Here is a 123,459-nt window from a genome sequence, read left to right as displayed (position 1 = left end):
GTCTTAGGAAGCTGTCGGCAGTGCGACGCTTTAAAATGAGTTGCATGTTCGTATGTTTGTAAAGTATAAAGGATCACAAGGGACGAACTATTCTCTTCTTCTGAAAGGGACATGGATTTAGAATAACCTGCTCTCATGTGCAAATGCTTTTACATATCGAAGTAGTATGATTACTGACAGGTAAAATACGTTATAAAAAATCCCCCACGTTTTTGTATTTAATAGATAAGTACGCTTTCGCGAATAACAATACAGATAATATACATTATGATGAGTAACAAATTAACATTGGTCATAGTAAATGATTTTGCTTATTTTGTTATGGAATGATATAAAAACAAGAAAATTGAAGATTACTCGAAATTAAATGGGTTGTCCATATAAATGTTAGTTGTAATGGATCAAGCATCAGTGCGATCAAAAAGACGACAGTTCAAGAATAAAACTGGTCTAACTTCAAAACACGGATAGTACACTCTATACCAAAAATTAATGTAACAGTTGAAACGAAGAGCGATATAATAATAAACCGAGTCTAACTTGTGTTAGTTACAAAATTATATCTTGTAAAACTCACACGTAATCAAATATCAGCTGATGTTGCACATTTCCTTGTTATTTAACCTGCGGGTTCCAATACATCGCTGATATCATCTTTATGATCAATTGTTCACCGATCCCCTACGCTATATCCCATCTTCTATTAGCCTTGTCTGTAGCCTGCAGAGTTTTTGACGATTCCTGCACATGTCCCATTTGTGTGGTGACGAAGTCGTTTGTTTAGTGCAGAAATGTCACTTGAACTTTAAAATAAACCCCAAACAATTGGATTTTAGGTATATGAATCGCAAACCACTGTGTGCGTACTTTGATAAATCAAAATGACAAAATCAGCAATACTGCTAACACAGGTAATTTACAATCCCCGCAGGTGCGACGCAATCTGATCAAAACCAAATTTCCATTGTCCTACGTGTCCTTAACGTAGGACAACGGTGATCTGCCTAAGCTTTTAGTCAGACTGAGGTGCGATGCTCACATCATGAACACGAGTCGCACGTGATCCTGCGATGCTGTAGTTGACTTATACTAATTATTCATTGTGTAAACATTTCTAAAAGCAGTAGTGAAACATTCAAATATATGACTTATTTATATGAAAATAATTAAAATAATTACAGAATGTAAATATTCCCATCAAAACGTCGCAACGGATACAAGAACTAATTTTTCTAACAGTTTTTAAAAATGTCGTTAAATTGTTCTCTTCTGTTTTTTTTTAAACTGCCATAATTTGAAGCAGACTGGTATGCATTTTACAATTCTGAATGTCATAAATGCTTAAATATTGTCAAATTCAAATTAGTAGCTCTGGAGAACGTGGTTCAAGATTTTTATCTATCTATTTTTAGCCGCAGTGACCATATCTGATAGTGGATAGGTATCAGCTGTTAAAGTGTGACAGCCAATGTCAGTTTGCATTCTGTCAGCTTTGAACCATTTAAGTTAAGCGGACTTTAAGATGTCATTTGAAAAGATCCATTATTAATACTAGTGCCCATGTTCGATAGGTGATTGACAACTCTTTTTAAAAATAGTTTTAAAGGTCTTCATGCCAGGTTGTTATTTTGTCCGTCAAATTTGGTGGCATTCGGTTTAATAGTTTGGAGAATCCGTTTCAGGATTGTTCTGTTAGTGTCGACGACCATACTTGATGGCAAATTTGCATAGTTTATACAGTTTATAAAAAGTTTCCTGTCAGGTTACTTTTTATCAGATATCACTATTTGTTTGTACATTACAAAACTGTTATTTAAGTTTTGTCTAATTTAGTAGTAAATGACAGTCATATTTAATGATAGATTAGGATGAACCGTATAAATATGAAAAAACCCTATCGTATGATGCTTTCTTTCACATTTAGTCAAATAATGTTAAGTTCGGTTTTAGAAGTTGGAAGATTTGAGCGTGTTAGTACTGGCGGCCATATTTGACTGCATATTGACATCATTGTACAAACTTTATGCCAAAATGTTTTCTGTCATTTGGTCAAACTTTTATGTAGCATTTTTTGAAAAATAAGTTAAGATATAGTGGCATTTATATTTCTTTTTTAACATCATCTTATTTGAAGGCAAATTAACATCGTTTGTACAAACGTGAAAGATTTAATTATCGTGAAATATTTTCTCAGATTGGGGACAAATTATTTTCAGAGCTGTAGAGAAGCCAATTCAAAAGATCTTACAATTGTTGGTAACACCAGCCATACTTAATGGAAGATCAAAATCATTTGTACAAATTTAAAAGCCATTAATGCCAGCATGACATGTATCAAATTTGGTCAAAATAGGTCTAGTGGATTGTATTTGTTAGGAAAAATTGCAAAGACAGACGAATAGCGCACAATGGACCTAGGACAGCAGCATTGGTTTACCTGGCTTGCCGCCAGCCGAGCTTAAAGATAATCATGTCAGTAAATGACTTGAATCGTATTGAGTATTTTTATAGGCAATTTTGAACTGTTTGGATAAAATTTATGTATTTTCGCTATCATTTGCTATAAGTATTTTTGATAGCGTTTTACGAGATGCGCATCCATGTATACTAATGATATCATTTTTTAAAATTTCGGCAGACAGTGCAAACAAGAGTTATATGGAATGAGACTGGTGCATGTCAGTTGGAATCACTTTCTAACGGTTGATCAAAACTACCCATATTTAAAACTTATAGATTGTAGATGGGTTTTCTTCTTCTTGCGTATAACGTTTATATTAGACGAAATTAAATTTAAATAAACTGAACTGTACTATATTTGATTTTTAGTTAAAACACATTACAGCTATATAGGTTGCGATGGGATGAAATGCTCTTATAAAATAAACAAAAATAACTTAAAATCAAAGCAAAGCAAAACCAGAATAAAGGGATATAAATGCTATATTTCTACTTTATACGGAAGAACGATGAGGGTAGTTTTCGCCAATCACAGGCAATAGCTAAACCAATAGGTTATGACCGTTTGTTGAATTATAAAATTAATGACATAAGGTTACTCCAGTTGGTCTTAAAGTGTACTATTTATTACAATTAAAGAGACCAAAAAACTCATTATCAAACCATACGTTAACATCGAAATGACACCGTTCTAGGTTTAGACATTGTTGCATAATTGACCATTATGTAATGTATATTACAGGATCATTTGTATTGTCTGGCGAGAGATTATTTCGTAGTCCACATGGTGAAGTGGACTAATTCTTTTCTGTTCTTTCATCATGGTCCTTGCTAATGTACATAACACAATGTAATATACCTTACGAATTTTATTCCCTTATTTTCAGATTTGGCTTTTCCGTTCTCAGCTGCAAATATCTTACTATGTTCACCAGTTATAAACCCAAAAAGTTCCGCAACAATAACGGTTGTTGTATCTGTGGGACAAAATCCTCCAGTTCCCGATTTACAGACAGCAAGAAATACGAGCCAGACTTCGAAAAATGTTTTCGGATTGTGGAGAAAAGGTCTGGGGATATCTGCAATGCGTGTGTCCTACTAGTGAAAAGATGGAGGAAGTTGCCGAAGGACACGGACAGACACTGGAATCATGTAAGTTCGTTATTGGATTTGCTTTGTGAAATCATGAATAAGTGAGAACAAATATTAAAATATATTTCCGGTATTGTTTGCCATTATTTTTAATCACCATTTATTGGCACTGTGAAGTAAAGAAAGTTTGTGCAAATTCCATTTACAATTTTTAACTTTATTGATTCTTTTTATCCGTGTAGTCACTTTGTGAATGTCCAGGTGGAACTTTTTTTCACAACATTTCCAATAGTTTTGTTTCTAACCGACGTTTTCACCAGAATGTCACCCTTTTTGTAAAGCATGGGTCAATATAACACAAAGATAAATATCTGTCAGAAAGCAAATCGTACACATAATTGACAATTTTTAAATTAAAAGACAGGTCTAGATGGGATGAGTCAGTGAGCTCTAGTGTTATTAGGTTTGCGGTAAGTTACATAATACCCTGTAATACTATAGTCAGTTACGGCCACGATCTAGGTTCTAGCTGATAAATGTAAGAGTTCTTCGTCTGCTTCCCATCTGGGTTGTCAGTAAATGATTGGTGGTGTCAGGACTGACCGATGATAACATGAAGTGCACTAGGGCTACAGACATTTCTTCCGTTCCTCATGCAAATGTTGGCGCATAGTTGGTACATGTATATTAGAAACGTGCACACTGAATTAGGTTAAAAGTAGGTGACAATGACTGATTATTGAATCCGAAAATGAATAATACAAAGTTAGGTCATTGAATGCAGTATTCACTACAACTTAGTCCAAAATCTGAAAATTAAAGTATTCATGAATCATAAAATCTTTCGTGTTGAGTCATGTCGAATACTCGAATATTAAGTACTCGAATATTAAGCAAATACTCGACTGTTAAGTGCTCGACTGTTAAGCAAATACTCGAATATTAACTAATACAAGAATCTCATTCTTTGGAGTGAATGACCAGGCATCCGTATTGTGTAGTCACTGTACTGAATCAGGATTCGTGCTTTTGTATACTATTTTCAAAGTCATAGCCGGATTACCGATTAAGTAAACTAAGTTCAAGTACTTAGGGCACCAGCCCAACAGGGGCACCGGAAAATTTCAAATTAAGTGTTGATGATAAAATTGAATTAATTATATATGACCAGTTCGATATGCATGCACAAGTATTTTGATTTGGAATCATGACAATACTGGCATTTTACACTATTATTAGCTTTAAAGATTTTGGGGTGGGGGGACCATACTATTATACGTGCTTAGGGCCATGGAAGGTCTTAATCCGGCACTGTTGATGGTCAATGCTACTGTACTTAACAGAATTCAAGACACAATATTAAATAATAAAATCAATTTCTACATTTAAATTTATCTTACCCTTCACAATCACAAATACATGTAAATGTTCCATTTTCATAAACCAAACTTTCCCCATTTTCCAAACTGATATAAGGTCATGATTATTATAATAACTTGATAACGATTTGTATGGTATTTAAAATAAAAAGATTCCGTTATTTTTGGCTTTGCAATGAAAGTTGCCCCAATACTGCCCATTTATTTAATGCATGGACAAATATCATGCAATGAACTCTGACTGCAAAAAACGAACATGAATAATGGTTTATTTTTCAAACTGATGTGTGGGTTTTAGATGGGGCATACCAGTCAAAACTATTTATGTTACTAAGGTAGTTAAGGACTTACGTAAAGCCATGTAATATTATAGCCGCTTATAGCCAAGGACTGTTACGGTATATGCGTCGGTCTGGTCTTCATCTGGCTTGGCAGTGAATAATTGATGGTATCAGGGCTGACCAGTGCAGGACAAAGGCTAACCTGATGTTCGATCAGCCTGGGGCTACTTATAGCATTACTGACCGCAATAACAGTGTCACCAGTCAGTTCTGGCTTACAGTAGTTTCTTGCAGATAAAGGAATACTTTTCCAGGAATTATGAATATATTGACCTGTAATTATGGGTTGAGCGTTTGTACATGTACTTTGGTATCTAGATCATATGACTTTCTTGTTTCAATGATAACAAATTACTGACATTCTTTTAGCCTATAACAGTGCGAAAGTACAGATTTTTTTTTATATCTGGTTTGTATTGACATATCATTACAGGTTGTGGATGCCAGGACAGGGCCTGGGACTAAGTCCGCGATGAAAAGCAAGAACAAACCATGCCCTTTGACACAGAAAAATAAGTCCTCACACAAACCTAAGGAAAATTTCATCTCCAAACCCAGTCGCAGTGTTACCCCAGAGGAACTCTCAGGTACTACACTAAAATAATGGGAATAAAATACCCATAAAATAGACCGTTATGTTCTGATGTCATGTATGCAGAGTTTAAAATAATCAAATCTATAAGTGAAGAGATCCATACATGTTGTCACTTATGTAGAATTTAAAATTAGCATAACTGTAAGAGAGGGGACCTATACAAGTTAACATTTACCTAGAATTTAAAATTATCATAACTATAACAGAAGGGATCCATGCATGTTGTTATTCATGCAGAGCTTAAAATTAGCAAAACTATAAGAAGAGGTACCCACGCGTGTTGTCATTTACGTAGAGTTTAAAATTAGCTACTTTAACAGAAAGGACCCAAACATGTTGTCATTCACGCAGTTTAAAATTAGCAAAACTATAAGAGGAGTTACCCATACATGTTGTCATTTACGTGGAGTGTAAAATTGTCATAAAAGGGACCCATACATATTGTCATTTTCGTAGAGTTTAAAATTATCATAACTATTACAGAAGGGACAAATACATGTCATTTACGTTGAGCTTAAAATTATCACCGAAGGCACCCATACATGTTGTCATTTGCGTAGAGTTTAAAATTAGCTAAACTATAACAGAAGGGACAAATACTTGCCATGTACATAGGGTTTTAAATTATCATGACTATAACAGAAGGGACCCATACATGTTGTCATTCAATAGAGTTTAAAATTAGCAAAATAATAAGAGGAGTTACCCATACGTGTTGTCATTTACGAGTAGTTTAAAATTATCATTATTATAACAGAAGGGACCCATATATGTTGTCATTTACTAGAGTTTAAAATTATCATAGCTATCAGAGAAGGGACCCATACGTGCTGTCAGTTACGCATTTAAAATTATCATTACTATAAGAGAAAGGACCCATACATGTTGTCATTCAATCAGAGTTTAAAATTAGGAAAACTATTAGAGAAGGTACCCATACATGTTGTCATTTACGTAGAGTTTAACTATAGCAACTTTAACAGAAGGGATCGATACATGTTGTCCTTCACGCAGCTTAAAATTAGCAAAGCTATAAGAGGAGTTATCCATACGTGTTGTCATTTACGTATAGTGTAAAATTATCATTAAAGAAACCCATGCATGTTGTCGTTTACGCATAGCTTAAAATTATCGTAAATATAACAGAAGGGACATATACATGCTGTCATTTACGAATAAATTAAAAGTAACATAACTATAACAGAAGGGACCCAAACATGTTGTCATTTATGCAGAGTTTAAAATTAGCGAAACTATAAAAGGAAGTATCCGTAAGTGTTGTAATTTACATAGTTTACAATTATCATAACTATAAGAGGAGGTACCCATGCATGTTGTCTTTCATGCAGATATTAAAATTATCATAACTCTAACAGAAGGGACCCATACATGTTTACATTTACGCATAGTTTAAAATTAGCAAAACTATAAGTGGAGGTACGCATACGTGTTGTCATTTACGTAGACTTTAAAATTATCATAAAAGGGAGCCATGCATGCTGTCATTTACTTAGAGCTTAAAATTATCATAACTAAAACAGAAGACACCCATACATGATGTAACGTACGTAGAACTTAAGATTATTATATCTATAACATACGGGACAAATACATGTTGTCATTTATGTTGAGTTTAAATTATCATAAATATAACAGAAGGGACAAATACATGTTGTCATTTACGTTGAGTTTAAATTATCATAACTATAAAAAAATGGGACCCATGCATGTTGTCATTTATGTATATTTTAAAATTATAATAACTATAACTGAAAGGAACCATACGTGTTGTCATTTACATAGAGTTTACAATCATCATTACTATAAGAGAAAGGACCCATTCATGCTGTCATTCAGTCAGAGTTTAAAATTAGCAAAACTTTAAGAGGAGGTACCCATACGTGTTGTCATTTACGTATAGTGTAAAATTATAAAAGGGACCCATGCATGTTGTCATTTACGTATAGCTTAAAATTATCGTAAATATAACAAGGGATTCATACATGTTGTCATACGTGCAGAGTTTAAAATTATAAAAACTATAAGAGGAGGTAACCATACTTGTTGTCATTTACGTAGAGTTTAAAATTATCATAACTATAACAAAAGGGACAAATGCAAGTTGTCAGTTACGTAGAGCTTAAAATTATCATAACTAGAACAAATGGGACCCATGCATGTTGTCATTTACGTAGATTTTAAAATTATAATAACTATAAATGAAAGGACCCATACGTGTTGTCATTTACATAGGGTTTACAATTATCATTATTATAAGAGAAAGGGACACATACATGCTGTTATTCAATCAGAGTTTAAGTTATCATAACTATAAGAGAAGGTACCCATACATGTTGTCATTTACGTAGAGTTTAAAATTAGAAAAACTATAATAGAAGGGACAAATAATACATGCCACTTACACAGAGTTTAAAATTATCATAACTATAATAAGAGACCCATACATGTTGTCATTTGCGTAGAGTTTAAAATTATCATAACTATAATAGAAGAGACCCATACATGTTGTCATTTACGTAGAGTTTAAAATTATCATAACTATAATAGAAGAGACCCATACATGTTGTCATTTGCATAGAGTTTAAAGTTATCATAACTATAATAGAAGAGACCCATACATGTTGTCATTTACGTAGAGTTTAAAATTATCATAACTATAATAGAAGAGACCCATACATGTTGTCATTTACGTAGAGTTTAAAATTATCATAACTATAATAGAAGAGACCCATACATGTTGTCATTTACGTAGAGTTTAAAGTTATCATAACTATAATAGAAGAGACCCATACATGTTGTCATTTACGTAGAGTTTAAAATTATCATAACTATAATAGAAGAGACCCATACATGTTGTCATTTACGTAGAGTTTAAAATTATCATAACTATAATAGAAGAGACCCATACATGTTGTCATTTACGTAGAGTTTAAAGTTATCATAAGTTTAACAGAGGGGACCCATACATGTTGTCATTCAATCGGAGTTTAAATTATCATGACTATAAGTGGAGGTACCCATAGGTGTTGTCATTTACGCGAGTTTAAAACTATCATAGTTATCAGAGAAAAGACCCATACGTGTTGCCAGTTCGGCAGAGTTTATAATTATAAGTTTGACAGAAGGGACAAATAAATGTCATTTACGTGGAGTTTAAAAGTATCATAACTATAACAGAAGGGACCTATACAAGCTGTCATTTACTTAGAGTTTAAAATTAGCAAAACTATAAGAGGAGGTACCAATACGTCGTGTTAGTTACGCAGAGTTTAAAATTATAAGTATAACAGAAGGGACAAATACATGTCATTTGGGTGGAGTTTAAAATTATCATAACTCTAACAGAAGTGACCCATGCATGTTGTCATTTATGTTGAGGTTAAAATTAGCAAAGCTATAAGAGGAGAGATCCATACATGTCGTCATTGATATAATGCTTAAAATTATTAAAACTATAACAGAAGGGACCCATTCATGTTGTCATTGATGCAAGAGTTAATAAGAGAAGGACGTGTACATGTTGTCATTAATGTAGATTTTATAAGAGAAGGGACCTGTGCATGTTGTCATTCATGTAAGAGTGTATGAAGAGAAGGACCTGTACATGTTGTCATTGACGTAGAGTTTATGAGAGAAGGAACTTGTACATGTCATTGATGTAGAGTTTATGAGAGAAGGAACTTGTACATGTCATTGTTGTAGAGTTTATAGGAGAAATGACTTGTACATATTATTATTGTTGTAGAGTTTATAAGAGAAAGGACTTGTATGCCTACATGTTGTCATTGATGTAGAGTTTATGAGAGAAGGGACCTGTACATGTTGTCATTGATGTAGAGTTTATGAGAGAAGGGACCTGTACATGTTGTCATTGATGTAGTTTATAGGAGAAAGGACTTGTACATTATTGTCATTGTTGTTGATTTTATAAGAGAATGGACTTGTAGGCCTACGTGTTGTCATTGATGTAGAGGTTATAAGAGAAAGGACTTGTATGCCTACATGTTGTCATTGTTGTAGAGTTTATAAGAGAAAGACCTGTAAAGGTTGTCATTGTTGTATAGTTTATAGGAGAAAGGACTTGTACATGTTGTCATTGATGTAGTTTATAAGGAAGGGACCTGTATATGTTGTCACTGATGTAGAGTTTATAAGAGAAAGGATTGGTACATGTTGTCATTGATGTAGTTTATAAGGGAAGGGACCTGTATATGTTGTCATTGATGTAGAGTTTATAAGAGAAAGGATTGGTACATGTTGTCATTGTTGTAGTTTATAAGGGAAGGGACCTGTATATGTTGTCATTGATGTAGAGTTTAAAGGAGAAGGGACTTGTACATGTCATTGTTGTAGAGTTTATAAGAGAAATGACTTGTAGGCCTACATGTTATCATTGATGTAGAGTTTACAAGAGAAGGGACCTGTATATGTTGTCATTGATGTAGAATTTATATTATCATAGCTATAAAAGAAGGGACCCACAAGGCTGGTCCTTTATTAGAAGGTGTTCTTTATATGGATGTGTCTGCTATAAAGTAGGTTTAAATGTAATTGTATATCTCCAACTAATTTTCAGGGCTGATTTTTTTCTTTGACGTTTTAAGTCCGTTTTATGGCTACGCTGGTTAAATTTTTAGCTCAACAAGTCCCATCGTATCAAAACAAATCCTATCGTATCGATCCCATCGTATCAAAACAAATCCCATCGCATCAAAACTGTTAAAGCAAGGAGCTTGTTACCAGTTTGAAAGTCTCTTCTCTGATCTAAAATTGATCAAACGTGGATTATGGGCATTGAGATATGAAATTAGTAAGACAATGAATACATACTATCTGCACGTTAGTGAGATATTTTTGCGTCTGACTGTCACCTCTCTAAGTTAAAGACTATACTTCATTCAGACTTTTGTTTTCCTTCTCCCAAAGGGAAGGGTTAATGGAGGTGGGGGGGGGGGGTGCATATGTTTCAAGAACTCCTATATGTATGTCTCACATGAGTAAGCATCAATATGTGAAATGAATGACCTAAATGTTAGCCATCTTCTACTGGAACACTTAGTTGATGCATCATTGTATTTCTCAAACAACAAGAACATACCCTCTTGTTAACAACTTGTTGCTGTAGTTGTTGTAGGGTTTAACGCCATTTTTCAGCTCACGATAGGCTATACATGGCGGACAGTATAAATGGTGGAGGAAGAACCCAGAAAGAACCACCAATCCACTAGTAAGCCTTCTCACATATCCACAATGGCCGAGCTCGAGACTCGAACCCACGCAAACAGGTGAGATGGCAATGATCCGTAACGCTGAGCGCTTTAGACCACTGGAAACTATTCTGCATTATCAATCGGGAAATTATTCTGCACTATGATCACATATACACTTACTAGGTTTGGAGAAAAAAATATGCGTACAAAAAATGACACTGACCCATTATTCCATCATTACCAGCCCCTCCCCCATTAAGGACGCAGCTATTGGGTCATTGCATGGACGCTATTGAAATCACCACCTTATAATTGTATATACATTTACTATGCATGGGTAAAGCAAATGTACACATGTAGCTGATGTTGACTTAAGTGCCCATCTCCTGGGTTGTTACATATCATGCAGGAACGGCCTTAGCAAAATTGGGGCCCTATTTGGATCATTTTGGCAGAGCAACTCGACCCCCTGGATTTATGCGCGGGGTTCCCAGTGAGCGCGGCATTAGGAAATACAACTTTTAAACAAGTTTTACATGATATTGATTATAGCGGTGGTTAGAACGTCCGCCTCGGACGCGGGAGGTCGTGGGTTCGATCCCCGGCCGAGTCATACCAAAGACTTACAAAGTGATACTAACAGCTTCCTTCCTTGGCGCTCATCATTAAGAGGTTAGTGTTAGGACTGGTCGGTCTGGTGTCAGGATAATGTGACTGGGTGGGACATGATGTTATATGTCTGCGGCATGATGCCCCACTGCTAGACATCACTATAAACTGCCACACTGTAGACATCGTAGAGATATGACTGAACAATTGTTAAAGTTACGTTACAAATCCAAACCACACACATCATATTGAACTTAAGATTTTCTTCCATTGCTTTAAAATTACTTTCTCTCGATATATATATATTTTTTAAAAATTACCAACGCACTGGGCCAATGTAAGCCCGGGGACCCGATTCGGCCAAATATGTCCAATCGGCCTAAGACCCGCCCTGATCTCTTCGGTTGTAACCAGGAGCACTATTCAGGTCCCGACCCAAGCCTATAATCTTATTTATGCTCACTAGGCATCAAAATCAGCCGAATTCAATTTGCAGCTGAAATATATCCATGTTCCCTCCTTACTTCAAGGGTCTTAGGCCCTGGATCATAGATTAAAAACTGTTGAGATCCCCACCTATATACATTAACCTTGTATATACTTGCTGGGCATGAAAGACAAAGTCTTTACCCATAGAGGCGTACCCAAGGGACTTAAAGTTGGGATTTTAAGATACAGAACGTAACGTGAATGGATATCTGTTATGCGAACACAAAATTGTTGTTATCAATGTGACTTGTATTTTTTCAAGTGAAAAACAACTGAAATATTTAGAACAAATCGCTGTCATAATAATGAGATTTTAGATACTTGTGTGCTATTTTTGTAGCTGTATGTTATTTTATGTATCCCTTTTAATATCAATAAATATAGTTCTTTGGTCCAGGTTCTGGAAGTCTATTTAAATGTAATATCAAGAAATATGGTTTCATGTTCCAAATTATGACAGTCGATACAAACATGATCTTGTCTCAAGAAATATAGGGATTTGTTTTGGTTCCAGGTTCTACAAAGTCAGACAAACGTAGTCTCAGCTCAAGAAATTTGTCTGACAGTGATGACTCAGATGACATGGAAAATGGCAAAGTTAAATACAAAAAAATTTGTACCAGAAAGAAGAAAGCTCTTGACCCACACTTCAACTCATGCTTTAGGTCCCCCTACTGGAAAAAGTAAGTAAATTGATTCTTGTTTTCATTTTTCTTACTAACATTTTCCCATATTACCTTGCAAAAGATTAAAAGTATATTGTTGTGTTTAAAGTAAGTTTGATTTCAGTATTCAATGATCAATTCAGTAACCCTGTTTTTTATTACCTGATTTTTAGTATGAGACATTATTTACAAATATATCCATATTCAGACAGCCGAGATAATATTTCCGCAATTTCCTTTCGCGAGTCGAGTTCAAAAATCGCCGCCAGAATTGCTCATTCAAAACCAAACATTCCAGAAGGCGGGGTTAAAACGTTTTCATTTGACCATTATTACTTTGTGGGCCATGCAGCAAATATGTCCACATAATTAAAAATAGAAAATGCGTACTATGACATCTTTTAAAGAAACGCGCAACTCAGTTTGTCCACATTTGACAAAAATCACCTTAATATGAAAAGCTTATTTTTCAAAATCAAATTTGCCTGCCATTACTAAAAAAAAAAGAAAACATCTGTTTCTTCTTAAAAGCCACTCAAGGGAAATTGAACACAGAAACCATCCTAGGGTTATGGTCGTTCAAATTTACATGTATACAAAATGATGCTGATGCACAGTGACCAGAATAGCAGATGGTAAAAACAACTTTGATGTCAGAGCATTTCCTTGACTTTGATTAAATTTGACAAAAGTAGAATCCCTGAACAAATTATGCCAAAGTGTTATGAAATGTGGATAAAAATTTAAACAATAATGTCTGATGCAGCTGTATTATCATAACATTATCTGACAGTAGCTTTTTTCATTGTCCATACACTGTATCTGGCTGATACTGATTTGATTTCAGGCATATTCTTTGAAAACCTGGGTAATGTGTATTTTTTACCTGCTTGTGTTACTTTATTATGACAGCAATCAGTTGTTCACAACATTCTGTTTTGACTATTGTCAAAATCAATTGTCATTTAAGGTGCTGAACTTCCATATGAATATGAAACATGACATTTGTGCTGTGCAAATTGACATATTTTAATTGGGATGATTGTGTTTGCTAGAATATTTGATATAATTAGCAAGTATTTTTCATAATTCTCCCATTATACAGATACATAGATTCAATCCTACATAATTATTATCTTTTTTATATGTAATGGTTTTAGCTTGGAGAATTTCAGCAATTTAAGTCTATGGCATGACATTTACCCTCTGTTGCTAAAAATAGTTTGTATTGCTAAATTAGGCACCTTTTACATTTATCTGTTCTGGCATTTTTTTCAAGTGGAGGGCAAGTCAAGATATGAAAAAGGAAATAAAATAAATTTGAATGTTGAAAGGAAATGGCCAGATACTGCTCTGGGGTTTTAGAACACTGCTGGAAGTAGAGAAAGGCAGAATTGAATTGATTTTGTTTGCTCAACAGCTTGTTCAGTGTAGAAAGCTAACATGCACATTTTTATTTCTTTCACACACTATTTGGTTTAGCATTTATTTCAGATCACATCACAAACTACTAAACAAGTTTCCATGAAACAGAAATGAATTTTCTGAAAGTGCAATAATTACATTTACTTTTCATTATTTTATCGCCGAAAGTCAAAATAACCATACAAGCCTAACAATCTTCGATGAGTTGCACATCAGCAGATGTAGCTATGCTCTCTCAAAACAACATCCCCCAACCCTCCCATCATCAAGGTATTGGTAGAACCAAAAATTGTTTTCTTCATTAAATATCCCCATAGATATATACATATTTATTTATTTGTAACGAAGATTGCTAGTGTGGAATGAGGATGACACCTTTTCTGTAACTTAACTATATCAATAAATGTGAAACATCCTAATGAAACCTTGGAGAGGTTACCTCCCTTGATATTTTGTGATGCTTCTATGTAGCCCTGCAAAGCATAGGAAAAGCCCATTAAAGATCATAGCCGAAATATCTGCTTAAAATACTGCATCACATTTAGCCCCCCCCCCCCACGTCGATGAAATGGAGGGTGTGGATTAAACAGTAAAAGAAACCTGCCAAGATGTGAAATTGTTTTGCCTTTGGAAGAATTTGCTGCAATACTGATTGTACTTAATTAATGGGGTTTTCTTACCCCACCGTCAGAGAATGTTCTTGATTTATGGGTCTTCAAGGGTAAAGTTTCATTCCCAAGTGGGTTTCTTTGATACCTGATACATTTAACTAATGTAATATTGATATCAGTTAGTGACATGTATAGAATTTTTGAAATGTATGTTCAGGGCCACATTTCTGGAGGAAATTTTTGGGGGAAGACAGAAGTAAATTCCTTTAGATATTGTATTCCTAGAGGGACAGACTAATATAAGTTCAGATTGCTAGTGAACAAGCCACCATTGTGTCAGGATGTTCTTTGGTGTTTTAAAGTGATAATACATTTTCTTGTTAACAACACCCCCCCAGAAAAGAATAGAGTATACCCATATTTGCAAACTCATGGGTATATCAGGTTTTATGCTGCATTCATACACTATACTGGTAAATAAACACATGATTCACAGGTATATCAAGCTTTCTGATTAGTACATACAATGTAATGTAAATAGAAACTTTATGCATATGTATATCAGGTTTTATGCTGAGTACTTACAGTATAATCATAAATAAATACATATTGCATAGAATTTCAGGTTTTATGCTGAGTACTTACAGTATTACCAGAAATAAATACATATTGCATAGGTATATCAGGTTTTATGCTGAGTACTTACAGTATAAATAAATGCATATTGTATATCATATCAGGTTTTATGCTGAGTACATGTACTTAGAGTATAATCATAAATAAATACATTATGCATATAATATCAGGTTTTATACTGAGTACTTACAGTATAATCATAAATAAATACATTATGCATATAATATCAGGTTTTATACTGAGTACTTACAGTATAATCATAAATAAATACATTATGCATAGAATATCAGGTTTTATACTGAGTACTTAAAATATAATCATAAATAAATACATTATGCATATAATATCAGGTTTTATGCTGAGTACAAATTACAATAAAATCATAAATAAATACATAATGAAAAGAATATATGGTTTTATGGTGAGTACATACATTATAATCATAAACAAATACATATTGCATAGTTATATCATGTTTTATGCTGAGTACTTACAGTATACTCATAAATAAATACATATTGCATATAACATCAGGTTTGCTGATGAGTACATACAGTATAATCATAAATAAATACATGCATTGGTATATCATTTTTATGCTAAGGATATAGTGTACTGGTAAATAGACACATTCATAGATGTATCAGGTTTTATGCAGAGTACAGACATCATACTGGTAAATAGACATATTATGCATGGGTATATCAAGTTTCAAGCAGAGTACCGACAGTGTACTGGTAAATAGACATATTATGCATGGGTATATCAGAGCTATGTTGTATCTACAGCATGTGTATAACAAGAAATACCATCAGAAAAATATACAGGTATGAACCCATTTTTAAAAAAAATTAATATTTGATCATAATTCAAACCAATACAATTTATTTTTTACAGAACTAAAGTTTGCTGTGGCATAATCTTCGAGGGATTGTATGGTGAAGTAATGGTTGATACACGTTTCTTCAAACCCTGCAAACCTCATCACATGAAGCTAAACCAAGAAAAGGAAAAGGCAAATTACCCATTGTCACCACAGGCTACTGACAGTAATTCCAGCAGTAGCAAGGCCAGTTCTGATGAGACCGACATTTCCAGTGAGAGTACACCAGACCTTTCAAATCCGAGTGCATCAGATATTGCCAGAAAAAGAGGCGTAGGCTCCAGTGAGCTTGGCAAGTAAAAGTGCAACTGAGTTAGAAAAGTTCCAGATTTCACCGCACATGGGTAAGGAGTGTAATCAAGGACAACAGCCAAAACTAAACTTAATCAGGGATACACTCTTGTAAATAAACTTCAAATAGAACTTTTCAAAATTTATTGCAACAAAGTATTCTGACTTTGATATACCAATATACATATCACATGCTGCCTGTTTTTCTCCTGTCACATTGACGGTTGCTTGTGAGTGGTGTGTGTGCATTTCACCGAGTTTGCAGTATATTTCAGTAAGAATGGGGGTGCCAAATGCAATGCATGCCTGGGGTACAGTTTAATTCAGTGAAACTTGTAATCTCCCTATTTGTAATTATATCTAAGGTATAATTTATAAGATCACACAAGATGACAAATGCTCTGGTAATTGTAAATTGTCAGACTCACTATGTGTTTATAAAATGAAAGTTATATATCTTGTATGTTTGTTTTGTGTAATTGTGCAATAGGTCATATGACATAGTCATTATGATTATAAAAGAGACATGGCCAATATTATTGTAAAAGATTATAATATATTTCTCACATTTCTGATTCTTTATGTTGATAATCATAAAATGATTACAGACCTGCCACTTATCCCGGTTTACTCGGAATGATCCAGAAATTTTGTTTCAAAATCCGAAATTTAAGATTTTCCATTTGTATAACCTCAAATTTCGATTTCTGCAAACACCAAAAAGTTTGATTCAAGATGACTGTTCCTCCTTCAAAGAGAGCTAAGTTCTGTAGAAATTCCACAGTCATACCGTGAAAATCCTTTTTCCATGCTTCATCTATTATGTTGATATTCAGTGTGTTAATTGAATAAACACTAATATAATCATAGATTTTCACGGTATTTCACATTAAGTAAATGGCATAAGACAACAGGGATGTCAATTCCTTTATAATGTTCTATAAATATAGTGTCAGAAGCATTGATCTTATTTGTTTTTTCTCAAAATCCTCATTTTCATTCCACTCAAGGTAGCAGGTCTGTGATAAGGACATCTGCTGAGGCAACGTATAATTTAAAACTTCCATCATGATCATCTCACATGGTCAACACAAATTTGACATATTTTGCATTTTGTTGGTGAGTAAATAATGAGTAGCATATACCAGTTTCTCCCACATAAAAAGTCTTATTCCATGCTGGTCAGTGGGTATTTACCTCTTGAATAACCATGATTAAAAATCATCCCCACTGGCACTGGCCTCTGTATATATATTATTGGTTCCCAACTGGAAATAGGACTAATAAAATCCTGTGCAGGATTATATGTGAACCTTGTGGATGCATTATTTGTATTATTTATTATTAATTTATATTCTTTTTATATTTATTACAATTTTATTTATCACCCATGGCCACAGAAAATATTGTGAAGATATAAATGTGTGTCTTGTCAATTTTTTTAGATGTCTTTATTTTAATCAGTATTTTTTAAGAAATTACCTGTAGCATGTGAAGTTGTTTAACATTCAGAGATGACCCATCATTTATAGAGTGAGCTAGATGAAGTCAGCAAACATCTTTCAGATATTTAGGTGTAACTGTCGTATATCTATTGTTTAAACTTTGACTACATGTAAAAAGTATAGGTTCTGTAAATCTGAAAAATAAAAGAATTTAAAAGAAAAATAAGAGTGTGCTCAACACATAGCACATCATTACAAGATAGTATTGGATTGTTTATTATGAGATAACAATGCAGTATTATGCGATATCAAAGGCTTATTAAAAGATAACTTGTGTTATTTTGAGATATCATTCCATTACTAGGAGATAACATTGCATTATTATGATTGTATTGCATTATGAGATATTGCAGTACTATGAGGTAATATTGCATTGTGATGAGATAAAATTACATAATTATAGCACTGCAATATTATGAGATAATATTGCATTGGTATGAGATAATATTGCAGCAGTGATATATCATTACATTATTATAACATTGCATTATTATAAGATAACATTGTTATTTTGAGATCATATTGCATTGTTACACCATTATGTGTTATTTTGAGATTTCATGGCATATTTATGAAATAAAAATGCATTATTACTAAATAACACATATATAACAATCAAATATTTAAATTTGTATTGCTTTTAAAAGGAAATAGGCAAATATGATTACTTAATTTGGATGTCTGTCTGTAAGGACATTTATAGAAATGTGTTTATTGTTGAAGGAAACCAGATCATATAAACATCAAATTATTAGCATGGATTTGTTTGTTGAGGATGATTATGCACAATTTTTGCAAATTGATTCAATTCTACTTAAAGGAGTCAGACTTCATAACATAATTATTATTGTGTAAGAAAATCAAATGTTTCTCTTTTCTTTATGATGGACGTCAGCATTCGTTTTGTCAAAGTCTCCTATTAAAAATCTAGTCATCTAATTTATATGAGATTCAAGGGTAAAATGTTTTCAATAAGTCATATCAGTGGTATTGAAATATCATATAGATTTGTTACTAATTCTTTGTGGATGTAGGACCTTTATCACCTGCGTAATTAATTGCTGCTAATCATCAAAAGTGTTGAAGAAAAAAAAATCATAATGCATTTTTTAAATTTATTCTTGATGGACTGTTGTGTCTCATACAGGGTTGGAATGTATTAAAATGTACAATATTGATGTCATGTACAATAGTTGTAGTCGAATATGAGCAAATATAATCACGTATGTATATACAGATATGTATTTGGTGTCATTTACGTCTAGGTTTTAATATCTTGCCAGCAATATATGTAAGAATTATTGGATTGCCATAGGCATGACTACTCCCCCATTAGTTACAAGGTCAGTATACTTGCCACTTCAACGTGTGTCAACAGTATGGCATAATACAAATTTGAAGAATGACATGTCGGTTTAATCTTTCACTGATATATTCACAAGGGCATTGTCCACTCATAACATTAAGTAGTCGAATGTTTCTATTTTGCTTGCTTATTGTGGATGATCGAAGCATGTCAAAATGTACCAAAGTCAAAACATGCACCAGCCAAAATGTTATCAACAAAAAACGTAACCAAGTGTCTAAATGTATCTAATTAAAGTATGCCCCACCCAATACGTTGATGTTCGAAGATTTACTGTTTTAGGTTTTTTTGTGTTGGAAATTCCGTAGCTCATTAGATACTAGTTCTCTTTTAGTTGTAGGTAGTCATGGCTCGTTGTAGACTGCTTTTGTTGGATCATTGTCGAAAGGACACCTTGAATAATGCGACATTTTGGCCTTTGAAATTTCCTTTGATATTGAGAATCCTTTCAAAAATTTAATTTGGATTAACTCAGCACCATACTCTAATAGATGTAATTCGCAAACCAAATCCTCCAGTAAGGGATGAAACACAAATAAGCCATACTGGATAGATAGATAGATACGGAAATGAGTTAGAAAGCTATTACTCGTGAATATGGGTTATGAAAAAGGCAAATTCAAATCAAGCAAATTATTGCATTATACAGCAAAACAAGTGTTATTTAGATTCTTACATAAAGTTGTAAATTATATATTTCAACACTTAGTGGATAGATATGACTTATGATTAGTAAAATCCCGACTAAATAGCGTCTTGAAGCATTAAAATTCATTACAAATACAATCTCACAAAAAAGGTAATAAATTACAAAAGGTTTTACCTTTGCCGATATATCGGAATTTTAAACTTAATTGGAAAATTGCTTTATGCATTAAATATTTGTTTTAAATGAAAGGGATTTAGATACCATGTAAGAAATTAAATACTTTGTATTATCATGTCACAAAATTATCATTACTCAACAATATTAAAACCCGTGCGGTAATCACAATATTAATTTAATTGAATATGTACATACATTAAACAATAGTAGCAGTACGTTAATAGCAAACATGCTATTGAATACCATATATTTTGTAAATATTATCAATTGTTTTACTTCTCCTGTCGTTTAAAAAGTAAATTAATCAATAAGTGAATAAACATATGTTTTTCCATGACGCTCTGTGTTGTCATGGGACACAGGCATCTATTGCATGCTGACATTTCATGTCAGGTTTTCTACAATATGTACATGCTCAGTGCATTGAGATGTTACGTATGTAAGAACTGGAATTTATATATTTGCAGGCTATCGCAAAGATCAATGCAATACAGGTGTAGAAGTTAAGATACTGAGAACATCATGCATATACGATTCGGTTAATGTAACAATTAACTGCTCAAGATTACAGAAATGCATAAAATGTCGAAAACAGAGTGCTATATAAATGTAATTGGTTTTAGGTTTGATTTTTGCAGCACGTGTTTCCAGTTGACGTGTCGGTAAACGCCGTATCTGAATAATGTAAATACTTTAATGTTATAGGGTTAGAATCTGAACAGCTAGAAGAGCTCTTATTGCAACACAGTAGTCATCCACTCAGATTTTATTAATCTTAATCAGCATCATGAAGTTCCAGAAAGACAATTTGGACTGAGATGGTTACTCAGGTTCTTACGTTCTTTGAAGGTTTTTTACAGTTTGAAAAAAATGAGGTAGCATTTTCAAGGCCTTGAAAGTTTGGGAAAAATCGAACAGATTACCCTGAGGTCTTTAAAAGTCTTTGAAAACTGAAATAAATATTTTAATTTCTTCCCATAATCACAAATACATTTGTCCAACGTTGTATGATTCGGATGTAATCGAGTTTTCCTGGTTTCTTTCTTTTGAATAATTATAGTTTGAATTTTATCATTAAACACTATCGTGGTATTTTGCATTCATTGTTTTCACATATAACATTGCTTGTATGCAAATTGTTAGCAACAATAGGTCTTGGAAATCTTCGTTTGTGGTCTTTGAAAGTTTGGGAAAAGTCTTTGAATTTATCATTCAGAATTCTGTATGAACCCTGTTATTACACTTTTCCCTTCATTTAATTTTATTTGGAATAATTTTATTTTATTGCATCTAAATGTTTTATATTACTCCTTAAAATTACTTGAATTTAATAGAAAGAAACCTATAAGAAAATCATCACAGATGATTCAAGTTGATCAGCTTCATAGATCACCTGGTCAAAGCCGAACTGGTAAAACGTCATCATGGTTTACTTTGTGTTTTATTTATTTAATTTGGTGGGTGAACCGCAATAATATTATAATTTTTGCTATCATAAATCACAGATATGGGTAAAATTTTGATATAATAGTGCTTTGACTTACCTTTTGATCTGGGTACGCTTCAGCTTTCATTCATACATTTTTGACTGGATACACTTTGACTTGAGCATATTTTCACAATGCGTTTTGATTTTGCTACGTTTTGACTGTCAATCAAATTAATGAATTTTGTGTAGGGATTCCTAACTTTTCTAGTATGAGAACCCCTTTCTTAGCTTCAATACATTTCGCGGACCCACAGCATAATAACTGAAAACATACAAGCCTCAATGAATAACGCCGCAGTACGTTTCCGCCAGGGTGTCCATGGCCAACATGTTTGGAACTACTGGTCTACTGTGCGCATGTGTACTGCTTGACCCTTTTCTGCAGTAGATAATGCCCGAATACCTTGAGATTGGATTTTGTTTGGTGTTTTATGGCATAGAAACATAAGGTTATTTGGTGCCAAGGAAGTCTGAGCAAGTGCCTTGAATAATGACACGACAATATTCAACTCGGGCCAATTCAACAGGATAATCTGAACCTGCACCGGATTTGTGAGTCTTGTATACCAACCACTAATCCACCACAGTTTGTGTGGAATTAAGTTGAAAATTAATTAATTCTTTTTTTAATCATACCTGGGTTATGTCGACTTTGGTAATTCATCAGTTCAACAGAAATATTGCCTTTTTGCAACTTACATGTATTCAATGCCAGCTACTAAAATGTCATGTTCATTTTGTACCGGTTTTTAGATATATATGCATATTTTTATTCTTTGTTTAAGGGATTATCTATTGTCATTCTAATTACAAATAAGATTCCAATAAACATATTTTCCAGATGGTTTTCTTTATGTATGAAACAACCCAATTATTTTACAGATTATTCCATAGCTATATTTATCCGCTTGTCAGGACAAAACCTATGTAAGCGATATTTTCAACCCAAACACCTTTTCATACCATCAAAACGTATTCAAGACATATTTGAAGAAGAATGTTTCTAGTATAATTAATTTTTTAATCGTCTTTTAGGTCTTGAAGTTAGGTCGCAATGTAGTTGTGTTGGAGGTATAAAGCGTCAGAAAACTATGAAGTTTTGTTCGAGTTCAAAAAGTGCATGAAAGTAGTTTGAGGTCTATAAGTTCAGGAAACTGTAGTTGTGTTTGAGGTCTAAAACTATAGAAATTGTATCTGTGTTTGAGGTTTAAAAGTGCAGGTTTAAAAGCGCAGGAAACTAGTTGTGTTTTGAGGTCTAAAGTGCGAGAAACTGTAGTTGTGTTTGAGGTCTAAAAATACAGGAAACTGTACTTTTTTAAGGTCTAAAAGTGCAGGAAACAGTATTTGTGTTTGAGGTCTAAAAGCGCAGGAAACTAGTTGTGTTTGAGGTCCTAAAGTACAGGAAACTGCAGTTGTGTTTGAGGTCCAAAAATGCAGGAAACTGTTTTGAGGTCTAAAAGTGCAAGACACTAGTTGTGCTTGTGGTCTAAAAGTGCAAGACACTAGTTGTGCTTGTGGTCTAAAAGTACAGGAAGCTGTAGTTGTGTTTGTGGTCTAAAAGTACAGGAAGCTGTAGTTGTGTTTGTGGTCTAAAAGTACAGGAAGCTGTAGTTGTGTTTGAGGTCCAAAAATGCAGGAAACTGTTTGAGGTCTAAAAGTACAGGAAGCTGTAGTTGTGTTTGAGGTCTAAAAGTACAGGAAGCTGTAGTTGTGTTTGAGGTCCAAAAATGCAGGAAACTGTTTGAGGTCTAAAAGTACAGGAAGCTGTAGTTGTGTTTGAGGTCTAAAAGTACAGGAAGCTGTAGTTGTGTTTGAGGTCTTAAAGTATAGGAAAGTGCAGTTGTGTTTGAGGTCTAAAAATGCAGGAAACTGTTTGAGGTCTAAAAGTAGAGGAAGCTGTAGTTGTGTTTGAGGTCTTAAAGTATAGGAAAGTGCAGTTGTGTTTGAGGTCCAAAAATGCAGGAAACTGTTTGAGGTCTAAAAGTACAGGAAGCTGTAGTTGTGTTTGAGGTCTAAAAGTACAGGAAGCTGTAGTTGTGTTTGAGGTTTAATAGTGCAGGGAACTGTAATCGTGTTTGAAGCCTAAATGTGCAGAAAGCTGTTTTTGGGGTCTCACTGTGCAGGAAACTGTAGTTATATTTGAGGTCTAAAAGTGCAGGAAACTGTAGTTGTTTTTTTGGTCTAAATGTGCAGGAAACTAATTGTGCTTCAGCTCTAAAAGTATATTTTCAACAACAGTACTAACATATGGGAATCAGAATGATTTTGTTACCACATTCCAGTATGTCGGCAATGTTTAAGCTCCAGTGTTAAAAGGAAAGGTGGTACACTTTACTGGGTGCAACCTGTTGACAAATGTTGAGCCTCAGATGTTGTGTCCTGCGACATTGTCAGCTTCTTGATGGATTCCATCTTCTTTTCAAATGCACTTACTTTGGGTATTCGAATTACTCAAATTACCTGGAAAATTTATGGTCAAAACTTTTGAAACACTTTGGTTAGCACATTGGTTTTATACAGTTGGTACGAAAGGTTAAATGTGGCATTGTTTTTATAATTTGTATTTTTAGATGGAATAATGTTCATTTTTTTCTATGGAATAAATTTTATTGTTAGATTATAATACATTTCATGTTAATTTTCGATATATTTTATTTTGGTATTTTTGTATGAATTTGAGTTTTAGATGTTTTCAAATATTTTGTAATTTGAATTTAAAATTTTGGGATATATATATATTAGTATTATTATTTTGTTTTCTATTTTATTACCAGGAATATTAAAATTGTGTATACAGGGTAAAACGACTGGAAAAAAAGATTTTCAACGTACAAGTTTATCTTGATTGTAAACATGAATAATTGGATAATGCGCAAGCTGGAATGAGTTGTGGAAATGACATGGCGGCTAGTATATTTGGTGGAAAGAGAACATGAGAAAACACCAGGAAGAACCACACTCACGGGAAGATACTGGTAAGTTTTTACATATACCCACATTGGTCGAGCCCAAGACTTGAACCTACATCAACAGAGGTGAGATGTGAGTGATCCGTAAAGGCGTGCACTTGAGACATCCGAGCTACATGCCCATAAAAATCTATGTGTGTGTGTGTGTGTGTGTGTGTGTGTGTGTGTGTGTGTAATGAACTATGAGCAGATAAATATTACTTAGTGTCGTCCAGTACGTAATGTTTTAATGAAGCCGTAAAGCCATAAAGAATAAAAAGAAATGTTTGTAAAAAACACTGTATTAATAACAAATGTGTGCATTTCCTTTTGTAGAATTTGTTTTCATTTTTATTGCTGTTTATTTTTGTAATTTTTTCTTTTGGTTAAATTAAAGTTTATCTGCATAAATAATAATATTCCTTAACGACAATATTTGATAGAGCTCATTTATGGCATTAATAAACAGTTTGCAATTCAGAAGGATAAGAAATCCACAAGAACAGGAAGAACAAGTTTTGGTATGTATGATCGTGACACAGCATTCCATGATTTGTTAAGTTTTGGTATGTATTATTGTAACACACCATTCCAAGAGTTAAGTGTTGGTATGTATGATTGTGGCAGACCATTCATGATTTGATAAGTGTTGTTATGAATCATCGTGACACACCATTCCATGAGTTGATAAGTATTGGTATAAATCATCGTGACACAACACCATTACATGAGTTGATAAGTATTGGTATAAATCATCGTGACACACCATTCCATGAGCTGATAAGTATTGGTATAAATCATCGTGACACAACACCATTACATGAGTTGATAAGTATTGGTATAAATCATCGTGACACACCATTCATGATTTGATAAGTGTTGTTATGAATCATCGTGACACACCATTCCATGAGTTGATAAGTATTGGTATAAATCATCGTGACACAACACCATTCCATGAGTTGATAAGTATTGGTATAAATCATCGTGACACAACACCATTACATGAGTTGATAAGTATTGGTATAAATCATCGTGACACACCATTCCATGAGTTGATAAGTATTGGTATAAATCATCGTGACACAACACCATTACATGAGTTGATAAGTATTGGTATAAATTATCGTGACACAACACCATTACATGAGTTGATAAGTATTGGTATAAATCATCGTGACACAACACCATTACATGAGTTGATAAGTGTTGTTATGAATCATCGTGACACACCATTCCATGAGTTGATAAGTATTGGTATAAATCATCGTGACACAACACCATCAGTAAAGTGTTGGTATGTGCATTATCGTGACAGACCATTCCAAGAGTTAAGAAGTGTTGGTATGTGATCATGACAGACTATTCCATCAAGTGGTAAGTTTGGTATTTACGATTGTGACAGACCATTCCATGAATTGATAAGCCTTGGTATGTAAGACTTTTTTATGTAACAAAAATGTAATATACTGGTATTATTTGAGTTTGCTGAAGTTTCTCAGATTATGAGTCACGGTGACTCGTACAGAAGGTGGGAACAAATAAATAAATTAATTAATTATATAGTCTAGAGACTGATGATTCCTATTTAAGTTTCCTCATTCATCCTCTATGGTCTTAAACTAAGTAACAAAAGAGAGAAACCATCACGTTAAGTATAAACAGTCAATAAATAAATGTATTTATCTAAATTACAAAGTAAAATTGTAAAAGGAACATAGTTTTGTGAATGAAATTCCAAATAATCCTAATAGTTTAATCACTATTCCAAAAAAGTGTTCTGAATGAATTATACTATTTAATGTGGTAATGTACCACCATTCCTGAATAGGGTGATGTGCCACCAATCTTGATGTACAACAATCATATGATCCAGAATGTGTTTCAACAAATTCACAATAATCTCCAAATATTGCTTTTGTCTAAAATATAAATGAGTACTTTGTAATTCCAATGAATATGTTTTAAATAAATGATTCTCCTAAAATAAAATGATTTCAAAGACTGATAGTAAGATTGGAATTAATAGATTTGTTTATCAAGACCCCGTATAAAAAGATAAAAGACAATACAGCGACCTATAGTTAAAACGGTCTCTTACAGAACATTCTAAGTTTGTAAGAAAGGTTAGACCTTGAGTTCAAATAAGGTAAAGAACATATGTATTATAAACATGTCACAAACATGAGAATAGTCAGGTATGCCAAAACATTACCCTCAATTGCAGACGTAGGTCATGCGCACAGTACAAATTCCATATACTTTACAATTCATAGATGCGGCATTTATTTCTGATAAATAAATAGTTGCTCTGAAAGTCGTGTTGATGATACATTAACTCTCATATGTCAATGTGATGTAACAAAATGAATCTTTTCTCCAAAAATCCAAGGACTTGTAAGTATTTGATGTTATTTACTTCTAGGTTTTCATATCTATCTATCTATCTATCTATCTATCTATCTATTAAAAATAACATGGTTTTCAAAGTGTTGGCATAAAGCAATTTGAAATAGCAATACTAATGTATCTCAAATAGCGGTCTGCCCATGGCGCAATAATACGCATATATAAAAAAATCTTGCAACTGTGTAATGCCGCCCTCCCCTCTCATGCATTCATGCTCAAGGGACAAAATACGCAGAAATCTGGAGTGAGATATAAAAAGGATTTGCGCTGGAAGAAAACCTTGAAACTGAACCTACACCAAGTAACTTACAGGAATATGATCCATCGTAAGTGTATGTGCACACTTTCCTTTGGATATATGTACAGTGTTTATATAATCAATAATAAAATGCTGCAATAGCTTCACGTTTAAGTCATTAAGTGCGTTTTATATTGATTTAATCAATGTGAATTAAAATAGAAACTAAAATAGAAAACAATCAACTTATCAATATACAAAGGTGATTGTGACTAGCCACAAAAGGCATAGAACTGCAATTTGTGGCGGACAAACTCGGCAGGGATGTGAGGATTTATCCATACATCATGCGGTACAATAAGAAATTTTTGTGCGTAACAAAAAAACATCATCCATATTGGAAGTGATATAGATCAAAGTAATCATTATTACAATTTTCGAATTTAATGTGATGCAAGTATATATTACAAAGTAATCACACAAACGAATTAAACTGGAACCTAAAATGTTTTATATTGATTTAGAATTTTATGTAGCATGAGTCATTGATAAAATGGTTTCTCTAATCTTTAAGGGTTCTATATAGTAAATATTGCTAAAATAGTCATCAGAAGTTTACTAGTATCATATTGTAGAAAAGACCTAAATTTTTCTAAAGTTGGATTTTTATATACAAAGTGGGTGAATGTTTTCTTTGTATATCTAAATAAAACGCACAAACAGTCATAAAATGTAATCCATTTTTTATGCTAAGGTTACAAATTTGACACAATCATTCGCTATAGCAAATATTTTCGTATCTTCCCGTATTACCTCTGACTGGCAAGTTTCCCACTCTAAGCATAGTATTTTATATAACAAAATCACTATCTCCATCAATTCTAGGTATCTTTAGCAGGTGAATTCTACTCACAATGAACTATAGAAATGCAATCTTCCATCGACTTAATCTTATCCGGTAGCTTTTGCCTAAATTATCTTCACATCCTGGCTGATCAATCTAAGAAATGTATTTTCATCATTAACGCTCTGAGTACATCCAAATGTAAAAAGGTTTTTTGTCATTGTTAGCTTAGCAGTCACAATTTTCTCCCATCTTAACTGTACATTGTAGCATTTTCTAGGATACTTCTCTTCCTGTTATTTTTAGAGAATATTCTTCCTAATTTGTTATATACGAATGGTTTTGGAGTAACTTAGATGTACCAATAATATATGGCAATTAAGCTTTTTCAATATCATTGGCATCGTAACACTCCCAAACTTCAGCCCTTTAGTTAGATATCTCAGCTATCTTCGGGTCAGTGAGACGAATAAATCCAGCCACGTGTAATCTGCCAACTTTTTAAAGACTTTGCCTCAAAATGTGCATAGCCGTTAGCGCCTGCAAGGATTGAATTTTCTGACACATATTCCATGCGTTTTGTGAAGCAAATATGCATCATCAATACTTATTTTTTAATCTTTACTTCTGTATGGAAATAGTGCCGCTTTTCGTAACTTTCGATATAGCTAGCTCTGCCAAATACAACCGCTCTTGGTTTTTCGATTCAATTTTAATTTCTGCTTTTGGCAATATGTATGCTACCTAATGAGCGTATTTTGAAGTTGGTGAACAGTGTCAGCAAAAAACAGTGAAATTATCTGCAAACAACAGTAAAATTAGTTCTAAGGTTTCTACCGATACTCCCATATTTCCTTCAGCTATAATATGTTTAAAATCGTTTAAAATAAGGAAAAGTGTAAAGAGGATAGAGCACGACTATGGCGTACGCCCAAAGCGCAAATAAACACAATTTTAAGTAGATTATTGGACTTAACACATGATTTACCTTCATTATAAATTGCCCTAATGATTCTGAACATTTTCTACTAATATTGTCACTAACTAGCTTTTGGTACAGTAAACCTCTCTCTACCCTATCAAAGGCTGTTTCGAAGTCAATAAATACGGCATACAGTTTACCACTACCTTTTCTTAAATAGTTTTAAATTAATGTATATATTATAATTATATTATTTGCTGTAGAAATACCCCGCCCTAAAACCTGATTGCTCGTCGCACAGTAATTTTTTCTTCTTCCACCAATTCATTTATCCTATTGTTTAAGATCAATGTTGACACTTTGCTTAATACAGGTAATACACTAATGTCTCTGTAATTGAAAGGTCAAATTATATGCCTTTTCTTCAAAATTGGTATGATGACAGCCATTGACCAATTTTCTGGATAATGCCCAACATCGAATAATTTATGAAATACTATTGTTAATAGTTGTGCTATTAAGTTGCTCGTGCATATAAAGGAGTCGCTGGATGAAACATCTATTCTCCCAGATTTCTCATGTTTCGGTTTACTTAGTGCTTGGCGTACCTTCTCTTCAGTAACTGTTCTGTTTAAAGTTTCATGAATTAGCTGAGTGTTTTCATTTTCCTGCATCTGGTCGACAGAAACCAGGAAAATTAAAGAATTATGAAAACTATGGGTACCAAGTTGCAGACGTGATACTGCTTTGCATACGAATAATTGGGTTCTTTACCAGGCGCCAGAAGAGTTTTGTATTTGAAGAGTATAGTGAAAGGCTATGTTTTTGTTCTGTTTTAATTCATATTGACTTTGCTTGTTTCTTGTAACAGATTTATACATATTTCAATAAAATTGATAATTTTCAAGTGATTCACTGGTACCTATTAATCTGAACTATATTAATGTTTTGCTTTTGGCGGTTGTCAAACCAAGGCTTATATTTAACAATTCTTCTTTGAAATGTCACAGCTAGGTTTTGCTTTCTATTTATTGTCTTCGTAGTGCTTGCTGCATCATGGTACGTATCCTTAATTGTTTCCTCGCATTCATTAAGTTTGTTACTGTTTATATCATTTTAAATCTTATCCATATTTTGAAATGAGAGATCTTTGCAAATTTGGATAACAGATACACCTTCTACTTTGTTTCATGTGTATTTATTTATTTCGTTATCACCCGAGACACTTAAAGCTTTTTGCTCTAGTTTGCCCAATATAGAGAAGGGAAAATCCAATGCAATGGGCATATGTATCGTTTTCAATCTATCATCTATGTCAAAGGATGGCATATTTTTTAAAACACTGACATCAGCTAAAACATATTCTATTGTTGAGGCGGAGTTGCCATGGATGCATGTATATATATATATATATATATATATATATATATATATATATATATATATATATATATATATATATATATATATAGTTTTTTCAGTGAGAAGCTGCTAATATCATCTTGATCAGAATTTTTATATTATTCCCTCATTTTTAGTTACCTGCATTTGATTAAATGTGTGACGGATTTTTAGATGAAAGCCTAATCTCCTTCGTGATTGCCGCTAGGGATAATCGAAAAGAAATATGTATTAAAATACGTTTCTTTTCAAAACATAGACATGCATGTTTTCAATCATTAGTATGGAGGGAAGAAATTGTTAACGATCCAATACATTCGCTCGCAATACATTATTTAAATATATATCCCAAGAACATTTTAGATTAGTCTGTTTTCAGACACGTGAGCATTCAAGGTTTTGGAAAGAAAATTCTCGATTATTAATATTTCAGGTTATTTATTATATTTCTTTGCTTTTATATTTTGATATAAGATGAGAGTAGATATATTTTGATGCTTTTTCTTCAGTCGGTTTCGTAAACTGATTTCTTGTTAAACCGTAACATTGTCCTTGGTCTAATTTTAACTCGATAATATGCAACGCTGTGAAAATTTGAACATGAAACAATTTGCATATTTTTTCGATATCTTACATGAATTATAACATTCTTTTAATGTATAGTCACAGTTTAATCTACTAAATAGTTAATGGCTGTCTTTTTGTAGAGCTTCATTGAACAGATTTTGTGATCATATAGTTTTCTACTGGCAAATGTTGTCTTTTTATCACTAATAGAGTATTAAACAGGCAGGGTACCAGACTGAATTATACCGTAACCTGGTGATAAGATAATCGCATCAAGGGAGGTAACTATGTGCTTGGAAAAGTGAGTTGGTTTATTTATCATGTTAATCAGGTGCCTTTGGTCTAAATTATCATGCAGTTTATTGCTCACTGGTCTGAGAAGGTTGGAATTTAGATCACCTGTAATAAATATGTTCAGAAGTTAATCACTTACATACCAATAATGGACGAGAAAGTGCCCCACGAATTTGGCAGCTAGTATACCATGCAGAAGCAAATTGATTTGATTATAAGAGATAATTGTAACCACTTTGTCTCACAGTATGTGTATTCAGTGTCTTATTTTCCTTCACAGTGTAAGCTTTTATGTAATAATATTGCCACATCACTCATAAATTGGTTCCTATCCATCCAAAATGTTCGGAAGCACCCTCATTGTGCAACGCCATCAAGGCGAGTTGGCAGTAATGTGAATTATATCAAATTGGTATGATAGAGATGCAAGCTCATCAACTTCATTTCTGACATTAAAATGAACAACTGAGACCTCGTTTGCTTCAAACTTTGTACCAGGATTAAAATGAATGTTCCATGGTTGATGAATTCGATATGAATGTCCCGCCCGTTGGTGAATTCGAATATTACTTACTCAATTTATAAATTAATTGTTTTGCAAGTCTTAAAGGATTTGTTAAAATCCTTATAAATACTGAAATAATATGCAGAATGATTTTGACATCGATATATAAAACGTACGTACAAGCTGAATAAGGTAACTCCTGAATACAGACGTGTTTTAATGTGAAACAGTCAAAAATTGACCAAACGTAGCAACACCAACCACAAGATGAAAAAAGGAGAGTGAAAGGGGATAAAAAGGAAATCATATATATATATATATATATATATATATATATATATATATATATATATATATATATATATATATATATATATATATATATATACATATATATAAAGCACAATGGAAACAAAGTTAATCACTGTTATCAAGGTATTAACTTAATTCATGTAGAAAAGCATTTTTAAAGCGAGAGATTATTTAAGATAATAAGTTTATGTGACTTAAAGATTCTTTTCAAAAAATTATTTCTGGTTGTACCATTTCGAATTTACTATGGGATAAAATTAATTTTCTTCACTTACTTTTCCAATTTCACGTGATATTAGTTTTAGTTGATTATCATATACACTTCTGTTTATATGATTAATTAAATTTTCTATTTTGGTGGTAATGTTTGTATTTGCTTAGTCGAGATATGTAATATTGAAATATAATTCAGTTTTCGTATTTCCGGTGGAAATGCTTTTAAGATATCAAATTGAAATAAACTCCCATAAATTATTTAGCTGACTTAATTTTCATTGTATAACATAAAAATGATTTTCAAATAAGTTAAACTTCTACAATTTAATTAATCTCCCAATCTGTTGCGGCATCGTTTTAATGTTATTATAAGATAAACCTAATATTTGTAAATAAATTATTTAACATTTCTTTAGTGATATTCTTTTGCCATTATCAAATTGCGCATAAAATAATGCGATACGTCCTGAAATGTTGGTCAACGGCTGTTATCGGACACGTTATCGTAAAAAGGAATAAAATATGATAAAAATTACAGAGGGTTTAGCCTCCTCAGCAAAATATATCAAATGCTTATGACATTGAAAGCCAAATTTGTAATTTTAAAGCTTGTTTGAAAATGACTCAAGATAAACAGTTAACTGCCCTCAATTCTAAATAATTGAAACTCAGATAGCACCAATTTTGAGTTATGGGTTAACCGTGGGTTTTTACTAGGCAAATGACATAGAAGTTGTGAACGTAATTTCTCACTGGTATTACAAAACATCTTATGAATGCTTTTGTCGACCATGAATACGGTAGAATGCCAACGAAATTAGTACCACATAGCAGAATTTGTAAATACGCGTTCAAATTAGTATAGAAGACTGGTGACCAATACCCAAAACAAATTTATTACCTACTACTGACATTTGGTGAACACTCATTAAGTCATTAAGTTAAATTACGATTTTTTTTTGTTTTCATGCTGAATTGAAGATTGGGTTAATTGAAGGGTAGATGACGAGAAATCCCTTTTTCGTTATATTTCAACAACGATGTGAATATGTTTACTGTACAAGTCATAAATGGAGAGTTAAATTCAAATGATATATTAAATTTCCATAAAATTATATATATATATATATATATATATATATATATATATATATATATATATATATATATATATATATATATATATATATATATGTGTGTGTGTGTGTGTGTGTGTGTGTGTGACATTTTTACGTCATTTATCTCCCTGAAACACATGTTGATTTTATCATTATTTTGCATATTTATTTATATACATTTTAGTCTTTTTAATGCTAATTCTATTATTTTATTTTTCTTTGTTATCAATTCGCATATTTTCGGCTCTATTATCCTTTTTAATGTCACTGTCATGATATACAACCGTGCCTTTAGGTATAATGCCAATAAAACATGGATAACGGATGAGATGAGATGAGACATGTCCTCAGTTGTCTTCCGTTAGGCAAACAGTAAGACTACTATACATTGTATGACTATTAATAACGTTTTTAGATCTTTGTATCTATTTTGACTAAATAAATAAAATCTAAATATTTTGGATCAGACGGATATGAAAATCAGTATTTGAATGCGCTTTTAAACAGAAAGAACTTTAGCTGCAAAAATGAAAAACAAACGAAAACAAATTAAGTTCATAAATCCTTACAAACACTGCGACTATTATATAAAGAACATTTATAGGATAAGAAAATCCAAAAATAATGGGAAAATGTATCTTTTCCTTCAAATATAAAAATAATAAACTAATGAGTAAATTTTCATGTAATATAAACCCCAATTAACAATTAACATTTTAGATAATATTGCACCTACTAATAATTCATTTTTTATAATATTTAATTTTTATGATATCTAAAAAAAAATTTAATTCATTTTATGTGAAATAGTTTGTATTATTATTTCATGTAATATTTCATTTTTAAGCAATGTTAACTCTTATTAATAAATATTTTTTAAATATTTTAACTAATTTTTAATTTTTATTTTAATGTTAATAATGTTAATAATTTAAATTTCCTTTCTTTGAATGACTCGGATATTTCAATTTGTATAGATTATTAGTCTCTATTTAGAAATTCATTTTATGATTTAATAATTTGGATTTTTCATTTGTTTTTTTATTATTGCCAGATATTAACAATTCAATTTTTGTATTCTAAATGACGTATACTTTTTAACTTTGTAATGTATTCATCCTTATAAGAAAGTATCAGTTTATATTTTAGCTAACCTGCATTTAAAAAACTGTTAATATCCCTATTGGAAATGAATTTATTTACTAACCTGTATTTTTTCAACCTTTTGTTAATTTCATTCTTTTTAGGGTTGCGTTGGAAATTTCGTTTTACATCTACAGTGGCTTCCATAAAAATTATACGAAAACCTATTTCCAGCTTCTTTTCCAGAACGGCTGAGATATTTCAATCTCAATAAAATCAAATCTCCACTGTCTATCACGTAGGACATTGGAGATGTGGTTTTAATCTGATTTGAGACAATTTTGATCGTATTTGCGTTTTCACGTCTCTTCGGTCATGCTCTGTTCGAATGGAGTGGCTCCCCTTGAAATAATTTAATGAGCAGCGAGATGGAAAACCTATTTCGACATCTTCTTTACAAAGGCTATACCAATTTTCTTCAAACTAGACAGGGAATATTTTTAGCATATACTCTTTGTGAGAACTGGCGTGAGACAAAGGCAAAATACTGAAGCAAGGGGCATCTTGACAACAGTTCATGAGAGGAAAATGCAGACTGGTACAAAAGGACATATGAAGTTCCCAAAATACATCTCTAATACCAAGTTCAGAAATGATATTATACTGCGGTCATGAGGTACCAAGCAGGTGATTTTGTTGGAAATGACAGAGCAATGTGACGCTTGATACTTTGTTCATTTTGACATGACATCAACCATTGGATTCCACCGCTATCTGACTCAGTCGAGTAGGTGATTGACTCAGTTTTACCCTTTTAGACCTTTGTTTTTGATAGTGAATACAATTCTTCTAGCCCGATATTTTCGTTTCAAACTCAATATGTATTACCAATAACATGTTGGAATGTATTCCCATGATTTTCCAATATACATTTTTTAGAAATTCCAACAGGACGAAATTAGACGCTTGTAAGGCAAAATGAAGGTTCAGACTGAGTAAACCACGTGTTTAGCACTACTGGAACCAGGCATCAAGCTTGTTGTAGCGCGGATGTCTTAAGTATCAATAGAGGAGGCATATGAGATGAAACAGGCCAAGTATTAGCAACTCATCAACGAGAGCAAGCATAATGGATGGAAGGCTTGTAATCATCCATTCGAAATATGATGTATTGGCTTTGCATTACAGACATTTTAGCGTCCCATGGGAGTCATCAGGATTACAGGATGTAGCCGCAGGAAGTTAGTCTCTTACATTGGATTTGGCGGAAGAGAGAGAGTAGCAATGGAAAAACTAATAATCGTTTTCGGACCGAGTCTTACCAACTCATTCGGCGCACTCCTGGAGCTGAGCGTTGTGAGTCAATTCTATTATTCTGGCTTTTCTTTATGCTTTCGCGGAGGCAGGTCTAGTCAATAATTGTTTCTGGAATGAGTATAAATTGGTTTAGAGGACTGCAGTGTAAGATGTTCTATCTGCTGGGCATTTTACATATCTCGTTTGGCAAACCCAAGATAGAAAACGGCTCGGGTGTTGTTGTTGAACATGATGTTGTTGACGATGATGATAATGTTTTAGTTGAACTTTTGGTCAGACGGCGTCAGATCTACTGTAGAAGGCCTGAATAAAATATTTGAAGAATAGGTTTGAAAGTCGTCATTCATAAAGTTTGCCCACAGTAGATGTTATTTATCTAGTAGACAAGTTGACTGGCTATAACCCGTCCTGTCATAGGATTGGAGATGATGTAACATGGCCCAGAGGTGTTTATGTAAAGAGGTGGAATGGTAATCAATCGTGGCTAGATTGGTTTAACAGTCCCGAACTGGAAACAAATGAAAGGACAGGGTGGTGATATTCTGTGACTACGGCGACATAATCAGTCGTTCTCAAGTCTGTACTGTCAGAAGTTAATGTGTTCGTCATCTTTGTCCCGGGTTCAGATTGTATAAGTATCAAAATGACTATCAATAGCGAACTCAGGGTAAATGGCGCCCGCGGAGACGATGAAGGCCAAAAGGGGTTTGGGCGCTCCAAGACCTCTAACGTCTGGGACAAACGCCCCATCCTCTCCTCCTCCCTACTCCATTCTTCTGTAGAATGCTACTGTTTCCTGTATCTCAAGTTAAGATGAATCTTAATATACTGAGCTGGAATATTGGAGGAATTATATCCTTTCGCTTTGGTGCAGTGCTGGATCAATGATACTGATGTAGTGCATAACTGAAAATAAACTATTTCAGTACGTAACTTCCATTTTTCGATTCTGTTCGGTCCAGTTTCAAATGCAGTGCTAAAGCAGATGATATTTCTTATAACGGCAAATTGATAAAACGTAGCAAAAGCGGTGTTGCATTCTTCTGCAAAACCTCTCTCAGAGCGCTACCTGCCGAGTGTATATGCGAGACGCATTATTGTCCACAGCTGAGTTTAATCTACAAATCTGGCTTAAAATGGGAATTTCTACAGCAGTTTGAAGATGTAAGCTAGGCTGATGCATACAACAGGAGAAAAGGAAAATGAGAGTGCAAGGTTTGAAAGTCTTTGGGAATCACATAAGTTGCAAAATTAGACTCTTGTCATCCGTTGGTCTTCTTCTCATAATAGCGGCTATCGAGCCAAACCAAGGCCACAAACACAATGCGCAGAAACAAAAGCCACACAAGAACACTCTTACACTAGGTTGTCTTGTCAATACGGATAGCGGTCAATCGTTAGATAATGGAAGTGTGTCTGAGCATGGCCAGGACGACGTTATGGTTCTATGAACTCGTATACAGCCAGAACTCAAGATCACTCAACCGTAACTATTTGAGCTTGAACAGCAAGGCTGACAACTTATTTAGTCAAATAAGGAAGGAACATGATCACTTGCGGAAAAATTATAAGACTACAATGCAGTTTTCATACCCTTGAAAAACGCTGTTTTTCATATTTTTGTAAAACGCAGTTGACCATTTAGAATCTCATTTCCGACAGAACAACATAATATTCCGTGGATTTGATGAGCCGAATGCCCACGAAGCATGGAACAATACGAGAAGAGAATCAAAACATACACGTGGAACGTCCTTGAAATGAACTTTGATCAAGAACAAATAAATCCTGCACACATGATTTGAAGTGGTCCCAATCCATCAATAATAATTGCCGAATTTGCCAACTTTAAAGATAAACAAAAATGTGCAGTCAAATCTTAAGTAAAGGCAGAAAGGAAAAGGAACAAAATGGTCAAATCCCGAACAGATCAACGAAGATTACACCCAGAATGTGAGAGAAGATAGGAAGGCGTTGGTACAATTCACGATAGAAGCTAGAACGGACTATTATATCATTCATTAAATTGGTTAGGGACAGAAAATTATTCCTCTACAAGAAGTCAACCGGTGAACTGAAAGCCATTCAAAACCCAGGCTAAACTCTATCCGAAGCGTACAATAAAATGTACGCACGATTGGAGCAAGTGCGTGTTTTTTACACATTTCAATGTTTACCGCACGACGACGGCGGAATGCCCACATACGCAGCCATTAGCTAGAACTAGTAAACCCGAAACGTCTCAAAGACCAATATATAAATAGATAGGGTGTTACGGCTCTCAAACGCAACATGCGAAAACAACAATACGCATGTGTGTTTGGAACAATGAAGACTTATTTATTTATAAATCTTTATCTAACTTTCAACCGTCTATCACAAGATCTGACCATGAACGTGTACATGCTACCATTAGATTCAACATTCACTTATTATAAATTTTATACAGTAGCTATTTTCTTTATTACTTTAACAATACATACATTATGTTATCATTTTAAATGACTGTGTTCTCATATTATCAATCTTCTAATAAAACAAATACAAACATTAGGAGACAAATAGTACTTTAAAAAATTATTGCATTAGCACCTTTGAGATTACACTACTTTGTAGATGTGTATTTATAACTACTACATTTTTCCTATAAAATATAACCAAAAACAACATAACCGAGATCATACCTCCATCACTGCACGTATGCGTAATTTCATATATGGACATATCTGAGCTTATTTAAGATTGAAACAATGAAGGCTTATTTAAGATCGTAGTCGTGATTTGCAAACATAGTACAAGTCAGTCAAAGGGGTGTTTGTATTGTCGCCGTTTGTCATCAAATTTTTTCCATGTACAATTGATATATGCATAATATGTTTTGACAGGTAATAAAATTTCATTTTTAAAATGAGCCCATTGTTTGGTGTTTCATTGTTAAATCTATATTAATACACATATATGATTTCAGTTGTAACAAAAGCAGATACATCACTTATCTATTTTGTTTTGGTCATTTTACCATGAATAAATTCACTTTTCGAAACTTGAAAAGTGGGCACGTTTTCACACTTACTCGTTATCCATCTAATAAAACTAGTAAGAAATGATTCAGTTTTCGAAAAGTTCCTTAAAAATATGAGATCAGGTCTTGAAGGTGTCACTACATAAAGATCTCATGCTTGTAGGGACTTTTCCAATTCTGTTCTAAATTTATTTGTTGGTAAAATTATATGCATTCAGTTTGAAACCATCTCAGTTTTGGACACTTAGTTAATTTAAAAGGCAAGAAAAAGCTTTCCTTTCAGTTATTCTCATCAATAAAATCATATTCTTCCATCATTACTGCTGTTGGACTTGAAGTATTAACTTTTAGTTTTTGATGTATGCTTTTACAGCCCTTTTTACCTTAATGAGCAAAATTACAGAATTGCAGCTTTATGTAAAAATGGACCATATATATATATATATATATATATATATATATATATATATATATATATATATATATATATATATATATATATATCTATATCTGTGTGTGTGAATTAATTTAAATGAAGTTTGTTAGAAAAAAATTCATGACTCTTAGCATACCTTGAAACACTGAAATGCATTTCAAACTTATTACAAATGTCATATATATGCATCAATGAACCGCTTTAACTGCCTAATTCATTTACATACAGAATTCTCTTTTTCATCAAGTGCATGTACATAACACTAGAATTTCCAACTTTAATGTTAGAATTCATCGGTCTTGAAGTTTTAAGAAAATCCTCCTAGCTTTCTACAGTAAATTTAGTAAGTAATTTAATACGCGTTAATGCACCAGTTCAGAATGCGTTCAAAGTATTTCTCAACTTTGTCATAAAATCTGTGCCGAAAGTGAAAACGAAATGGCATGGAAGTTGTTAAAAATTCCTGTCAATTTACGTTTAGTGGTGACAAGTCTTTTCAATGAATGTGCAAACCTGTTTATACCTAACAGTTTCAAACCTACTTCAAATTACTCTTCAAATAAAACTTTCCTTTTGATTGTATCATTTCCATCACTTCATACAACCTTATGGAAAAGTACATCTGACTCTTGAAGTTTGGCTTTATGAGGTTTGGTATACATATAAATAGGTGCGTAATTTTAGATGGGCCAAGTTTTTCGCAATTACAATTTTTCCAAGTGGGATAAGTAATTATTTTGACTACTATATAACTAAAGAGTTAGCAAGATCTAAAGCTGACTTAAGGGAATTCTCTGAGTCATCCAGGGTAAGAGCCGTGTCATCGACACACTGTAAAACAAGATATTCTGCGGTGGTTTAAAAAAAAAAAATAACTAATCTAATCAATTTGATATTTGGGGTTTTCCGAATCAAACGCGCTATTATCTCAATTCATAAAAGAAAAATGTATGGGGATAGGCGGTCACCTTCCTTTGTCTACATCCTTTCTTGATTTCAAACCATGTTCAACACTGTCCATTTACCGTGACACAAGATATGATATGATATTATATATATATATATATATATATATATATATATATATATATATATATATATATATATATATATACTATAGCCATCTCTTAAATGTTAGAATGAATCAGGATCGAGATGTAAATTTGACATGTGTCACAAATGATGGGGGCTAGCGTAGGAACCCTGTCATAATATCTCGATATGCACAATATGTCTGTTCAGAATTCCACAAAATAGATCAAATGAACCTGCAGTTTCTTTTTCTTCTTATGTCTATATGAATGACCATATCTATGAAATGCTTGTTCCATTTCATCTTCCTATCTAATTTTGTTGTGTGTGCTAGATTTTCCCTCCTCTTCCTTTTACATCTTACTGTGTTACATTTATTTGTAATTTAGCGCTCTACATCGTTGCAATATTGTGGTGTAACTGTAGTATCATGGGCATATGGCTTACATTACCATTAAACTATTGTCATTGTCATTGCAAAACATCTTTCAATAGATCAGCTGACGTCTCAGATGAGATGAATTGAGACAGACTTATTCGTACGCAATTTAAATTGCAAGATTTGCAAAATGTATGTCATTTGTTTATATATACCTGCTCAATATTACGGCACATAATTTTACAGGGTGCAAATGGAGATGATTCAAAATCTGTATGATCAGTACGCACAGCTGGATAACTATTTTACTAGGGTTTTCAATGCAGTAGCTGAACCAGATGCATTTAGAAATTACAAGTACAGTGTATTTCAGGAGTTCATACGATATAATAATTTAGTAAGTACTGGTCATTAGCAACATGTACCATCGGTTCCCGTTATAAATTAATGCTAGCGAAAACGATGATTCATCATTTTGTACTCTCGGATCAATGTATTGGTAGCATACGGATTTTGCACGTTGTTTCGGATATCGAAGAGCACGTGACATCTATTCACCTTCCTATACTTATTTCCCTTCTTATTGTTACACGTGGAAGAGTATTCAGTATTCGAAGAGAAAAACATAGCTCGGAATTAAATATCTGATGACACTTCAAAAAATTATCAAACTGAACTGGATCATCACCTGACAACTTTAAATATAGATGCTATTTCAGACAATGTTAATAGGTTTTAGGGGTCCATTGTTACTGCAACGCACCTGTCAAGCGACATCACACTCCAATGTCCAAATTCAATTATCACGTCAAACCTTATTGGTCAGATGAACTTAAAGAAGCATATAAGCTTAAAGATCAGCTTGGAATACTGGATTAAACGAATTAAGACAAAAGGGTAGTGAATGTGATCATATAGAGAATGCAAAGCTACATAGAGAGACTTTAGAAACCTGCAAAAAGATAGCTATGGAAAACTATATGGGAGAAGTATATAAAGAAACTGAAAATGCACACGAATGAGATGTAAGGCATTTTTGGATTCATAGAGGTAAAAATAAAAATTGGTTTTTTTTGGAAATATCTGTTTATGGGGTTTGTATGCGTGATAAGCCTCCATTGCAAATGGCACTGCCAGATATTGTGGGGAGATTCACACGCCATACCATAGCCATAGCTTTGACGAACACGTTTACACATTTAAAGAGCGAGAATTAAGTCAAGCTCTACAAGATGGTGCAGGCCATATTGATACGTTACAGAATACTACAAGATGGTGCAGGCCATACTGATACATTACAGAATACTACAAGATGGTGCAGGCCATATTGGCACATTGCAGAATACTACAAGATGGTGCAGGCCATATTGATACGTTACAGAATACTACAAGATGGTGCAGGCCATATTGATACGTTACAGAATACTGCAAGATGGTGCAGGCCATATTGATACGTTACAGAATACTACAAGATGGTGCAGGCCATATTGATACGTTACAGAATACTGCAAGATTGTGCAGGCCATATTGATACGTTACAGAATACTACAAGATGGTGCAGGCCATATTGATACGTTACAGAATACTACAAGATGGTGCAAGCCATATTGATACGTTACAGAATACTACAAGATTGTGCAGGCCATATTGATACGTTACAGAATACTACAAGATGGTGCATGCCATAATGATACGTTACAGAATACTACAAGATGGTGCAGGCCATATTGATACATTACAGAATACTACAAGATGGTGCAGGCCATATTGATACATTACAGAATACTACAAGATGGTGCAGGCCATATTGATACATTACAGAATACTACAAGATGGTGCATGCCATAATGATACGTTACAGAATACTACAAGATGGTGCAGGCCATATTGATACATTACAGAATACAACAAGATGGTGCAGGCCATATTGGCACATTACAGAACGGTATCAGTGTGGGTGAAGTAAAATAAATTATTAACAGACTAAAGAAATCAAAAGCATTGGTTCATGGTCGAATTTGCAACGAACAGTTGATATAAGGCAGTGATTACATCATATGGAGCAATCAAATGATTGACCAATCTTACATACCTGTATATTGCAAAACGGGCTAGTAATACCATTATAAAAAGGTAACAGAAAATCAAAGAACTACATCAACAGTTACCGGCCTGTTACATTACTGCCTGTTATCTACAAATCATTTGAGAAAATTATTCATGGACGTCTGGTCATTTGACTCAACGATATTATTTCTAAGATTTCGTTTTTCACAAAAGGGCGACCAAAAAGGGTTTAGGAGCACAAGAATGAGGGTTTTTCTGTTGGAGTCAGTACAATATAATGTAAACATGAATGCACGTGTCCTTACTACTTTTCTTGGTATGAAAAAGGCATCCGATACCGTGTGGCTATAAGGGTTACATTTTAAATTATTCACCCTGGAAGTTACTGGCAAACTCCCTTCGATATTTTTAAATACGTACATAAATTTATAGAGCAAAGACCTTGTCAGTGGGATTTACTCGGACTGGCTCCTTATAAGCCAATGAATGAAATAAAGATGTATTTTGTCAACTTAATGTTTGTACGACTTTATAGTCCTGAACGAAGTAACAGAAAAAAAAAACGAAGCTGACAAGTTTATTTAAATTAACAAATAATTTACTTTTCTAAGTTACAAAGAGAAAAGTTAAGAGGAATTTACAGCATTGTGAATTAAATCCCAAATAATCTTAAATTTTCTATCACAAGTCCAAAAGTACAGTGTCCCGAACAAATTGTAGCAATAGTCTTGAATATGTTGATGTACCAACAGTTTTGATGTATCACAATGATATAATCCAGAACGTCTTTTAATGAATTTGCAATAATCCCAAAGTAGTGTTTTAGTCCAAAAAAGTCAGTGCGCACTTTTTAATGAAAATGAATAATTTAAATAAAAGATTCCTCTCAGATTATATCTAAACACAATAGTAAATGACCCAGGAGACTGAACTGAAAACATGAATGAATAATTTGGTATAGAACATACTATATATACTAATTCACTTGACCTAAGACATAATAAAATGCCAGGATGTGGATTATTTTAATTTGGATAAGTTTACTAATTCGTAAACAAGGGCTGTCCTTGAAATAAATTTAAGTAAACATCTTCAAAATAATGATAACAGTCATGTAGACACAACCCTAATTCAAGACAATAATCAGGTAAGCCAAAAAATCTCTCCCCTCAATTATGGACAAATGACAAGCATAAAATAACAATTAAACATACATGATAGATGTATGCAACATGATAGATGAATGCAACATGATAGATGTATGCAACATGATAGATGTATGCAACATGATAGATGACTTGCTGCTAAAGTTAGAGAATAGTGGATTTGGAGCAAAGACTGCTCCCATAGCTGTGGGAAATCCAACCCTAGAGAGTTAGAGAATGGTCGATTTGAAGCAATGACTGCATCCGTAGCTGTGGAAATTCAAAACTAGCTGATGATATTTCCCCTCTGTATACGTATCCTAACCATCTCCAAAAGCTGATAGATATCGCATACGCCTACAGTAACAAGTAGCAATATGAGCTTAGTGTCACAAAGTAAACATTCTTACCTATTGTCCTCAATACAAGAACTAAGTCAATATGAAATTTGGTATATTTGGTCGTCATGTTTACTGGTTGCTGATCCTGCAACAGATCTGGGATGCCAGATTAACTCAAAGCTTACATGACATAACACAATAGTCGAAACATGCAAGAAAGGGAAAAGTTCTTTTCACGGTCTGTATGCTATTGTTATTATATAATATTAACATCATGAGTGTAAAATTTTGTTGTATAGAATAGACGAACGTTGTTAAATTAGTCGTACTATACATGTCTTTACGTTTTTGCATGCACGAAATTATTGCCGTCGCTTTTACAGCTTATTATTAACTTTCTCCACACGAGGCCGGGCTGCTTAGTTTGCTTCCATCTTTCATTATTTGTATATACTGGAGTTGTCTTTATTTGTTTCTTTACTTGTATTGTTTTTAAATTGAGATTCATTGATTGAAATCATATGATTTATTATGCTTAATTATTATCACATGTAATCTTTAAAGGAAGGAAGTGATGATGATGATGATGATGATGACAAGGTCATCAGTATCAATATTTTTCGTGTGTTTAACATTTTGACCGACAATCCATCTATCATCAGCATTTTAATTTCCATGACAAAACGTTCAACACTATTTCAGAATTTTTTAATGAAATCTGGTACGCAAATAGACTTGTGGTACTGACATGCCTTTTGGTATTCACAGTTCTTCAGTTTAAATGCTCTAAGTAGTTTTTATCTTTTTGTTTGTTCGTCCTTCCGTCATTTACGCCGTTGTTTCTTGAGCATAACTCCATAACCGTTCAATATATCTCGTTAGGGCTTGGATCACGTATTAGATTAGTGGCGTGGATGTACATTGTACAATATGTAATTTTTCAGGTTCGGTCTTTTTAAATGTATTATCTGTCCATCCATCCTTTATCAACATTTAAGTTCCCAGTGCAAAAGTCCGAAACAGTTTACGTTTCAAAATTCTACCGTTTGGATATGTGTACTTTTTGCTGTTGACAATTTTCAGATTCACTATTATATCACGTTGTTTTGTTTGCTTGTTCATCCATTCGCCAATCATTCACGCTTCAATTCCAGAACAAAACTCGAGGGGCACATCACTTCTCTCTACAATTTGCAAGTATGACGTTCCTATGAAATCATCGATAAATCCTTCTGTCATCTCAGACAATTCAACTTGACTGTGGTTATAGATGAATCCGTTTCTTTTGTATGTGTTTGGACAATAGTTGCTAATTCCTCTTGCATTAGAGACAGAATTAGGGCTTTGTTATTTAAAAAAAAAGAGTTCCTTCGTGCTCTTTACTTTGTTGGAGAAGGGTAAACCCAGCTTTAACTTTCTTTATTAATATTTGATAGCTATTATATAATCTTTTGCTAAGTTTATAAAAGTATTACCGATCTGCCATTCATTGTAGAATAAGACGATGATATCATGCACATATCTGAATCAATCTTCATTCCTGATTGATTACATTTTACTAGTTATGAGCCAGTTTCGCTGCATTTTCAAATAAACATTCTCACCCAAGCATCGAAATAGAAATACTGATGCTAAATAGTTTTGCGTACGTTTTGGGGATAAACATAACAATTTCATCTTGTGAAGTGATTTTTTACCCAGAATATGGTCACCGATTGCACATCTCCTCTCTATAAAGCTATTAGTATTCACCATCATCCGCTGTAAACATTAATTGTCGTACAGAAGATAAATTCAGGCTGAAATGGTATAGTCTTGCAAGATGTTGGCGCCTGTGGCATGGCAAGAACGAAATAAAAAACATTCTTTTATATGATGTCAAAGTAGCGGTACAACAAAGAGTTCAAAGAACTAGAGATGAATCTTTTTTCTTCTTCTCCTTAACCTTCAAATAATCGCTCATAAAATCTACCCCAGGAGACATTACCGTCGCCAACCCCAAAGAGCCAGATTTTACTGGATGGAATTATTCACAGGCTAGAGTAACCTTCGGATTACAGCTAATATGACTAATGTTACAGGCATAGTTTATTCATCGGTAATTACCTTGCTAATATGACCAATGTTACAGGCATAGTTTATTCATCGGTAATTACCTTGCTAATATGACCAATGTTACAGGCATAGTTTATTCATCGGTAATTACCTTCCTAATATGACCAATGTTACAGGCATAGTTTATTCATCAGTAATTACCTTCAATAGCCACTACAGCTGAGACTTCACATGAAATGCATTTAGTCCATGCTGTCAATACATTCTTCTTTACGTGTAATATACAGATTTAACCTGTCGAGAGCAGCCTTCCAAAAATTAACATTGATAGTCGTTAAGAAAGACTACCAATGAATAAATATATTTATTTAGATTTTCGATTGCATTGTCAGATAAGGCCTACTAACTCGGCTAAGAAAAATGTACGTGTTCATAAGCTAAAAGCAAATACTTAGCTTTTGTTAGTAAAGCTAAACTTGTACGTCACAGTAACCTTAATTTGTAAGGGTTTTGTAAGAACGAGAACTGCATCCAATAATAAAGTTTCATGATTCTAACAAAGTCACTGTAGTGTGAAATATAGGCCACAAAGGCCACTTCATGCAAAAAGAGCGTAGTGCTTATCAAGGTACATCTATTCACCAAACTGTATGGTTCTAGGTATGACAGTGTCCACATAGCATGCAAATAACAAAAAGAAATAAACTAATGTGGTCATGACCTTAAGTGAAAAATGTAACCAGTCAGTAAAAGATGAAATATGGGACACTGTGAGCTTTTTATGCTATAAAGATGTGGTATTGAAATAAAGTTGAACCCAAGTCAGTGAAGCATAAATTATGGACCATCATGAACTACTTTATGGAAAGAGTGCTTAGTGTTTATCAAGATGTATCCCACGATCAGATGTAATAAATTTAGAATGGTGAGTATATACATAGTAAAGGCCCAGCCCTGCCCCCCCCCCCCACTATATGGTCATGAGCCAAACGCAGAAGCTAAGATCATAAAGTGTCAAATATAAGTCACCGTTATTTTCGTTTGTTGAATGGATGTTGTACTAATAGACATGCACACAGTCATCTAGTTTTAATGACAGTCGTTTTATCAGAGCTTGAGAAATAAACCTATAACAAAATTTAAGTAAAAGTCAGTGTTATGAAATATAGGTAATAGTGACTTACTTTCGTTATAAGGGTGTAGTCATCAAGATGCATCATCTCACCGAATTCTGATTTCGAGTATAAATAATGCATCCAGGATGCAGAAAAACTTCTTGGTGATGAACTAAACGCAAAACAAGAATGTGCAAATAGTTTGCAGGTAATTTGTAAAGGTTAGCCTTCTTAACTATTCTCTGGCGTTGGTGCTGTGAAACCCTATTCCAGACCTTTTCGCTGGACATAGGAAGAAGGAATGGTTGACATGAAGTTAGGCTTTACATATATACTTTATCTATGCGAAGACCAATACTGATGCCGAAGCGAACAAAAACATATTTTTAAATTTAAATTTCAATGGTTTTCTTATTGTAGAAACTAAAGTTTTCAAATTGACCTAGATTAATCCCAATTTAATTCAACCCCAAAATACTATCCAGTGTAAATGTACCTTGTTGAACAGTCGTCGTCTTTAAGATATAGTCGCTACTCAATGCAAAACGTTGAATAGGCACACATATAGCATAATATTTTCATTGTCTTTTCCCACCGCACACCTCGCCTAAATATAACGTGCGGTGTCATTACCAATAGCTTAAAATAGATGCAGGTGATTTCCCAGCTTTTGGTCTGGTTACCTGACATGTCACCACTCCGTCACACTTTGTTACCTATTTCGAGTACCCGGAAATACAGTTGCGGCTAATCAAAATGTTTTTAATATTTTGTTCATGGGTATAACCCTGTTCCGGTGGTTGGCAGCATTCGGTAGAGAACATCTAAGGTAAGGAAAACGAGCCAATTAATAACCAGGAAAAGGCAACGCAATTCATTAATAGTAAGTTAGTATTGACAGTTTTTACATGTAAACAGTTAAACATTTCTTGTATTTCAAGTCGGCTAGAGCGAGCACAAATGTTTTGTAGCAGAAGAAACTCGAAGGCAAAAAACTTAACGGAATGAATGACACGCGATGCGACCTTGCATTGCAGTGCTACAAGGTCTATCAAAAAAAAAAAAAAGAAAAAAGATTGATTGACTATAATAGTCATATATAAATATCTTGAATAGGTTTTACAACACTATATTAGACTAGTTTCGTGTACTATATCGAATCGAGAAGGTCAGCCTGTCTTGCGTTCAGGTCAAAACACCGGTCCGTTTTGACAGTGACAGGTCGCATACTTGATCGGTAAACATTTTAAGGCTCTTAAGGGGATTTTATGTGATGATTCGTGTTGGCAACAAATTTTAAAAAAAAAATTGTGTTCTTATAAAAATAACAGAATTTTACACCGTGCTTCACCATTTGTCTGTCCATGTTTTCTGTTTTTTTTTTTAAACGTGAAAATTGGCATCAGATTAAAACAATTTGGTATAGTTTCAATCAGCATCAATACAAGAATTGTGCAGGGTTTTTGTGAAGTAGGACTGAGGAGAGGGAAATAAGTCTGAGAGGGAAATAAACACGGTTTGTGAAAATGCTCATTGGACTGAGAGTGAAATAAATTTGCATAGCATGATAACATATGAGTAAGTATTTTTCAGTATTTTATTGATAGATCTCAGATACTTGTAATTTTTTTTGCAAAAGTGAACATGATGTAATGTCAGGTCCCCCCATACAAAAATCTCAGGGTTTCATCATGTTTTACAAACTTACTTTCTGTTTATATATTTTTATATGCTTATAATGACATTTTTGAATCTTTTAATGCTTTAAAATGTTGTAAAGTGTACATTTCTTACATTTCTGATATTGTGTTTAAAATAAAAAAAGAAAAACAACAACAACAAAAAACTAAACATCAATCTAGTTTTTAAAGTAACTCTTGCTCTTGGTAAACTCTTATAAATTGTAGCTTTGTGAACCTGGCCTTATGGCAAGTTGAATATATGGTATGGATGGCCTTGCATCCATTGTCCCTATATCATCTGTTCTGTTACCAGTGAGTTTGTATCTTGCCAGAATTGTCCTGTTGTGATAAAGGACAGTTTGGAAGAAAGTGCAAAGTAATATAATATATATTATATATCACTACGATTACTCCTTTGAATACATTCTCTGATCACATTAATATTGAAAAAGAAGCTTGGCTACCTCTTATAACCAGCAATTGTAGAAAGATGAAAGAGGTTGTTTTTTTTCTCTTATTGATATGATATAGACATAGGAAACATTTTTTTGTATTGCATACCCTTGTCACTACTAGGTGTCTATGTTTACTCAGTTTTAGCTTTTGCAGGATTTGATACATAGCATTCTGTGCCATTTCAAAATCCAAGAATATTTCAGTCATCCATCGACTTAGTATAGTATTCAGTGAGACAGTATTTATTACATGTTGTAATCGTAAGGTTTATTTTGGACTTTGGCATGTTGCCATCTGGTTAGGCTGTATACAGCCATTTATTTGGCTGCTGACTAGCCAGTCCAGCCAGCTAGCTCTATGGGCCATGCTGCATGCCTGCCAATTGAACCATGTGATGTAAGCTATACTGTGATCCAGTTAACTGATCTATCCATTTCTCTGCCATTACCGAACTGACCAAGCAGCCAATAAGCAGGCCATCCATCTAGCTGGTTGCCAAGCTAACCAACCAGGATATTTCTTGGCAATACATATTGGCAAGACAAACCATGGCACGTATCTGGCCACTGATGCAACTACTGAGTCAATTCTTTATTCAGAGCTCTCGACAGAATTTCAGGACGAGGAGTCCTAGACTTTCTACTCATGGACTCAAGAGTCCTCAGCCTATATCTGAGAGTTTCTGGCATAAATTAAGAGTCCCTCCTTTCAAAGGGGTAGCAAGGAATATGAAAAGTACATGCTCATTTTTTTAATAATTGAATTTCTAGCCATATAATATCACATTACAATGAAAATATTTTTTCAGCGATCAGAATGTTAAGTTTAAACATCATATACAGAAGTTTATAATTTTTTTTTACCTCTTCAACAATACTAAAAGCAAAAAATAAACCACAACAATAGAATTGTCAACAATTATATTAAATCCTGAGAATTACTTAAAATGCTGTGCAGTTTTCTCAATGAGTATAATAAAATCTCCAATCCCCACAAAGAAACTTAATTGATTAAACAGCTGGCATCACACTGTACCATATATATATATATATATATATATATATATATATATATATATATATATATATATATATATATGAATTACTATCATAAAATAAAAAAATAGAATGGAAAAAATTTTACAAGCAATGTATAAGCTATAAACTATTTCTGAGTAAATATTTTAGTTAGTTTTACTAAACAGTATTAAATGCCATGTGAGTTGATCCTAAAGAATAAAGCTAGGATATAATGTGGGTTCTGTGGATAAAAATTAATTAATCTCAGTACATGTAAATATATGGTAGCTAAAGATATTTAGCTTGAGACAGAAGATTTGAACTGTTGTCAAGATGAACTTACACACAATTTAGGTAGTTACACTCAAATATAATGAATCAATGGAACTGTCACCTTTTGTTGTTGTTTTTTTTTATTTGCTTCCTTTTGTTGGTTCATTTTCATCACAAGTCTGGTTCCTCCCCAACAAAAAAGTTTTGCCAACTCATTTTTTTGAGTCAACACACTCATCTGCATTCTTTTAAAAGTTTCTAATGATATTGTATTCCTGTGTGCCTTTTATTATTACGGCACATCAATGATTTGACAATTGTGGTGTGGGGGACCCGAGTGGCAGAGTAGTCTAAAGCGCTGTCCATTACAGATCATTGCCATCTCACCTCTGTCTGCGTGGGTTCGAGTCTCAGATTCAGCCAATGTGGGTATGAGAGAAAGCTTGCTAGTAGCTTCTCGTGGGTCGGTGGTTCTTTCTGGGGTTTTCCAGGGTTCTTCCTCCACCATTAATACTGGCCGCCAAGTATAGCCTATTGTGTGCTGAAAATTAGCGTTAAACCCCACAACAACAACAACAACAACAACATTTGTGGTGTGACGGGTTGTTATGCTGTCGCTTTGGTAGGTGTGTTATGGTTGGGTTGGGCTGCTAACAATATACTATTTAAATTTTTATAGAAATCCCACCCAGGCTTGATTTTGGTTGGACGTTACATTAGTGAAAGATAGATGTAAAGCTCCAAGTCCCCAGTCAGCAATGCTGATGGTTAAATGATTGAATATACAAAAAGTGAAATTCAGTGAATAACAGTTTAATGACAATTCAATAATTAAATGATTAAAATTTATCAAGTACTCTCCTTCCAATTGACCCTGTGAGAGCCTGTTGATTAGTAGTGTGAGATAGCTTTCCGTCTGTCCTTGTATTCTACTCATCTGTGTATTTTTTCTCCTATTCCTCCAATTCCTTCTCTTCTTCCTCAGGACTTCTCCAAATTCCTTCTCCTCCTTGACTTCTCTATACTCCTTCTCCACTTTCTCCTCCTTGACTCCTTTTCCTCCTCCTCCTTGACTCTCCCCACTGACTAGACTTGTCGACTCTGATGCTCTGCTAGTGTCACTTCCATCTCCCTTCTTAGAGACTCAGGACTTAACTAAACCAGAAGTTCTGTTCCCCAAAAAGCTTCCTTTATGAAGCTTTGTCTTTCCTTAGAATCTCCTCTCTAAGTTTTTCTGCCAAAGTACAAGTGGCTTCCTTGGAGTAACCCTATATTGCTCAGCAATCTTCCTAGGCGAGACTAAATTTTTGCTTGCTAGTTAGAAGTTATAATTCAGATTGAAATTGTTATCACAATTCTGATTCGATGTCGCTTTGACCCAATCCAATCAAACTTAGCAGACAATGTCCTTCTCGCTGTCTGTCCACTTGGATATGGATTTAGAAAATGCCACATTCCCTCATGGGTTCCTCTGATCTTAAGACTAAGCTGTAACACATAGGTGGGAAGTCACTTGATCTAATGCCTGTGCTGATCCCAGATGCCGGGTATTCTCTCTGGTCATGGTAACCTTGCATAAGAGATTAACTCTAGCTGTGGCAGGGTTCAGACATCAAACCATGGCTTGTAATATACCTTAGTTTATACATGACTTACGAACTGAGGCTGAGTGAATGTGACCACCCATGCTTGAGAATAAAATCAGGATTTTATTCCCCCAAAATTCTCCAAATGCAACTGTGCATTACTTCACGTCACAGCAGCGTATTTGAAAATCTTGTTATTATTGAAGAAATCCAAAGATGATTTCAACACTAAACATAAAATTAAAAAAAATGGTCCTATATTGAATTACACAAAATTCTCTTCACCCAGTAGAGAATTAGTCCAATCAAGGACTGTTCTTTTAATTTTTAAATCGTAGAAGTTTTAATTTTAGTTTTAAATTGTAGAATTTTAGTGAAGTTTTTGTGAGCTGCATGTGAATACAAAAGTTACAGAGTGAGTGAGTGTCACCCAATGTCAGTTGTGTTATCCAAGCCATTTGTTTCTGTTGTCTCAAGTTGTCTTTAATTTATTCTTATGTCAAGACCAAAATTTGTTATTATTTCTCTTTTTTTCAGTTGTTTGTCTGAGAAGATGAATTTGTAGATTCTAGTGAGCCTCAGGAAAACTGTCGATGGTAAATTTATGAAAAAACTCCTTACTGGCAGTTCATTATACCCTAAATATATCAATGCTTGAGCTTTCTGTTTAAGAACTTGTGATGGTTATTCATAGAAACATAATGGCATCACCTGAAGCCTTTGCTCTAACCAAATTCTTATGTATACAATGCCAATCGAATTTACTATGTATTATTTTAAATTGTTGTCCATTCTTTATTTGGGGATGGTGTGACCTTGATGACTTCTCATGACAATTCAAGCTCCTTTAGATGGATTTCAGCAAATCTTGCCAAAGAAAAAAGATATCAGAGTGTTTATTTAGGAGATCAGTGACAGCAAGATCAAGGCCAATTGCTAAAAATAGCTTTAACCATTACATTTTGTTTCCATAAAGTAGTTTAAATTTTACTCCTCTGATTTAAGTAAAACTTTTTTTAAGCTGACTTCAGCAAAACATGACAGGTGTTTGTTTCTGAGCTAAAGAAGTGTGTGCTCAGGTGATTCCTCATCCATTCAGCCACCTTTGTTGGACCAACCAGATATATTTTTGTAGCCAGTTGAACTAAAGTCAAACATTTGCCCCTAACTATTGCAGGCATGTTTGGGGAGGGAAAACAGTTTCTCCTTGCCAAGCCTCCTGCCAACTGACAGTTACCTTGTGGCCACTTGTGACCTTCCTGTGGTGGGTACCTGACCCTTTCTTTATCACCAGAATTGAATGAACCTCTTTCTGACAATTGATCCATCCTCGACACCTTTTGTCATTATCCTTCTTGATGGTGATCCCATGCAATCCATGAAGGGAGACATATCACAAAATAGAGAATATTTCCTCATAAAGCTGGCAATGGAGTTGTTGTAGAAAGTATATTCCTTACGCTTTTTACTCCAGGCTTTTTCTGGTCATGAAGCCAAAATGAAGTTGAGACTGTCATAGGCTTGAGAAGGATTTATGAGTTTATTTCTGCCCTTGAAAATGGGGACAGCAAGGTTACATACAACTGCCAATATGGTGTGATCAGTCTTTGGCGTTTGTTAATGAGATGTTGCCTAGAGAAATGAATCTTTGGGCACTGATCACTTCCCAGACAGTTGTTGTGCCCAATTCATGACAGCATAATCACCATCCTGGGCATTCCTTTTCTGCTGGATTCATTTGGGAAACTTTTACAGGTAAGACAATTGATAGGTGAGGGATCCCACAAGAGTTTCCTTTGCATGGGGATGATCTTCAGTTTTACTGCCTTCATGTTAGGAAAAATTCATTTTTTTAGTAGAGCAGTCATTGCACTTCTATTGAGTGAAGTGGGTTTGGGGTAAGATGCTCATGCATTTCCTCCTCTTCTTACCTGTTCTCCTAATGCTAATGTGATCAGGTAATATATTTGTAGTAAATAATATTCTCTGAGAATACATAACTTGGTCACATTACTCTCATCTCCTCCAAGACTCCCCCACAAATGTGAGCATTGGTTTTGCATTTTGATGAGGCTTAAATTGATAAACATCCAGGGTACTGTATACCATTTGAGCAAGAGTGGGGTGTGGGTGGGGTGACAATCGGTAGTGATCTGCAAGGGTTACTTCCCTTTGTGAGGGGACATTTTAATTTCCTAATGTTAATGTGATTGTATAAGTATTCTCAGAGAAAAATGATTGACAATATTTACTGTGCAGAAAGTTTCTTTTTCTTCAGATTTCTGTGCAGTTTTGTTTCATAATATTGTGAAGAAGTTTTGTAAAGTGACTTGAATAAATTCAGCCAAATAGTTTATTCTGGAGCCTAAAATAGTTGGTTTATTATTCCACAATTCAGGTTCATTTATTAATGACCAAACTTCCTGTAAAGATTATTATTTTATGGTATTCAAACATTTTTTTTTCAGTGCAGTGAATCATACAAGGACCTCGCACAATTTTCCTGAAATTTGTTTATAGGAACCCATGACATGTAAAAACAATATCAGTAATTATCCTTCATTTGGGCTGTCTATGATACAAATTAATTTTTCATGCACAGACGAATTGTGTGCAAGATCAATAAATGGAGTTAATCATGGAAAGAGATATTACAAAATGAGACTAAATTAGTAAGTGGAGTCTTACAAATGCACTCTTTTTTCCCCTCAGTACATATTATCAGGTCTACCTATCACTCAGTAGCCCTGTGGAATGATAGCAGCATAATTGAACCAGAATGGTGTCTTCTTTAAAAAAAAAATGTCAACGTTCCCTTTTTCTAGAAGCAGACTGTTTTTTTATGGTGCCAAAAGTTGCAACTATTGCCTATAAGTTTAACTCACCCATCAATATTTATTTACAGTCTTCCTCAGACCTATTGCTTCTGTGCTTTGCTTGGTTGTCCAGCGCATACACCTGTCCTGATGGACAGATTCAACATTTTGTTGCAGACTCACGTGAATTGAGATGTTGCTATCCAGTCCAAATTGACACAGGTAAAAAGAAAATACATTTTACTGTTCCTGTGCTGATAAGTTGCATTAAAACCATAATAACAGCAACAAACATTTTAGTGTTCTAAGTTTTGCGCAGCAAAGTTAGCTAATTCACAGTGAGAAGAAGCAAATGATTTTGTCATGTTGAAAATTTGACATTTAGTATGCTCGCATTAATTCAACACATTGTTATACGAAGGATGCTTGCTTGGGAAACCTCAATATTTTATTTAACTTTTTGCACAATATTCATTTTTACATTACTCAAAGCTACAACATTCTTTCAGTATGAAAACAAGTTTCAGGTTAATGTGCATTGTATTGCACATGTCTCTGACTTTCACTAATGACAACTTCATAAAATTATAGGAAATGATACCCTGTCATCATCGCAAGTCATGAATTTGTAGTGAATATTTAGAATTACTGAATGTTTTCCAATTGAAGATTGTATATTTATCTCCCTTTATACATCAAGACAGTAGATGTTGAAGGGTAATATTTTGTCATGGAGGAAGCTTAACCTGTTGATCACTTTGATGTCTCTGTACATGTTTGTCTGTATGTCCAGACCTCTATCAGCACTCTAGATTAATCTCATTGTTAAATTTTTTACTTTTCTTTTATTTCAAAATCATTTTGTTCTACTCTTTCCAGATTTGGAACTTTAAAGCTTTTGTATGGATTTATCTTTTTTAAAAAAAAAATATGAGTAAGTGTCATTTTTGAAGCTTGTAGGCAGACTCAACAGGCAGGCCATTGTAAGTTTCTTGTGTTGTTATATTAAATCATGTTGATTGTGACCAAACTGATGATCCAGAGTAGAAAGAATTTGGACAAAGCTAAAAACAGGTCATAAAATTCAATTAATTTCAACCAATTTTTCACACTTTCAGCTATTTACTTTTTTACTGCAATTATTTTCCTTTAGCATTTTTTTGAAATTTTAAAAAATATTTGTCATTTTATTATTTATCAGCAGAATTTAGTTGTAATTATATTTTAACTTTTATTTCTTTCTTAATTTATTGTGCTGTCGTTTTGTAATACATGAGGGTGTATTGATCACAATAATGGATTTGATTATGTCATTGTGCGATGTAAATACATGACACGTTATTATGATTGTAGAATAATTATTGAAATTAGACTTTGGAAAGTTTTATACTCTATATCCCGAACTCTTGTCAGTTGGGTTGTTGTTATGCATGAGTGACTCATGTAACATACAACTGTCCCTTGTTATTATGGAATAGTTGGGCTCCATAACTGCCAACTGCATTCGCTTGAGTGTAGTGAGAATCATCAGATAGTCGATGGATGCTATTATGTATTTTTTGGAACTGGAGAAATAAACAAAATGCCCGTTAAAACTGCAGAATGCATTATATATAGAACTATGGTATAGCAAGAATGATTGAAAATTCCGTGAATGCACATATTTGTGTCCGAGTGGTTGGGGGTGGGAATAAACAAAACATCAGTCAAGCATGTAGTAATGAATTTATGTAAATGAAATATATTTTATTCACATTGTTTTATTTGCATAATTTTGTCAAATAATATTTTTTAAAATTTACATAAAAAATGTTAAACTTGTTTGATTTATAACACATATTGTCATAATTTGACACACCATTTCATGTACAATGATTTTCACAAAAACTGTTTAGTGGACAGATGTTGGGAGTTCCACATTTCATATTTTTACATTGCTGTAATGTTCGTAATTTTCATCAAAGTCCATAGCAGCACTGTGGTATATTGAGAACTGTGTTATAATGAGGGTGAGCTGTATAAGAAATATGACCAGGATTTTACTTTTCCCAGGCCAACAAAGCTTGTATGTGGCACCACTGTGCCTGACATACCAGTCCCCAGTCTCCCACACACACGCTCATATGCAATATGACCAGAACTTTAATTTTCCCAGGACAACAAGGTTTATAGGTGGCACCATAGTGCCTAACATATCAGACCCTGTTCCCTACTCCTACCTGTCACCCCTCCCACCCACACCAGCACTTGGACAATCACTATAACCAGAACTTAACCTTCATAGGTCAATAAGGCTTGTACTACAATGCCTGACATACCAGCTCCCAACATACCAGGCACTTTATGACTCCTCCATCCCCCCCCCTCCAAGCCAATATGACTAGGACTTTACTTTCCCCAGGCCATTACAGTTTAGGGGTACATTTTCATACCTAACTACCAAAGCGGTAGTTGCTCCATGAATTAGGTTTATCGCCATGCCTTAATTTCCTGACACCATTCCATAACATTACCACTTTGATATTAAAATCATACAAATTTCTACCACTCCTGTGGCTTGTGGTTAGAGCATTCGCCTCAGATGCGAGAGGTCATGGGTTCAATCCCCGTCCGAGTCATACCAAATACTTCCAGAAATGGCACTAACAGCTGCCTTGCTTGACGCTCAGCATTAAGAGGTTAGTGTTAGGACTGGTCGGCCTGGTGTCAGGATAATGTGACTGGGTGGGACATCGTGCTACATGTCTGCAGCATGATGCCCCAGTGATAGACATTACTATAAACTGTCACACTGCAGACATCGTAGCAATATGACTGAAAAATTGTTAAAGCTACTTTAAAAATCCAAATGACACATGCACACACACACACACACACACACACAAATTTTGAAAGATTATTGGACTGGCTCTCTTTGATATTTCTTAATTTGTTGTGCTATTTGAATGGCTTCTAATACAAAATCAATAATAATATCCATGAAACTGCTTTAGATTGCTTTTTAAAATCTATAGAAAAATAAAATTGACCATGAACTGAAACACTTCTGAGAGCCAAAACAATCTGTACAGATGCATATGGTCTCTAGTGTATGTTTGTCTTGGTATTTTTTCTGCTGAAAGTCTTGATATCAATCCCTCTACAGATCCATATTTGAATGACTTGTTTATTTGCATTAATCATGCACTAACAGATGAAGATTAGATTTTATAATCTATGAATGTTGTAGAATCAATTATAAATCTTAAGATTTGTAAAAATGTTGGGATGCAGGAATTTTGATTGAAAATAACTGATTATATTGTGAAAATGTTCAGACATTTCACAGTGTCTGATCTTGAGGAGTGCAGGGCAGGTGTCCCTTCCCCCACCCCCATTTTTTATAATTAAAATTACAGTATCTTTTTTAAATGAAAACAATGGAAAATGGCTGATTTATATCAAACAAATCACTTTGACTTCAAAATCAAACTTTTATTGACAAATTAATAAACCTGCCCTTTTTTCATCAACAATAAACACAGAAGTTCACATTGTCTGTTGAAGAATTTTTATACATCCAAGTGAAAAAAACTGGTTGGTATCATTAGCATACATTTGCAGTAAAAGAATGTGTAAATCCAGCTAGAGTCCTTAAAAATCACATGCCCCAGTACGCTTCTATTTGCTCTATAGAATTATCCAATTGGAGTATATTATTATCAGTATCGATCTTTGACATGTAAGATAAAAATAATCGGGTATGATGTAAGTTTTTGATGTGTAACATAAATATAAACCAAAATCAGATACAGTGTCTGTCTTTGTAACATAAATATAAAACAAGATCAGATACAGTCTGTCTTTGTAACATAAATATAAAACAAGATCAGATACAGTGTCTGCCTTTGTAACATAAATATAAAACAAGATCAGCTACAGTGTCTGTCTTGTAACATAACAAATCAGGTTGAGAGTAATAGCTGAACAATGTCTCAGTCTATATTTATCATTCAATAATAATCCTGCACATTTCAAAAATGAACTGAAAGTACTGACATGTTTGGGTATTTCAACACTGAATAGGGACAGAGGGTATCATTTTTTGTAGATTACTAATTTTCATAGATTTAATGGCTGTTATATACCACAAATGTATAGACCTAGTTAAAAAAGATGCTCACAAGTTAGATACCTTTCTTTGTATACCCCACCCCCATGACAAATGATATCCTGGAAAATCTCCAAATCACCAGTATGTTAAAATCTAGCACATGATGATGGTCAAAGAATGGTCTGGTTGTTCTCTTGGTATATATGCATTATTATGCCTTTAATATGCCACTTTTTGATGTTATGTAATACAAGCATGAACAAATATTTTCATCTTTCATAGGATAAAAATTAATCAAACACTGACCCTCCTTTCTTATTTTGCCATTATTTTGTTGTCTGTATGGCACTGATTGATTCCCACACAAATAAAAGTTTTCACACTCTTTTGATATCCCTTGGCTGGTGATGAGGACATAAATGATTGAGTATTTCTTTTAGCTTATTTTTATATGTCATTGAGCATATTTCAACATCCCTCTGCTATTGCTGGCAAAAAATGGTGTGGTAGCTTTTTAGTTGTTATGTCAAAAAATTTGATCAAAGCAAGTAATACATTTAAAATTCTAATATTTCTAGGCATTTCATTTTTGCAGATTATGAGTTTGTTCCCTGTTTTAAAAATGGGACCAATGACGGATCAAAGAAATGCAGAGAAGGCATGGTTCAGAATGATGCTACATCATCTGAACATGAACCCCACTGCTACATTGAGGAGGTAGCCCTAGGCTGTAATTCCTTTGGTGAGTTAAACAGTATTATTGTCTTACATTGAGGAGGTAGCCCTAAGCTGTAATTCAGTTAATGAGGTAGCCCTAAGCTGTAATTCATTTGTTGAGGCAGACAGTATTATTGTATTACATTGAAGAGGTAACCCTAAGCTGTAATTCATTTGTTGAGTTAGTATTATTGCATTACATTGAGGAGATAGCCCTAGGCTCTAATTCATTTGATGAGGTTGACAGTGTTATTGTAATACATTGAAGAGGTAACCCTTAGCTGTAATTCATTTGTTGAGTTAGTATTATTGTATTACATTTAGGAGATAGCAGTTAATGACAATCTCTCTGCGTTGGATAGTGGAAAGATTATAGTCCTGACCCGCCTTGATTTGTCTGCAGCGTTTGACACAATAGACCATGATATATTACTTCACCGTCTCTAGCATGTATTTGGTATTCATGATACAGCCTTACTGTGGTTCAAGTCTTACTTGGCCAACAGGACACAAATTGTGTCTGCAAATGGAATACACTGCAGCCCAGTCGATATATATTGCGTTAATGTTCCACATGGGTCTGTTCTTGGACCTGTTCTCTTCATTCTTTACACTCAGCCACTCTTATGTGTCAGATCATCATCAAGTGTTATCATCAATTATACGCTGATGACACCCAAATATACAAAGTGAGTCACCCCACTGAAGTTGTTGCTACCATTCAGGGTGTAGAGAGGTGCATTTCTGATGTGAAATCATGGGTGACATATAACAAGCTGCAGATGAATGATGATGAAACTGAACCACTCTGATTAAAACACAAAGACTTTCTCATTCACATCTTTACCTCAACCAATAAATATCAGCTACACCAACATTAAATTCACACAGTCAGTACAAAACCCAGGTGTAACTCTCAACAGTACTCTCACATTGCACCAATATGTCATGAACATGCTATCTTCAGCTCCATTCACAAATATCTTTCAGTTGATGCCACTAAAACACTTGTGTGTTCATTAGCACTTTCAAGACTGCTCAGATCATCCTAAGTGTACCACGATCAGAGCACACCTCCCCCTTGCTCTGTACCATACACTGGCTATCCATTTGATCCAGAATCAAGCACAAAATATATTTGTTCTTTGTGCTACGTTTCACTGACAGACTCCAGTCCAACATGCCTATCTTACCTGACCCATGTTTACACTCCAGCAAGATATCTATGCTCATCTGCTGACAATCCTATATTAATTATTCCCACCATGAAAACAAAGTCATATGGACAACGTTCTTTTCCATACCAGCGTCCAGAATGAATTGCCCACTGAACTTAGACACAAAGACACAGTGATCTCATTCAAGAGTGCTCTTAAAATTCACCTATTTCAACAGCAAGAACAAACTTAAAGACATAATGTTTCCTACCATAATTATTTTCAGCATGTTTTATGTTTTCTAATTTCATGGTGTTTATTTTTTGTAATCGTATCATTATATGCTTTTTTATGTTATAGGTGTTGTCTAATGTTGTAAAGCACTTAGAGCTTCTAAAGTTAAAGCACTATATAAAGTCCTCATTATTATTATTATTATTATTACATTTTAAGTGTTGTTTTGCATACAATCAGTCATGAATATTTACCTATATAAGTCTTGGCTGATGGATTTCTAGACAAAGTTACAAATGCTTCCAATTTCATTCACACATCTGCTTGTATGTCTGATATTACACATGAATTTTACTTGAAGTAAAAATGCTAAACTGTGCAGGTTATAAAGTTTTATGACTCCATTTATCTTAATTTTATATTCATGATTTGTTCACTTATCTTTAATCTTCAGATGCCATACATTGCTGCTTTATACTATTGTTTGGATAGATTTAAAAATTTAAACCTTGTTTGTTTGATAACTTTCATATTTGGAAATCTCAGTTACTACACCATCTTTAAATTTACATGTAGATCATTGTACAATACAGCAGGGATTTTATGTTGATGTCAGATTTCTGTTTTGTTCATAAAATATTTTAATTTTGGCTAGTTACATTTTAGCAGTTCCTGATATTTGAAGGTTAAAATATTTTGAGCTGGCATGAATAGTTCTTAGCTGGTGGAAATATTGAGTTTGGTATGGTGTAGAGATATGTCAACTATCCATGAATATGCATTCAAATTTATAAATTTATTAAAAACTAATTATGGTTTACTCATACAACACACCAGCAAAGTCATTCCTAAACTACATTGAGATTAAAAAGAAAGCAAACCAGCCATGAAATGATAATAAATATATGATTTGTAAAAATAGTTCTACATTTGATTGGTTATTTCAACACATAATTTTTCATTTTAAAAAATGAACAAGAAAACAGCAGCTTCAGCAGTTACAAATCATTCAGTACATGCCTTGAAATGAACTAAATTCTGTCAAGGTTACTGATCCACTGTGATGGAGACAACTGCAGCAGCCTGAGCCTGAGAGACACATTGTTGGGTAATTCCTGTGACAGGAAGAAACCAGTGATACATTCACTGCCTATGTCAGAAGTAATATTAGATGAATGAAATAATAAAATAAGGAATTTCTGCAAGGTAGTAACTTACTTTAGATCATGGGGAGTGTGTGTGTTTTGGATTTTTAATGTAGTTTTAAGTTTTTTTCAGTCATATTGCTACAATGTCTGTATTGTGGCAGTTTATAGTGGTGTCTAGCACTGGGGTATCTTGCCACAGACATGTAGCATGATGTCCCACCCAGTCACATTATCCTAACACCAGACTGACCAGTCCTAACACTAACCTCTTAATGCTGAGTGCTAAGTGAGGCAGCTGCTAGTACCATTTTTGTAAGTCTCTGGTATGACTTGGCCAGGGTTTGAACCCATGACCTCCCACATCCAAGGCAGACAATCTAACCACTAGGCCACCAGAGCTGTCAGATAATGGGGAATATTCATGTCTTACTGATGATTTATAATAAGGGCAATCCTGCAGCATGATGTCACATTTATGAATTGCAATAAAAATGTTATTAGACCTAATCCAAACATATCCCCTTCACAAAGTATCATATTTTAGCTACGTTAAACTGACACAAACTTTAAGGTGTCAAATTGAATTGTTTTCATTGTTTTACTGTGGAAGCTGAATAGTCCATATTTAGGTACCCAGTCAAGTTTTAATACTGTGACATTTAATGTGGTAATTATTTCAAATTTGTGCTAATTCCATGTTAAAATGATCTCTTTCAGACACAATGGTTATTACAGATGGTGCTCAAAAGAAGTGTGTTTGTAACGGAGAAAATGGATTTTGTGGGCAAAATTACCTAATATGCAAATACATTGATTGTCCAGAAAAGAAAGTTCATCAGAACTGTTCTTGCATGACAACAAACCAACCAAAATCTACCACTTCAGAAGACAGGTAAAAAAATAAGCATCAGGTTAATTATTATCTATTTTGAAAGTTGCAATTACATTAGTTTTTCATTTTTGTGTCCAATGCATCCTATAACACTTTTGTTTTATGCCTGCCATAAAGTAGAGCATATCATGTTCTATTGTTGTCTATCCATCTATCATCTGCCATTACAAAATTTTGTAAATACCATTTCTTGCACTTGGAGTCAAAGGTCAAAGTCATGTGGATTGAAAGATGAAAAATTGTTTCCACACATTAGCTTGACTTGTATAGCAGATACCTTGACTTTGTAAATATCTTGTATTGGAGATAAGAACAGTTATCGATTCTGGGTCAGATGGTCAAAGATCACAGTCACAGTTAATGGCTTCAAGAAGAAAAATGGTTTATGTACAGTATCTCATGTGCTTTATCACCTACTTTGACCATTAACTTTGTGAATGGAATGTATTTGATACAAGGAAGATGCCTGTCAGGGCAAGGTAAAGTTTACAGGTGCTGAAAGAAGAAAAAATATTTTCACAAACTACTTAGGTTCAGCTGAATGCACATAATTTCCTGCATCCATCCATTTTACATTGTTGGGCTAAAAGTTTGTTGATAAATGTGATGGACAAACAAATTATTTACAAATATAGCTGTTTCAGGCTAAATTCATTCTTATATGTACAAACATTAACCATAGTCTGCAGTGTCGCGCGATCAAATCAAACGCAACAGCAACAGACCTATGGAAAAACCTTAAAATAATGTAAATGATGATATTAAAACATGTACAATGACATTTTTTATTTAAATAATGCCAGTACTTGTATAAAATATGACAGTTATGTTTTCTTTTTTCTTTATCATATCCATTGAATCAAAGCTTTAATTTACAAAACAACAAAGTAATAGTGCATTTTTATGGTAAAGTTTAAAATAATTGACTCCACATTATATGTGGGTAAGATTTATTTAAAATTTTCTTTCATAGGAATAATTCTCAGAAGCGGAAGGTCATGGGTTCGATTCCCGGCTGAGTCATACCAAAGACTTACAAAAATATTACTAACAGCTGCCTCACTTGGCACTCAGCATTAAGAGGTTAGTGTTAGGACTGGTCAGCCTGGTGTCAGGATAATGTGGCTGGGTGGGACATCATGCTACATGTCTGCGTTTTGATGCCTCATTGCTAGACATCACTATAAATTGTCACACTGCAGATCTCGTAGCAATATGACTAAAAAATTGTTAAAGCTACGTTAAAAATCCAAATCACACATACACACACATCCATAGGAATAATTGAAATCTTTTTTGTATTTCTCATAATGGCTCAGATGTTTTATTTTCAACAGTTCTTGATCCCATCCAGTCTATTGTTTGATTAGCTATCACTAAAAGGTGAAAGTCTCTTTTATGCTGTTATTTGAAGCAATAAACATTACTTATTAGAGGACTAAAACAAATAAAAAATTCCAGCAAGTTTTGACAACCTTTTCATTGTTCTTGCCATGAGTCAGAATGTCTGTTTTGAAGAATCATACATGTCACTAGGAATTCATACTTTTTGTAAGCTACTCTAAAAAAGTTAGTCTGATACCAAAAATATTTTAAAAAATTGTCGATAAATCTACTTAGTAGATCTAACTGTCCCATCTCTCCTTAAGCTCTCGATTAGACTTGTAGATGGGATACATATGACATGCGGTATACCTGTAGTGAATTTGGGGTTCAGAGGTCAAGGTCAGGTGGACTGCAAAAAGGAATACAGTTTCCATAAAATAACTCAAGTCCCATGCACAAATCATGTCTAAATTTTGTGAATAGATGGCATTTGAGACAAGAAATTAACTTATCGATTTTGAGTTCAGGAGGTCAAAAGTCATGGTCACCCAGGCTGAAAGCTAAATAGTGGTTTCCACAAAATAATTGACATCTGTGGCATACAATGTACCATTTACTTACTCTGATGTCATTTTGTTATCTTCTTGATACAAGAAAATAATTTCTTCATACAAATGAATATTACCAATTTTGATAGAAGGCATCGTAACATAGACCTCTATCAGATTGTATCAGTTATGCCAATCTGTTTCCAAATAAGTATGCCTTTGGTGAAAACAGAAAACTTTAAAATGACTTCTCCAAATCTGCAGAAAAGAATTTACCCTTTACCTCATGGCATCCTTTTCTGTGTACACTGTTGATGTACCTGTGCCCAAGTCATACCGTGTAGTGTAGTGTGGCATAAATACAACACCTGTTGACTAAATGACTCTATGCAAATAGGTCTGCCTGTAAAACTTATGACAGTGTAATATGTTTAGTTTATTTTTATATATAACCATTTCACCTTTTTTGTACATAAATGTTATCTATGGAGAGGTCTGATCTTTATAGTTGTATAATTATTTTAACCAAAGAATATTTTATATGCTTTAAATTCTTGAGAGAACTCATTCACTGACCTTTCCTAGCCTCTAAATCTACTGATTCACTGTCGGTGTCTGTATCAATAAATCATTTGAATTTGTTCAATTATCAAAAAGCAGTTCTGCATCAATATTGGGTTCTTTAATAGTCTATAACTGGAGATTTAATGAAGCCTTCATAATCATCTAAGGTGAAGAAAAAGCTGAACAAAATCTGCAGCCTCCATTTTGGAGAGCGAAGAATCTAACCCTGTTACTTTGTTGTTGTTGTTGTTGTTGTTCTAGGGTTTAACGCCATTTTCAGCACAAGATAGGCCATATATGGCGGCCAGTATAACTGGTGGAGGAAGAACTCTGGAAAACCCAGGAAAGAACCACCGACCCACGAGAAGCTACTGGCAGGCTTTCCCACGTACCCACGCTAGCCGAGCCTTGGACTCGAACATACGCAGACAGAGGTGAGATGGCAGTGATCCGGAACGGTGAGCGCTTTAGACCACTTGGCCACTCGGGGCCCCCCTGTTACTTTAAATAGCAGATTATGATTATATCTTAAATAGCAACCACGTGGTTTGACATAATGGTCATTTACCGCAGGGCCTGTAGAGTGAAATAGGGGTTTTTCCCTGAAGGTGGCACTATGAAAACCATCTCAAAATGGATGATGTTTACTGCAGGTGCCATACTAATGGGAAAAATGTTTTTAATCTGCCATCAAATATGGCTGCCATTTCAAAAGATAGAAAAACCTTAAGCATATTATCAAAATATGTTAAACAGAAGTCAACTGAATTTGAAAGTTACCATCCTGGCAAGGAAGCCATTCAAGTTTGTTAGACCTGTTGTTTTGGATTTAATGCCATTTCTCATTGCAAGATAGCTTGTAGATGCTGGCCAGTTTAACTGGTAGAGAAAGAACCAGGGAAAATTGCAAAAAGAACCACTGATTCACAGAAAACTACTGGCAAGCTTTCTCACACATCAAAATTAGCAGAGTCCAAGACTTAAATCCACGCAGACAGAGATGAGTTGGCAGTGATCATTAAAAGTGAGCACTTTAGACCACTTGGCCCCCCCCCCCCCAGGGCCCCCTTTCAAGTTTGTACAAAAGATTTTGATCAGTTAATATTGATGCTTTGGATGACTCCGTTTCAAAATTGCTGATCAGAATTAGACCAAACTCAACAATAAGTATTCTGACATGGAAGCTTTTGTACAATTGATGTCATTATACCACCAAATATGTCTACAATTACATAAAGTAGAAACACTTTCAAAAACTTACTCTCAAAAACCCAAGAACAGAATTTGATGAAATTTATTAGAAAGCATCTTTTCATAAAGACCTTACAATTTTATACAAATAGAGCAATTGTAAGTAAAATTAGAACTTTAAATGGTAGCAATCATGATATTAACCCAGACATCTCGGAAGTTGAATGATTTCATGCCCACTTTGGTCTCTTGTTTCATCTTAAAATTTTAAGTAGTGTATGCTTGGAAAACTGTTAACCTATATTTATTTGCATTCTATTTATATTTAGCTCACTACAAGGCCAAGTGATTTTGTGGTATGGCTAATGTATGGGAAATCCAGGTCAGTTACTCCTCCTGAAATCTGATAGCACCATGCAAAAACCCATTCCAACAGATCTCATCCTGCATTTCAATGCATCCTGTTTCATTTGTTTTCTTGAAAAGAAAACTCATTGGCACTGTTACATATGGGGATAAAATATGTTTATGTAAATTTAAGTGACATATTTGTGCAAGGTTTTTCATTGTGAAATCATGGTGCATATCTTTCTCCGTTATTTGAATTTCAGGGCAGGCTTGTTGTTATTGTTGTAGGGTTTAACGCCATTTTTCAGCACAAGATAGGCCATACATGGCAGCCAGTATAATTGGTGGAGGAAGAACCCTGGAAAACCCCGGGAAGAACCACCGACCCATGAGAAGCTACTGGTAGGCTTTCTCACATACCCACGTTAGCCGTGCCTGAGACTCGAACTCATGCAGAAAGAGGTGAGATGGCAGTGATCCGTAATGGTGAGCGCTTTAGACCACTCGGCCACTCAGGGCCCCTTAGGGCAGGCTTGTAATAATGTAATAGTGTTATCTGCGGCAAAACCCTCTGTTACTTACACTACTTGCATACAGTAAATTAAAACAATAAAGATATATGTTTGTATGTATGTATGTATATATATATATATATATATATATATATATATATATATATATATATATATATATATACTTTTTCTCATTATATAATACTCCAGATGAAATGGACAAGCTTTTTTTCTGTGGTGTCATGTACTTGGAAGACAACTGACTAAGGAAAACCATCGCTATTTTCAACTACTCAAAAATACTAAACAAATTTAAACTAGAGTTGACAGACAGCATCCTGGCATGAAGGTCTTTTCAGATTTGTGTCAATGATGCCAATTGACCATTTAATATGGCCACCACTACTGTAAACAGGAAAACCAAAAAATTTGATACAAAGCATCTTGGTATTAACATTTTCAAATTTATGCTGTCAAATGATGCTAATCTACCATCAGATATGGCCACCATTGCTAAAATGAAGGCACTCCAGGTGGCAGAGTGGTCTAAAGTGCTCACCTTTACTGATTGCTGCCAGCTCACTTCTGTCAACTTGGGTTTGAGTCTCAGGCTTGGCCTATGTGGGTATGTTTGAAAGCTGCCTGTAGCTTCCCATGGGTAGGTGGTTCTTACTGTGGTTTTCCTGGGTCCTCCACTAGTTATACTAGCTGCTATTTAATATATCCCATCTTCCGCTGAGAAATGGCATTAAAACAACAACAACAATAACTAAAAAGAAACCTTAAAACCTCAAAAACTGCAGAAGAGAATTTGTCAGAAAGCATCCTGGCATGAAAATGGCTTTTAGGTTTTGTTTTACAAACTATACCAGTTTGCCTTCAGATATGGTCACCATTACTAAAAATAGAAAAACCTTGAAATTGTATCTTCTTAAAGACACTCAAAAGAATTTGACCAAATTTTTCAGAAAGCATACCAGCATGAAAGGCTTTTAAATTATTACAAACAATTTTGATCAGCATCAAATATGGTCACCATCACTTGAATCAAAAATGCTGAACAGTAAAATGCAAACATTGACTGAAACAACCAGGCATAAAAGCATGTCATTATTGGACAGATTCTGCAGATGGGGTTTCAAATATGGATGAAGATACTAAAAATAGAGAAACTTTAGAGAGCATAATCTTTACATTTGAACACATATACAATTTTAAATTTTGCCTACCAAATTATACATTGAAAATCAATGAAAAATTTTATGCCACTAATTAATGTCACCTATCAACTGAAAATTCCAAACTGTTGGGCTACACTCACAGCAAAAACTCAAAAGACCAAAATCTGAATCAACCAAAATGCATTTGAAACTTAAATATTTCCTTTCCTTTAATAAAATTAACTTGGTAAACCAAACATCTCTCCAAAGTAATATCTGAGTTTGTTCCTTAAGAGGTTTCCATGTACAGTCAGTTTTAACTTCAACATTAGGAGTATCAACTCCACTACAGCAGCTGCAGTGGGTCAGTGGTTAGCATGCTATATTTACAATGAATGGTTAGCATGCTATATTTACAATGAATGGTTAGCATGCTATATTTGCAATGAAAGGATGAAAGTTTGAATCACACCATTAACTTGGGTTGGCTAATGTTTGTCCTTGGGGAAGGCACTTTACTTCAGTTCCCTTGGTCAGACCGCTCGTGTCCTAGTGGTTAGAGTGTCCACCTCGGATGCATGAGGTTGCAGGTTCAAACACTGACCAAGTTATACCATAGACTTATAAAAATGGTACTTACAGCTGCCTCGCTTGGCACACAGCATTAAAAGGTTGTGTTAGGACTGGTTGGCCTGGTGTCAGGATAATGTGACAGGGTGGGACATCATGCTACATGTCTGGGGCATGATGCCCTAGTGCTAGACATCACTATAAACTGCCACACTGTAGACATTGTAGCAATATGACTGAGAAATTGTTAAAGCTACAATACAAATCCAAATATCACACACACGCATGCACACACACACACACACACACATATATACAGAGTTGCCTTGGCAGTAATTACTTGTGTTGCTCTGAAAAAAACTTAAGACGAAACCAATCAAAACCATAAACTCCTCTACTTCTTGAACTCCAGTTTGCCATACTCTGAAATTAAAGTGCTTACTTAATTTTGTGGAGCGTTTCTCCAGTAAGTACATCTTTGCATCTATTATAGGAAAGAAAACACATCAAAGAGTACAGTAGCTAGTGGGATCAACAAAGTTACCACTCCACCATTTTCTGCAGAACAAATACAGCCTACATCAGGTAAGAAAAAATGTTTGTCTGTATATATGCATGTAGTGTTTTATCATATCTAGGTATATGTCTGTTCATCAGAGTTTAGTTGAGATAGATGAGCATACCTGCCAGGCATGTGATATGAAAAACTTGATTTAATACAATTTATATATCACTTGATGTTTATTGTCTTATCTCTTGTCCTGGTGCTAGTACAAAGTTATGATAATTATTCTCTCCTCCAGTTAGTAATTGGAGGTTTAGAATAAAGAATAACATGATCCCAGTCTGATACCTCAGACATCTTCAGTCATTTAGAATATCATCCTTCTTCTTACATCTCTTGGATGCTGAATGATTTTATTAGTTGATGTTTGGTATATCTTCTGTCTATTGTATACTTTTTGTGTTGCATATTATATTTTCTTCCCAGTTCTTGCATATTTTCATGTATCTATGTCCCTTTTTACCGAATTTGAAGGGATTTAGTACCTTGCTAGTGAAGCAGTGCTTCTTCATTTTCATCCCTCTCTTAGTAACGGGTGTTCAGGTAAAAGTATTACCCACCAAATTGGTTGCTCTGCTTCATTTTTGTTGTTCATGTCATTTTTTTCATCAGTCAGCATGTTTCAGTGTATTGGTAAATAAGATCATAAGCAAGCTGCACCTCATCTGCTTAGCATGCACCACCCTTTTGTTGCATTTGGCCAGATGACGTCTGGGACTTTGTGCGATGTCATCAAGTCCATAGGGCTAGGAAGGAGAAACCTGCTTTTTGCTCATCATCACTGGAAAAAAACCTCCATTCCCAAAAGTGGTCTATGGCACTTCCTGATTTGGGAACGACACCAGTTTCAGTAAGGAACGGATCCATAGCTTTTTGGGATGTAGAAATCTCCCACTCCCGCAATGGTGGAATGACTGAAACATGACAGGAAGTTGTCAGTTCCTTTGAGTGAGGGAACCTTAACATTTCCTGATGGAGTAATGTCACCATTACCCAGTAGTGACTCCAACCTTCTCAAAACAAGGGATGTTCAGTCTTCTTCTTGCTTGAGTAGTCCTGTTTTTAAATTGAGGGGATCTCAATCATTGGAGTTAAGCTCCCTGAACAGAGACTACTCATTGAGGTAAAAATTGTCTCACCAGTCATTGTCTGTTGACTGGGCACCAGTTACAGGTTGCTGGTCACCAGGTAGTATGTCAAGTAACAGTTACTGTGTGTCTGTTACTGGTAACCATGTATTGTGTCATGTGACAGGCATTGAAGGTTCTGTGACCAGTCATTGAGCACTGGTCACAGGCTACCCGACACCAGGTAATGTGTCAAGTGGCAGTGACTGAGTGTCTGTCACCAGACTATGTGCAGTGGGTGACAGTCACTGGTCTCTGGGAATGGTGATTGGTACCATTTTCTTGACATCTGGCACTGGTCACTGATCACAGTACTTCTGTCTGTCCATCCAGATAAACTTATTAGCAAAAAATTTTGAAAACCCATTCAGCATTGAAAAATAAAATTTGGAAGTCAAATTTGTATATGTGTGTGGATGATCAGCTTAGATTTCAGGCCATTTCAACACTTTTCAATTTTAAACGTCTTGGACCTTTTGGACTTTGACTTATTTAACAAACACCTTTTACACATGATTAAACAAAAACCATTTGAAGTAAGCCATTGAAATTTGGCAATCTTATTTGTGTTCATATGTAAATGAACTGATTACATCTTCAGGTAATTTTAGTAATATGTAAAGATTTTTTTTTAAACAAATCATTTTGGAATTGTACTTTTTTGTCAAAAAATGTTTTGACTAGACACCACCAGAAGTAGACAAGACAAGTGAATTTTAATATGCACATTTTTGTGTTTATAATGCAGATGATTCAGTTTGAATTTCATGTAGTTAAAGCAGTGTTTCTCAAACTTTTTGTCTTGTGGCGCACCAAAAAGATCTAAAAATTTCACAGTATACCTGAAAAGATTTAAAAATTTGTGTGTTGAAGAACTTATTTATTTTTACATATATATTTAATTTTAAATTTAATGTGAAGGATGTGCCTGATTCGAGAGCAAATCAGATTGAAGCAAGGCTCCAAAGTCAACAAACAAGTGCTCATTTCATCGTCGATTTTAAGAAGTCTCTCTCTTTTTCAATTTGATTTCACTCAATGCTGAAAATCCAAACTCACAAAACCACGAAGACACAAATGGCAGAATTACTTTGATTGCTTTTAAACTGATTGCACTATTCATGTTACTTTTTTTAACTTTTGCGACATTGATTTACCATTTAATTTTTCGATATGTTCAAGGTTTCAAAACGCTAGCAAGTTTAAATATTTTTCAAAACTCCCATGGCATACCTGCAAATCTCTGGTGCTGCGGCACACAGTTTGAGAATCACTGAGTTAAAGCCATACAGTATTTCAAATTTTTCAAAATTTTTAAAGTTTTGGACTTTACGTTTTGGTCTGCATGTCTGCAGCGGGGTCATATATGTTCTACAAACACAGATCTATTTGTTTTCAAGTCCAGATTTAACATAATATTTTCTTTAAAACTATGCATGTTCATGTGTCCATGTCCCCTGAGAAGTACTACACCAGAAAATTAGGTCACTGTGATTCTTGTTTAATGCTTAGTCAGGGTTCAAACTTGGGTCAGAAAATCCGAGAAGTGACTTCTCCCTTTAGTTACAAAAGGGAAAAGTGAGGGAGAAACAAAATGTTAATATATAATTTTCATTCACAAATATATATTTATTGAAATGAAATGTTAATAAATGTAGTCATTACTGTGGAAAACAGAAGAATATGTTTTGGTATGATCTACAGCAGATCGTGTTTCTTCATCCATGTTTTGCATTTGAAGACTAGTGGTGTTGTACTTCTTTTTTATGGCATCAGAAGAATGATATTTTTTCATATTAATTTCAGATGGAAAGAACCAAGATGGACATAACAATGGAACTGGGCAGCATGATATTAATAAAACAAGAAGCAGTGAAGAAAAAAAAAGGTTAATGTCAGTTTGGTGGTGGGTTAAAAGTGCAATTTGAATGTCTTGGACCTACTCCTGTCTTTTAAATGTGTGCTATTCAGATTTGACATGTTTCATTTCTAGTAGCCTAAGATTGATCTGTGCTATTGGAAGTAACACTACTGCCATGCATACATCCATGTGATTCTACCAGGTAGGCCAAATATACAGTTTTAATGACCATTTGCTGCACATTCTATATTTGAAATCTACTGCATTTGAAAATTAAAAGAATTTACAAAAAGCTTGTATTCTTCTAACCCATTCGAAAAAACAGACAAAACCAGTCTACTGGGGACTGAAAATATTCCTACAGTACAATGACCTGTGTGATGATGTGTGGCAAGCAATCGGATTTGAACTGGTCAAGAACAGCTGACATCTACACAACAAGCTGTTAATTGATTACCTTTTTGTTAGAATTTGGGGAGTTTAAGGCCAAACACTGTTGTTTTTGAGGCATTATAAATAATAAATGAGTAAAAGGTGATCGTGATGTCTTCTGAGCCTTTGATGAAAATCAGATAACCATTGGTGGAGGGGAGATAAGATGGAGAGAATGACAGTAATAAACGATTTTGGCAAACATATGAGTAAGTATATTGATTTTTTTTTGTCATGTTTAATTGTTATTGTATTCTTCAAGATGTTTTAAAAAGAATATTTAAGAACAGTATTTACATATTTTGTTCAATTTATGGCAGAGTGCAGAAATGTGCACTTCCTGCCAATGATAAGAAACCACCAACTTGGAAATATTACAAGTTTAATAATTCTTGGATATCAGGGTTTAAGCAAGTGCAGGCAAGTAGCAAAGGTCAGGAATTTGCATTGTATGTTTCAAAGGAATGCATCTTTTGTTTTTCATGAACTATTTGAAGTTTTCATCCACATAAATCAAGTTAAAAGTCCCTAGATAAAAAATATCAATTAACAATATATTACAAACTAATCAGTTTGGAGTTGGGATAAATGTTACGTAAAAGCATAAATACACCATCTATATTTTCATAGCTTTTTTCAAGTCTTAATTCATCTTTATTCTTTTTTTTTTTACAGTGGTGAAACCTGCCAACAGATTTTTGGATCATAGCCATGAAGAGAAAGTAATCCTTGAGGATGAGACTCCGGAAGACATCTTAAGTCCAAGCCAGGAACTTCCTCCGCTGAGCGAGTATAACTTGGAGGACTATTGGAGAGCAGTCAGCAACCTTACAAATCCAGCAACAGGAAACTCAAGCTAGAACATCTCTGCAGTCTGAGCATAGTCGTCTTGCCATTTTAGCATTCTAATGCTGACAGAGTGAGGACACTATCCATTCTTTGCAAAATAAAAAGTGATTCAGGGAAAAATATGGACCAGGGATCTATTCAAAGCCTGTAAAGCATGAAGCTTAATAATCACAGTGAATGTCATTAGTGGTCACCAGATAGTAATCTTGTAAAGAAAACCAAAAATGCTATTTGATGTTATTAAAAATATCTTTTCCGCTAAATATAAGATAAATTACTCTTCTTTTTTCATTAATTGTAGATGTACTGACTTAATAATTAATTATTAATGTAACATTGCCATCAGAATCTAATCTGATTTATGTTCGAAACTCGATGATTTGTTAGACAATAAAGAGAAGAAGAAATGCACTTGTTTTGTTTTAATTCCCTTGAACAATATAAAATTTATGCCCACCAAGAATCAACTGGTTTAGAAGCAAATCTGCTGATGAAAATTTATTAATCTACTGGTTTGAAATCCTGGTTTTGTAAAGAGTATGTGTTTATCCTTGTTTAACATGCATCCAGAATTGTTTAAAAATCTTAACTATTGCTCCACAGAATTTGACCAATTTTGATGTCAAGAGCTTTCAGATCAGGTATAAGCAAATAATTTAAGAAAATGTTTCTCAAAGATAGCATAGCTAAGAATGAAATTGGGATGTAGTTACTATGACCATCTTGTTATCTGCTTTTAAAAACTGGTGTTAATTTAGCACATTTAAATTGGTCTGGGTATTTATTTTTCTTAATGCTAAGGTTAATTACATTTGTTACAGACTGTGTGTGTGTGTGTGTGTATGTGTGATTTGGATTTTTAATGTTGCTGTAACAAAGTTTCAGTGATATCGTTATGATGTCTGCAGGCTAATTAATCTTTCATATACTTCTGTTTCTGACATAAAGCAAACAAATAAATGAGGGTTAGCTGGATATTGTGTTACTCAAGTATTCATTCAAAATTTTGGGATTAAAATTTGCGTTTTCCTCACAATGCTTTACTCAAGTATTTGTTAAAAATATTTGCAATTTCATTCATTAATTTTGCAGCAGTACCTTTGTATTGTACTTGAGATGGAGGGGCTAATGTTTTCTTGGCATTTAACTCAGTTACATACTAGAGTATATGACAGCTAGGTGTTTTATCTTCATGAAATCATCAAGACCAGATGTTAAAGTAGCGACAGTTACATACTAGAGTATATGACAGCTAGGTGTTTTATCTTCATGAAATCATCAAGACCAGATGTTAAAGTAGCGACAGTTACATACTAGAGTATATGACAGCTAGGTGTTTTATCTTCATGAAATCATCAAGACCATATGTTAAAGTAGCGACAGTTACATACTAGAGTATATGACAGCTAGGTGTTTTATCTTCATGAAATCATCAAGACCAGATGTTAAAGTAGTGACAGTTACATATGTTTAAGTAATGTTCCTAAAATGTTATTGAAGAGCTTATTGTTAATAATGCTTATGTAGATTGTTTAAGTATAGTACCTTAAATTTTATTTGAAAATTGTTGTGCACATAGCAGAAACGATGAGTCACTCACGGCTATAAATGAGGCAGTAACTGTAATGAAGATCTTCAAACAGTCACTCATTGCATCCCTAAAAAATATATATATATATATATATATATATAGAGAGAGAGAGAGAGAGAGAGAGAGAGATATACATCTTAATTATTCATATTGTGAACAAACTTGTCTTGAAAATGTAAGGACTGTGCACCCATGCATGTATGCATGCCAAAGTGGATATGCATCACCAAACCTCCAGTAACTTTTAAGATAGCGATTTCAGATCCTTTGATACTGCTGAATGGAATGAATGGTAAATACATATACTGTTAATGACTGGATTTAATGCATGGTAATACATATACTTTTAATGACTGGATGGAATGCATGGTAATACATATACTTTTAATGACTGGATGGAATGCATGGTAATACATATACATTTAATGACTGGATGGAATGCATGGTAATACATATACTTTTAATGACTGGATGGAATGCATGGTAATACATATACTTTTAATGACTGGATGGAATGCATGGTAATACATATACTGTTAATGACTGGATGGAATGCATGGTAATACATATACTTTTAATGACTGGATGGAATGCATGGTAATACATATACTTTTAATGACTGGATGGAATGCATGGTAATACATATACTTTTAATGACTGGATGGAATGCATGGTAATACATATACTTTTAATGACTGGATGGAATGCATGGTAATACATATACTGTTAATGACTGGATGGAATGCATGGTAATACTTATACATTTAATGACTGGATGGAATGCATGGTAATACATATACATTTAATGACTGGATGGAATGCATGGTAATACATATACTTTTAATGACTGGATGGAATGCATGGTAATACATATACTGTTAATGACTGGATGGAATGCATGGTAATACATATACTGTTAATGACTGGATGGAATGCATGGTAATACATATACTTTTAATGACTGCACAAATAAAAGTTTCTTAAGCATGTCTGCTTTGTAAAATTAATGCAGTGATCATTACATTATGACATCATTATTGCAGTGATCATTACATTATGACATCATTATTGCAGTGATCATTACATTATGACATCATTAATGCAGTGATCATTACATTATGACATCATTAATACGACATCACTTCTCAACTGACTGTATCATAGTGCTTTGAAATATTTAAGAAAGAAAAAAATGCTTATAATATTTAATAATCATAATAACAGTCCTGTGAAAGAAAATGATAAAGTCTATGAAAAGTATTATTGACCTGAGGAAATATTTATTGTTTTATGCCCTGCCATAAATTGGCAGGAATTCTGTTGAGGAAACCATTGTTTTCTCATTAATTGTATCATAAAGTTCACCAACATATACTTCTTTTAGGAATCTAATCCTCAACCAGAGCAAATTTGATAAATTTTGTAATACTCATTCAGCAATTGTTTTAATGAATGTTGGGAACACTCTATCTTTTCTCTTCATTTCTACTTATTGACCCTTAGTTGGATGGTGATAGTCAACTCAGAATAGTGTAATAAAATGAACACCAACCTATAAATGTTGAAATCATTTTGACTTGCTTGAACCCTTAATTATGTAAAATTATTAATTTCTCAAAAAGCTGAATATGCAAATATTTACAAGCAGTCACCTGCAATAGAATGGAAAACGGGTGCATTGTTGTTTTTATTTTCCATTCACACTCCTTCTCCTCTTAGTTGGGCATATGGTACTGTGAGATTTAGGTGAATGTACATTGAAGCATACCTTAACAGACACATCCATTTAAAGGACACCTCATGACGGACAATTATTTTCCTTATGCTTACTCCCAGCATTTTTCTGTGTATAAGGGACACCTTTTCATAAAGTACAAAATTGTTCAGTCAATGAGTGTCTTTTAAAACTGGTTTCAGCGTACGTGTGAGAAGGAAATGAAAGTTTGCTGCAAAATTGTTATATTTCATAATTATCCTTTCTCATATTTTTGAGGAATGTTGACATCATGAATGTATGCATTATTTTTTCCTCTCTTTCTGCCTTTTTAGTGACAGTGACTGGCTTCCTAAGTTGGGCTACATTGTTGGATCTGTAGTTGGTGCTGGTGTTGGATTCACTGTTGGATTGATTTTATATCTAAAATGCTGGAGAAGAAATGGACACCATAAGCAAAAGAATAGATTTATCACAGGTAAAAATAAAATATACTAAATTCTTCAAACTGTACAGCACATCTTGTGAATATCTTATATGGACTCGAAGAATACAGTACTGTCATGGTGTCATGAATACTATTATGTTCCTTATACATTTTCCTAATTTTTTGACATTGTTGAAATCCAGTGCATTAGTTATAAGTTCAGATGCACCAAAACTAGCTAACTTTTGCAGTTGTTTTAGGCATAACTTGGACAGGCATATACAAAATGAGCATATGGCCTGTTTCATTTTCTGGATACAGTTTCATTTGAATGATATAATTAGAATATTTAGTGTAATTGACCTTTCCTGAACTAGGTGAATGACACCAGTTTTGTCATTCTACACAGAAGCCAAGATTCTGAACTTGATCAACATTTTCATAATTATTTATTATTTATTTTATTTACTGTTTAGTCTTTAATAATGCTTTTTGCTAAATAAAAGTAATGTTCTTCACTGATTAGCGAATCTGTAAAAGTCAGTGAAAAAAATTGATAATTTTTATAGGGACTACAATAGAGTGCAGTAACAGCTGATTGGCTCAAATAGTATAGTGATACCTTAAGTAGATGACAAAAGTTTGATCTATTGAAAGAGTTTGCTTTTTCAGTATCTGTAGACTGAAGCATACATGTTTTTCCGCATTTACTGTAATATGGTTTGCCCCCAAGTACATTTAATCTTACAAGACAGCAGTCTAAATTGAGTTTCTTTTATTCGGTTTTGGTATATTATTGAATTTTTTTTCTTCTGACCAATAAAACTATCCAAATGTTTGGCCAGAATATCCACCCTTGTTTTTGCTTTGGAAGTAAGATGTCCCCTCCCCCAAAATAAGATTAAAACAGTACTTCTGATCTCTCAGTAAATGGATCTGAAAAAAGTACATCACTTTTATGCTGTAAAGTGTTTGAGGTGTCAGGGACATTTCCAGAAATATAAATCTGCATAGCTATTAGTTGCCTTAACATTGGCAAACAATTAAGGAGCAAAAGTTGTCTCATAACCTCATTTTTATTTTTATTTCTGATTATCAGAAGATATTTAAGCTGTTGAGAATGATGACTTTTAGAATTTGATTCCTTTTGGACCAAAGCTTTAGTTATATTCCAGACAACTGACCAGACCAGAAGCCCTATAGTCTGTGTTATCATATCTCTATGTCATCTAAAATGGACAGCTCAGACTCTTTTTCTATAAAGATGGTCAAGAAATGCATTGAGTTCATAAGTCTTGTCAAGATGGACATCACCTGAGTTATGGTACTCAGAGCTAGAAAAAATAACCATGATCTGATCCGACCAAAAAAACCAAACCAGCCACATGTATCCTCTTTAACAAAGTAAAGGAAAGACATTAGAGTAACAACTATACAGTCAGGTCTTGATTGCATCCGTATGAAGTTTCAAATAAATTAAAATCTTCAGCCATGTAAAAAGGGGTCAAGAGCATTTGTAAGAAACAAATCTCATAATCTGATGCTTGATGTAGAAAGGTGAAAGCTATATTCTTAAGTACTGCTTTATTCAAATGTGGAATTGATTTGTTTACTTATCTGAGTTTCATTCATAACATTTTTTGACTATTAATGCATTAAGGATGCTTAACTATCAAATAAAAATGGGTGCACCTTTCTGCTGTTCAAGGTTTTACTACACTGATGAAGTTCCTTGTGTACTTACATTTTTAGCTCTGTTGGTCATAAACCAGAGCGGCTTTTGGGATGGTCTGTTGTTCATTATCTATCATACATCTCTCCATTAGAAAAAGGTTGTAATTGCTACTCTTCCTAAACTACTTTTAGCTTTGCCATGAAACTTTATATACACATTCATTGCAAGTCTTGTTGGTCATAATGAAAATCGTCTTGTGCAGATGATCCAATATGGCAACCGCAGCATTCATCTTAAAAATCTTATTATCACTACTACTAATTAATGGATGGTCGTATCAACATGGGGTTTTCGCTAAAAAAACTTCTTATGGTGTCTAGTTGTCTTGAATGAAAATGATCTGATATCCATTATAGCCACTACAGCAGCCATTTTGAAAATATTGTTATTGATACTCTTCCTAAATGGAGATTTATACCAACATGTTGTTTTCACCAGAAGACTTTGGTTATAAATGAAGATGCTTCCACAAAGATATGTAGTATGGCTGCAAAAATGGCTATCATGAACGGCATGTTATTCCTACTCCTCCTAAATAGAAAGTAATGTTGACATGAGGTTTTCACAATTATTTTATTAAGATAATGTGTTTTGATTTGCTTATATTTTCTTAACCCATTGATAGATTGTCTTCATATTTGGGATGAATCATTACAAAGCTATGTCAGTTTGTTCAGTGACATGCACACTTGTCCATTTGACATTGGAATATATGGATGAAAGTTTTGAAAACGTTTTTAATTTGCTTATTTTTCTTAAAGGCCATGACAGATTTTCTTTATATTTGTCATAAATTATTATTAAGCTAAAACAGTTCATTCTGCAACACACACTTACTGTTTGATCTTTGGGTCAAGGTCACAGTTATAGAAAATTTGCATTAAGGTTTCCGTTAAAGTTTTTTCATTTGCTGATATTTTTTAAACCCTTTGATGGATTTTTTTTCATACATTAGATGGATCATTAGGAAGAGAAGAGAATTCCTTCTGCAACATGCTCTCTCAACCTTTTGACCCAGGGGTCAAGGTTACATGTTTTACAGCAATGCTTTGATCATGGCATTGATATGCATGCCCTGGCATTCCTGTTGATGAAATCCTGTGCATTAGTTACATGGTCATATGCACAAAGCCTATAATACTCATCTCAGTCTCTAACTTGGTCACAATTTGTAAAAATCAAATCAACTTAGGTTATGGAGTATTTTCTGGCAATATTTGCCTTTAAATAAAATTGCAGGAATTTTTAGTGAAAGTGACATTACCAGAACTGGCCTAGTCACACCAGTTTGCTTCTTCACCCAATGCAAAATCCAGGAGACTAAACTCAGCAATCATTTTTAGCTCTATAGGCCATAAACCAGAAGAGTTTATAGGATGGGATGTTGTTAATCATTTGTCCCCCATCATCCATTATCTGTTGTCCATTGTTCATCCATCCATCTGATGGCACAACTGTGTTATCGCTGCTCCTCCTAAAGTACTTTTAGGATTTCTATGAAACTTTAAATGTACATTCATCTCATGGTCCATTTGGTCATAAATGAAATGGTACCATTCAGAAATCTCCTTATTGCTACTCTTCCTGAATGGATTGTCATATCAACATGGGGTTTTCAGTCAAAGACTTCTCAAGATGTCTAGTTTGTCCTAAATGAAAATGATGTTGATCTGATGTCCAATATGGCCACCACAGTGGCCATCTTGAAAATCTTGGTGTTGCTACTTCTCCTCAATGCAAAGTCATGTTGAAATGGGTTTTTCACTAGAAGACTTCTTATCCTGTATAGTTTGTCCTAAATGAAAATGGTTCCAGTCTTATATCCAATATGGTCACCACAACAACCATCTTGACAATCTTATTGCTACTTCTGAATGGATAGTTGTATTAGCATGGGTTTTCATTGAAAGACTTCTTATAATGTCTAGTTGGTTATAATCGTAAATGGGGCCAATCTGATGTCCAATATGGCCAGAACATTGGCGAGACACTTGTTACTGCTTCTCCTGAATAGAAAGTCATTTTGACATGTGGTTTTCACTAGAAGAATTCTTATGATGTCTAGTTTTTATTCTAAATGAAAATGGGGTTGATCTGATGTCCAGTATGGGCGCTACAGTGGCCTTCTTGAAAATCTTGTCATTGCTAATCCTTCTTAATGAAAAGTAAGATTGCCTTGGGGTTTTCACTAAAATTTTCTTATGATATCTAATTGGTCCTGAATGAAGAGGGAGCCTAGACATCTCAATGGTTAATGTGCCCGACTTACAACCAAAAGGGTGTGGGTTAGAATCCTACCATAGGACCAGCTACCATGGTGTGTCCTTTGGCAAGATGCTTTATTCCAATTGCCTCAGCACTAAATAAAACATCAAACCAAACCTAAATCAAAATGGTACTGATCTGATATCCAGTATGGCTACAACAGTGACCACCTTGAAAATCTTGTTACTGCTAATCCTCCAGAATGAAACTCATATTGCCATCCAGAAGACTTCATCTGATGTATTGGTGGTCTAAAATGAATTTAGTTTCTTTTCAATGCACAATATGGCCATGTGGAAAATATCGTTATCACTACACCTCCTGAATGGATAGTCATATAAACATGGAGGTTTTCCTAATTAAAACAAACTTTATATTATATCTAGTTGGTCCTAATAGTGTCATTCAAAAGGTCAAAGGTCAAGGTTACAAAGACTGAAAGAAAAAGTTTCTTTTAGTGTCAACAGTTCTAGAACACTTAAATTATGGGGGTCAAAAGGTCAAAATCTCCAGGAAAATGATTTTGCATAATTTTTGGTCTTGCGTAAATGTATTGACCAAACTTTGTGTATGGCTTGCACATAGGGTCATAAGGAAATTTATATGGATTCTAAAGATCAATGTCATAGTGAGTCTGATAAAAAAAAATTAACATTAAGTTTAGTAAAAACTGTCTACTTGACTAAAGGTCAAGGTCATTGAGACCTCTTGAACAATAATAGCTCCAGAGTTAACTGTGCCTTAATAGAACCTTCATAAAGGACTATTGTTTTGGTGCATATAGAGGTTTTTCATGCTCCCAGAATGGTGATATCATTTTGTCTTTGTCTGTCTATTTTCCTCAACTTCCATAACTAAATAAATCCATCCTGAATTTGTTTTAATACAGTAGCACAAACTCTTCTAACTTAGAGCCATGAAATTTTATGCACTTTGTAATGAGTGTAGTTTGATTAGTTATATCCATGCATTTCAGATGTTAGACATATGTTAGACATTTTTTAACTTTTGGGCTTAGACCGCTCCGGAGACCTAAGTGGTTAGAGCATCTGCCTTGGATGCGGAAGGTCACGATTTCATACCCCAGCCGAGTCATACCAAGGACTTATAAAAATGGTACTAACAGTTGCCTCGCTAGGTGCTCAGCATTAAGAGGTTAGTGTTAGCACTGTTCAGCCTGGTGTCAGGATAATAAGACTGGGTGGGACATGATGCCACATGTCTGCGGCATGATGCCCATGTGCTAGACATCGCTATAAACTGCCACACAGCAAACATCATAGAGATATGACTGAAAAATTGTTAAAGCTACGTTAAAACTCCAAATCACACACACACACTCACACACTTTTGTGCTCATTTTTTGAATACATAAACCTTGTTATCACTTGAGGTAGATGAATACAATTTAGTAGGAGCTTTTGCTTCTATGTATATGACCCATGTAGATTCTTATTTCATTGCAACAATTTCTCAGTTGTTTTTGCATTTTTGAACATTTTGACAAAAGTCATGTTTTCACTATTGAGTAAACCACTACTGTGGCCATAGAGATTAGAATGTCTATGTCAGATGCAGGAGGTCATGGGTTCAAACCCCAGCCGCATCATACTAAGACTTATAAAAAGGTACTAATAGCTGCCTCACATTAAGAAGTTAGTGTTAGGACTGGTTGGCCTGGTGTCCAGATACTTTGACTGGGTGGGACATAATGCTACATGTCTGCGGCATGATGCCCCAGTGTTAGACATCACTATAAACTGCCACACAGCAGACATCATAGCGATATGACAATTTTTTTTTTTAAAGCTTCATTAAAACTCCAAATCACACACACACACACACACACACTCACTGTTGGGTAAAAACAGATTGAGGTTGAAATTAAATTTATTTGGTATAAATGTAAGTATATATAGATAGCCTGTTGAACCTTTGATGGCATTACAGAAATTTTTCAGGTATTTTTGTACATTTTTGACTTGACACTGGGACATTTTTAGGCTAGTAGTGTGGTATGTGTGTTTTGCAAATACAAGTGAAGTTATCTGTCATGATATTATGTTTAGAAATTTGAATTTGCATGAAAAATGATATCATGGACTCATGAAAATGCAGATTGTAATACATTTTTAAATCAGAGATATTTGAATCAGCATCTTGATGAACCACATGGTTGTCATGACTACTGATTATCAGTTGACAGCAGATTGTTTTGGTTATTCTTGAGTATCTATTTTTGCAGATTATTTTGGTTTACACAAATCACAGCTTTAAAGACTCAACTCCTGTGGGTCATTGGTTCTTCCCAGGGTTTTCCTGGGGTCGTCCTCCACAAAATAAACTGGCCATCATGTATCATGTGCTAAACATCGCATTAAACCCACAAATTGGGGCCCCGAGTGGCCGAGTGGTCTAAAGCGCTCACCGTTCTGGATCACTGCCATCTCACCTCTGTCTGTGTGGGTTTGAGCCTCATACTCAGTTAACATTGGTACGTGAGAAAGCTTGCTAGTAGCTTCTTGTGGGACAGTGGATCTTCCGGGGTTTTTCCAGGGTTCTTCCTCCACCAGTTATACTGGCTGCCATGTATAGCCTATCTTGTGCTGAAAAATGGCATTAAATCCAACAACAACAACAACAACAACAAATCCACAAATCCAAAATAAAAATCTCATTTGAAACAAGAGGACCCCCTAATCCTTCAAACCTGATTGATATAAGTACTGTTAGAAAATGTCATCATTGCCTTAGACCAAGAAAATTGGTGCTTATGAAGGTTAGTAACATCATGGTATGTTGTTTATGTGTTACTCCTTTTGGTACATCAGTATGAAAGTAGTGTAATTCTTCCTGTCCCTTGTATGTTGATAGATAGAATAGAACTTGTAAGGAGATGTCTGATCTACTAAGGATACAAGAGCAACAGACAGAAAAATAGATTGATTGATTGATTAATTTGTTAATTGAATTTCAGGTCTTAGAAAGTATTTCAGGAAAGAGAGAAATGAATATAACATTGTGAGAGAAACAGAAGAAGATATAGCATCCCAGGAAGATAGCACTCCTACATCCTCTTCCAGCTTTAGTTTTCTGAATATCTTGGATGAAAACTCTGCACATAAAAGGCAGTTTAAAATAAGAGAGAATTTTGATACAGGTAATGCTAAAACCAGCAGGTTTCATAAGAAATTCAGTCCTAAAGGTTGGTTATGTTGTAAAATTGTTCCATGTTGTCTACAGAGCATTTTAGCAAAGTTTTGCTGCACCCTGCCTCTCTTTTGTGTTATCCTGCCCTTCTCTTCTTGTGTTCTGCTTTATTTTCCTTGTACCCTGCCTTGCTTTATTTTCCCTGTAGCCTTAATTTTATGTTATCCTGGCCCTCATGGAACTTTGCTTTATTTCCCTTGCACCTTGCTTAACTTGTACGTTGTCCTGCCTTTCTTTACTGGTGCCCTCCTTTATTTTCCGTGCACACAGCCTCACGTTTTTTGTGATCCTGCCCTTTTGTCCAGGTGCCCTGCTCTATTTTCTTGCATCCTGCCTTACTTTTATGTTGTTCTGTCCTTCTTTTATGGTACCAAGCTTTTTTTCCTTGCAGACTTTTTTGTTTTATTTACAGTAGAAATGAAAACTGGTTCATGTAATAATCTTTGGAAATGTTTGTAAAATTCCCGGTCTTGTTCTTGAAATTTGAATGTCATTAATGCTGGCTTAACATGGGGGAATTTATTGTCTATCTAATTTCAATCTAATTCTTATTCATGTAGCTTGCTTATGCATTGAGAACTATTATCAGACCTTTTTACATGTACATTACATTGAAAACTTGAGATGCTCCCCTTGGGAAAAAGACATTCATTATTAAAGATTTTTTAAAAAAGAAGTCAGGGTTAACTATTCTTCATTCTTTTCATTTGTTTGGCAAAACTGGTTGTCTTTCCAGCAAAAGCAAAGTCTTATTTTATGCTAATGCAAAAGTTACAGTAAATTATTTCTTTTAGTGACCATGGAATTTGAACAGATTTTATGAGGCATTTAAATTGGCTCAAATATTTTAATCTGGTGCCACTTATGTACCGCCTATAAGAAATGCTTATATTGAAGATTTGTAAACACTGTCCAAACTTTGATTGATTCTCCCTACTCTATTATGACCTGAGGTTTTGCACACACTTTGTACATGTTATTCTTTTTATTTACATAGAAGTATTATTCAGACTAAAAGAAAAAAGATTTGATTATATTTCACCAAATCTTTAACATAGTTATTAGTTTGACAAAATATTGCTTTTTAGCATGCGATATACACATTTTTGTATTGTTATATGCACCAGTGTGCCAAACGTTTGTCAGATTTTCAAAAAAATCTAATAAATTTCTGTGGTTATTTGTATTATTTTAAAGACTCTCTGGATTTTTTTTGTTTTTAAATATGCTGTATATTAAAATTTCAAGCAATTCCAGTGGTAAATGTGAATGAAAGGTCCGCTTAAATGATTTGTGGTTCATTAAAGAAACAACACATTACCTCTAGAAAAGTTTTACAAAGATGTTTAATATTGAGATCTTCAGGCAATTGACTTCATAATTTATTGGTACACAATTTCAAGGACTGCCTCAAAATAAACTTTTCTTATCAAAAGAAACAATAATTTGTTTAAAATTCTTTCATTTTCAAACAGAATTTGTATAAATATCAGACAATAAGCAGCATCAATAATATAAGTAAATGGGAAATTAGGGAAACTTTACAAACCTTTTGGCACATTAATTTATTGTAATTTTCTTTTCCTTGATTTATAAGATAATCCACACTTTTCATGAATCTATTATGGGTTTATTATGTGATTTTATTATGAATTTATTATGTGAATTTATTATAAGGTTATTATGTGAGAATTATTTTAAAGTGCATTTCCGTGAGAAATCTGTTGTTCTGTATTTGTTTCCTTTCTTTTCTAGGGAAAGACAGATTCCTCCCAATAGCAATCATTGAGCGTAATATTGTTTTCTTAAATTCTTTATGCAATTACAAAATTTATTTAATTTACTATTACAATGCTGATTTTAAGAATTCACACCACATACATTAAACTAGAGAGTTGGAATAGTATGTAATGATCTAGTAAAGATGTTTTACATTCCTATATACATTACAAATCTACAAATATATTCTGTGACATTGACTAAACTGAATTTTAAACATGATATGAATATTTGCCTGTAATGTCTAGATTGTCATTATATGTGGTATGTATTCTTTATCGTCACTTGATCCTTTTGAGTGTATAAGAACGAACCCTAAGGAAATTTTCTGTCCATGCTTTTTTTAATCTTATGCAACATATTTCATTTCTTTCAAACGAAAGAATAAGTCCAACATTTATGACACCTATGATGATGCATCATAATAATAATTTGTATACATTGTAGACAGTTTTTCCCCAGAAGTGCAACAAAATTTAATACCTATATACTTGCTTATAAGTTGGGTATAATTTGCAAATAACATAGATCCTGATCTGTCATGGCATAATGCACCAGCAGATCTGGGTTTATGGAGTATGTTAGGAGTTATCAGTAGAACAAACAGCATGGATCCTGATCTGCTGGCACAGTATGTGATGGCAGATCAGGATCTATGTTGTTTGCACTTAGACCTTAGTTATAAGAAAGCAGTTATGGTAAATTAATAACTTGGTACCTTATGAGTATTCGTAATTATAGAGTGACAGATGCTATTTCTGTCTGTTGAACACACTTTGTGCTGTGTTCGTAGAAATGACTGATATTCTGTGAAACATATGGTACACAGTCATGCGTTTATATTTAACTAATGCAATTGAACACACTAATTTATAATGTGCTTTACAATCATGGAGGAAGGTCTGCTAATTCCAAAAAGATCATTTCTGCCAAATGCAGCTGGATAAGTATTTCCAAATGGCAGTTCATTTTTTAAGAAATATCTCAGATAAAAGTAGGTACAATTAATTATTCATTTATTGTTGCTGTATTTGCCACTGCATTTGAATTTCATAATCCTTAACAAAATGGCTATTACTCTAGTTCCAAAACAAGCTGGGACTCATGAGTGCACCATTATTAAGAAAAGTCATAAATGCTTTTTAGGTTTTTAAAACGTCTTGGTTTCATTTTTAAATTCATAAAATTTTAATTTTAATTTTGAAATGAGTGGAATAAATTACATTTGTAAACAAACAAAATATAAAAGCCTGAAGCATTCTGTAATGACTTTGCAAAAAAAAGAAAACTAAAATAATTATTAAAAAAATAAATAATAATAATAATAATAATAATAATAATATTATTATTATTATTATTATTATTATTATTTTATTATTGAAAATCATTTTTATATCTACATTGTACTTTTTAAATGCATGTATTTCAATGTCAGAACTGTTTAAGTAACATCATGATAGGGTTTGTCATTTTGAAATAGTCACCAAACTTTCTTTTGGGAAGTGTATTTTTGATTGCACTGTTACAATGTAAGGACTATGAGATGAGAGGTACAATTGGTAATTTAAACGCATAGTACAGTTGGTAATTTAAATGCATAGTACAATTGGTAATTGGTAATTTAAATGCATAGTACAATTGGTAATTTAAATGCATAGTACAATTGGTAATTTAAATGCATAGTACAGTTGGTAATTGGTAATTTAAATGCATAGTTCGATTGGTAATTTAAATGCATAGTACAGTTGGTAATTTAAATGCATAGTACAATTGGTAATTTAAACGCTTATTACAATTGGTAATTTAAATGCATAGTTCAATTGGTAATTTAAATGCATAGTTCAATTGGTAATTTAAATGCATAGTACAATTGGTAATTTAAATGCATAGTACAATTGGAAATTTAAATGCATAGTACATTTGTAATTTAAATGCATAGTACAATTGGTAATTTAAATGCATAGTACAGTTGGAAATTTAAATGCATAGTACAATTGGTAATTTAAATGCATAGTACAATTGGTAATTTAAATGCATAGTACAATTGGTAATTTAAAGTCATAGTAATGAAATCATTTTTTAACTTAGCAATCATTTTGAAAGAATCACATGCTTACATAGTACTGATGGGTTAGCTGGTAACAACTTGGGACTTACTGACTTTGTGCAGAGTCATTCATCATAACATTGATTATTGGAGGCAAAGCATGATTGCCTGACAACAGATAATATAATGAACCAGACATGAAACTATATTCTTTGTACTGTGAGCAAAATAATTTGAAATTTCTACAACAACCCAAATAACAAATGAGGATTTGTTCAGTAACCAGCCAAAATTATTCTAAAAATTTCAATGTTTACTATAAAAAAATTGTTTAAAGCCATATGTCAAGAAATACAAATTTTGATTGCAAAGTGTACTTCACATGTGAGCAGTATAGAAATGAATGACTATCATAGTTTCCAATCCTGGCGCTGCATTAATTCATTCCCCATAAAATTTTGCTGCAGGCAGAGTGGCAAATATCTATCTCCATTTTCATTAAATTCAATAATAGTGACATTTTCAAGGATTCACTTTTAAACCTGCAAAGGCTGCTTTTTTCATTCTTCCATTTCTGCTTCTAATATTTCTAAAAGTATTGCAATAAAGATAATGTAAATTGGGAGAAATTTAATGAAATCTGAGGCCTGGATCAGGTTGTTTGTTTGAAATAGTATTTGACATTTCTTTTCTTTCTACAGCCTTTAGACCAAAAAGAGAAGAAGATAATATGCCTGGTGAGTTTACTAATGTACATTTTTTCCTTTTCTTATTTAGGTATTTTTTTGTATAAATATGATATTCAGCAGATAGACCCCCCCCCCCCCAAATGTACTCTATTGTTTGGCCATCATGTTGATTTCCTTTATTATTATTAATATTATTATTATTACTGTTATTGTTATTATTATTATCATTATTATTATTATTATTATTGTTATTATTATTATTATTATTATTATTGAACCTGATCATGAATGACTGAAGAGACCACAAAAGTTGCTCATTAGAGACAGTTATCCTTTATAACAAGATGATCATTAGAGACAGTTATCCTTTATAACAAGATGGAATATATAGGTCAGTCTGAAAAAAAGTGGTTCATAAATGTCATTTTTAAATTGCTGTCTTTTGTATAGAAGTGTCCCATATGCCAGGTGTCATTTTTCTTCTTCTTCTTCTTGTTATTAGTATTACTATTATTATTATAGCCCCCTACCCTTAATGACAAGCTGGGGACACTATTCTTATTTTCATCCATTAGTCCCTAGGTCCATCCATCCATCCATCAAGCTTTCATATCCACTCTGTAACTTTTGGAGCACTTGAAGGTCAAGGATTGAAACTGTGTATACTTGTCCATCATCATTAGAGGGTGTGTAATATCTGATATTATGAGTCCTGTCTTCAAGGTCACCGCCATGGCTGTTTTAATATTTTAAGTTTTCCGTCATATTTTCATTTCAGCTCCATAACTTTAGAGCATTTGAAATTATTGGTGAATTTTTGTGTACTTTTGATATTCAACATTGTTAGAGGGTGTGTTGTGTACAAAACTGGGGGTCTTGTCTTCTTGCTCCAAGTTTCAAGTCAATACTATGCATGGATCCCACTTTCTTGTCCACTTAATGATTTCCAAGCCATCTGTGGCCATGTAATGAAGCTTGGTATACTTATGCATCATGGACAGTGTGCAGCTTGCCACATTGAAGTGCCTGTTTTAAAGGTGAAGGTCACATATAACTCTTTTAAGTTTTTGATACCTTTTATTTTGCTTTTTGCTGTTTAACCTTCAGACCATTTTACAATTGAGATTAAGAAATTACAAATGGTATACAGTAAAACCTGTCAAAGGCAGCCATTCATGGGACAAAGCCCAACTGACCTACATACACAGATGACCTCAGAATGCTGGTTGACCTTCTAAACTTTGAATGCCATTATCATCATCATCATCATCATCTACAATATGTTTTGTTAAACAGTTCAGTGTAGAAATGTATTTTTCATAAATTCTGATGTAAAAGGGTTTCATTCAAAGAGCTCATCAAGATTTCCCTCAGTTTTTTATGTAATACATTTTTGCTTCTCTGTGTGTATCTATATTTTAAAGATGCGTGATGCCGTTTATTTAAAACTGTGCCTCTATAATGTATTTACTTCATAATGTGCACTGGCATCTGGTCTTGCAGAATTCGGCATAGTATTCCTTTAAATTTTGAACCAAGAGAATATTTTGTATGAAATGGTAACTTTTGTTTTGGTTCATTATCTAATATTGGATTGATTAAAGTAACTTAATGAATAAATGGCAGCTAACATTTTCATCTAAAAAATGGACACATTTGTAAAGACAATCTGGTCATGAGAATCTCTTTATTTTTACTTTTTACCTAAATGCGTTTTTCAGATTTGGATTTGTGCAGGCTTTTCTTTTTATAATACTTGATGATTTATTTAATTTTTTCAAAAACACAATTTTAATTATAAACCACCAGTCCAACAGAAATGAGCAGTGTTTGAAAACTAAGCTAGATTCGTACAATACAAACAATATGTATTAACAGCATTCTTTGATCTTGATCTTCAAGTTATTATTATGCAGTAAATCTGATAGAAATTGTTGAATAGGTCAAATTTGGTAAGTAAAGCTAATTGGTTCTCAAATAATCTGGTAAATCTCTTCAGATGAATACACTCTAATTAGTGTAACCCTCCCCCCAAAACAAAATGAAAGAGAGGGTGGTGGTAATAAGAATGATAATTTACTCAGAGAATTTAACTCAATTACAAATTTAAGAGCAATATTGTTACTTTATTTTTGATTCATGAAATAACAAATCCAGTGTAGAGGTTAGACAATTTAAAGTTGCACCAAGAGATTGACTTGAGTACTGCAAATATAAACAAGGCATGTGTGTACATTATTTCACGTGACATGCCTTACTTAAATTCCTTTCTTGGGAAAACAAACACTTCATTTGCACAGCTGAGTGATTGTTTTAGGCAGGGGGAAACCACATTTTGGATTGGAAACATCTGGCCATTGACCATGGAAAAGCAGGTAATTATTTAATACATAATTCATGGGGGTTGGTTTGGGAGAATGGGAATCAACATTGAAACTTGGATATAAAAGTGATTATTTGGGCAGGTTTCACTGTACTTATGCCTTAGGGGCATAGCTTAAAGCAACTTAGGGTCTAGAGCTGGGGTCTCCAAACTTTTCAGCCCGAGGGCCGCATTAACTATCAAACAGCAGTTCGGGGGCCGACTACACACTCGAGGTCCAAATAAAAAAGAATCAAAACATGGATGTTGTTTTTAATTATTTATTTAATATTATTTTATTCAGTTATTATTTAATAACACATTGATACACTACACATGAACACCTGTATTAGTGGGAATGGTGAAATTGTTTCCTGGATGCCAAAATAGCAGACATTTCTGGCTTTAGATTTGATGTCCCTAACATCAACAGTGACCTGAGATTATCATCGGACAAGTTTGTTCTCAAATTTATCTTCACATATTTATATCTTGACAATGTTTGTTCACACAGGTATGTTGTTCCATGTTGCGCGCCTCTATTTTAATTCGGTAAAAACATAACATCCACGTAAGCGGCGGCTGATCTTGGCAGGATACACGTAAATTTCCGTAATTTTTTTCCGTAGACAAAAAGGTCTCCACGGGCCGGATGTGAGGGCCTGGCGGGCCGCATGCGGCCCGCGGGCCGTAGTTTGGAGACCCCTGGTTTAAAGCCTGGTGCACACCAATCCCACCTACCTCCAATCATGAGGAATCTGGGTTCTACATTACACACATGCATCTGTGAACAAGAGAAGTATTTGAGAAGTTCAAAAGTTTTCATTATAACTGTTTTTGTTTCTTTTAACCTGTCAATAATTGATAGACAAAAAAATATTCTGCAAAATGGTTTGCAGCTGCATATAAATCCAGGTACTTTTGGGGTATTCTCCAAATGATATCAAGTGCAGCTTGGCTGACGTTTATGGATGTAATTCTCTGTTTTATTTTATAATTTAGAGGTGGTTTCATCATTTCAAAGATGGCCATGAATCCTTGGGAGATGAAGATGTTCTGGAAGACTATTGTCTGCAATTGTTGATTGGGAGTTGATTCCTATGAAGTGGGCAATCAATAACGATGCTTAATACACAGCAGAAGATATTTCTATAATCACCAACAGTACTAATTTGTCAGCTGTTATTAATATACCGGTATTAATCAATTTCAGCTCAGAAAGGTTTGTGCCAGATAGGTCCTGCATTTTGTGGATGACTGATCAAAAAGCAGATTTAGTTGAAATCACCAAACAGCTTTGTGGCAAATATGAAAATAGTGATGAAAGACATTTAAATGAGATTGTCAAAGTTAATGAAGCACAGAGTTTCTTCTTTTTAACCGAACTCAAGAGAAAATAATAAAGTTTGTATCGCAGAAAATGAGCCGAGACCACAAATCATTTGACATACAATCACCGTTGAGGGAGTTTTATATGTATTATTTTTTATGCTTAGGGCCCTGTCACTCAGGTACACATGCCTGACTCTGCTAGTGTCACTGTACATTTTTATGTCTCTAAAGTGTTGCCAAAAGTTGCAGAACACTACCAAACCACCCATTCATGCACCTGTACCTCAAGTCACGGCCAGCCCTAGGCTGATTGGACCAATTTGACCCAATCAGGCCCCATGCTCATAGGGGCCCCACACGTTAGTAATGTTTCAAAAATATATCTATGGAGAGAACGTAATTTAAAAGTGATGTAAGACAATTTTAAGTTCAATATCATATAAAACTTGTTTAAAAGTTTATTTCCAAATGCCATGCTCACAGGGGGCCCTACACGTAAATCCAAAAGGTTTAGCTTCAGTTGATTGGCTGAATCCTGTTACCAAAGATTCATTGAGGGGTAGATGATTTGAAGCTGCCTTTGGTTGGAAGTGTAGTTTTCAAGTATATGAACAACATACCAAACGTGAATACAAAATGGCATTTAATAAATGGATAATTAGCATGTCTTGAGATGCATGGGGTGTACTTTGAGGGAATGCACTGATGTACTTTTCACTAAAGAAGAATTTTGTTGTACAGTACACTAATATTAAGAACTTTTGAAATATTCAACATATGTGTAGATAAGTCACTGTATATTATTATTAGGGTGCAACCACTGCTTACCACATTGGGGGTTCTATCTTAACTGACAAGATCCCTGAACAGCATTTTAAGTTTTTCAGCACACTGTATTTAGTTGAAATTATTAAGCATGCTGATACATCATCATTAAATGATGTATCCCTTACCACAATGGGAGTCCTATCTTCAGTGTCAAGTTAACAGTTCAGTATTTTAATTTACCATCACAATTTTTGTTCTATAACTTTTGGAGATTTCTGGATGAAACATGGTACATGTATAATTGTATATCCTCATCATTAGCAGTTGTGTTGCATGCCACTTGGACAGCCTTATCTTCAAGGTCAACCATCTTCAATAGCAAATGTTTTGCATGCCATTTTTTATATATTCAAGGTCAGCCATCGTCAATAGCAAATGTGTTGCATACCATTTTTATATATTCAAGGTCAGCTATCATCATTAGCAGATGTGCTGCATACAGTGTACCATTTTTTTGAGTCATATCTTCAAAGTCAGCCATGATGATTAGCAGGTGTGTTGCATACCACTTGGACATTCTTATCTTCAAGGTCAACCATCATCATTAGCAGATGTGCTGCATACCATTTTGTTGAGTCGTGTCTTCAAGGTTAGCCATCATCATTAGCAGGTGTGTTGTATACCATTTTGAGAGTCTTCAAGGTCAAGAAGATAGTATGGTCAGTTCTTTGTTGTATCTTCCTTTTCACTCTAAGTTAGAGCCAGTTTACACTGGGTAATAAAGCTTGGTATGCTTACACATCATAACTAGATTTTGTGTAATGTTCCACATTTGGGATCAAATCTTTGGGATTGAAGTCACAGTAGATCACAGTAGTAAGGTTTTAGTCACATTTTTTCTTCTGTTCTTTAAGTTAAGAACTGTTTCAGATAAATGGGTGAAGCTTGAAATACATATTGTCACTAGAAGGTACATTGCTTTTAACATCTGTGGGCCTATCTTCAGTATTGAGGTCATGGGTCAGTATTTTAAGATTTTCTTTGTGTGCTTTACATCTTAAAAACTGTTTCAGATGCATTGTTGCTCCGTGAAGCAGTTATATGTCTGAATTAGATGGCATCTCATTTGTTACAGTTAAATTTCCTTAGATTCAAGGTCCAGTTCACTTCCCTTCTATTTACTTCTATTCTAATGCCCTTTGGGACAGAGCATTGACACTTCATTACTTTTGATGGTTGCCTAGTAACTTGAAAGCTCTGTCACTGAGGTAAGTATTATTTCATTTGCTGTTCTGGGCCATTTTTAAACACCACTACATTTAAGATAAGATGTTGATTAGCAGCCAGAAAATAAATTTTATAGGTGAAAAAAAGATAATTTGATATTCAGTGGGCAAAGATTAAAGATAAGCTAACAAACTGTTTGCCACTCAGTTTTTGATTTCTAATTTTAATTTTTTTTCTCCAGCTGGCACTCCACCAGATAGTCATTCACCACCTCATGATGTTGCCATAACAGGTATGCTATCACAAATTCCAAATCAAATAATCTAACAACATTGAGATAATCTCTGTCTGTTCCTCTGTCTGTTTGTCCATCTTCCATTTGATGCCTTTTGCACCTGAGGATGTAATTGACTATTGGTATACTTTGTGTATTTTACTTACTCATATGGTAGCCTATGCAAGATATTGTGTTTAGTTCTTTCCTCTTGGGACCGTGGTAGGTCAAAGGTCAATTGCAGACAGCTTTGACTGAGCTTTTTATCAGTAATGTAAGTAGACTTGTATTATAATAATGGATTACAGATTATGAACTTCATGGGTTGCTATTAAATTGGATTGAGTGGGTCCAAGGACTTATACAATATGTAATGGATTACAGATTATGAACTCCATGGGTTGCTATTAAATGGGATTGAGTGGGTCCAAGGACTTATACAATATGTAATGGATTACGGATTATGAACTCCCTGGGTTGCTATCAGATGGGATTGAGTGGGTCCAAGGACATGTACAATATGTAATGGATTACAGATTATGAACTCCATGGGTTGCTATCAGATGGGATTGAGTGGGTCCAAGGACTTGTACAATATGTACTGAATTACAGATTATGAACTCCCTGGGTTGCTATTAAATGGGATTGAGTGGGTTTAAGGTTGTACTGTATGTAATGAATTAGAGATTATGAACTCCCTGGGTTGCTATTAAATGGGATTGAGTGGGTCCAAGGACTTGTACAATATGTAATGGATTACAGATTATGAACTCCCTGGGTTGCTATTAAATGGGATTGAGTGGGTTTAAGGTTGTACTGTATGTAATGAGTTACAGATTATGAACTCCATGGGTTGCTATTAAATGGGATTGAGTGGGTCCAAGGACTTGTACAATATGTAATGGATTACAGATTATGAACTCCCTGGGTTGCTATTAAATGGGATTGAGTGGGTTTAAGGTTGTACCATATGTCATGAATTACAGATTATGAACTCCATGGGTTGCTATAAGATAGAATTGAGTGGGTCCAAGGACTTGTACAATATGTAATGGATTACAGATTATGATCTTCCTAAGTCACTATCAAATGAGGTTGATTGGGTTTAAACAACTTGTATTAAATGTAATGGATTACAGATTATGAACTCCCTAGGTTGCTATCAGCTGGAGTTGGTTTGGGTCTAAATTTATACTTTTAGATATCAATTACAGTCAATAAAAGCAAGAGGATTTTTTATGCTTATCCATCAAAGTTTCACAAATTTCACTTTAATGACCATGAGTAATCAAGTTACTACTTTCTTACCAATATTTCATCTCTGTTTATAGTAGAAATCAGGAAGAATTTCAGTTATGAATTGTTAAAATGTTTATACATTACGTTCTGTATATGGTCATATCCAGTCGCCACACAAAACAGTTATCACATGGTCATATTCTATTCTGTACAGTATTTTTGTTAGTTGCAGAAAAAAAACATTAAAATACAAGAAATATTTTTCAACGAGTAGCATTAATAATACTGAAAAAATCAAGAGTAAGTAACCATAATGTGCAACAATTGTTTTCATGCAATAACAGATGCAGACATTTTACTGTATTGATATCAGTTTTTAAATAAAATCCACACAGTAGTTACACCCATTTTAAAGCAACTAAGTGTTGAAAACCTGGTACCTAATCTTTATTCTTCTGGTAGATTTTTAATAAATAGAGGATATTTTCTGTTCCTATATTGATGCTGGATATGTTGTATCGTATGGTAACAAAAACATATTTTAATGAGTGGCAAAGCCTCAAGCTATAATATATAGGTTTTGGTACCACAAGATGAAATATATCCAATATTAACATAGGAAAAGAACATTTTCTTTTTATTATATAGCAGACTTGCTCCAGAATAGAATTTTAAAAGATTAAACTTGCTCCATGGTGCATCACTCACCCCCACCCCCTTTTTGGAAATTCACCTCACTTTCATAGCCAGATCTTATAATATATATCACTTACGAAAGCCGTAGGATTGGCTTGACATAATCTGTCGCATTATACATGTATTACATTTTTGTCATTTTGTAAACTACTGGACCCTGACTAAAAACAATGCATCACATTTTGTTTTTGTTGTCAAGGATTTTGTTTTTGTTGTCAAGGAAGTAAGTGGAAATAACTTCAGCGCGACACTTATGGCATATAGTCAGATTTCATTATCAAAGATTAATTTCTATATCAATATGCTGATATGTAAGTCAGTTTCTATTTATTGCTCACAACATGTTTTTGTTGTTGTTGCAGGTAAAACTTCTGTAGGTACACACAATCAAGCATCACATGGCATGATGGGAAATCTTATATTTTTTCACATTCAAAAATATAGGGATATTTTTTCACATGTGAAAATATAAGGATATATTTTTCACATGTGAGAATATAGGAATGAGAAAAAAATGAAATTTCACCAGTATGACTCCATATTACACACTGGATTGTATAATAAAACTGTCATTTATAAGCATTGTATTTTTTCAGACTCTTCTGTTCAAGCCAACAAGAATATTATGATTGTTGTGAAGCTGAACTTGACTTTATTGATGGCTGTATTTCCAAAGTAAAGTATTCACCTGCAATTTTATAAATCTTGACTTAGTATAAATAAAAGAAAACAGGACCACAAAAAGTGGAGCACCATTGGGTTGTTGTTCTTGTTGTAGGAATTAATTCCATTTTTCAACACAAGATAGGCTATACATGGTAGCCAGTGTAACTGGTGGAGGAAGAACCAGGGAACCCCAGGAAGAACCACTGATCCACAAGAAGGAGTAGCATTGGGCAAGAAAATATTAAGTGACATGCATTTTAACAAGTACATGTATGATTCTTATTAATTTATATTTGTTCACAATTTTTTTAAAAAAGAATTATATTTTTATTATAGATAATCTACTTCCAGATGGTCCAAGTCCTGCAGCATCTCAAGAAGAGGTCTCATTCAGTATGCTTCCTTTGATTTTTATTTTTAACCAGACCTTAGTCATTGTTGGATGTGTAACCTCCATAACTATGACAAGTTATGTCCTCCTACCTTAACTCAATGCTGTCCATCATAATTGGAGCATCATCAAAATATTTAACTTTCGAAGGTCGATTTCTTAAGGGTAGTCTAGGTGCACACAGAACACCAACAGGAAAAATCCATTGGCTGGGTCAAGTTTCAAAACCTGCCAGGCAGGTGCACTTCACCAGGAGCATGCCCAACTGGGCATTCTTTTTTCACTGAATTATTTCACTGTATTGTTAATTATATTGATCACATGCCTGTTGTATATTGGTTGTCTATCCTAATCTTGCACAGATTTGCTGTCACTACTCCTCCTAAATTACGTCGAGGATTGCCATGAAAATAGAAGACTATTAAGAATGGGGCAGGGGGCAGGCGTATAATGTACTGTTCATTGGTCAATGAAATAAGTATCCAAATGATCATGTACATAAACTTTTTATTCCCCTAGTATGTAATATGGTGGAATACAGGTATCTTTTTGTCAGTTTGTAATCTGTCTCTAATCATTTTGGTTTCCAGACTATAACTCCCAAACCGTTCTTTACTTCCCCATCGCTGCTAAACTATTTGATTAAGAGTTCAGATGTGCTTTTATCTACTCAAAGTTCTTCATTTTAGATATATTTTTGCTTTTGTTCATTTATCAGTCTATCCCTTCTTTATGTACACTTTCACTTCTGGATGGCCTCAGGTGATCGAGTGGTATAAGGTACTCACCTTTACAGATCACTTACATCTCACATGTGTCCAAGTGGATTTAAGCCTCAACCTCTGCCATTTCGAGTATGTGAAAAAGCTTGCCAGTAGCTTCCCATGGGTTGGTGGTTCTTCTCGGGAGGTTTTCTAAGTCATTCTTCCACCATGTATAGCCTATCATGTGCTGAAAAATGGCATTTAACCAACAACATTATTTCTGGAGCAAAACTATAAGATATCTCTGTGATATTTGGTGGACATATTAGACTAATCATGGAGATATGGTGCCGCTTGGACATCCAATATGGCCACAGTGGCCATCTTGAAAATCATATCACTACACTTTCTACATGGATAGTCATATCGGCATGGAGTTTTCACTAAATGATATGGTCACTAGTTGGTCCTAAATCTAAATGAAAATGGTTTTGATCTTATGTCCAATATGGCTGCCACATCAGTCTTCTTAACAATCTTACCCTACACCTACTGAAGACTTAATATGATGTCCATCTGGTCCTGAACTAAAATGGTGCTGATCTGAAGTTCATTATGACCACCAAAGTAGCCATTTGACAATCCTATTATCACTACTCCTTCTGAACAGAAAGTCATACTGTCATAGGATTTGCACCAGAAGACTTTGTATGATGCATAGTTAGTCCTAAATGAAAATGGTACCAATCTGATATCTGGTTTGGTTGTTACAGTGGCTAGTTTTAAAATCTTGCTATCACTGCTTCTTCTGAATTAATGCTCAACATGGGGCTTTCACTTAAAGAATTCTTATTTTATTTGTTGATCCTAGATTAAACTGGTTCTGATCTGCTATCCAATATGTGGCCATCTTGAAAATCTAGTTTTCACTACTTCTCTTAAATGGCAAGTCATTTTGACAAGGAGTTTTCATCTGAAGAATTCATATGGTGTCTAGTTGGTCCTAAATGAAAATGACTAATCCTTATTAAGGCTATCATGGTGGCTATCTTACAAATATTCTTATCTTTACTCCTCCCCAATGGATGGTATATCAGAATGGGGTTCTGACATATAGACTTCTTATGTAACCTAGTTGGTCATAAATGCAAATGGTGCCAGTCATACAGCCAATATGATTACTAGGACAGCTCGCTTGAAATCGAATCATCACTACTACACCTGAATGGATGATCATTATGAAATGGGGTGTTGAACAAGAGACTTTTAATTATGTCTACTGTATTCTAGATGAAAATGGTGCCAATCTGACTGCCAATATATCCTCCAGAGCAGCTAATTTGAAACTTTTATTGTCACTAAATATCAGATATTGTTTCAGTACTCATCGGTTAAAAGGAAGATATGGTGTTATCCTAAATCACTGAAAATTATTTTTGCTCAGTAACGCATCAGTTCCTTTAATGGACTTTTGTTAAAATATTCATTCAAATTTTTCTTCATCCATCAATCCATTATTCAAAATTTTGTTATGGAGCAACACTCCAAAACCATTTAGGATATCAGTCTGAAATTTGGTACACATTTTAAAACTAGTGATTCCGAAGTAATTATGCCATTTGCTGTTCACAATTCTCCAGTTTAGAATATTTGTAACATTTTTGATCTGTTTGTTCCTCATTCATCCACCAACCACACCTAAATTTTAGAAGCAAAACTCATCATGGTTATTATTTTCCAGTATAATTTATAAATATGAATTTCCTATAATTAAATCTTCCACGATAATTGTCTTAATGTAGCAGACATTTTAGTGGGGCTGGAGGTTGTATACAAGTCCATCTTATTTATATATGAGATGGGGATATAGCTGTGGTGATGTCCATTTGTCTGTCCATCTACAATTTTCATTTGAAGCATAACTCTCAAACCATTTAAGATATTTCAAGCAGACTTGTTACAATAGAGATGCTCTTTGATGCTAAGTATTGTCCTATTTTTAGCTGACCTGGCCAATATCCTGTAGTGAACTTATGGTGTGACCCCTTGTCCGTCATCCATTGTTTGTCCATATTGTATCATTATATTTGGTTTGTAGGCTAATATTATCATAATTTCGGATGAATTCAACTGTGAGTGATGTCTATGCATGTTAATGAGGTGATCTTCCATCCGATTCGGTTGAATTTGTGAACACTCTAGAGATCTTATTTCTAATAATGTTTTGATCAGATATGGAATGTAAGCTTGTATCATATTATTATTATATTGTATTATACTAAGCTGGTGAATGCAGCATTAAATTTGTGCATCAAAACTGTCCCCTGCTCCCTTAAGAAAAACTGATATTTTTTATTGGTGCAGTCAGCCACATGTATTATACTTCTCTGTTTCTTTGTATGTATTTAAAAAAAATTATGCATTAGCTTCATTATATTTCCTTCCTTTTTCCATATTTATCACTTAGTATTGTATGTAATGCTGAGTTTGGAGAGGGAGGTAACTGTGTTTTGTTGTTGTTGTTATAGAGTTTAATGCCATTTTTGACCACAAGAGAGGCTATACATGGTGGACAGTATTAATGGTGCAGGAAGAACCCGGGAAAATCCCTGGAAAGAACCACCGACCCACAAGAAGCTACTGGAAAGCTTTCTCACATATACACATTGGCTGAGCCTGAGACTCGAACCCACACAGACAGAGGTGAGATGGTAGTGATCTGTGATGGAGAGCGCTTTAGACCACTCGGCCAATCGGGGCCCCAACAGTGTTTTGTACCTCAATGTGAGAACTGTTTACTTCATGACAAAGTAGCATATTTTGGAGTTAACTTACTAAATATGGGAATATAATGGGGACCATAATGTATTTTCTTTCTCTTTCTGTAGGTATCAAATTTTTCACCCCTATTTTTATGAATATTATTCACATTTCAGTACAGACACACAGAAACAATTGCATAACATGTCAACATGCATTCATAAAAGTAATTTAACTCCACAGGAGCAGATAGACTTCAGAGGAATTATACATAAACATACTGTTGTGAATGGTGTATCTTGTGACTTTGATTATGAGTGACTACCAAATATATTAATGACATGATCTTCCATCTGATGGGCTGAGTTTGTGAAAGCTCTGGTGTCCATATCTCTAATCAGATTTTGGTTTGTAGGCTTCAAACCTCAGGATCTCACATCAGTGAGTATTAATGAGTTTGATAATGAGTGAGAGCCATGAATATTAATGAGTTTGATAATGAGCAAGAGCCATGCATATTAATGATATTGATAATGATTGAGAGTCATGCACATTAATGAGTTTGACAGTGAATGAGATCCATGCATATTAATGAGTTTGATAATGAGCATGACCCATGCATATTAATGAGTTTGATAATGAGAGACATGCATATTAATGAGTTGATGAGTGAGAGCCATGCATGTTAATGAGTTTGATAATGAGTGAGACCCATGCATATTAATGAGTTTGATAATGAGCAAGAGCCATGCATATTAATGATATTGATAATGATTGAGAGCCATGCACATTAATGAGTTTGACAGTGAATGAGATCCATGCATATTAATGAGTTTGATAATGAGCATGAGCCATGCATATTAATGAGTTTGATAATGAGAGACATGCATATTAATGAGTTGAGTGAGAACCATGCATGTTAATGAGTTTGATAATGAGTGCGACCCATGCATATTAATGAGTTTGATAATGAGTGAGACCCATGCATATTAATGGTTTGATAATCAGCAAGAGCCATGAATATTAATGATTCTGATAATAAGCAAGCGTTATGCATATTAATGAGTTTGATAATGAGTGAGATCCATGAATATTAATGAGTTTGATAATGAGCAAGAACCATGCATATTAATGAGTTCGATAATGAGTGATAGCCATGCATATTAATGAGTTTGTTAATGAGAGACATGCATATTAATGAGTTGATGAGTGAGAGCCATGCATATTAATGAGTTTGATAATGAGTGAGAACCATGCATATTAATGAGTTTGAGAATGAGTGAGAGCCATGCATACTAATGAGTTTGATAATCAGCAAGAGCCATGAATATTAATGATTTTGATAATGAGCAAGCGCTATGCATATTAATAAGTTTGATAATGAGTGAGAGCCATGCATATTAATGAGTTTGATAATAAGCAAAAATCATGCATGTTAATGAGTTTGATAATGTGCAAGAACCATGCATATTAATGGGGGCCCCGAGTGGCCGAGTGGTCTAAAGCGCTCTTCTTTACGGATCACTGCCATCTCACCTCTGTCTGCGGCGGTTCGAGTCCAAGATTCAGCCAATGTGGGCATGTGAGAAAGCTTGCCAGTAGCTTCTCGTGGGTCGGTGGTTCTTTCCAGGGTTTTCCGGGTTCTTCCTCCACCATTAATACTGGCCGCCATGTATAGCCTATCTTGTGCTGAAAAATGGCGTTAAACCCCACAACAACAACAACAACAGCATATTAATGTTCTAGATAATGAGTGATAGCCATGCATATTAATGAGTTTGTTAATGAGTAACATGCATATTAATGAGTTGATGAGTGAGAGCCATGCATATTAATGAGTTTGATAATGGGTGAGAGCCGTGCATACTAATGAGTTTGATAATGAGCAAAAATCATGCATGTTAATGAGTTTGATAATGAGTGAGACCCATGCATATTAATGAGTTTGATAATGAGTGAGAGCCATGCATACTAATGAGTTTGATAATGAGCAAAAATCATGCATGTTAATTAGTTTGATAATGTGCAAGAACCATGCATATTAATGTGCTAGATAATGAGTGATAGCCATGCATATTAATGAGTTTGTTAATGAGTAACATGCATATTAATGAGTTGATGAGTGAGATCCATGCATATTAATGAGTTTGATAATGAGTTGGAGCCATGCATATTAATGAGTTTGATAATGAGTGAGAGCTATGCATATTAATGAGTTTGATAATGAGTACAATCAATAAATAAGTTTTTTTTATAAAAAAAAAAACAAAAAACAAATATAAATTTTTTTTTTATGAATACAAATTCTTACACTATATCAGTCAACAAAGTGTTCGTCAACTGCATAAGTTGCAAGTTTCAGTACCTTATTAAAGAAGATAGCTGCAAACAGCATGACAAAGTATGCTGCATACAGGACGAATAGCTTGGAGTTTTCTTTGTCAATTACACCTGATGGTAACCTTTTACCTAAAAGATATTGTAGTTGCAGCTCATCTTCTGCATTAAATAACATAATGTGCAGGCTCAGTGGAAATTTATCAGTAAGGAAATCACAGAAAGAGTTTCTAAAATTCGACATATAAGGACAACTAACACAACAATGAAGTATCAAGTCTGTATAAACATTCCCACATCTAATACACGTATCAAGCTGTGTTTGAGGAACAGCAGCCCATAGTTTAGCTACATATGTAAATACCTTAGTGTGTTGTCTGGTTCTAGCCGACTGCCACACTGAGGCAGATCATAAGTATTCGTGTATCGAAGAGAATCTATCAAAATCTGCTTGATTAGACATACGAACTCTCCAGAGGCTATTTTCAAGACCAACCATTTCTTGTCCTTACAATTTCTTTCCAATTATGTTTATCTGGAATTTCAGAATGATGCAAATAATCAGTTAGATACCCGAGCAAGTCAAACTTCTTTGAGGTATAATATAAATTTGAAATTAACCCGTAGCTTGACATGCATCTGCTCAAAATGAAGTGAAATAATGCAACGTTAAACACACGTTTAGTACGTACATTGTTAGGCATCAAACACAATCTGTGTAAAAACATCAATTTTCTTCTATCAATTTCGGACTGCGCTGATGTCCATCCTAGCATTCCCAGGGCAATGTCTGATCTTTTTAATTACATTTGCAGCAACCAAAGGATTTAGACCATTCGGTTTAATGCCAATACCAAACAGACCGCGAAAAGATTTTTTTCTTTCTTGCATGCATCGAGTATTGCATCATGCGACGTCAGCTTTGAGTTAATCCGGTGACCCAGGTGTGTAGCCGAGTCAGTAACCGTCAAACATGATGGGCCAAGATACCATTTCATATTGATATAATTCTTGTATTGGGGACCGAAAATGATAATGTATGACTTTGTGACACTTGTTACTGTAGTCGTATGCTATATCTAAAGCTTTTGTAGATTGCTAGGATATATAGCCAAAAGTGAAATGTCATCAGCTAGGGTTGGATTTCCCACAGCTAAGGATCCCATCTTTGCTCCAAATCCACTATTTTCTAACTGTAGCAGCAAGTCATTTATAAATATTGTGTACATCAAGGTTGACAAAACACCCCCTTGTCTCACTCCTTGGCCAATTGAGAACCAATCTGAAAATTGGCCATTTACAAGAACTTTACTCTGTAATTTTGTATACATGTTAAAAAATATCAAAAGGGATTTACCCGTAATTCCCAACATGAATAATTTAAAAAGCAGTCCTTTGTGCCACACGGTATCAAATGCCTTTTTTGTATCAAGAAAAGCAGCAAAAACCTATGAACCCATGTTTACATTATATTGTACTGATTGCAACAGCACAAAACTCACTGTTGTGCAGCCTAAACCTTTTTGGTAACCATGTTGTTGTGAACTGGGTATGCTAGAATTAGTATCTTTGAGCCAAGTTATCAAACGTTCATGAATAATTTTCTCAAAGGTTTTGTAGATAACAGGCAGTAAAGTAACAGGCCTGTAACTTTCGAGGGAGTTCTTTGATTTTCTGTTACCTTTGTACAGTGGTATTACTAACCCTTTTTTTGCAATCTACAGGTATGTAAGATTGATCAGTCATCCGAGTAAATAAAATTGTCATACACTCGATGAGGTAGTCGCTGCCATAGATCAAATGTTCATTGCAAATTTGATCATGGCCGGATGCTTTTGATTTCTTTAGACTTTTAATGATTTCTCTTACTTCGTTTAAACTGATACTGGTCTCTAAGGCCTTGATATGGCTTACTCCGTCCTGTAGACCCCGATTTAATTCTCTCTCTATAAATTCATAAAAGTTTCCATCAAAACTATGGTTAAAATTCAGCATGTGAATGTCCTCATAGTATCTGGCAAAGCCATTTGTGATGGAATCATCATCACGGACACCGACTCCATCTGTTGATAGTTCCTGACAAAAATTTATATTGTTCCCTCTCTTAACGTTGATCATTTTCCAAAAGTGTCTTACATCGCATTCATGTGCTTTTTTAATTTCTTCATACACCTCCCCCATATATTTTTCCACAGCCAGTTTTTGAACGTTTCTAAAGTCTCTCTTCTTATCTTTATATTCTCTGTAAGAATTATAGTGACTACCCCTTGATCTTCCCTCATTTATCCAAGAATACCTAGCTTGTCTTTGAAGTTTATGTGCTTCTTTGAGTTCATTTGACCAGTATGGTTTGGCATGATAATTGAATTTAGACTTTGGAAGTGCGATGTCGCTTGACTGCTGTATTGCATTAACAATGTGCCCGTAAAAGCTATCAACATTGTCCGAAATAGTATCTATATCTAAAGTTTTCAGGCAAAGGTTCAGCTCAGATTGATATTGTTTCAAGATATCAGCATTTAATGTATTCCAGGCTATGTTGTTTCTCTTCATAGACTGTCTGAAGTCTCTCCCACAGGTCACTGTACGAAGGGAAGTAAGGATAGGGAGGTGGTCAGATATCACGTGCTCTTCGTGATCTGAAACAATGTGCACACTCCGTAATCTACCTATGCATTGATCCAACAGTACAAAATGATCAAGCATCGTTCGTTATTAATGATTTTGATAATGAGCAAGATCCATCCATATTTATAAATTTGATAATGAGTAAGAGCCATGCATATTAATGAATTTGATAATGAATGTGATTCATGAATATTAATGATTTTGATAATGCGCAAGAGCCATTCATATTAATGAGTTTGATAATGAGTGAGATCTATGCATATTAGAGTTTGATAATGACTGAGAGCCATGCATACTAATGAGTTTGATAATGAGTGAGAGCCATGCATATAAATGAGTTTGATAATGAGTGAGAACCATGCATATTAATGATTATTATAAAGAGAGAGAATTATGCATATTAATGAGTTTGATAATCACCAAGAGCCATATATATTAATGAGTTTGATAATGAGTGACAGCCATACATAGTAATGAGTTTGATAGTGAATGAGAGCCATGCATATTAATGAGTTTGATAGTGAATGAGAGCCATGCATATTAATGAGTTTGATAATGAGCAAGAGCCATTCATATTAATGACTTTGATAATGAGTGGGATTCTTGCATATTATTGAGTTTGATAATGGCAGAGAGCCACGCATATTAATGAGTTTGATAATGAGTGAGATTAATGCATATTAATGAGTTTGATAATGAGTGAGAGCCATGCATACTAATGAGTTTGATAATGAGCAAGAGCCATGAACATTAATGATTTTGATAATGAGCAAGAGCTATGCATATTAATGAGTTTGATAATGAGTGAGAGCCATGCATACTAATGAGCTTGATAATGAGCAAAAATCATGCATGTTAATGAGTTTGATAATGTTTAAGAACCATGCATATTAATGTGTTAGATAATGAGTGATAGCCATGCATATTAATGAGTTTGTTAATGAGTAACATGCATATTAATGAGTTGATGAGTGAGAGCTATGCATATTAATGAGTTTGATAATGAGTGAGATCCATGTATATTAATGAATTTGACAATGAGCAAGAGCCATTCATATTAATGAGTTTGATAATGAGTGAGGTCCATGCATATTAATGAGTTTTATAATGAGAGACGTGCATATTAATGAGTTGATGAGTGAGAGCCATACATATTAATGTGCTTGATAATGAGTGAGGGTCATGCATATTAATGAGTTTGTTAATGACAGATATGCATATTAATGAGTTGATGAGTGAGAGCCATGCATATTAATGAGTTTGTTAATGAGTGAGAGCCATGCATATTAATGAGTTTGAGAATGAGCAATAGCCATGAATATTAATGATTTTGATAATGAACAAGATCCATCCATATTAATGAGTTTGATAATGAATGTGATCAATGAATATTAACGATTTTGATAATGAGTGAGATCCATGCATATTATTGAGTTTGATAATGACTGAGAGCAATGCATACTAATGAGTTTGATAATGAGTGAGATCCATGCATATTAATGAGTTTGATAATGAGTTGGAGCCATGCATATTAATGAGTTTGATAATGAATGAGAGCCATGCATATTAATGAGTTTGATAATGAGTGAGAACCATGAATATTAATGAATTTGATAATGAGCAGGATCCATTCATATTAATGAGTTTGATAATGAGTGAGGTCCATGCATATTAAGGAGTTTGGTAATGAATGAGAGCTTTCCATATTAATGAGTTTGATAATGTGTGAGAGCCATGAATATTAATGAATTTGATAATGAGCAGGAGCCATGCATATTGATGCGCTTGATAATGAGTGAGGGCCATGCATGTTAACGAGTTTGATAATGTCCAAGAACCATGCATATTAATGTTTTTGATAATGAGTGAGAGCCATGCATATTAATGAGTTTGTTAATGAGTGAGAGCCATGCGTACTAATGAGTTTGATAATGAGCAAGATTTTTGAATATTAATGATTTTGATAATGAGCAAGAGCTATGCATATTAATGAGTTTGATAATGAGTAATAACCATGCATATTAATGAGTGTGTTAATGAGAGACATGCATATTAATGAGTTGATGAGTGAGAACCATGCGTATTAATGAGTTTGATAATGAATGAGATCCATACATATTATTGAGTTTGATAATGACTGAGACCCATGCATATTCATGAGTTTGATAATGAGTGAGATCCATGCATATTAATGAGTTTGATAATGAGATCCATGCATATTAATGAGTTTGATAATGAGTGAGAACCATGCATATTAATTATTTTGATAATGAGTGAGAGCCATGCATATTAATGAGTTTGATAATGAGTGAGATATTTGCAAATCCGTTTGATAATTAGCAAGAGCCATGCATATTATTGAGTTTGATAATGAGTGAGGTCCATGCATATTAATGAGTTTGATAATGAGCAAGAGCCATGTATATTAATGTGTTAAATAATGAGTGAGACCCATGCTTATTAATGAGTTTGATAATGAGTTACAGCCATGCATATTATTGAGCTTGATAATGAGTGAGTCCCATGCATATTTGATGAGTTTGATTATATGTGAGAGCCATGCATATTAATGAGTTTGGTAATGAGTGAGAGCCATGCATATTAATGAATTTGATAATTAATTAGGGTCATGTATATTAATGAACTTGATTATGAGTGAGATCCATGCATATTAATGAGTTTAATAATGAGCAAGAGCCATACATATTAATGTCTTTGATAATGAGTGAGAGCCATGCATATTAATGAGTTTGATAATCAGTGATACCCATGCATATTAATGATTTGGATAATGAGCAAGAGCCATGCATATTAATGAGTTTGATAATGAGTGAGAGCCATGCATATTAATGAGGATCCAGTCAGTTTGGATTCATGGTATTTAGATTATCTGCTTATCCACTAAACTGTATTTACCGGAAGCAGGAGGTTGTGGGTTCGATCCCTGACTGAGTCATACCAAAGACTTACAAAAATGGTACAAACAGCTGCCTCGCTTGGCGCTCAGCATTAAGAGGTTAGTGTTAGGACTGGTCGGCCTGGTGTCAGAATAATGTGACTGGGTGGGACATCATGCTAAATGTCTGCGGCATGATGCCCCAGTGCTAGACATCACAATAAACTGCCACACTGCAAACATCATAGCGATATGACTGAAAAATTGTTAATGCTACGTTAACAATCCTTCTCACACACACACACACACACACACACACACACTCATTTGTTATCATATATACTCACATATAAGTCAAGTCCAACTGCAAACTGTACATATATTGATCTGCCATCACATATTGTTCTGGCAGATTTTAGTTTATGCAGCTCATTAGGAGTAATCAGTAGAATAAATAACATAGACCCTGATCTGTTGGTGCACTACGCGATTTGTTTGCATCAGATTCAACTTATTGAAAACTGGCACAAACAATTTGACCTGCAACACTGGAATCTTCCAAGCCCTGCTGTATATGTTAGAAATGCAGAATAAATTTACATCTCATTTTGTTCATGAAGGCGTAAATTAATGTGACAATGTGAAAACTGTTTTATTTAAATTTGATTATTGTGACTTATTTCATGGTGGCTGGCACTTTAGACAGTGTTGTTTTAAAACAAAATGGTCCATTAGGGGGGCACAGGCTGTTATCAGACCATATATCCTAGCTGTGAGTTAGAAAGTTTCATATGTATGGTATTTTAATTCATCAAATATATTTAAATCAGATTAAAATAGTATTTGAATTCATTTACTTTTTTTAGATCAATTGTTACAGTTTTAAAAAATACATTTTTTTTCAAGTTTATATATTAGAAAATTACAGAAGGAGATCCTAATTATATATTCCTAATTATATATATATAGGTAATGGTAATTGTTTGTCAGGCTTTTAAAGTTGTGTTTGTTGCACAATTTTGATGAAAATGTGTAGCACTCAAACAGTGAATTCACAGTACTGTTAACTTTACATATCAGCCACTCAAATACTAGCTCAGTCCAGTTTCCAGTGTAAGACATTATCATCCACAACTGTAGAGAACTTGAAACAATTAAAATGCAACCAACAATATGGCCTACCATTATTTGAGCTTTTTGTCATGGTGTATTTTGCAATAATCAGTTATCACTACAAATATATGTTTAAATAGTATTTTTTTTTACAGATCCACATTTTAATGACTTAAACTCATTTCCTGAGCTCAACACAGAAAGTCTTTTACAAGAAGTTGGCCATCTGAGGGAGACAACTGAATGGCAGGTACCTGACACAGATGATATACATACAATATTACAGCAATCAAGCAAACATACTGCTCAAGGAAATGGTGCCAATAGCATGCATGTTGAGGCTGTTGACAATACAGTTAGGAAAGAGCCCTACATATCAACAAGAGGTAGAGTATTTGTATGCACCCTTGCATGGTAGACTTAACAAATAAGTAATTTGAAATGCTTTGGATTAAAAGATTTACACGTATGAAATGTGATTACTGAGCAGACTTTGAAATTCCTATTTGCAAAGAAAACCTCTTAAGGCATGGATTCATCACTATAATTTGTTAAATTTGATCTCTTTTTCTATTTATTTTATCCTATTGCATGCATACAAAGGCATGCAAAAAAAATTCACTTTAATAAATTTATTATCACATGGGCTAATGCAAAAACAATTATTGTAAAAGCCAATATTTCTCAAATTAGTGATATCTATAATGCCAATATGAACCTCATTTTCTCTCTATTACAGCCAATTTACCAAGCGCCCAAGTCCATACCAAGGCAAGGAAGCAGAATGGTGTTGCTGCTGTTGCAACCAATTCTATTGATAATGAAGCCAACTCATTAAATAATAAAAACTCAGGACCCGAAATCCCAGCTCTGAAAAAAACGGATTTGAATGCGATTGTTCCACAAATAGGTTCATCAGCACAAGGAAGAGGAGTTAGAAAAAACAAGACAAATGAAGTCAGCAGGAATGAGGTAAATATGCAGCCTGAAATGGACTCACTACGGGATCATCAATCTCAGGAATGCCAGTTCTGGGATATTGAGAGAACACATGTAAAGGAGATTGTCCTGCAGAGAGATGTACCTACAGAATATGAACAATCAACAGGAGTTGGGTCCAGTAGGAAAGATCAGGATTGTATGAACAAGTTAGAAACTAAATCTCTGGGAAGAATGAAGACAGCCAAGAACAGAAAACTAAATTTCGTCAGTAAGTTAGATGCAGCTTCTACTTCAAACTCAGGGTGTCCATCTCAGGGAAAAGGGGAAGACAAGAAACAAAAAAATGGTGTGGGTGCAGTGTTCCTTGATGAGGCAAAGATATCTCATGTGATGCCATCACCATTATGTTCATCCTTTAAGGCTTTCAGCTTTATGAACAGGTCTTCTTCCTTGTCCATGGAGTCTCTTCTATATTCAAATTCCAAGACAGGCAAACATATTGGACCACAGGTAGAAACCTACCCAACAGTAGGCAGGACTGCTCATTTTGGAAGAGAACCACTCCAGTGTTGTCAGGGTGATTCTTCTTTGGGGACGGAATGTATGTTTACTGATGTTAGTGGTGTAGATGATGCCAGAGTTCCAAACTTTACAGAATTCTTTTCTCTTCATTCATTGAAATCCTTAGTCTTGGCAGAATATACTCTGAAAAAATATAAAAGAAGTGTTTCATGTCCAGCTCTGCACCAGAAATAATTTTATTATAAACGTTTTTAGATCAAACAATTTTCACTAATGTGAGTTAAGAAGTGTTAATCAAACCTAGTCTGGTTCCCTTTCCTTTTCAGTAATTTCTGTTATTTAACTCCTGATTTCCTCATGATTTTTGGCACAGACACAAAAAATGACAATCTAATAGCCATGTTGTATTCAGGAAAGGATATTTTACATAGCTTTTGTTCTAGTTTGATAAAAAGTAACTATTAGACATATGGAGTAACAAGCTTTATATTTTTGGCAACAAAAGAGTGCAGCAGTTTTTACTTGTCTGTTGGCATGGTAACAAATATGGTAGAAAAAATTTTAATGTATTTTTTTCATAGTACATAACTCAGATGTTTTAATATACCTTTAAAAAACAAATGATTTAAATTAAAACAATGATATCAACATAAAATGACCCAACTAATATGAAATTTTCAAGAAATTTTGTTTCTTTCTATTTGTTATTCTATGTATAAACGCCAAGAAAAATAATACCCCTACGTACACATGAAGCATTTATTGTGTATTTGCCTTTGTAGGTCGATTCCATGACTACAGGAAGTGATCCAAACAATGATTAAATATATTATTTCAGTCTGATTTTAACGTGCAAATACTTTGATATAAAACATAAAGAAACTGTTAAAACATTGGTTGCCATGGTAACAGCAAGCATTTCTAAAATACTTGTAATGATTTAAAACAACAGCCTTCATTTTATCGTCAGTGAAAATTATTAATTTGTTTCAGTGTGTCAGTTACAGATACAGTTATTTTAATGTGCCAGCTTTCACCTGCACACTGAAGACCAATATACTGTTCAAAAGGTCTATCCCTGTTCCACTTTTGTTCAAATGAAATGTGGATGAGGTGTCAAATTTTATAGTGGCTTAGTACAATGAAAAAATGTACAACTGTATGTTCATACATTTGAATACACTTGATAACAGTATAATTGTATGTTTGTTTATATGAATAAACAAATAACTGATGTTTATAAATTGCAAGAATAATCTTGAAAATTAAATTAACTTTTATTTTGTATATTGCATATCTGTATGGCAATCCTCCAAAAATACATGTAATGAAGGAAAATACAATGATAAACGTGAAGATTTTAATTTGGTAAATGTATTTAAGCCTGTAACACCCAACTCATTATCTGATGATTCCATTTTGAAATTAATGCATTCAAAATCATCATTCCATGGTGCAGCAATGTCACTATGATAAAGCACCAAGCTAATCAAGATCAAGCTAAAAATATAATATCTGTGGTTTTATTTGTGCTAATTGCCACGTATCATTCCACTCACTATATTATGTTTGTAATAACCTTTAATATGTTTTAGTACTGCTCCAGTGGCCTAGTGGTTAGAGCGTCCACCTCGGATGCGAGAGATCATGGGCTCGATCCCTGGCCTAGTCATGCCAAAGACTTACAAAAATGGTACTAACAGCTGCCTTGCTTGATGCTCAGGATTAAGAGCTTAGTGTTAGGACTGGTCAGCCTGGTGTCAGGATAATGTGACTGGGTGGGACATCTTGCTACATGTCTGGCATGATGCCCCAGTGCTAGACATCACTATAAACTGTCACACTGCAGATATCATAGCAATATGACTGGAAAATTGTTAAAGCTACGTTAAAAATCCAAAGCACACACACATAATATGCTTTAGTATATCCTGCAGGTCAAGTGAGACCATGGATAACTCGAGAAAATATGTTTTTGTGAAGGTGGTTTTACTGTGTTTGAAATGTTTGTAACTAATGACACCTCAACTGCAAATATTATCAAAATCTAAATATATAATAAAATCAAAACTTTGACGTTCAATTTCATTTTTGCCAATAAAGCAGTTCCTCAGCTATTTGTTAATGATTAGTGAAACATTAAAGTTGATATATGAATGAACTTAATCTTTCTTTCCAACTGATCTGGCACACAACGACGAGTTAAAATTGATGACACACTAACATCATCTATTTTTAGAAATGGATTCAGTTAATGTGACCCCTCACACTTTTTAGTTATTTTACTTCCATCCATGAATAGGATTGCAAATTTATGGCTTTAATATTTGTTGACATGCTCGTAATATTGCTGTCTATTGGTTAGATGTTATTTGCTTTGCTGCATATTTTGTATTTTCACAAAAATGAGTGATGTAGGAAAGGAACTTTCCATTGATTGGTTGGTTGCTTGGCTCATTATAATACTTTTGTCATTTTGTGCAAGCAAGCAGAATAGAAACTTGATGCTTGATATGTAATCATAACGTCTTAATCATAACATCTTTTGGTATCAACAATCCATATGGTCCTCATTCATTATGTCCTGTTTATATGTAGTCTTATAAGAGTTGTCCAGCATCAGAACTCTCTTTGTATAGAAATACTGTTATATTTTACTACATTCAAGATCTGTGATGAAAGGCATGTCATTAGCATCAGATAGCATTAGAATAGAGAGGCTATTATTATAAAAGTCCAATTACTTAAACATTTAGAACCCTATAATTTTTTTGCACTGCTGGTTATGTGCCTTTTGCTCAATTCCATTAGCACAAATTATTGCCCACATTTCCTAAACTACTGAGAGAAAATTTACAAACACATTCATCCCAGGTCTAGTCTAATTGGTTCTAAGCAAAACTAGTGCCATTGCACATTCAATATGACCACCAAAGTAGTAATCTTGAAATTCTTATGTTAATCACTGCTACTAAACGGCTAATTACATCAATGTGGGGTTTTCACTACAAGCTTACTTATGTCTTACAGATATAAAAAATGAAAATGGTGTCAATCTGATAGCATTATGCCCCCACAGCAGCCATCTTGAAATTTCTTGTTATCAGCAATACTCCTGAGTGTATGGTCATATTGACATGGGTTTCAGTCAGATCTGGGTCCTAAATGAAAATGATATCAATCTGACATCAAATACATCTGTCCCTGTGGTCATCTTGTAAATCTTATTATCTCTACTCATGCAAGGATGGTTATACTGACATAGGGTTTACAGTAAAAGACCTCAATTGGCATAGAGTTAATCGTATAAAAAAATGGTGGCCATCTTGAAAATCCTATCATTGCTGCTCCTCTTCAGTAGATAGGCATACAAAAAATAGTTTTGTTATAAATTAGGCGTATTGGAATGAATCAAGGGTATCAGGGATGGTTTCAGTATTCGGCAATATAAATGAAGAAACAGACTTATCTTGATTCATGGAGATTCTTTTTGGCCAGAAGTGTGCCAGTCCCATCAGGGGACTAGTTTTATTGACATTTGTCACTCATCTAGAAAGCTTTAATTGACAAAAGTCTTAGCTAATTAGAGAATTACCATGAGATTTTACTTACACATTCATAGCAAAGTCTGGGGGTTGGTCCTAAATTGATATGTTGCCACTCAGACGTCCATTATGGATGCTGTGGTGGTCATCTTGAGGATCCTATCATTAATTTTGAACACTGATGACCACATCTACATGGGTTTTTCACCAAAATACTTTTTCAGTTGTCCAGCTCATCCTAAATAAAAATTAATGATGATCTGACATTCATGATCTTGAAAATCCTATTACATCTCCTGAATGGATGTTTGTTGTTTTCCCAAAGGACTTTTTAAGATGCCTGTAATGGATGTTTGTTGTTTTCCCAAAGGACTTCTTAAGATGCCTGTAACAAGATTGAAACCAGATGTGCATGGATTAAGTAAAAACACTGAATACAATTTATGCGAATGAAATGATTATGATAATGTAGTATGTGGGTCGTGTCTACAAATCCTCATCATAAATATTAATGCATCAATGAAATGTGGAAAAAAGATAATGAAAATAAAATACTCTGGTAAGACTTGAAAGAGGGATATGATCTGCTTTGCCTTACACACCATGACATAACAACAAAAGATGAATCTAACCCTCCCATGTATATATGCAAAAATTCACTAAATGATATGATATTGATGTTCTTATACTGCTAGTGAGTTTTTATATTAGCCATAATGTGAATATGTTTTTAATAAAAAGGTGCTTGTAGTTCATGTAACCATATGCATTGTTAACATTCAGAATTCTCATTTCAAGATTCATGATATGCAGTTCAAAATTCACATCCTTGGAATGACCTTATCCTCTGGTTCCTCTGTCCTCTTTCCAGTCACACTGCTGTGTTGCCAATCATACTGCTCTGTTACCAACTATGTTGCTTTACTGTAAAATATGTTACTCTGTTTCCAACCATGCTTCCCTATTGCCAACTATGTTGTCTTGTTCCAACAATGTTGCCATGTTGCCAATTATAAGGTGCACTGTCACTCATATTGCCTTGTATCTACTTGAGGTCACACTGCCAACTTTGCTTCCCTTTTGCTTGCTATGCTGCCAGGCTATGTCACCATTTTGCTAGCTACGAGTAAACTGCCAGCCATATGGCTGTAGTAAATTGTAAAGTAGACGCTTGCTGACAAGATCTTGGAATCGCTGTGTCCACATATAGAATATACATCTTATAAATACTGCAAAAAAACAAGTGCAAGACCCAAGGTTACAATACCCATGCTCATAATGAAATATGGTTATCTCGCTGCAAATGATCTACAGTGAGATACTCATTTGCTATTAGTCAAGATCTAAAAACAGATACTTTAGGTAATGCTATACTCATCAAGGAAATCCATTACATATAATCACTCTAATGCATCACCAAGTTATTTTCTTGCCCTATTCCATGATGACGTCTAGTTGATCCTTAAAAAAAATGGCACCGATTTGACTTCCAATATAGCCACCATGGATATGATACTATGGTGGCCATATTGAAAATTTTGACATCGGTTTAAACCTAAAGTAATTTCTTGTGATGTCTAGTTGGTCCTAACTGAAAATGGTGTCCCTTGGACATAACAGCGTGGCTCTCACAGGGACCATCTTGAAATTCTTGTTGTAGCTACTCCTAAGAACATAGTTAAGTTAACATGAAGTTTTTACTTGACTTCTTATGATTGTGGTTGCATGTAAATGAAAATGTTACCAATTTGACATTTAAAGTGGCTGCCATCAAAATTGTATAGATAATGGTGGCCATCTTGAAAAACTTTTGTTCCCTACATGTGTGGAAGGGATTTTCATACTGACATGGGGTTTTAACTAAAACACTTCTCACTTTATGTGATTAACAAATTTGAAATTTTTGTAACAGCTACTTGACCAGAACTGTAAAAAAAAAGAACATGTCTTTCCTGCAATATATGGTTCCTCCTATATTACAATAATGCTGATGTAAATGCCATCTTAAAATATCTAAATGGCTACTTCTTCTGACTGTTTAGTTTTATTGACATGAGGGTTTTATTAAAACACTATTATATAAATATATACCTGGTTCTGATTGAGAATAGGGTTCATCTAACCTCCACCATGTAACTAGATTGACCACTGAAAATCTTGTTATTATTACTCTGTTTGCATAATTGGTTGCATTGATGTGAGGGGCCCCGAGTGGCCGAGTGGTCTAAAGCGCTCTCCGTTACGGATCACTGCCATCTCACCTCTGTCTGCATGGGTTCGAGTCTCGGATTCGGCCAATGTGGATATGTGAGAAAGCTTGCCAGTAGCTTCTCGAGGGTCGGTGGTTCTTTCCGGGGATTTCCCGGGTTCTTCCTCCACCATTAATACTGGCCGCCATGTATAGCCTATCGTGTGCTGAAAAATGGCGTTAAACCCTACAACAACAACAACATTGATGTGAGATTTTCACTGAAACACTTTGCAATGCTCAGTTGGCCCTGACTGAGATTGGTGCATATCTGACCATCAGCATATCCCCACACGTTTGTGAAGGAATTTTGAAAACAAGACATACTTGACCTAGGAGTCAAGTCAAAAGTTGATGCTTGCATTTTTGTACTTTTTGAGTGCATACATTCAAGTTAATTTTGACTAGACTTTTTGTTTACTTGCATTCCAATGAACAAGTCAGTAGTGAGCATTCTGACATTGATGTTAAGGTTCAAGGTGTTAACTCAGATTTTAGCTTTATTTGGTTGTGAGTATGAAAAAATAAATATAAAAATGGATTTTTTTTGTAAATCCCAGTTTCTGGATATATCTCATGATTAACCTGAATGATGCCTCTTTTTTTAATCAATATTATTTCACAATTAAATTTTTAGATTTAACCAAACTTAGCATGTGAGTTTTTCTGGACATTATCTTAGATAAGTTTACTGATTTTCTATATAGGATCATATCAGATTAAAGGTCAAAGGTTATGACAATGAAATGTGTACTGCACAGACAGGTAGCTGTGAACACGTTAAGATTACCAAATTTGGTATGTTGGAGTTTTTCAGTAATATTTCAAATGGTTTCAATACTCACCAATTAAAAAGAAATAAAGAACATTAAAAATTTACTTCTCATGGATTCTTGGAAATATTGTTTGGCCTCTAGAGCATCAGTCCTTTGGAATGACTCTTATTTTAACACTCTCCTATATGATGGTATCACCGATTTGATCCTTTCAAATACATGGAACTAATTTTATCAAATAAACTTTTTCCTATTAAGTGGTGTATTCCCTTATGTTTTGTAATACTTACATTTTTGAAGTTTTTATTCCCCCTTTTATACACAAATCATTAAGTGTGGCATATTATAATATGATACTGTACATATTAATGTTTCCCTTCACAAAAACTCTCCATTTTACTAAATTCAGGCACTTCAAACCCCTGTAAAACTAGGCTAATGTGTTATTGTTGATTAATAGTGTTACTGCTGCCGCATCCTAAAGTCTCAGTTTCCTATCCTACATGCATTTATCCCTGTCCTTTTCCTGAGCTGGTTACAGAGGATTGGAACTGTTCAGTTTTAAGAAACCATCTGATGAAAGGGGCTATTTTATTTTATAGTTTTACCATCAGGCATTTAAGACTGGTTGTGTTACTCTGCTGCCTCTGCTGGAAAAGAGTGACTGTAAAAAAATAATTAGGAGCACAGTTATTTGATATATCCTACCTTAGATTCCTTTTTAAAAAACTGAATTTAGCCTTTATTGGAAGTATTTTTAATGTGTCCACTAAATTTACCCTCAGCTGGTTTCTGACTGGCCCAATATAATGCAGAAAACACCTTTTCTAAGATTTACTTCATTGTTATGATCTTTTTGTGTGTATTACCCACACTATTTTACAGTTGTAATATAAATAGGGTTGTAATAACTATTATTCTGTAGTTTCTTTGAGTGATAACACTATATCATAATAATAAGTTTTAAATATGAGTAAATGTTTTACTGTTATATTTAGCATGTACTTTCCATGATAAACTTGTATTTCTTGATTAATTGCCCTCTTTTGATATATGTGCAATATATAAGCAATTCACAATTCACTCTTCCAAAATTAAAAAGAAATATATCAAGAAAAGAGATATTTTCAATTATGGATCTCATATTTAATTGCTCTGATTGTCCATTCATTTGTGTCGTACATTATATTTAGATATTTGTTTTTTCTCCACTCTGTCTTTTTGTTAGTTTGTGTCCTCCTATGCAAGTATTTATCATTTTCTGTCAGTCGTTGTATGCAATGAATTTACTTACATAATAATAAGTCTTGGTTATACATAATTTGAATGTTGACATATAATTTGTATGATATGTCTGTGTATTTATATACAGTGTAGCCTTTATGTATTCATTGATGCCTTCTCTTTTATTCCATTGCTTGTGTTTCAGTCTTGCCAATTTGGTTTCCATTTTACCTGCACATAATCTAGTAATGAATCTTAATAAATTTTGTTATTGTTTTCAACATTCTCCCAAATTGTTGTTCTGATAAACGTATTTTTGTACAAAAATGTAAGCAGTTTCAATTTCATTGATTAAAAGTAACTTATTAGTGGTATTCATGTTTACAGTGAAACCTTTCAGTATTCTATGTGTCGTAGGTTTCCTTTTCAGCAAGCTATCACACATCTTTATGAGTTAGATATGGAGGAAGTTCGGAGACTAAGCATGTCAAAATTTTATGATTTTTGTCTGGTCACACACTGTTACACTTGCCCAAGATCACCAGTATTTTCAAGACTGTGTGTCTTTATTTATACAGTCAAACTAAAGTAACGATGCCAGCATATATATTATGCATGTAAGTACTTTTCAGAAGACAAATTTCAGTAATTTACATTTGAAAGAAGAAAGCCAACCATCTTAATTTCCACCAACTTTCAGACTAAATGATCCATTTCAGTCAAACCTCAATTCTAGAGAGCTTCAAGCAGATGTCATTAAAAGGAAGATTGCTGATTGGCAAACATAACTGGAACAATTCTATGTCATTACCACAACTAAATTTTAACCAATTGGCTGTTGTCATGCCATTATCTGCTTTATAAACAGATTACAACAGCATGCATTGTGCAAAAGTTGTTGGGAATTGGCTGAGACATTTTGTACTCATCTCATATCCAAATTGACAACAGTTTTCTTTTGAAAAGTAATTATGGTACATGCTTCTAGAAATATCTGCTGGCATCTTCACTTTGGCGTGACAATCTGCTAACAGATACAGCTTATGTCTTGAAAACAAATGGTGATGACTGTAGCAACTGCAGTATTGCCTATCCAGATGAAAAATTGCACTATTTTGACTTTCTTTGTCTTTTTATTTCTAAAGAGCTCTGACTCGTAAAGATGTGATAGCTTATTGAAAGGGAATCCTTCATGAAATGAAAATGATGCCTGAATTACTAAAAAGTGTCACTGTTATTCAAACAGCATTAAAAAGTTAAGGTCTAAATGTAAAACTGGCAAATCAATTTTTATATTCATAATATTTACAAATTTAGTATCAATCTTTCATTTTGGTGTACACAAAAAAACAGAAAACAAAGGCATTTTCTTTGCAACAATTGTCCTGGAGTGGCAACAACATTGGCAGATTAGGCATAAGGTATTTATAACTGATGCATGCCAAATGTTAAGCAATGTTTATGTTTGGCACTTGTTAGGGGTAGAAAATGCATTGAGCTTTATTTTGAAATTATTACAAATTATTACAGCTAATTTTTACCCAGTCAGGATGAGCAGATGAGTGCTTTTCCTGAGTACTGTTGATCTAACAACAATAAAGCAATTAGACTTCTTTGAGTTTGTCTATAATGCATTGTATACATTCCTTGTTAAATCTAGGGTAAACAGTAGCCAACGTGTTTACTCAGTCAGTTGGCATAGACATCATGATCTAAGCACCAAACAATAGGTGATCTAAAAATCAATCATTTAATTTTCCTAGCCATTTAAAGGAAAACAAAGACCACCAATGCTTGCCCATTCAATTAGCATACACCCCCCATGAAACAAGTTTATTGTCCCCTGTCCCGCTTTCATTTTAATCCTTTTTATTTTTGAGTTAGAAATGCACACATCAGTTCCAATCACTCCCATATACACAAGCCCCCCTTGTAATGCTACAGTTACATGTATGGCTTGAATTGTTAATGATTGTTGATTAGAACAGAGCCATTTAAGTTATAGGGGTTGAGGGATTTACTAACATATTAATAAAAACTTGTAAAGGTGATCCCGGTTTTTCTGTTTCTTCTTTAAATACATTACCTGATCATAATACCTTAGAAGAACTACTATTACCTCACAAATCCTAAAACATTTTTATCTATAAAGCATTAGTTAACTGCTGACCTTAAGGTAGCAGTTATAGTGATATCTGCTTGAGACAGGAATTCACCAGATCCCATAAATACTTCAGTTACTACTTCCACTCATATCAATTAGCATGCTCTCTACAGACAGAGAGACCTCAAAATACTCATATCAATTAGCATGCTCTCTACAGAGAGACCTCAAAATACTCATATCAATTAGCATGCTCTCTACAGAGAGACCTCAAAATACTCATATCAATTAGCATGCTCTCTACAGACAGAGAGACCTCAAAATACTCATATCAATTAGCATGCTCTCTACAGACAGAGAGACCTCAAAATACTCATATCAATTAGCATGCTCTCTACAGATAGAGAGACCTCAAAATACTCATATCAATTAGCATGCTCTTTTCAGACAGAGAGACCTCAAA

General features: G+C 34.0%; 2 protein-coding genes and 1 long non-coding RNA gene across 4 annotated transcripts; all 3 read left to right on the top strand.

The window, feature by feature from the left end:
* The first annotated feature begins 3,384 nt into the window (after positions 1-3,384).
* Positions 3,385-16,716, top strand: LOC149782105 (SIN3-HDAC complex-associated factor-like). The gene is made up of 4 exons (XM_089935066.1): positions 3,385-3,612; positions 5,706-5,859; positions 12,711-12,879; positions 16,431-16,716. The coding sequence occupies exons 1-4, from the start codon at positions 3,385-3,387 to the stop codon at positions 16,714-16,716; spliced, it is 837 nt and encodes a 278-aa protein (XP_089791192.1).
* Positions 16,717-53,210: 36,494 nt separating this feature from the next.
* On the top strand, positions 53,211-122,505 carry LOC149782103 (uncharacterized). Of its 2 annotated transcripts, none has more exons than XM_089933545.1 (14): positions 53,211-53,271; positions 55,581-55,713; positions 60,180-60,326; positions 63,558-63,732; positions 70,445-70,536; positions 73,450-73,531; positions 78,426-78,568; positions 85,495-85,677; positions 87,483-87,518; positions 90,255-90,290; positions 96,173-96,223; positions 99,158-99,199; positions 111,791-112,021; positions 112,375-122,505. In XM_089933545.1, the coding sequence occupies exons 1-14, from the start codon at positions 53,269-53,271 to the stop codon at positions 113,331-113,333; spliced, it is 2,313 nt and encodes a 770-aa protein (XP_089789671.1). In that variant the 5' UTR covers positions 53,211-53,268; the 3' UTR covers positions 113,334-122,505. The 2 variants fall into 2 exon arrangements, with proteins under 2 accessions (XP_089789671.1, XP_089789670.1); XM_089933544.1 differs by having other exon boundaries at positions 99,143-99,199.
* Positions 73,972-75,196, top strand: LOC149782104 (uncharacterized). The gene is made up of 2 exons (XR_016414223.1): positions 73,972-74,145; positions 74,612-75,196. It is a non-coding gene; the product is annotated as an uncharacterized LOC149782104 (long non-coding RNA).
* Positions 122,506-123,459: the final 954 nt, after the last annotated feature.

This window comes from Sinohyriopsis cumingii, chromosome 15 (genome assembly GCF_028554795.1).
Source record: "Sinohyriopsis cumingii isolate HCF-2022 chromosome 15, ASM2855479v2, whole genome shotgun sequence".
NCBI classification, from domain to species: domain Eukaryota; kingdom Metazoa; phylum Mollusca; class Bivalvia; order Unionida; family Unionidae; genus Sinohyriopsis; species Sinohyriopsis cumingii.
This window is presented reverse-complemented; position numbering and strand designations above follow the sequence as displayed.

What these genes read in the sequence shown, in the direction of transcription:
- LOC149782105 (XM_089935066.1), top strand. Translation starts at nt 3,385, where the DNA reads ATGTTCACCAGTTATAAACCCAAAAAGTTCCGCAACAATAACGGTTGT. An exon ending in CGGACAGACACTGGAATCAT is followed by an intron (nt 3,613 to 5,705) that starts GTAAGTTCGTTA and finishes ATATCATTACAG; the next exon opens with GTTGTGGATGCCAGGACAGG. An exon ending in TACCCCAGAGGAACTCTCAG is followed by an intron (nt 5,860 to 12,710) that starts GTACTACACTAA and finishes TTTTGGTTCCAG; the next exon opens with GTTCTACAAAGTCAGACAAA.
- LOC149782103 (XM_089933544.1), top strand. An exon ending in ACAAATACAGCCTACATCAG is followed by an intron (nt 70,537 to 73,449) that starts GTAAGAAAAAAT and finishes TATTAATTTCAG; the next exon opens with ATGGAAAGAACCAAGATGGA. An exon ending in TCAAGAAGAGGTCTCATTCA is followed by an intron (nt 99,200 to 111,790) that starts GTATGCTTCCTT and finishes TTTTTTTTACAG; the next exon opens with ATCCACATTTTAATGACTTA.